General features: G+C 43.6%; 4 protein-coding genes and 1 pseudogene across 10 annotated transcripts in view; 3 read left to right on the forward strand and 2 right to left on the reverse strand.

Moving 5' to 3' along the window:
• Nucleotides 1-5,813: 5,813 nt before the first annotated feature.
• On the reverse strand, nt 5,814-49,903 carry LOC110537205 (leucine-rich repeat-containing protein 75B-like). Of its 2 annotated transcripts, XM_021623062.3 has the most exons (5): nt 49,529-49,848; nt 49,180-49,411; nt 40,118-40,246; nt 38,721-38,833; nt 5,814-6,787 (listed from the first exon to the last, which is right to left on the reverse strand). In XM_021623062.3, exons 2-5 carry the CDS (start codon nt 49,327-49,329, stop codon nt 6,172-6,174), a joined length of 1,008 nt encoding a protein of 335 aa, XP_021478737.3. In that variant the 5' UTR covers nt 49,330-49,411; nt 49,529-49,848; the 3' UTR covers nt 5,814-6,171. The 2 variants fall into 2 exon arrangements, with proteins under 2 accessions (XP_021478737.3, XP_021478736.3); XM_021623061.3 differs by having other exon boundaries at nt 49,180-49,903.
• Nucleotides 49,904-59,946: 10,043 nt separating this feature from the next.
• LOC110536818 (glutathione hydrolase 1 proenzyme-like) lies at nt 59,947-65,776 on the forward strand (annotated as a pseudogene).
• Nucleotides 65,777-68,799: 3,023 nt separating this feature from the next.
• Nucleotides 68,800-78,555, reverse strand: LOC110537206 (glutathione hydrolase 5 proenzyme). 4 transcript variants are annotated; one of them, XM_090192013.1, is made up of 12 exons: nt 78,014-78,555; nt 76,164-76,291; nt 75,953-76,052; nt 75,259-75,450; nt 73,838-73,998; nt 73,512-73,658; nt 73,164-73,294; nt 72,894-73,078; nt 72,605-72,696; nt 72,341-72,453; nt 72,102-72,212; nt 68,800-71,792 (listed from the first exon to the last, which is right to left on the reverse strand). In XM_090192013.1, the coding sequence occupies exons 1-12, from the start codon at nt 78,193-78,195 to the stop codon at nt 71,646-71,648; spliced, it is 1,689 nt and encodes a 562-aa protein (XP_090048139.1). In that variant the 5' UTR covers nt 78,196-78,555; the 3' UTR covers nt 68,800-71,645. The 4 variants fall into 4 exon arrangements, with proteins under 4 accessions (XP_090048139.1, XP_090048137.1, XP_090048138.1 ...); XM_090192011.1 differs by having other exon boundaries at nt 73,503-73,658; XM_090192012.1 differs by having other exon boundaries at nt 75,256-75,450.
• Nucleotides 78,556-95,229: 16,674 nt separating this feature from the next.
• LOC110537207 (uncharacterized) lies at nt 95,230-131,669 on the forward strand. Of its 2 annotated transcripts, XM_090192028.1 has the most exons (8): nt 95,230-96,242; nt 121,261-121,425; nt 122,348-122,378; nt 123,149-123,292; nt 123,819-123,928; nt 124,267-124,341; nt 124,474-124,546; nt 130,273-131,664. In XM_090192028.1, exons 1-8 carry the CDS (start codon nt 95,550-95,552, stop codon nt 130,296-130,298), a joined length of 1,317 nt encoding a protein of 438 aa, XP_090048154.1. In that variant the 5' UTR covers nt 95,230-95,549; the 3' UTR covers nt 130,299-131,664. The 2 variants fall into 2 exon arrangements, with proteins under 2 accessions (XP_090048154.1, XP_021478744.3); XM_021623069.3 differs by lacking the exon at nt 121,261-121,425 and having other exon boundaries at nt 130,273-131,669.
• A 7,004-nt stretch (nt 131,670-138,673) lies between these two features.
• LOC110537208 (glycerol-3-phosphate acyltransferase 4) overlaps nt 138,674-144,179 on the forward strand; it is an 11,142-nt gene continuing 5,636 nt past the window's right edge. The window contains exons 1-6 of one of the 2 annotated variants that reach the window (XM_021623075.3): nt 138,674-138,827; nt 139,607-140,162; nt 143,267-143,336; nt 143,451-143,745; nt 143,965-144,039; nt 144,148-144,179. The exon at nt 144,148-144,179 is cut by the window's right edge and continues 58 nt beyond it. In XM_021623075.3, coding sequence (XP_021478750.2) covers nt 139,998-140,162; nt 143,267-143,336; nt 143,451-143,745; nt 143,965-144,039; nt 144,148-144,179 — 637 coding nt within the window. In that variant the 5' untranslated portion in view covers nt 138,674-138,827; nt 139,607-139,997. Of the gene's footprint in view, nt 138,828-139,067; nt 140,163-143,266; nt 143,337-143,450; nt 143,746-143,964; nt 144,040-144,147 lie in introns of those variants that run through there. The other variant, XM_090192026.1, reaches the window with a different exon arrangement.

Here is a 144,179-nt window from a genome sequence, read left to right on the forward strand (position 1 = left end):
ACCTGCGGGCGGAAGGTCAGGAAGTTCAGGTTTAGTTAATTTTTGTGGTAATGCTGCAATCAGTTGGTTGTAAGTTTGGATTGAGCAGACGTTCCCATATTTTTTTTTTTCGATAGCTGCATATGTGACATAACTCTTCCATTTCTATTCATAATGTCATTCCAAAATATAATATATATTTTTTTAAATCCATAAAGAATGTTTTTTTATTAATCAGTATATTTGAGTTTAACCAAAACATTTGTTGTAATATTTGCTCTATCTTTTCTGGAAGATAAAACTGAAATTGCAACCAGTTTTGTATGGCTTGTTTAAGAAAGGGCGATACCTTAAACAAAATGTCATTTTCAATTAGTCTGAAATTTGAAATTGTGATCTGTATAAAGGCAAAAAGGCACATTTTGAAGAAAGGATGAGCCTTTCTTGATAATCTACTGCAGAACCATTTGGGGTTTTAGTATAACTTATGTATGAGGGAAGCTTTTAGTGAGAGGTTTAAAGCTTTAATATTTAATCATTTTAGCACCCCAAACTCATATTCATTATATAAATAGGAATGTTTAATTTTCTAGACTGAAAAGATTGAATTGCCTCAAACAGTTCCTCTTCTGTAACTTGACTTTCACACAGGTCTTTCTGTAAATTTGTTAATTTTACATTATTATTATTATCATTATTACTATTTGGAAACAAATCTTTATAGTTAACATCATTCAGTGGAAATGGAGGAGACTGAAAAGAAAACATATGCTTAAATATTTTGCTTCCTCTTTCAAAATATCATTTGGAGAATCATGGATGACTACATCATTTGTAACAAGTTTCTGTAAATTATTTTTGGTAACATTTCCATGTTGAAGATTCAAGAAAAATGTTGTGCACTTTATTTACCATTTTCCATCGATTCACTTTATTTTTGTAATACATTACACTTGATTGTTCTTGAATAAGTACCTACAATTCTTTTTGTTTTTCCTCTAACTTATTTTGTGCCTCTATTGTACAGTTTCCATGACCATCTATCTACCTGCTCTGTTACTTCCTCTATTTCCTTTATTAGTCTCATCTCTTCTGACCTAAACTGCCTTTGTTTTAGTGATGAGTATTATATTCAATCAAACAGAATTCTGAAGTAAAGCTCTGCTACCTGACCTGAGCCCCACGGACCCTACCTTATACGTCGGGTTGGGCTTGTTTTCATCAATAAATTGGGTACGGGCAGGGCTTGAGTATCACTAAATGAATCACTAACATTTTGAAGCTGAGCCATTTGCTTGTACTCTGCTGCGCAGTACAGTCATATTTGTCTAAGATCATAACATGGTGTCAGAAGTGCTTTAACCTCGTCAAATATAAGACAGGAGAGATTATTTCACAGTAAATGTAAATGTTCCTTGAGATTTGTTGGAGTTTAGAGTGACGAAAAGTATCTAACAGCTACAGTAATTGCTTTCTCGTCTCTTCATTGACCAGAGCCGCCTAAGTGGAGCCGTTGCTATGGATACTCACAGAATTAGAGCCATCATGAGCAGAGCGCATGTAGAGCGAGCTGAGGACAGGGAGTGAGCGACAGACAGTGAGGAGCAGCTAAGTGATTTACTAACGGAGGAAGTTATTTCTGATTTCGGGCAGGGCCGGGCCTTAAATTTGGCAGAAGAAATTGGGCATGGGTAGGGTAGGAATGTCACAGGCATGGGTAGAGCTCGGGCTTGGGCATAAAATGAATGCCCGTGCAGAGCTCTATTTTGAAGCTGTGGATGGAGACCCTGGGGAACAACCCCATCATCTGTCTCTCTTGTTCCTGTCAGCATTGTTAAACTGGAGCCATGGGAAAACTGAGATTGAGTAAAGAGGTGAAACTAACATTACACTCTCACATACACAAATACACATAAATACATACACTTGCAGGCACTCAAATGTATATATTATGCATACATCCCATAAATAAATGTGTTTGTTTCTAACTTAGTTTTACTGGTAATAATTCCCTTTCACAGTGTCATAGCTAATGAAATACTGTGGAACCGTTAGTGTTTGGAAGACTGGAAAAACAGATTGAAATCAACAGACATTTCCTGTATTGTTAATAGTGAACCAGTTCTGTCATTTTGGAGGTCAGGCCTGTGAGGAGTTAAACTGTAGCGATGGTTTCTGGCCTTGGTCCATATGAGCTGCCATGGGACCAATACCACTACCAGGCGGAGTATGGATTCTGGGAAAAATGAGTAATAGCACTTGAACGTTTTGAATACATGAGAATAATAAGAAAAACATATATATTTCCCCAGTCACAATGATGACATTGCAACATGACTGAACATAACACAAACACACAGGAATAATGTGAGACAAAACAATGTTTTATTTATACCACCAGACATGGATAAGGTGCTAAATACATTGAGATTACCCCTTGACATTACAAGCTAGTACCCTTTGCATATCCACAGTTAAAACTGAGTGGAATTGCATCGTATTGAAGGGCTTCTTAGACTGTCGGTCTTGAATTCCATGAACATCCAGTCCCAGTAAGAACATCCAGTCCCAGTAAGAACATCCAGTCCCAGTAAGAACATCCAATCCCAGTAACAGGTAAATGAGGGAGTATGGGTACAATCAGTGTGAGGTTTACCAGTCAGAAGCTGATACACACTGTCCTGCACAGCCTATTCTGTTCATTAACCTCTGACCTCTAATGGCAACATTTTAAAATAAGATTTACCCTGTTTTAGCCAGAAGCTCAGACTTTTCTGTTTCCATCTACATGGGCCTGCACCTCTGTCTCACTGGGCCTTGGCTCTGGCGTCTGCCGGCTTTTCAGCTGGAATTTACATAATTTTTACATTCAATTTTTACCCTTATTTTACCACGTAAGTTGACTGAGAACACATTCTAATTTACAGAAACAACCTTGGAAATAGGTACAGGGGAGAGGAAGGGGGAGTAATGAGCCTATACATAGCCATGGTTAGCTGTGAACTTTAACACCTTCTCACAATGCACCTGTTTTGATAACGCAGATGTTGTTGATTCTGCTCTTCGCAAGTCCTCACTGTCAGCCCTAGCTACGGAAACACTATTTCCCTAGTATAACATAAGGGTCTATACACTAGTGTAACACTGGTGTTACAGTCAAAAAGCAGCATCTGTACACATCCCAGGGCTGAGGAATGGGATTAAAAAACACTGGTCTGTGGAAGCTTGACTAACCACGATCAATGCAAGTGGTGTCCTCTCAGAATCATTATAAAGGCTCACATAGGACATTTTAAAAATGGACATTGGGCTGAATTTTGTGAAAAACGAAAACATCTTAGTGTTTTACGTCAGCAGACCCACATTGGTCATGGGAAAGTGATAATCTACTGTACCCTGCAGCAGAGCTTTTGTCATAAGACCATATAGCATGAACCTGTGAATGAGCTCTTTGCCTTGGAGATGGTTAGAAGGAATGCTAAGCGTGGTTTATGTTACACTAGTCTGCCTGGATCAACGCCAGCTACACATTGGCCCAGGATCCCCTCTTACCTGACAGCTCCAACATGACTTCTACAGGCCTAATAAGAGCATAAGATGGATGGCCTGACACAACGGTACTTCCCCTATGACCAGGAAGTGACTACCAAGCAGAGCAGTCACAGTCAAGTACCATGGTGATATTACTCTCACACTGGCAGCTCCATACAGGGCTGGGCCTCACATCCATTTCACTCACCCAAAACACAAACCCTGGCAGAAAATCCAGCTGATGTATTGGAAAGCTATCAAACTATAGAGGGGGATATTCTTGATGAAAATAATGTGAGTAGCTCCCATGGCCTTGTCTTGGGGGAAATTACATCAGTTAATACGGTTAAAAAACAAACAACAAAAATGACCAAATAATTGTAACATGTATTTATTTTGTTGCAGTTAGCAAGAAGTCATATTAACAGTATTCTATCATTTTCAGAGAAAACCATGGTTGTTACTGTAGAGTAAACTGAGGTGGGAAACAAATAGACACGGTATGCTGGAAGTCATATTTTAATGACTATGGTGGTTTGGATGAAGATTGAATATCCACTAGAATGGATCAATGAGAGATTTGTGACTGGATAACAGTCATTGACTTGTTCTTGCATTTAAAGTGCAAACAATAGGCTTCTAGAGGACACCAGGTATGTCCAGAGCACTTACAAACGCACACAGCCACACACCTGGGCACACAGAAACACATACACAACCACATGAGTGCACAAACAAGTACACACACAAAAACATATTTCATCATCATTTCTTTAAAACGTCCTCTGCAGACTATTGTTGAGCTGCAGTAAACATCATGTCACCTTAAAAATAATGCTCAAGTTGAACACTAAACAAAATATCTAAAAAGACACCTGTGACACGCTCCATTTGACCATCTCATTTACAATTCAGTTTCATATTATGTGCCAACAGCAGTACCGATGATCATTTATTATCTCCTTCTTCATCTCAATATTTTTGCCTTTCATTTGAAAGACAGGGGTACATTTGATTTCTTTATGGTACGATTCACAATTAGAATCTTTCATATAACCCATGGTGAAAGATGCAGTCGAGAGATAATTCTGTTATGCTAGGATATTTTTTTACCCTCTCCCCACCATCTGTCTGCCTTGTCACCTCTTACACAACCTGACAGAGACAGCAGTCAGTTCATCAGCTGCCCACACACACTCCCTCCCAGACAGACAGACAGCCTGGGTGTCCACTCCCCAGCTCACTCCTTCCCAGACAGACAGACAGCCTGGGTGTCCACTCCCCAGCTCACTCCTTCCCAGACAGACAGACAGCCTGGGTGTCCACTCCCCAGCTCACTCCCTCCCAGACAGACAGACAGCCTGGGTGTCCACTCCCCAGCTCACTCCTTCCCAGACAGACAGACAGCCTGGGTGTCCACTCCCCAGCTCACTCCTTCCCAGACAGACAGACAGCCTGAGTGTCCACTCCCCAGCTCACTCCCTCCCAGACAGACAGACAGACAGCCTGGGTGTCCACTCCGCAGCTCCCTCCCTCCCTCCCTCCCTCCCTCACAGACAGACAGACAGACAGACAGACAGACAGACAGACAGACAGACAGACAGACAGACAGACAGACAGACAGACTGGGTGTCCACTCCCCAGCTCACTCACTCCCTCCCAGACAGACAGACAGACAGCCTGGGTGTCCACTCCCCAGCTCCCTCCCTCCCTCCCAGACAGACAGACAGACAGACAGCCTGGGTGTCCACTCCCCAGCTCACTCCCAGACAGACAGACAGACAGACAAGACAGACAGACTGGGTGTCCACTCCCCAGCTCCCTCCCTCCCTCCCTCCTTCCCTCCCAGACAGACAGACAGACAGCCTGGGTGTCCACTCCCCAGCTCACTCCCAGACAGACAGACAGACAGACAGACAGACAGACTGGGTGTCCACTCCCCAGCTCCCTCCCTCCCTCCCTCCCAGACAGACAGACAGACTGGGTGTCCTCTCCCCAGCTCAGGGCAAGGGCAGCCTGACCCAGAACCTGCCAGTTGAGGCTCACTCAGAGGTTCACAGCCTAGTCGGGTCTGCTCTACTTGGAAGATAAAAACTATTTTGGGATAAATGTGAATCTGGTGGATGTATAATTAAAACCATCTGTTTTGAAATCAGCGTTTAGTAAATGTTGTGTGTGCAATAAAACACAGCAGCATATTTATAGAAACAAACCCTCCCACTGTGTCATCCAGTCTGCATGTGCTACATGGAAGTACCTCATTAGAAAAAAGCACTTGACATTAGAAAGCCAAAACAGTCAGGTGAAATCTAATCTGTTTTATTCCTGTAGTGTATGATTGCTTTGCTCATAAAGAATGACATACGCAGGAGGACACAGTAAAAATATCACTGCAGTGCCTAGAAAACCTATGTCTTTACCAACACAAGAACAGTCTGTTTTTTCTCAAATGTACGTTTTCTGACAAAACTGGCTTGAACTCTCTCTGCAATCGGAACATGTAAAGAGACAACACGAAACAGTGAGTGGTTTATGAATTTGGTGACCCCAAGCTTCTCCTGCGATGATGACACATGCTGAAACGGGAGGCAGGGCTCAGGCCAAGGTGAGGGGACAGTAGGGTACAAAGGGTTGTCAAATTACAACGCTGGCTCTGACTCATCACCTCTCACAGTAGTTCAGAGCCACAATCGTGGATACACACTTCTCCCCAAGCTTCTCCCCACCTCCCCATGCCTCTAGCTCCAGTTTATCCTCCTCCTCTTCCCCCTCTTCCTCCTCCTCCTCCTCACCCTCCTCCTCATACTGGCTGGGTTCTTCAATAGAGGTCTCCAGGGTATAACTACTATAGACCTGCACCTCGCTATACTCGTAGATGGTGGGCAGGCTGCTCCGGAGGCCGAAGCGTCTGCGCAGGGCCACTAGGAGGGGCTGTGGCACAGTGAAGATGTCCACGTTGTTGCCCAAGTCCACCCATGCCAGGCTGGCGAACTGCAGGGGGTTCTTCACCACCTCCGTCAGGTCCTTCAGCACGCCCACCGTCAGACGGTTGCCGTTGATGGCCAGGGTGGTGAGCTTGGGCATGGAGCCCAGGTAGGGCAGCAGTAGACGCAGGCTCTCGTCCTGCAGCTCAGTGAAGCTGAGGTCCACGGCCGACACAGAGTTGCCGTTACTCTGGAGGTAGTAGGCCACCCTGTGGATGTCTCGGCCAGACAGAGGGATGCCAGACAGGTTGGCCACGTCGTTGGTCAGTTTCTTCTTCAGTGTGGTTTTAAGACTGTGAATGGAAAGACCAGAGACAGTTAAAAACTACACAGAGAATAGAATTGAAAAGCCCATCTTCTTTGCAAGTTTTGTTTTGGTTCTCTAGACTCTAGAGCACAGAATAGTCATTTAGTGTAGGTGATAACCAAGCTGGGACCAAGCATCCTATATTGGAAGTTAGGTATCCTCTAGCGCCCTCAAACTCAACTCTGGATCACGAAGCCAGCTCCACTGCGTTTTTACATTGTTGCCCTCTAATCAGGGACTGATTTAGACCTGGGACACCAGGTGGGTGCAATTAATTATCAGGTAGAACAGAAAACCAGCAGGCGCCGGACCTCATAGGTTAAGAGTTGAATACCCCTGCAGCTAGTGTGTGAAGACAAATGATCTTAACTTACAGGAATAATCGACTCAAAACCAGAAATTAATTTGATTTACATTGTTAAATAACGCAAATAATAATAAATTAGGAAGCAACGTGAAAATGTATGTGCAAATCTGCAGAGCTCAAGTTGACTACAAAATCCACAACGCAATGCTCTCTCTAGAAAGGCTGGCTGGCTAGGTAGCTAGCTAGAAAACATGGCTACCACAGGAGGTTAGTGGCACCTTAATTGGGGAGGACAGACTCGTTGTAGTGGCTGGAGCGGAATGAGTGGAATGTTTTCTCTCCCTCTCTCAGAACTTGCCAAATGTCACCCTCCACAGAAAAAGTCTGGTATTGGCTCTACTGTCCCTTTTCCCCAGAGCAGAGGCATCTAACTGGCACTCCCGACAATGTGTTTTACTCAACCCTATCTCAGCGTACAAGATAAATCTGTTTTAAAAAAGGATGTAATCTGTGGTAATGGCAAATAAAGTATATGGCATTTAAGGATCACATCAATCGTCAGATGATAAAGTGTATGGAGAGTTCAAACTGAGAAGAGTGGAGCTACTGGTCCTCTGACACTGTCATTGTCTATCGTCACACACCTCACTGGCTCTGAGACTAAGCAGAATAGAGGCACAAAACAAAAACCTGCTCTCTGCCACAGTCTGATTAAATATTCATTAGAAAGCTATGAGGCAGCTGCACCATGCAGAAGTGACACTGGAGCGCAGGACTCTAGCTAGATATGTCATGGAAGTATATGTTATGGTTTTGGGGTGAGGGTTGACCTCCCTCCTCTAGCCTACAGCTGGACATTGCAGTAGGAGGAAGTCTGTAATATAAATGATAATGACATGTGGGCATGGAGAGATTTACATATACAGCATTCATGGGAGGATGTACCAGACTACACACACATTGGCCTGAGCTCCCTCTCCTCTTAATCACAGTCCTGTTTGCCTGGGGGTTTGAACGCCCTCTCCTCGCACCTTCTGCTCCTAGGCTGTGTGAGAGCAGGAGCCTCATAGTATAAATGGTTTTCCTCTGGTCCTCACATCTGTCGGCCTTTCGGCTCCGGAGCAGCCAAGGAAAGGCCTGCAGCAGCGGCTAACTGGAGCTCAGAGTTGTGAGTTTATTGATTCATCGAGGTGGCAATAAATCAACTCCCTCTCTCTATTTCCTACTCTCGATTCCCTTCCTTCCCTCGCTCACCATCCATCCTACTCTCCCTTCATTCAGCCTGTGCTGCTCTCTTGTTATTTTGCTCTGCATGTCGTAAGGTCTGTTTTTATCTTGCTATCCTCTTCTCTCTAATAAAACATAAGGATTAGAATGGCAAGCTGATTTCCCCATAGGAATATAAGGTGTACTCAGCCACTCCTTTATATTGTAATAAACCTCATTGGCATTGACTTGTCGCTCGTTCACCCTCCCCTCTGAACACCAGGGATCTCCATCTGTCTCTCCTTAGCTCTCCTCGGCAGAGTGGCTCTGGGGCTTTTGTTTTGTGCAATATCTGTAAGATGTAGGCTACACCTCCTGAGCCAACAGAGCCATGCATCAACTTTTGTTTTGTGTTGCTCTGTTTCTTGGCAGATAGAGGGCTCAGAGGATGTGAGTATTTCCCAGTTCCTGCTGGAGCTGGCTGCTTTCTCACCTCACTGTGTGGGCGGAGAGAGAGAGAGAGAGAGAGAGAGAGAGTACATAGAAGAGAAAAAGCAAGCGTGAGAGAGCGAAAGAGGGAGAGAGATAAAGAAAGAAAAAGAAAGAAAGAAGGAGCCTGTTCCAGTTAGACAGAGACGGGGCGTGTGGGTGGCGTAGGGGGAGATTCTCTGTAATATTGTTCTAATGAGGCTGAGCAGCAAAAACGGTCTTGGACCGCCCTCCAAATCCACTGCCTCCCAGAAAGAGGGGCAGAATGCCACCCACAGGCCTACGGGTCTGGTTGGTTCAGAGTCACGGATACAACCAACCTTTCTCACACCACAGCCTCTGCCTGTTACCATCAAAAAATAAAACAACAGAAACAACTAAAAGTGTTCTGTCTTGTTCTAATTTAATGTGCCTGCTTTGCTTATTGCCAGCAGTATCATTCTACTTGGACTGGCAGTTTCTACAACACAAACAAAACAAAGAACTGGCAGTTTCTACAACACACAAACAAAAAAAGAACAGGCAGTTTCTACAACACAAATAAAACAAATACTTTCCAAGGCAGCCAGATTCTCTGCATAATAATCAAGATTCATCTCAAGAACACTGAGATTCTCCTGTATTAGGTCTCATTTAACAGTAAACGAGAGGGAAATCCATCTGCGACTCCATCAGAAGGGAATTGATACAGCAGCACAGGAACCAAATGAGAATGGACTCCCTCGAGTAAAGCTAATGGCTGGGTTAATGTAGGGTTAGCTGCTCAGGCTGATTGCTTTTCATAGCTAGAATTTACTCAAATCAAATAATTGTATTGGTCACATACTCATGGTTAGCAGATGTTAATGTGAGTGTAGCGAAATGCTTGTGCTTCTACTTCCAACAGTGCAGTAATATCTAACAAGTAATCGAACAATTCCACAACAACTACCTAATACACATAAATCTAAATGGAGGGAATAAGAATATGTACATATAAATATATGGATGATAGATGACCGAGCGGCATTGGCAAGATGCAATAGATGGTATAAAATACCATATTTACATACAGTGGGGCAAAAAATTATTTAGTCAGCCACCAATTGAATGAATTTATTTGAAAATTATGGTGGAAAATAAGTATTTGGTCAATAACAAAAGTTTATCTCAATACTTTGTTATATACCCTTTGTTGGCAATGACAGAGGTCAAACATTTTCTGTAAGTCTTCACAAGGTTTTCACACACTGTTGCTGGTATTTTGGCCCATTCCTCCATGCAGATCTCCTCTAGAGCAAAGATGTTTTGGGGCTGTTGCTGGGCAACACAGACTTTCAACTCCTTCCAAAGATTTTCTATGGGGTTGAGATCTGGAACTGGCTAGGCCACTCCAGGACCTTGAAATGCTTCTTACGAAGCCACTCCTTCGTTGCCCGGGCGGTGTGTTTGGGATCATTGTCATGCTGAAAGACCCAGCCACGTTTCATCTTCAATGCCCTTGCTGATGGAAGGAGGTTTTCACTCAAAATTTCACGATGCATGGCCCCATTCATTCTTTCCTTTACACGGATCAGTCGTCCTGGTCCCTTTGCAGAAAAACAGCCCCAAAGCATGATGTTTCCACCCCCATGCTTCACAGTAGGTATGGTGTTCTTTGGATGCAACTCAGCATTCTTTGTCCTCCAAACACGACGAGTTGAGTTTCATCCAAAAAGTTATATTTTGGTTTCATCTGACCATATGACATTCTCCCAATCTTCTTCTGGATCATCCAAATGCTCTCTAGCAAACTTCAGACAGGCCTGGACATGTACTGGCTTGAGCAGGGGGACACGTCTGGCACTGCAGGATTTGAGTCCCTGGCGGCATAGTGTGTTACTGATGGTAGGCTTTGTTACTTTGGTCCCAGCTCTCTGCAGGTCATTCACTAGGTCCCTCCGTGTGGTTCTGGGATTTTTGCTCAACGTTCTTGTGATAATTTTGACCCCACGGGGTGAGATCTTGCGTGGAGCCCCAGATCGAGGGAGATTATCAGTGGTCTTGTATGTCTTCCATGTCCTAATAATTGCTCCCACAGTTGATTTCTTCAAACCAAGCTGCTTACCTATTGCAGATTCGGTCTTCCCAGCCTGGTGCAGGTCTACAATTTTGTTTCTGGTGTCCTTTGACAGCTCTTTGGTCTTGGCCATAGTGGAGTTTGGAGTGTGACTGTTTGAGGTTGTGGACAGGTGTCTTTTATACTGATAACAAGTTCAAACAGGTGCCATTAATACAGGTAACGAGTGGAGGACAGAGGAGCCTCTTAAAGAAGAAGTTTTAGGTCTGTGAGAGCCAGAAATCATGCTTGTTGGTAGGTGACCAAATACTTATTTTCCACCATAATTTGCAAATAAATTCATTAAAAATCCTACAATGTGATTTTCAGATTTTTTTTTCTCATTTTGTATGTCATAGTTGAAGTGTACCTATGATGGCTGACTAAATACTTTTTTGCCCCACTGTATGTGATTAGTAATATAAAATATGTAAACATTATTAAAGTGGCATTCCTTAAAGTGATCGATTTATTAAAGTGGCCAATGACTCAAGTCTGTATGTAGGCAGCAGCCTCTCTGTGTTAGTGATGGCTGTTTAACAGTCTGATAGCCTTGAGGTAGAAGCTGTTTTTCAATCTCTCGGTCCCAGCTTTGATGCACCTGTACTGACCTTGCCTTCTGGATGGTAGTGGGGTGAACAGGCAGTGGCTCAGACGGTTGTTGTCCTTGATGATATTTTTGGCCTTCCTGTGACATCGGGTGCTGTAGGTGTCCTGGAGGGCAGGCAGTATGCCCCCGTTGATGTGTGCAGATCGCACCACCCTCTGGAGAGCCTTGCGGTTGAGGGCGGTGCAGTTGCCGTACCAGGTGGTGATACAGCCCGACAGAATGCTCTCAATTGTGCATCTGTAAAAGTTTGTGAGGTTTTTAGGTGACAAGCCAAACTTCTTCACCACACTTTCTGTGTGGGTGGACCAGTACAGTTTGTCCGTGATGTGTACGCCAAGGACCTTAAAACTTTCCACTTTCTCCACTGCTGTCCCGTCGATGTGGATAGGGGGCTGCTCCCTCTGCTGTTTCCTGAAGTCCACAGTCAACTCCTTTGTTTTGTTGATGTTGAGTGAGAGGTTGTTTTCCTGACACCACACTTCCAAGTGCCCTTACCTCCTCCCTGTAGGCTCGTCATTGTGTCATCTGCAACCTTGATGATTGAGTTGGAGGTGTGCATGGCCACGCAGTCATGGGTGAACAGGGAGTACAGGAGGGGGCTGAGCACGTACCCTTGTGGGGCCCCAGTGTTTTCCCATGGGAAATAGTCTGCTTTGTAGCCCTTTCATACAGTCGAATGACCAAAGGGCCCTCTAGTGGTCTCATGGGTACTGTACGTCAGAACTAAAGACAGAACTAAATATTTCAGTTTCTAAAGCTCTGAACAAACAATCCATTAAGTGAAATAGGGAGAGGCTAGCACCTATGATTTAGTATAAGTTTAAAACATTTCTGGTTTGAGATCAGTGGAGGCTGCTGAGGAAAAGACAGCTCATAATAATGGATGGAATGGAGTTAAATGGAGTGAATGGAATGGTATCAAACATATGAAAACCATATGATACCATTCCATTTACTCCATTCCAGCCATTATTATGAGCTGTTCTCCCGACAGCAGCCTCCACTGGTTGAGATCATACAGGCTATGTTATGGTAACATCCATTTCAAAGCCTGACACAAATCCAGAGATTTCCAGGGAGAGGCAGCATCCGTCTCTACAGTCACGACAGCACAGATAAAACATGTCAACTCATGTTTCAGCCAGAGGAGCTCTGTTTATGCAACCTCACAGAGGATTAAGAATATAAGGCGTCCCCTATTCCCTATTTCAGCACACATCAGCATTAATGTGAATTTGTAATCAGGATGTTGGTTAACATGTTCATTTGTGTAAGCGTTTCTTTTAAACTCTATTAAAGGGACATTTCAAAAATGTTCAACTTCATATTCATCATCTCCAGCACCACCCCAACAGGAATATACTGTTGTTCTATGTTTTATAGTCAAAAATATAGAGGAGGATAAGTGTTTCCGATGACATCATCAACCAATAAGTAGGCAATGCCTATTCATTATTGGTTAAAATCACAATGTACACAGATTATGTCATCGTAAACACTTATCTTCCTTTATCTTTTTTTCTTCAAAACAGAAATGTTCCATTTTCACATACAGTGTGTTGCTGTTGGGGTGGTGCTTGAGATTAAGAATATGAAGTAGATTTTTTTTTTCTCCCTTCAAGGTTGAGTCTAGTAATTCTAGGTTAGTCTAGTGAAGACCTTAGCTGTCCCATTGATGTATTTCTTTCCCTTCAATCCTTCTCTTCCTCTCCTTCAATCTCCACCACTCTACTTGTAACGGTCGTCTGATGAAGAAGGATCGGACCAAAGCGCAGCTTGGTAATGTTCATGATTTTTATTAACACTGAACACTAGAACAAAATAACAAAGTGGAAGGTGCCTAGGAGCCTTACTCTGGGCGCACACCGAACAGAAAGAGACAAAGAACCTCACGTCCCTAGCCAAGGTGGGCTACCAGTACTTCCCCTTAAGACCCTGCACTGTCCTCGCCACACCAGGATGACCCGAAGGGGGTAATGTGTGAGCCCACCAAATAAATTGAGCACGAACACCAAGCAGCACGTACTTGCAACCCGTAGGACATTGTGTAGGCGCAGGTTCCACCTGTAACGCCCATTCAATGTCTGTGTCCACCTCCCATACCACCAGTGCCACCAGCCTAGAGGCTGGAAGGATGGGAGTAGGATCGATGGGCCGATCCTCTGTGTCATAGAGACGGGACAGCGATTCGGCCTTCATGTTCAGGGAACCTGGTCTATACGAGATGGTGAACCTAAATCGGGTGAAGAACATGGCCCACCTTGCCTGACGCGGATTCAGTCTCCTAGCTGCCCGGATACACTCCAGATTCCGGTGGTCAGTCCAGATGAGAAAAGGGTGCTTAGCCCCCTCAAGCCAGTGTCTCCACACCTTCAGGGCCTTTACCACAGCTAACAACTCCCGGACCCCACATCATTGTTACGCTTCGTCGGGCCGAGCTTCTTCGAAAAGAAAGCGCAGGGGTGGAGTTTTGGTGGCGTACCCGAGCGCTGTGATAGCATGGCACCCACCCCAGCCCCGGACGCGTCCACCTCCACAATGAACGCTAAAGAGGGGTCCGGGTGCACCAACACGGGCGCATCAGTGAACAGCGCCTTCAACCTATTGAAGGCTCTGTCAGACTCTGCCGACCACCATAAACGCACCGGCTACCTGGCCAAAGGTGTCGTTTTACGCACAGCCTTAACGCAGTCACACTCCATCACCAACCCCGAGGTGGAAATGTGATAACCCAGGAAGGAGAAGGCTCATTTGGAGAACACACACTTCTCAGCCTTGACGTATAGGTCATACTCCAGCAGTCTACCAAGCACCTTGCGCACCAGAGACACATGCGTGTTGCGGAATAGATCAGGATATCATCGATATATACAGCCACGACCGTGCAGTGTCCCTGAGAATCTCGTCTACAAAGGATTGAAAGACGGCTGGAGCATTCTTTAACCCATACGGCATGACGAGGTACTCATAATGGCCCGATGTGGTACTAAACGCGGTTTTCCACTCGTCTCCCTCCCGAATACGCCCCAGATTATACGTGCTCCTGAGGTCCAGTTTCGTGAAAAACCACACTCCGTAAAATGATTCCACCGCTGTAGCGATGAGAGGTAGCAGGTAACTAAACCCCACTGTGATGGAATTGAGACCTCTATAATCAATGCACGGACGCAGACCTCCTGTCACGTTCTGACCTCTATTTCCTTTGTGTTGTATTTATTTAGTATGGTCAGGGCGTGAGTTGGGTGGGCAGTCTATGTTTGTTTTTCTATGTTGTGGGGCAGTTCTATGTTTTCGGCCTAGTATGGTTCTCAATCAGAGGCAGGTGTCATTAGTTGTCTCTGATTGAGAATCATACTTAGGTAGCCTGGGTTTCACTGTGTGTTTGTGGGTGATTGTTCCTGTCTTTGTGTTTGCACCAGATAGGGCTGTTTTGAGTTCTCACGTTTCTTGTTTTCGTTAGTTTGTTCATGTATAGTGTCTTCATTAAAATACAATGAACAACCACCACGCTGCGTTTTGGTCCGCCTCCACTTCACAACAAGAGAACCGTTACAGAATCACCCACCACAACAGGACCAAGCGGTGTGGTAATGGGCAACGGAAAAAGCAGCAGCAGGAGCAGCGCGAGGAGGTATGGACATGGGAGGAGGAATTAGACGGAAGAGGACCCTGGGCTCAGCCAGGAGAATATCGCCGTCCCAAAGAAGAACTGGAGGCGGCGAAAGCGGAGAGGCGCTGGTATGAGGAGGCAGCGCGGCGTCGTGGATGGAAGCCCGGGAGTCAGCCCCAAAAATTTATTGGGGGGGGGCTAACAGGGAGTATGGCTACGCCAGGTAGGAGACCTGAGCCAACTTCCTGTGGTTACCGGGGGGCTGGAGAGACCGGGCAGGCACCGTGTTACGCTGTGGAGCGCACGGTGTCCCCAGTGCGGGTGCACAGCCCGGTGCGGTACATTCCAGCTCCGCGTATCGGCCGGGCTAGAGTGGGCATCGAGCCAAGTGCCATGAAGCCGGCTCTACGCATCTGGTCTCCAGTGCGTCTCCTTGGGCCGGCTTACATGGCACCAGCCTTGCGCACGGTGTCCCCGGTTCGCCTGCATAGCCCAGTGCGGGCTATTCCACCTCGCCGCACTGGCAGGGCGACCGGGACCATTCAACCGGGTAAGGTTGGGCAGGCTCGGTGCTCAAGAGCTCCAGTGCGCCTGCACGGCCCGGTCTATCCGTCACCACCTCCATGCACCAGCCCTCCGGTGGCAGCTCCCCATACCAGGCTGTCTCTCCGGCCCATCCTTGCAGGGGCTCTCTCCTCTCCAGCGCTGCCGGAGTCTCCCGCCTCTCCGGCGCTACCAGAGCCTTCCTCCTCTCCAGCGCTGCCGGAGTCTCCCGCCTGTTCGGCGCTAGGAGAGCTACTCAGCTCAGCGTTGCCGGAGCTTCCCGTCTGCCCAGCGCCGCCAGTGCCGCCCGTCTGCCCAGCGCCGCCAGTGCCGCCCGTCTGCCCAGCGCCGCCAGTGCCGCCCGTCTGCCCAGCGCCGCCAGTGCCGCCCGTCTGCCAGGAGCCGCCAATGCCGCCCGTCAGCCAGGAGCCGCCAGTGCCGCCCGTCAGCCAGGGGCCGCCAGTGCCGCCCGTCAGCCAGGGGCCGCCAGTGCCGCCAGTCAGCCAGGGGCCGCCAGTGCCGCCAGTCAACCAGGGGCCGCCAGTGCCGCCCATCTGCCCAGCGCCGCCAGTGCCGCCCGTCTGCCCAGCGCCGCCAGTGCCGCCCGTCTGCCCAGCGCCGCCAGTGCCGCCTGTCTGCCAGGAGCCGCCAATGCCGCCCGTCAGCCAGGAGCCGCCAGTGCCGCCCGTCAGCCAGGGGCCGCCAGTGCCGCCCGTCAGCCAGGGGCCGCCAGTGCCGCCAGTCAGCCAGGGGCCGCCAGTGCCGCCAGTCAACCAGGGGCCGCCAGTGCCGCCAGTCAGCCCAGCGCCAGCGCCGCCAGTCAACCAGGGGCCGCCAGTGCCGCCAGTCAGCCAGGGGCCGCCAGTCAGCCAGGGGCCGCCAGTGCCGCCAGTCAGCCAGGGGCCGCTAGAGCCCCTCCGCCCGGAGCAGCTGCCCCTCTGTCCGGAGCAGCTGCCCCTCTGTCCCGAGCAGCTGCCCCTCTGTCCCGAGCAGCTGCCCCTATGTCCCGAGCAGCTGTCCCTCTGTCCCGAGCAGCTGTCCCTCTGTCCCGAGCAGCTGTCCCTCTGTCCCGAGCAGCTGTCCCTCTGTCCCGAGCAGCTGTCCCTCTGTCCCGAGAAGCTGCCCCTCTGTCCCGAGAAGCTGCCCCTCTGTCCCAAGCAGCCCCTCTGTCCAGTGGGGTCATTGAGAGGGGTGGGCATGGTGAGTAAGCCACGGAGGCGGACAATAAGGCGGACTAAGACAATGGCGAAGTGGGGTCCGCGTCCCGCGCCAGAGCCGCCACCGCGGACAGACGCCCACCCAGACCCTCCCCTATAGGTCAAGGTTTTGCGGCCGGAGTCCGCACCTTTGGGGGGGGGGGTACTGTCACGTTCTGACCTCTATTTCCTTTGTGTTGTATTTATTTAGTATGGTCAGGGCGTGAGTTGGGTGGGCAGTCTATGTTTGTTTTTCTATGTTGTGGGGCAGTTCTATGTTTTCGGCCTAGTATGGTTCTCAATCAGAGGCAGGTGTCATTAGTTGTCTCTGATTGAGAATCATACTTAGGTAGCCTGGGTTTCACTGTGTGTTTGTGGGTGATTGTTCCTGTCTTTGTGTTTGCACCAGATAGGGCTGTTTTGAGTTCTCACGTTTCTTGTTTTCGTTAGTTTGTTCATGTATAGTGTCTTCATTAAAATACAATGAACAACCACCACGCTGCGTTTTGGTCCGCCTCCACTTCACAACAAGAGAACCGTTACACCTCCCTCCTTTTTCTTCACAAAAAAGAAACTCGAGGAGACGGGTGAAATGGAGGGCCGAATGTACCCCTGTCCCAGAGATTCCGTGACATACAGTGGGGCAAAAAAGTATTTAGTCATCCACCAATTGTGCAAGTTCTCCCACTTAAAAAGATGAGAGAGGCCTGAAATTTTCATCATAGGTACACTTCAACTATGACAGACAAAATGAGAAAAACATTCCAGAAAATCACATTGTAGGATTTTTAATTAATTCATTAGCAAATTATGGTGGAAAATAAGTATTTGGTCACCTACAAACAAGCAAGATTTCTGGCTCTCACAGACCTGTAACTTCTTCTTTAAGAGGCTCCTCTGTCCTCCACTCATTTACCTGTATTAATGGCACCTGTTTGAACTTGTTATCAGTATAAAAGACACCTGTCCACAACCTCAAACAGTCACACTCCAAACTCCACTATGGCCAAGACTAAAGAGCTGTGAAAGGACACTAGAAACAAAATTGTAGACCTGCACCAGGCTGGGAAGACTGAATCTGCAATAGGTAAGCAGCTTGGTTTGAAGAAATCAACTGTGGGAGCAATTATTAGGACATGGAAGACATACAAGACCACTGATAATCTCCCTCGATCTGGGGCTCCACGCAAGATCTTACCCCGTGGGGTCAAAATGATCACAAGAACGGTGAGCAAAAATCCCAGAACCACATGGGGGGACCTAACAAAGCCTACCATCAGTAACACACTACGCCGCCAGGGACTCAAATCCTGCAGTGCCAGACGTGTCCCCCTGCTTAAGCCAGTACATGCCCAGGCCCGTCTGAAGTTTGCTAGAGAGCATTTGGATGATCCAGAAGAAGATTGGGAGAATGTCATATGGTCAGATGAAACCAAAATATAACTTTTTGGATAAAACTCAACTCGTCGTGTTTGGAGGACAAAGAATGCTGAGTTGCATCCAAAGAACACCATACCTACTGTGAAGCATGGGGGTGGAAACATCATGCTTTGGGGCTGTTTTTCTGCAAAGGGACCAGGACGACTGATCCGTGTAAAGGAAAGAATGAATGGGGCCATGTATCGTGAGATTTTGAGTGAAAACCTCCTTCCATCAGCAAGGGCATTGAAGATGAAACGTGGCTGGGTCTTTCAGCATGACAATGATCCCAAACACACCGCCCGGGCAACGAAGGAGTGGCTTCGTAAGAAGCATTTCAAGGTCCTGGAGTGGCCTAGCCAGTTCCAGATCTCAACCCCATAGAAAATCATTGGAGGGAGTTGAAAGTCTGTGTTGCCCAGCAACAGCCCCAAAACATCACTGCTCTAGAGGAGATCTGCATGGAGGAATGGGCCAAAATACCAGCAACAGTGTGTAAAAACCTTGTGAAGACTTACAGAAAATGTTTGACCTCTGTCATTGCCAACAAAGGGTATATAGCAAAGTATTGAGATAAACTTTTGTTATTGACCAAATACTTATTTTCCACCATAATTTGCAAATAAATTCATAACAAATCCTACAATGTGATTTTCTGGATTTTTTATTTTCTCATTTTGTCTTTCATCTTTGAAGTGTACCTTTGATGAAAATTACAGGACTCTCTCATCTTTTTAAGTGGGAGAACTTGCACAATTGGTGGCTGACTAAATACTTTTTTGCCCCACTGTATGTCCACATAGCCAACGTCTCCTCCTGTGACAATGGGTACACGTGACTCCTGGGAAGCGCAGCGTTTACCTGGAGGTTTATCACACAATCCCCCTGTCGATGAGGTGGTAATTTAGTCACCCTCGATAGCCAAATCGGCATACTCTGAGGGAATGCACACAGTGGAAACCTGGTCTGGACTCTCCACCGACATGGCACTGATGGAAACGTCCATACACCTACCTGAACACTCCTCTGACCACCCCTGGAGAACTCCCCTGGAGTCTCCACAAAATCATGGGATTGTGACTGGCCAGCCAGGGAATCCCCAGCACCACTGGAAACGCAGCTGAATCGATAAGAAATAGACTAATCCGCTCCCTATGATCCCCCTGCGTTACCATGTCCAGTGGAACCGTGGCCTCCCTGACCAGCCCTGACCCAAGCCATGAGATCGAAGGAATTGTCTGTAGAGCTCCGAAACAGGATTGTGTCGAGGCACAGATCTGGGGAAGAGTTCCCAAAAAATGTCTGCAGCATTGAAAGCCCCCAAGAACACAGTGGCCACAGAAACAAGATTCTCTGGTCTGATGAAACCAAGATTGAGCTCTTTATCCTAAATGCCAAGTGTCACGTCTGGAGGAAACGTGGCAACATCACTGCGTGTTCGCATTGTGGCAGCATCAGACCCTAGACCCAGTTAAATTTGCTTACCGCCCCAATAGATCCACAGACGATGCAATCACCATCACTCTGCACACTGCCCTATCCCATCTGGGCAAGAGCAATACCTATGTAAGAATGCTGTTTATTGACTAAAGCTCAGCATTCAACACCATAGTACCCTCCAAGCTCAACATTAAGCTTGAGGCCCTGGGTCTGAACCCCATCCTGACGGGTCACCACCAGGTGGTGAAGAAAGGAAACATCCCCTCCACTCTCCTGATATTCAACAAGGGTGCATGCTCAGCTCCCACCTATACTCCCTGTTCACCCATGACTGCGTGGCCAACTCAATTATCACGTTTGCAGACGACACAACAGTAGTAAGCTTGATTACCAACGATGACGAGACAGGGAGGAGCCTACAGGGAGGATGACGAGCCTACAGGGAGGAGGTGAGGGCTCGGAGTGTGGTGCCTGGAAAACTACCTCTCACTCAACGTCAACAAAAAAAAGGAGATGATTGTGGACTTCAGGAAACAGCAGAGGGTGCACACTATCATCTACATCGACAGGACTTCAGTGGAGAAGGTGGAAACTTCAAGTTCCTTGGCGTACACATCACTGACAAACTGAAATGGACCACCCACACAGACAGTGTGGTGAAGAAGGTGCAACAGAGCCTCTTCAACCTCAAGAGGCTAAAGAAATTGTCACCTTAAACCCCCACAAATGCACAATTGAAAGCATCCTGTCGGGCTGTATTTTTCTTTATTTAACTAGGCAAATCAGTTATGAACAAATTCTTATTTTCAATGACGGCCTAGGAACAGTGGGTTAAACTGCCTTGTTCAGGGGCAGAACGACAGATTTTTACCTTGTCAGCTCAGGGATTCAATCTTGCAACCTTTCGGCTACTAGTCCAACGCTCTAACCACTAGGCTGCCTACCACCCCGTATCACTGCATGGTACGGCAACTGCACCCTCCGCAATCGCAAGGCTCTCCAGAGGGTGGTGCGATCTGCCCCAACGCATTACCGAGGGCACACTTCCTGCCCTCCAGGACACCTACAGCACCCGATGTCACAAGAAGGCCAAAAAGATAATCAAGGACATCAACCACCCAAGCTACTGCCTGTTCACCCCACTTCTATCCAGAAGGCGAGGTCAGTTCAGGTGCATCAAAGCTGGGTCTGAGAGACTGAAAAACAGCTTCCATCTCAAGGCCATCAGACTGTTAACCAGCTATCCCTAACACACAGAGGCTGTTGCCAACATACAGACTTGAAATCATTGGCCACTTTAATAAATGGATCACTAGTCACTTTAATAATGCCACTTTATTAATGTTTACATATCTTGCATATGTATATACTATATTTTATATAATCTATTGCATCTTGCCAATTCTGCTCTGTCATTGCTCATTCATATATGTAGGTATTCTTATTCCATTCCTTTACTTAGATTTGAGTGTATTAGGTAGTTGTTGTGGAATTGTTAGATTACTTGTTCCGACAGTGCAGCAATATCTAACGAGTAGCACAAGCATTTCGCTACACTCACAATAACACCTGCTAACCATGTGTATGTGACCAATAACATTTGATTTGAGATTATTACAGACACCTGTGATAATCTAAAGTACTCAAAAGGGCCACTAGATGCATTGTGATAGATGATATAAAATCCTTGAAAGATAACAAAATAATTGTAGTTTACTGGTACACTTTAACATTTTCCAGTAATATACCCTCAATTTGCAACCCTTAGTAAAGTACACAAAAAGCCTATACTACTTGTACTTATTATATATATGAGGAGGCAATTATACTCAATCAAATGGTTAGGGGATAGACAATATGAGGCAATGTTCACATAAGGTACTTACAATTTGAGATTTCCTTAAATCAGCTCCACTCTTTAATGTCATGTTCGTATTCTGAGTAAGCATTTCACTCTGCTCTAAAAGTTCTGTGCCAAAGGGAACTCTTCATTTCGATATCTATCTTCCTCCCACGTGTTTACTCATTTCGGCTCCTTTCCCTCACCTTGAGCATCTCTCTCAGGTTATTAAAGGGTCAGGAGAGATTAGTCAGAGCTGTCGTGACCATTCTGTAAAACGACATCAGGGGATGCCTGCCGAGTCTCTCTGGAAATAGGCCAAACACATTCAAACAGCAGACACTGGGGCAACAGGCATTGGAGTGATGTAAGTAAATGAATGAAGGAGAAGTGCTTCAGTATCATTAACCACTTTGGTGTAGAGTCAAAGTCTTTTGGAGTCACTTAACTATGGTAGTGATACAACAGGTAGTGGTAGTGATATCATGACAGAACACTGTTGTGCTCTTGAGCAGGATAGCTAATTAACCTGAACTGCCGGAGTTAACCAATGCAAAGTTGTATACAATACTGCATGCTTATTGAAAAATAATGTATGTTTTATTGTCACATTCAACAGATGGGTGCAGCAAAATGTGTTGTTCTATAGGGTCAGCCATACTAGTACGGTGCCCCTGGAGAAAATTAGGGTTAAGTGCCTTGCTCAAGGACACATCAACAGATTTTTCACCTTGTAGGTTCGGTTATACCAACCGGCGCCTCTTTGGTTACTGGCCCAACGCTCTAACCGCTAGGCTGCCTACCACCCTCATAACCTTGGAGGTATCTGTTTCACACATTTGGATCAGTGTGAAATTGCCAGTCAGTCAAACAGGGCCTGACACGTGCTGAGTTGACTGAAAGCCTACCTGCTCCACCTGCCTTGGATAAACTTTTTACCATGTCACAACCTGTGTGTGTGTGTGTGTGTGTGTGTATGTGTGTGTGTGTCCATGTCCGTAACTGTGTGTGTACTGAACGTGTGCCAGTGATAAACAACCTGTCAAATGCATGATTAGTACTATACGTAACCTAATCGTCTGACCCTGTAGCCACATAGAATTAGGAATTAGAAATAAGAATTAGAATACTAGAATGGCCATGAACCTTCTTATGATGAGATAAAGGTGAGGGATTTGGTCAACCATGGTTTGGAAACTGCGGTATAACACTGCTAGCCTGCATCTAGTCTGGGTCAGATATCAGTGCCCCAGGTGGACAGCTCCACGTGTAGCAGAAAGATGGGGGTCAGAGTGGGTATTATATTCAATCAAATCCAATTTTATTTGTCATATGCTTGGAACCCTGACCTGTTCACTGGATGTGCTACCTTGTCCTGGACCTGATGTTTTGGACTCTCTCTCTACCACACCTGCTCTCCCTAACTCTGAATGATCGGCTATGAAAAGCCAACTGACATTTACTCCTGAGGTGCTGACCTGTTGCACCCTCTACAACCACTGTGATTATTATTATCTGACGCTGCTGGTTATCTATGATCATTTGAACATCTTGGCCATGTTCTGTTATGATCTCCACTCGGCACAGCCTGAAGAGGACTTGCCACCCCTCAGAGCCTGGTTCCTCTCTAGGTTTCTTCCTAGGTTCTGGCCTGTCTAGGGAGTTTTTCCTTGCCACCGTGCTTCTACATCTGCATTGCTTGCTGTTTGGGGTTTTAGGCTGGGTTTTGTACAGCACTTTGTGACATTGGCCGATGTAAAAAAAAAAAAAAGGGCTTTATAAATAAATTTGATTGATGCTTCGCAAACAGGCATAGACTAACTGCGAAATGCTTACTTACGGGCCCTTCCCAACTATGCACACCCACAGCTGACAGCTAACAGCCCAACAGCCATAAAGCACGCATAGCCAGTATCTTACTCTTTCACCATTCACCTCAAGTTGATAATGCTTTCTATTGGGCTGCTTGGACAACCATTGACCCTCGCCCGCTGAGTGTAGTACCATATAAAGTGATTAAAGGTATATAGTTATAACTTTGTGACCAATTGAGTTGGTCAGTAAAGAGAATTTAACTCCCATCCATTGACATAATTTCTAACTTTCAAACCCTCATCAGATACAGATGTACAGTGGGGCAAAAAAGTATTTAGTCAGCCACCAATTGTGAAAGTTCTCCCACTTAAAAAGATGAGAGGCCTGTCATTTTCATCATAGGTATACTTCAATACTTATTTTCCACCATAATTTGCAAATAAATTCATTAAAAATCGTACAATGTGATTTTCTGGATTTTTTTTCTCATTTTGTCTGTCATAGTTGAAGTGTACCTATGATGAAAATTACAGGCCTCTCTCATCTTTTTAAGTGGGAGAACTTGCACAATTGGTGGCTGACTTAATGGTTGTACAGTCGTCTCAAATAAAACTGTGAAGGACCTCGGCGTTACTCTGGACCCTGATCTCTCTTTTGAAGAACATATCAAGACCATTTCAAGGACAGCTTTTTTCCATCTACGTAACATTGCAAAAATCAGAAACTTTCTGTCCAAAAATGATGCAGAAAAATTAATCCATGCTTTTGTCACTTCCAGGTTAGACTACTGCAATGCTCTACTTTCCGGCTACCCGGATAAAGCACTAAATAAACTTCAGTTAGTGCTAAATACGGCTGCTAGAATCCTGACTAGAACCAAAAAATTTGATCATATTACTCCAGTGCTAGCCTCTCTACACTGGCTTCTTGTCAAAGCAAGGGCTGATTTCAAGGTTTTACTGCTAACCCACAAAGCATTACATGGGCTTGCTCCTACCTTCCTCTCTGATTTGGTCCTGCCGTACATACCTACACGTACGCTACGGTCACAAGACGCAGGCCTCCTAATTGTCCCTAGAATTTTTAAGCAAACAGCTGGAGGCAGGGCTTTCTCCTATAGAGCTCCATTTTTATGGAACGGTCTGCCTACCCATTTCAGAGACGCAAACTCGGTCTCAACCTTTAAGTCTCTACTGAAGACTCATCTCTTCAGTGGGTCATATGATTGAGTGTAGTCTGGCCCAGGAGTGGGAGGGTGAACGGAAAGGCTCTGGAGCAACGAACCGCCCTTGCTGTCTCTGCCTGGCCTGTTCCCCTCTTTCCACTGGGATTCTCTGCCTCTAACCCTATTACAGGGGCTGAGTCACTGGCTTTACTGGGGCTCTCTCTTGCCGTCCCTGGAGGGGGTGCGTCACCTGAGTGGGTTGAGTTACTGATGTGGTCATCCTGTCTGGGTTGGCGCTCCCCCCCCCCCCCCCCCCCCCCCCTTGGGTTGTGCCGTGGCGGAGGTCTTTGTGGGCTATACTCAGCCTTGTTTCAGGATGGTAAGTTGGTGGTTGAAGATATCCCTCTAGTGGTGTGGGGGCTGTGCTTTGGCAAAGTGGGTGGGGTTATATCCTTCCTGTTTGGCCCTGTCCGGGGGTGTCCTCGGAGTGGGCCACAGTGTCTCCTGACCCCTCCTGTCTCAGCCTCCAGTATTTATGCTGCAGTAGTTTATGTGTCGGGGGGCTAGGGTCAGTTTGTTATATCTGGAGTACTTCTCCTGTCCTATTCGGTGTCCTGTGTGAATCTAAGTGTGCGTTCTCTAATTCTCTCCTCCTCTCTTTCTCTCTCTCGGAGGACCTGAGCCCTAGGACCATGCCCCAGGACTACCTGACATGATGACTCCTTGCTGTCCCCAGTCCACCTGGCCGTGCTGCTGCTCCAGTTTCAACTGTTCTGCCTTATTATTATTCGACCATGCTGGTCATTTATGAACATTTGAACATCTTGGCCATGTTCTGTTATAATCTCCACCCGGCACAGCCAAAAGAGGACTGGCCATCCCACATGTGCTCTCTCTAATTCTCTCTTTCTTTCTCTCTCTCGGAGGACCTGAGCCCTAGGACCATGCCCCAGGAATACCTGACATGATGACTCCTTGCTGTCCCCAGTCCACCTGGCTGTGCTGCTGCTCCAGTTTCAACTGTTCTGCCTTATTATTATTCGACCATGCTGGTCATTTATGAACATTTGAACATCTTGGCCATGTTCTGTTATAATCTCCACCCGGCACAGCCAGAAGAGGACTGGCCACCCCACATAGCCTGGTTCCTCTCTAGGTTTCTTCCTAGGTTTTGGCCTTTCTAGGGAGTTTTTCCTAGCCACCGTGCTTCTACACCTGCATTGCTTGCTGTTTGGGGTTTTAGGCTGGGTTTCTGTACAGCACTTTGAGATATCAGCTGATGTACGAAGGGCTATATAAATAAATTTGATTTGATTTGATTTGACTAAATACTTTTTCGCCCCAGTGTAGGATCTTCATTTGAGCCCGTTTGCTACAGTAGGAAAATAATCTTGCAGCAACAGGAAATGTGGATTATAATTAATGGACATTTTTGTAGGGGTTGATACATTTTTCGTTAGGGCAAATCAAGTCTAAAATGTCAGTGTAAAGTACTGTACAAACTTGAAGCCTTTTTAAAACTCATACACTATACGTTTATATTTCCTACAGTGCAGGAAAATGATCAGCGATCAAAATAAGTGCTGTGCAATGCATGAGTGGATTTAATTATACCTGGGGAATGTTGTCTTATGCTATGTGCTGAATATGGCCCTTGATTGGCTACAGTCAGTGCTTCTTCTTGTTTTTGTTGAGCTAGATAACATGCTATTGTAGACACAAATGAAATGAAGATTTTGATCTCTCTCTCCTGGGACATGATTCCGAACAATACAGGACAAAATGGCTCTGCACCTTTCACACTGTTATAGGACTGAGCTGACAAGTAACAAAGCAAGGTCTGGGTTTCATTTATGCATGAGCTCTGAAATTAATACAGTGACTTTCTGTCACTGGAAAGCATGCTATTGTACAAGTAATACTCCTTTTTTTCCTATAAATGAGAGAACATGCCTATAGCTGTAACCTTTACTGTAAGACTAGGCAGGGGGAATTAATGAAACACAGGGCTTCTAATGGGTAGCCCTGCAGTCCCCCCCACACTTTCTCTCACTCTTTCTTTCCCTCCCTACCTCGCTCTCTCCCTCCCCCTTTCTCCTTCTCTCAATTTTAGGGCTTTATTGGCATGGGAAACCTGTTTACATATGTCTCTCTCTCTCGTTTACCCTAGAGCCCCAGCTAAGACCGCTGAACAGCTCTGTGCTCTCTCTGAGGCAACTGTTGAACAAAATCGACACAAAGAAAATCATCTGGGAGAAGCAAGAGAACAAAATCAATGTGAGAAATTATTTTAATGATGGGACCAACTTGAGATATAGGGAGCATGAGAGAAACAGAGAGAACACCAGAGAGGTTAGATGGGGAAGAATACTCTATAGCATAAATACAACAATTGAGGAAAAGCATCACTTTATGTGAAGTATACCCATTATCAAACAACAAATGATCAAATACCCATTATCAGTTAAACCATTATGAATTGTGCCCTAAATGCTACTAGTATTCACAGCACAATCTCTTACGCACTTTTTCAGTAAGCCGTGAAATTTACTTGAATAGGAATGGTGTTGACAGTGTTCCAGTGCAGTATGGCTGAGGCTGCCTGGCTGGGTAGTTAGGGTAAAGGCTGTGAGAAGATGGATGATTTACAGAGAGGAGCATGCTGCCAGAGTAGAGCCTGCAAATGAACACAGTGGGAGAGCCTTGGTAGTTAGTGTTGAGGCTATGAGTAGAGAGGCTGCTATTTAAAACAATGTTTAACCTTTATTTAACTAGGCAAGTCAGTTAAGAACAAATTCTTATTTTACAATGACGGCCTAGCCCAGCCAAACCCTCCCCTAACCCGGACAATGCTGGGCCAATTGTGCACCGCCTTATGGGACTCCCGATCACGTCCGGTTGTGATATAGCCCGGGATCGAACCAGGGTCTGTAGTGATGCCTCTAGCACCTAGATGCAGTGCCTTAAACTGCTGCGCCACTCAGGAGCCTGAATAGTTAGGGTGGAGGCTGTCAGGGGTAGGCAGAGGTCAGTAATCCAGATCAGAGGGGTAAACCGCTGGTAGGCTTGACAGACAAAACGAACTGGCAACAGACAGAGAACACAGGTATAAATACACTGGGGATCATGGGGAAGATGGGCATCTTCTGTTGAATCTGACAATTAATCTTAATGGTTGTACAGTCGTCTCAAATAAAACTGTGAAGGACCTCTGCGGTACTCTGGACCCTGATCTCTCTTTTGAAGAACATATCAAGACCATTTCAAGGACAGCTTTTTTTCCATCTACGTAACATTGCAAAAATCAGAAACTTTCTGTCCAAAAATGATGCAGAAAAATTAATCCATGCTTTTGTCACTTCTAGGTTAGACTACTGCAATGCTCTACTTTCCGGCTACCCGGATAAAGCACTAAATGAACTTCAGTTAGTGCTAAATACGGCTGCTAGAATCCTGACTAGAACCAAAAAATGTGATCATATTACTCCAGTGCTAGCCTCCCTACACTGGCTTCCTGTCAAAGCAAGGGCTGATTTCAAGGTTTTACTGCTAACCTACAAAGCATTACATGGGCTTGCTCCTACCTATCTCTCCGATTTGGTCCTGCCGTACATACCTACACGTACGCTACCGTCACAAGACGCAGGCCTCCTAATTGTCCCTAGAATTTCTAAACAAACAGCTGGAGGCAGGGCTTTCTCCTATAGAGCTCCATTTTTATGGAACGGTCTGCCTTCCCATGTCAGAGACGCAAACTCGGTCTCAACCTTTAAGTCTTTACTGAAGACTCATCTCTTCAGTGGGTCATATGATTGAGTGTAGTCTGGCCCAGGAGTGGGAAGGTGAACGGAAAGGCTCTGGAGCAACGAACCGCCCTTGCTGTCTCTGCCTGGCCGGTTCCCCTCTTTCCACTGGGATTCTCTGCCTCTAACCCTATTACAGGGGCTGAGTCACTGGCTTATACTGGGGCTCTCTCATACCGTCCCTGGGAGGGGTGCGTCACCTGAGTGGGTTGAGTAACTGATGTGATCATCCTGTCTGGGTTGGCGCCCCCCTCTTGGGTTGTGCCGTGGCGGAGATCTTTGTGGGCTATACTCAGCCTTGTCTCAGGATGGTAAGTTGGTGGTTGAAGATATCCCTCTAGTGGTGTGTGGGCTGTGCTTTGGCAAAGTGGGTGGGGTTATATCCTTCCTGTTTGGCCCTGTCCGGGGGTGTCCTCGGATAGGGCCACAGTGTCTCCTGACCCCTCCTGACTCAGCCTCCAGTATTTATGCTGCAGTAGTTTATGTGTCGGGGGGCTAGGGTCAGTTTGTTATATCTGGAGTACTTCTCCTGTCCTATTCGGTGTCCTGTGTGAATTTAAGTGTGCTCTCTCTAATTCTCTCTTTCTCTCTTTCTTTCTCTCTCTCGGAGGACCTGAGCCCTAGGACCATGCCTCAGGACTACCTGACATGATGACTCCTTGCTGTCCCCAGTCCACCTGGCCGTGCTGCTGCTCCAGTTTCAACTGTTCTGCCTTATTATTATTGGACCATGCTGGTCATTTATGAACATTTGAACATCTTGGCCATGTTCTGTTATAATCTCCACCCGGCACAGCCAGAAGAGGACTGGCCACCCCACATAGCCTGGTTCCTCTCTAGGTTTCTTCCTAGGTTTTGGCCTTTCTAGGGAGTTTTTCCTAGCCACCGTGCATTTCCTAGCCACCTGCATTGCTTGCTGTTTGGGGTTTTAGGCTGGGTTTCTGTACAGCACTTTGAGATATCAGCTGATGTACGAAGGGCTATATAAATAAATTTGATTTGAAGACATCAAAACTATGAAATTACAAATATGGAATCATGCAGTAAGCAAAAAAGTGTTATATATTTTAGATTCTTCAAAATAGCCACACTTTGCCTTTGACAGCTTTGCACACTCTTGGCATTCTCTCAACCAGCTTCATGAGGTAGTCACCTGGAATGCATTTCAATTAACAGGTGTGCCTTAAGTTAATTTGTGGAATATCTTTCCTTAATGCGTTTGAGCCAATCAACTGTGTGGTGACAAGGTCAATCCAAGATGGCATAGCAGTCAGACATCTTTGTCCTCGTCTAGTCGTGTCCCATGTATAAATCGTTTTATATATTTTTCTTCGCATATCTTTTTTTTAAAACATTTTTCTAAACCTCAACTTCAAAATAGTCTCCTGCAACACGCCTCACCCAATGTGGTGTAGATCAGATTTTTTTCTAAAGTTTTTTCTTTACTTCTGAACTGAAATCCCCCAACAGAAGCTAGCCCGCTAACTAGCTACTAGCAAGTAGTCAGCTAACCACTGCTAGCGGTCATCAGCTAACCTATAGCTCAGAAAACTCTTGCCAGTTTGCACAACGCGATTCAAACCAGAGCATAGCAGACCTATTTTCTCTCCATATCCCCGGATTCCTATCGCAAGCTCTGAACCTTTTCACCTGGATCATCGCAGCTAGCTAGCTGCAAGCCAGGAGTAGCCACTCGGATAACGTCTCTGTCCCAAAGCAAGCACCAGTTAGCCTGGAGCTAGCCCATGCTAGGCCCATCTCCCGGCTAGCTGAAGAGGTCCATCAGCCACTTCGGGGCTACAATACCTATTTTGCCAATTGGCCCGGACCCCTTTTACTGCCGGTACGGAGCTCCTTCACAACTGGACTACCGACGTAATCTGCCCAAGGGGGTTATTCAACTGGCTCCTACGTCATGACGTACACTGAATGCCCATCTGCTAGCCTGCTAGCCGCGGCCCGCTAGCTGTCTAGAGCATATCACTGTTAGCTGAATAGGTCCATCGGACAATTTTTTGCGCCACTATACCTATTTTGCCAATTGGCTTGGACCCCCTTTACTACACGAAGCCCTGCTTATCCATCACAACTGGACTACCGACGTAATCTGCCCGAGGGTTGTTTTTTTCCAACAGGCCCCTCCGTCGCGATGTCCCCTGAATGCCCATTTGCTAGTCTGCTAGCCGGGACCCGCTAGCTGTCTAGAGCATATTGGACTGTTTAGCTGAAGAGATCCATCGGCCAATTTCTCGGGCCACTATACCTATTTTGCCAATTAGACGGGACCCCTTTGATATACGGAACCTTACTAATCCACATGAGGAGGCTATCACAGACTTCTTCCGTCGCGACGTCCCTCTAAGGCCCTTCTGCTAGCTTGCTAGCCCCGGCCTGCTAGCTGTCTGAATCGCCGTGTCTCCAGCCAGCCTAACTACTCACTGGACCCCTATGATCACTCGGCTACGCATGCCTCTCCCTAATGTCAATATGCCTTGTCCACTGCTGTTCTGGTTAGTGATTATTGTCTTATTTCACTGTAGAGCCTCTAGCCCTGCGCAATATGCCTTAGCCAACCCTTTAGTTCCACCTCCACACGTGATGACATCAGCTGGTTTAAAGGTTTCTAGAGACAATCTCTCATCAATCAATGCCTAGGTTTACATCCAATGTATTCACATCCCACCATACCTTTGTCAGTACATTATGCCTTGAATCTATTCTATCACGTCCAGAAACCTGCTCCTTTTACTAACGTACTAGACGGCCAGTTCTTATAGCCTTTAGCCGTACCCTTATCCTACTCCTCCTCTGTTCCTCTGGTGATGTAGAGGTTATTCCAGGCCATGCAGTGCCTAGCTCCACTCCTATTCCCCAGGTGCTCTCATTTTTCCCGCCCCCACCTTTATTTAACCAGGTAGGCTAGTTGAGAACAAGTTCTCATTTACAACTGCGACCTGGCCAAGATAAAACATAGCATTGTGAACAGACAACACAGAGTTACACATGGAGTAAACAATTAACAAGTCAATAACACAGTAGAAAAAAAAGAGTCTATATACATTGTGTGCGAAAGGCATGAGGAGGTAGGTGAATAATTACAATTTTGCAGATTGACACTGGAGTGATAAATGATCAGATGGTCATGTACAGGTAGAGATACTGGTGTGCAAAAGAGCAGAAAAGTAAATAAATATAAACAGTATGGGGATGAGGTAGATAAAATTGGGTGGGCTATTTACAGATAGACTATGTACAGCTGCAGCGATCGGTTAGCTGCTCAGATAGCAGATGTTTGAAGTTGGTGAGGGAGATAAAAGTCTCCAACTTCAGCGATTTTTGCAATTCGTTCCAGTCACAGGCAGCAGAGAACTGGAACGAAAGGCAGCCAAATGAGGTGTTGGCTTTAGGGATGATCAGTGAGATACACCTTCTGGAGCGCGTGCTACGGGTGGGTGTTGCCATCGTGACCAGTGAACTGAGATAAGGCGGAGCTTTACCTAGCATGGACTTGTACATGACCTGGAGCCAGTGGGTCTGGCAACGAATATGTAGCGAGGGCCAGCCGACTAGATCATTCAGGTCGCAGTGGTGGGTGGTATAACAAAACGGATGGCACTGTGATAAACTGCATCCAGTTTGCTGAGTAGAGTATTGGAAGCTATTTTGTAGATGACATCGCCGAAGTCGAGGATCGGTAGGATAGTCAGTTTTACTAGGGTAAGTTTGGCGGTGTGAGTGAAAGAGGCTTTGTTGCGGAATAGAAAGCCGACTCTAGATTTGATTTTAGATTGGAGATGTTTGATATGAGTCTGGAAGGAGAGTTTGCAGTCTAGCCAGACACCTAGGTACTTATAGATGTCCACATATTCTAGGTCGGAACCATCCAGGGTGGTGATGCTAGTCGGGCGTGCGGGTGCAGGCAGCGAACGGTTGAAAAGCATGCATTTGGTTTTACTAGCGTTTAAGAGCAGTTGGAGGCCACGGAAGGAGTGTTGTATGGCATTGAAGCTTGTTTGGAGGTTAGATAGCACAGTGTCCAAGGAAGGGCCGGAAGTATACAGAATGGTGTCGTCTGCGTAGAGGTGGATCAGGGAATCGCCCGCAGCAAGAGCAACATCATTGATATATCCAGAGAAAAGAGTCGGCCCGAGAATTTAACCCTGTGGCACCCCCATAGAGACTGCCAGATGACCGGACAACATGCCCTCCGATTTGACACACTGAACTCTGTCTGCAAAGTAGTTGGTGAACCAGGCAAGGCAGTCATTAGAAAAACCGAAAAATGTCAGAGATCACAACAGCCAGCTGGTCTGAACATGCTCTGAGGGCATGGCTAGGGATGCCGTCTGGGCCGGCAGCCTGCGAGGGTTAACACGTTTGCATGACTTACAGTTGAAGTTGGAAGTTTACATACACTTAGGTTGGAGTCATTAAAACTCGTTTTTCAATCACTCCACAAAAAAAAGTTGACTGTGCTTTTAAACAGCTTGGAAAATTCTAGAAAATGATGTCATGCTTTAGAAGCTTCTGATAGGCTCATTGACATCATTTGAGTCAATTGGAGGTGTACATGTGGATGTATTTCAAGGCCTACCTTCAAATTCAGTGCCTCTTTGCTTGATATCATGGGAAAATCAAAAGAAATCAGCCAAGACCTCAGGAAAAAAAATGGTAGACTTTGTAGACTGGTTCATACTTGGGAGCATTTTCCAACCGCCTGAAGGTACCACCTTCATCTGTACAAACAATAGTATGCAAGTATAAACACCATGGGACCACATAACAGTCATACCGCTCAGGAAGGAGACACGTTCTGTCTCCTAGAGATGAACGTACTTTGATGCGAAAAGTGCAAATCAATCCCAGAACAACAGCAAAGGCCCTTGTGAAGATGCTGGAGGAAACAGGTACAAAAGTAACTATATCCACAGTAAAACAAGTCCTATATTGACATAACCTGAAATGTAACTCAGCAAGGAAGAAGCCACAACTCCAAAACCTCCATAAAAAAGCCAGACTACAGTTTGCAACTGGACACGGGGACAAAGATTGTACTTTTTGGAGAAATGTCCTCTTGTCTGATGAAACAAATAGAATTGTTTGGCCATAATGACCATCGTTATGTTTGGAGGAAAAAAGGGGAGGTTTGCAAGCCGAAGAACACTGTAACGGCCATTGGTGGAAGAAGGTGAGGACCAAGGTGCAGCGTGGTAAGTGTTCATCATTTTAATGGTAAAACTGAACACTATCAAACAAGCACACAAATGAACAACCAAAACAGCTCCGTCAGGTGCAAAATACACTAAACAGAAAATAACTACCCACAACCCATAGTGGGAAAACAGGCTGCCTAAGTATGGTTCTCAATCAGAGACAACAATTGACAGCTGCCTCTGATTGGGAACCATATCAGGCCAAACACAGAAATACAAAACCTAAAATACACAGCATAGAATGCCCACCCCAACTCACGCCCTGACCAAACTAAAACAGAGACATAAAAAAGGAACTAAGGTCAGGACGTGACAAACACCATCCCAACTGTGAAGCACGGGAGTGGCAGCATCATGTTGTGGGGGTGTTTTGCTGCAGGAGGGACTGGTGCACTTCACAAAATAGATGGCATCATGAGGAAGAGAAAAGCATATGGATATATTGAAGCAACATCTCAAGACATCAGTCAGGAAGTTCAAGTTTGGTCGCAAATGGGTCTTCCAAATGGACAATGACCCAAAGCATACTTACAAAGTTGTGGCAAAATGGCTTAAAGGACAACAATGTCAAGGTATTGGAGAGGCCATCACAAAGCTCTGACCTCAATCCTATAGAAAATTTGTGGGCAGAACTGAAAAAGCTTGTGCGAGCAATGAGGGAACCAAACCTGACTCAGTTACACCAGCTCTGTCAGGAGGAATGGGACACAATTATTATTGTGGGAAGCTTGTGGAAGGCTACCCAAAACGTTTGACCCAATTTAAACAATTTAAAGGCAAGGCTACCAAATACTAATTGAGTGTTGTAAATTTCTGACCCACTGGAAATGTGATGAAAGAAATAAAAGCTGAAATAAATCACTCTACTATTATTCTGACATTTCAAATTCTTAAAATAAAGTGGCAATCCTAACTGACCTAAGACAGGACATTTTACAAGGATTAAATGTCATTGTGAAACTGAGTTTAAATGTATTTAGCTAAGGTGTATGTAAACGTCCGACTTCAACTGTACATACGTCCTCAATGGAGACTGTGATTGTGTAGCCCACGTTGTCATCTGGGGCTCTCCTGGCAGCCTAGGGTCATTGTGCTCGAATCTTGAGAAAAGGGTGTTTAGCTCACCCGGTAAGGTGGTGTTGGTGATCATGATGTGGCTGGCTTTCCTTTTTGTAATCTGTAAATGTTAAGAGCCCCTGCCACATATGCCTTGTGTTCGACCCGCTGAATTGCTCCTCCACTTGTCCCTATACTTGTGATTCACCATCTTGATCCATCTGTATAAGTCATATTTGTACTGTTTAAAAGCAGCTTCTCTCTTTCAATTTCCCTACAAGGCTGCTATCAATCCACGTTTTGAAGTGGGTTTGTTTTGAAAGATACTATTGGTATCACGTCATCTATGCATTTTTTTATGAATCCGGTGATTGCGTTGGCATATTCATTGACGTTATCTCCAGAGGCGTCCACGTGATCAAAATAGTCTTGGAGCATGAATTCAGATTGGTCGGACCAATGCTGTTCAGACCTGACCCACAGAATTTCCCTCTTGAGTCTTTGTTTGTAGGAGGGGGGAAGTAATGGAGTCATGGTCGGATTTTCTAAAAGTAGGATGGGAGGGGGCCTTATGCCTGTGTCGAAAAGGCATGTATTAGTGGTCAAGAGTAGAATTTCCGCGAGTTAGACAGTCGATGTGTTAGTAATAATTTGTGAGCACGGTACTCAAATTAGTTTTGTTAAAGTCCCCGAAACAATGAATGCTGCCTCCGAGAATGCAATCTCTAGTTTGATCAGGGTCCAATGAAGATCTACGAGAGCCTTTTTTGTGTCAGCTCGGGGTGGGATGTACACAGCCATGGCGATAATCCCTGAGAAATCTCTCGAAGGTATTTGATGACTAAGTATTCCAAGTCGGGGGAGCAGAAGCGTGCATGTTCCTGTACGTTTCCCCCGTCGCATCATTTGTTGGTCCTAAATCAGAGGCCACCACCAATGGTCTTGACAGAGAGAGGCTGCTTCCTATCCGCTAAAAAAACTAAAACCTGCTGGTTGTATATAATCCCTATGTTGCAGGATCTGATGTCCCTCTGGAAGGAGATCCTTGCTACTTTTGTTTGTTCATTATTGATTGAACATTGGCGAGTAGTATGCTCGGTAATGGAGGACGTCTTAATCTCACTAAGACCCCACCACGTCTGCGTCTCCGTTGGTATTTTCGCTTCCTACACTCCGGTAGGACTCCAAAGCAGCTTGGTGCCTCGCCAAAGAAGCTAGTCCATTGTTTTTCCATCTCAGGGAGGTCGGGTAGATTGTGAGTACCCAGCGATTTGTATTCCAATAGTTCTACCCAGGTGTATGCCGTAATGCACAAAACAAACTGATTAAGAAAAAACGAAACCTGCAATGCTTTTTTATCAGAGCTCGAGGCGAGGCGCCCTCTGTTGGCGCCATCTTAGTACCCGAGCTGGATCTGTCTGATATTTTTCTAATTGAAACCGACCTCTTTCTGTTATTTATTAGGATTGATCTGTTCATTTATTCCTCGGTTAGATAGGTCCACAGTACCATGACAGTTGTTAAGCTGTGCAGTGGGGCGTGGAACAATTACACTACAGTATACTCCCTTACAAACTTATTCTGCACCAAGTAAACATGATATGATATACTGCCCAACACAATAGGATACTACACAGGCCTATATTATATGACCTCAAGACTAGGGTTGCAAAGGCGGGTATATTACTGGTAACTTTATATATCTCTGGCCCTCTGTGTGGCCTTATAACATTTAAAATATGAAATAATAAAATATGATTTTAAAATAAAAAATAGAAAGGAAAAGCTGTAAAACATTATCCTAAATATAACCCATAAATTTAGTGAATACTGTGGATGTTAAATAGGAGGGTTTCGGAATGACTGATTCGTTATAAATATTTTTTTAAACACTTAGTAAAATAAATATGTCAGTACAGTGCCTTGCAAAACTATTCTCCCTTGGCATTTCAACTATTTTGTTGGATTACAACCTGTCATTTAAATGGATTTTTATTTCGATTTCATGAAATGGACATACAAAAAATAGTCCAAATTTGTGAAGTAAAATGAAAAAACGAACATGTTTAAAAATATTTAACGGAAAAGTGGTGTGTGCATATGTATTAACTCCCTTTGCTTCAGAAGTCACATAATTAGTTAAATAAAGTCCACCTGTGTGCAATCTAAGTGTCACATTATCTCAGTATATACACACCTGTTCTGAAAGGCCACAGAGTCTGCAACACCACTAAGCAAGGGGCACCACCAAGCAAGCTGCACCATGAAGACCAAGGAGCTCTCCAAACAGATCTTTGTTGTGGAGAACTACAGATCAGGGTTGGGTTATAAAAAAATATCCGAAACTTTGAACATCCCACGGAGCACAAATAAATACATTATTAAAAAATGTAAAGAATATGGCACCATAACAAACCTGCCAAGAGAGGGCAGCACACCAAAACTCATGGACCAAGCAAGGAGGGCATTAATCAGAGGCAACATAGAGACCGAAGATGACCCTGAAGGAGCTGCAAAGCTCCATAGCAGAGATTGGAGTATCTGTCCATAGGACCACTTTAAGCCATACACTCCACTGAGCTGTGCTTTACAGAATGGCCAGAAAAGCCATTGCTGAAAGAAAAAAAATAAGCAAACACGTTTGGTGTTCGGCAAAAGGCATGTGGGAAACTACCAAAACATATGGAAGAAGGTACTCTGGTCAGATTAGACTAAAATGTAGCTTTTTGGCCATCAAGGAAAATGCTATGTCTGGCGCAAACCCAACACCTCTCATCACCCCGAGAACACCATCCCGACAGTGAAGCATGGTGGTGGCAGCATCATGCTGTGGGGATGTTTTTCATTGGCAGGGATTGGGAAATTTGGCAGAATTGAAGGAATGATGGATGGCGTGAAATACAGGGTAATTCTTGAGGGTAACCTGTTTCAGTCTTTGAGACTGGGATGGAGGTTCACCTTCCAGCAGGACAATTTCCCTAAACATACTGCTAAATCAACACTTGAGTGGTTTAAGGGGAAACAGTTAAATGTCTTGGAATGGCCAAGTCCAAGCCCAGACCTCAATCCAATTGAGAATCTGTGGTATGACTTAAAGATTGCTGTACACCAGCGGAACCCATCCAACTTGATGAAGCTGGAGCAGTTTTGCCTTGAATGGGCAAAAATCCCAGTGGCTAGATGTGCCAAGTTTATAGAGACATACCCCAAGTGACTTGCAGCTGTAATTGCTGAAAAAGGTGGCTCTACAAACTATTGACTTTGGGGGGGGTGAATAGTTATGCAAACTCAAGTTCTGTTTTTTTGTCTTATTTGTTTGATTCACAAGAAAAAATCATTAGCATCATCAAAGTGGTAGGCATGCTGTGTAAATCAAATGATACAACCTCCCCCACAAAAATAAAATTTTAATTCCTGGTTGTAAGGCAACAAAAAAGGAAAAATGCCAAGGGGGGTGAATACCTTCGCAAGCCACTAAGTATTTGTTGTAAAAGTTTGGCGCCAAACTAGTGGCAGTTGTGAACACATTCAATAGTTGCAGTTAATTGAAAATAATGCCATTGTTGATTAGATGCTTTTTTCATTAATTAGACTATTTTCTCTTAACAATGTGGTCTATCGACTAGAAACTCATGGACAATATGGACACAGGTATAATAAATGAATACTATATAAAAAATATATATTTTTAAAGTTATTCAAGAATAAATGACCAGAATGACGATACATTGCCATAGATTTTCTGTTAATTACTGAAGATTGCAGTAACTTCGGTAAATTGCCGGTAGCTTTGCAACCCTATCCAAGAAACTAACAAAATAGACTTGGTGGAAGCTGGTGCTACTGTGTAATTATCTAACACATGAAATCCTTGCTGTTATTGTACAGTAAAGCACCCAATATCAGGAGTGACTAATCTCTAACAAACACTCACTGAACACGAGACTGTTCTGTTTCAGAGATGTTAGTGGGCTTAAGTAGGTTTTTGGGGCCGTGCATACTGTATCACTCCTCTGATGTCCGTTTGCTGTTCGCTGTTCATTTGTTTGCAGTGGAGTAATGGCAGTAGCTGTCCCAGTTAGTGGATGTGCCAGCGATAGATGGACAGATCGGCAGACGGACAGACTCACCAGGCCTGCGACTTCCTCCTGGGAAGGCTTTGTCTCATCCACTTGGAGTGAGGGGTCAGGTGGAATATCAGCTGTCTGCAGATCTTGTTGGATGACTTCAGTGTATCTCTTTCCTGTAATATATACACACACACTACATTACATTACTTACATACATACATACATAGGGTGAAAGTGTCAAAGTGACTGCTCTTGTTGACTCTGAACTGAATACATTTAATGAAAATAGGCCTATTTTCCTTTCCGACATCATGAACAATGGAATTAGACCCCTGCATTTTCCTTCATATGATGTCAAATGCATCATACGGGGATGATTTCTGTAAAACATTTTGCGACTATGTCAACAATGCACTAATGAAACAAATACCCAAATATTGTTTTTGAGTGGAATTTTCCTTTAAAACCACATTTAGGACAACAGGTAACATTGTGACGCCTAATAATTAATTGATACATTTTAGAAGCCCAAGGCAGAACATCTTGGATACACATATTTCAATGGACCACTGTTTCACTTATGTCCTTGCAACCCCTATTATGCCACATTGAGGTGTGTAGTGATGGGGCTGTTTCCTTTGTTCTTCGAATGTTGGATTAAAATGTGAAGGTTATTTATATTGTCTGATCCCCTTCACTTATCCCACTACAAACAATCCAACCATTTGGCTGCTATCACCACATTATCTCAAGGCCCTTCTCCCTTGTCCATCCAACATTGTTATACATCAAAATATACTTTAGCATCTCTGTCAGTCCCCCTCTCCTTGGTCTTGCTCTTGTTCCATTGCTCTTTCTCCCTCATAATAACATGTTTTTCTCTTTGATGTGAATTGGGGCATTGTCAACATGGAATCAAATTCAAAATTGATTCAGAATATGCACAGGCAGTAGCCACCACATGGCTTTTGAGATATAGATACACAGTACTATGGTTGAATGCACAATAAAGGTAATGTTTTGAAGCAGTGAAACTGGTTCTTCACGTTTTGATGAGTTGTTGTTGACATTGGATTGTACTTTTGACAGTTGTAGAAATGACACCACACTGTGACTGACCTACTTCTTGTCATTAGTTATAAATAGGTGCCCCATGTCTCCAGCACCTCGAGTGAATACCTGCACACACACACAAATGCGTCATTCAGAGCCTAATCATAACTGTATGATTTATGGCAGCAGTTGGAAGGCTGGAACCAAACCAAATGGCCTAGCAGTCATATTTCTAAGACCATCATCTATTTGCTATTGAATTGACCCTTGCAGCCGTGGATTCCTAAACGTTCAATTTTCTGTGCCTGATCTCATTTGATGTTCCCTGACAACAGCACAGCTGAGGTGGTTGAGACAAACAGACAAACAGACAGCTCAACAGTCAGACATTACAATGGGCTTACCCTCTTTGGACACTGCATGTCTTTGGCCAGGCTGAGCAAGAGCTCATGGGAGATTGGATCCACCAGGTTGAGAAAGGCTGAGTTCTTATAGAGGATATCATTGAGGGATGTTCCCTGGAGTCCCAAGTCCTGTGGGAACACAGAGCAAGAGAGAATAATCTACCATTGGTGTTTCTTTTCAATCATTCCAAGATCCAACAAGGGGGGAATTACAATATTTTTAAGTGCAAGTCATGCATCATTAAGTATTCAAGTGACATGATGTGGACTGCTTAATGGTAACAGATTATCAATGTATTTACATAATCCTTTCATCAGCCACTTTCATTGTTATGTTCATTTATCAAGCTGAGAGGATTTTACACTAAGAGTGCCAAACGGGACAAGGCACAGGATAGGCAGGGGTGTGGGATGGGGGTTTAAAAGCAGGACAATTTCTCCCCAAATGACATTTCAAACACACAACAACTAAAGTGATGTGCTGTGCCCTCAATCACCCCTAACAGTAAAATGATGTTCTATTGCATAACATGCACTCTAGGGACAGTGACTTTACTGCTGTGATCTGCATGGGGTCTGCAATGTGCCGTAGGACACTTCCATCCCTAAAAGCCTTGGGTTTTTACACACAACACTGAACATACTCCAGAGCTATCCAAAAAATACCTCTAAAAACACCACGCAGGCACTTAGAGAAATGGTTCAAGTCTACAGCACTCCCGCTCCCCACCATCTTCTATGGAATTCAAATGGCATGCGTGTGTGATGTGCAGACGGGTTTAATAAAAACGAGGAATGAGAACCTCCCCAGAGGTTGTTCTTATTAGTATCATCTGCAGGGCTGCTGCTATTTGCAGTGAGTGTAAATAGAGTGAGGCAAAGGAAGCTGCAACGTCAGGTAATGCTCTGAGGGCTGCTCTGAGGGCTGCTCTGAGGGCTGCTGCTGGTGAGGGGGATTGATGTCATCGTGAGCCCGGGTTTGAGACGTAACGCTTTGACACACATCAAAAGGCCTTCGATGCAACCCTCAGCAACCTCCCATATCGAGGAGGATGAGATCAACCAAACACACACCTCCCTGAAACAAATGAGCTGAAACTGCAGGCAAGCCGTGACAGAAAGCCTCGAAAACAAAACCTCCACCACAATGAAAGGTTAAGGCGGAGTAGAGCAGAGGAGGACAAAACTAAATTCAGGAAAACATATATCCCCTCATAATTCATTTGTTTCAGGACTTGGTTTACTAACGGGTTCTAAGTCAAATGGGGGCTATATGATATCAAGGTAAATCATACAAAATAGGATTTTCTCCATTTCTGTTCTACAGTACGTGCAAAGATGCTGTTGGTCTGTTTACTTGCTGGACTCCATGCAATGTGAAGATGGTAGTGTAATGAACACAAGGGGAGACAGAGAGCTGGTTTCAAGCACAGGGTGCAGCAGGTGTTTATTGCAAAGGACCACCTCAGGAGGCAGGTAGCTGGGTCCAGGAGCAGGCAGAAGGTCATAAACGGGGTCCAAAAGGGCAACAGTACAGTCAGGGAAAAGGCTAGTAATGTAGTCTGGGAGATCAGGCAATAGGTAGATAACAGGAAATCCGCTAGGCTAAAGTACAGGCAGGGAATAGGCAGAAGGCGTTGTTAGTGAGGCAGGCAAAACTATCATACACGGGAGGAGGAAATTGAGGGAAACACAGTGCTCCGTAAGCCATGTGTCACAAAACAAACAGCACCTCACAGTGATGGGGTGCAGAACTGAACTAAATAGTGTGTGATAATGACATACAGGTGTGTGAACAGGTGATTAGAATTCAGGTGATTGGGATCTGGAGAGTGAGCTGCGTTCAGGGGATCTAGGTGTTTGAGTATGAGAGCTGCATTCAAGGGATCTACGTGTTTGAGTTGGAAGCAGATGTTACAGGCTCTTGACGGCCTCGGAAGCTGAGCAGGGGGCCTCCCCCAGGAACGTGGAGCTGGGCGGTCAGGACGGTTACAGTGGAAAGCGGCTGGGTCGAAGATGTTCTGGACTGGGACCCAGGAACCCAGGACCATTCTTCTGGTTCGTACCCCTCCCAATCCATCAGGTAGTGGATGCGACCACCCAGGCGCTTGGAATCAAGGAGGGCTTGAAAGGAATAAGCCGGTGCACCGCCGACGTCAAATAGATGGGGTGCGTCGAGGTGCGCCACAGGAGGATGGAGAGGGCTGTACCTCACAGGCTTGAGAAGGGACACATGGAAAGATGTGGAGACGGTAGGTGACAGGATTGATGCAGTGTGTTATTTTGAAGGGACCAATGAACTGTGGACTGAACTTTTTGCATGGGTCACGAAGCCGGATGTCCAGTGTAGAGAGCCACACACGTTGCCCAAACTGGCTCACTCTGTCGAAACCACTCATCGACGGCAGGCACAGTTCCCGGGTTCTGTCTCCCATGGGAACACGGGGGGTTGGTATCCGAGGACACACTGAAAAGGAGTGAGATGGAGTGAGGAATGCACCAGGGAGTTCTGTGCATTTTCGGCCCAGGCTAGATAGCGACTCTTGTGTGGTTGGTGGGTGCAGTGTTGGCGAAGGTATTTCCCTATTTCCTGATTCAGGTGTTCCATCTGCATGTTGGTTTGGGGATGGTATCTGGAGGATAGGCTGATGGAGACCCCCAGTCGGTCGCAGAAGGCTCGCCACACCCTGGAGACGAACTGGGGTCTCCGAAACGATGTCTTCAGGGATCCCATACAGACGAAACACCTGTTGGAACATGCACTCAGCCATTTCCATGGCATTAGGTAGATGCGGAAGGGGGATGAGTCGGCACAGCTTGGAGAACCTGCGTTCAGGGGATCTAGGTGAGCTGCTTTCAGGGGATCTAGGTGTTTGAGAGTGTGAGCTAAGTTCAGGGGATGTACGTGTTTGAGGGTGTGTTGGAAGCAGACATTACAAGTAGCACATCTTGGAGAACCTGCGTTCAGGGGATCTAGGTGAGCTGCGTTCAGGGGATCTAGGTGTTTGAGAGTGTGAGCTAAGTTCAGGGGATGTACGTGTTTGAGGGTGTGAGTTGGAAGCAGACATTACAAGTAGCAGACGAGGGCATAGATGTACATGTACAGTGCCTTTGGAAAGTATTCAGACCACTTTACTTTTTCCACATTTTGTTAGGTTACAGCCTTATTCAAAAATGTATTAAATTGTTTTTCCCCTCATCAGTCTACACACAATACTCCATTATGACAAAGCAAAAACTGTTTTTTAGACACTTTCAGTTTTAGAATAAGGCTGTAACGCAACAAAATGTGGAAATGTCAAGAGGTTTGAATACCTGTCAAGGGATTTTCCAGTCCGGAGCCTCCGGAGACGATCCACGGTCCGGAGCCTCCGGCGACAATCCACGGTCTGGATCCTCTGGCGACTATCCACGGCCCCGATTCCTCCGGCGACGATCCACGGTCCGGAGTCCCCGGCGACGATACACGGTCCGGAGCTTCTGGCGACGATCCACGGTCCGGTTCCTCCGGCGACGATACACGGTCCGGAGCTTCTGGCGACGATCCACGGTCCAGAGTCCCCGGCGATGATCCACGGTCCGGTTCCTCCAGCGACGATCCCTGCACCAGAGTCGCCACCGAAACGGGCGGATCCGCGAGCGGAGCGGGGTCTACGTCCCGCACCGGAGACGCCACCGAGGCTAGATGCTCACCCGAACCCTCCCCTATAGATTCAGGTTTTGTGGCCAGACCTTTGGGGGGAGGTACTGTCACACCCTGACCTTAGAGATCCTTTATTCTCTATTTTGGTTAGGTCGGGGTGTGACTAGGGTGGGCATTCTAGGTTCTTTATTTCTAGGTTGGCTTGGTATGGTTCCCAATCAGAGGCAGCTGTCTATCGTTGTCTCTGATTGGGGATCATGTTTAGGCAGCCTTTTCCCACCTGTTTGTTGTGGGACCTTGTTAATGTATTGTTGCTTGTGAGCACTGCATAGCTTCACGTTTGTTTCTTTCTTCTGTATCGTTACATAAATTAAACATGTGGAACTCTATGCACGCTGTGCCTTGGTCCGTTTATTACAACAACGATCGTGACACCTTTGCCTTTCAAGGCCCCCCATGGCTTCAACCCTGCCCAGTCATTTGAAATCCATCAATTGACTGATTTCCTTATATGAACTGTAACTCAGTAAAAAGGTTACATTTGTTGCATGTTGAGTTTTATATTTTTGTTCAGTATAGTATATCTGAAGAAAACGTAGGATAGTACATGTACAGCAATAATTGAATAGGATGGCCTTGACTAGAACATAGTATATACATATGAAATGGGTAAAAGTAGTATGTAAACATTATTAAAGTGACCAGTGTTCCATAATTAAAGTGACCAGTGTTACATGTCTATGTACATAGGGCAGCAGCCCCTAAGGTGCAGGGTTGAGTAACCAGGTGGTAGCCAGCTAGTGACAGTGACTAAGTTCAGGGCAGGGTACTGGGTAGAGGCCGGCTAGTGACGGCTATTTAACAGTCTGATAGCTTTGAGACAGAAGCAGTTTTTCAGTCTCTCGGTCCCAGCATTGATGCACCTGTACTGAGCTCGCCTTCTGGATGATAGCGAGCAGGCCGTGGCTGAGGGGGCCGAGACAAATTTCTTCAGCCTCCTGAGCTGTTGCGCCTTCTTCAACACACTGTCTGTGTGGGTGGATCAGTTCAGGATGAGAACTCTCTTGGTAGATAAAATGGTCTACAGAATACCATGAGCTAATCTATATCAGGTGAACAAAAGCTTGAGATTTCCTTCACACTTGAAGCAGCACACCAGTTGTTATTTATGAAAAAACATACTCCACCCGCTTTTGACTTCTCCGAAGTCGCTGTGTGATCCTGCCACTGCATGGAGAATCCACTGAGTACTACGTGCATAGCGTCATCATCTAGCCAACTTTCAGTAAAACACAATATTGCAACTTCTCAAGTCTCTCTGATAGGAAACGCTCGAACAAAGCTCATCCATCTTATTCTCGAATGATGGGACATTTGCCAATAGAACGGAAGGGAGCGCCGTTCGGTTTTCTCTTCGCCTCAATTTCACCAGGACATCACCTCATCTCCCATGTCTATGCCTGCAGCATTTTGGTCGACCAATGGAACAAAGGAATAGGGTACAGCATGAACAGTGGAACAGCTGTTGAAGACGTATTTGAAGTTGAAATCGAGGTTAGTAACTGTCAATCTGATGTCTAGAAGTGCTTGGTGGTCATATGTGATAATAGGATTAACTTTCTGTACAAAAAAGGTAAGGATAAACACAATAAAAGTCACTATAAAGCAAAGTTTGGTTGGAACTCGTAAGATGTTCGGCGCTATCTTGTCACAGATCTTGTCATGAGGCTGAGAGAAAATGTTTTAAAGCAAGTTTTCTGCAATTCTACACGTTTCCATGGCTTATGACGTGTTCATATGCTATCTGGGGGGGGGGGGGGGGGGGCAGCCAACTTGTTCATATGCTATCTGGGGGGCCCCGACCTCCAGGGGGCCCAAAACCGACATGTTTATATGCTATTTGTATTTTTTGAGGGGTTGGGGGTCAGTGCCCTGCGTACCCGGTCGGTAATCCAGCCATGGACAAGAGAAGGTGGAGCTGAGCAAGTTTTCATTAATGTAACTTCAGGGCTACAGGGAAGCAGAGCAGCGCAAGGTCACGCCTTTTGCCGCTGTTTCAATTTGATGATTGGAACGTGGCTCAGATAATTCATACATTTGTGTGCAATTCACAAGCACCATCCAGCATGGCAGGATAAATATGTGGACACATTTAATGTACACTATGTAGAACTGTGTAATGTAGGAAAACATTGCATTTCTGTGTCCCTGAGAATAATATCTAAGGAATAGAAAATTGGCCTTTCGTTTTACATATTCAGTGGTTGCCCTCTATATACTCCATTTGTAACGATCGTCGTAGGAAGGAGACCAAAGCGCAGCTTGGTGTGAATACATACTTTTAATGTAAGACGAATGAACACAAAGTACTCTAAACAAACAAACAAACGTGACCGCTATCAACACTGAGTGCAAACGTGCAACATCACATAGACAATCACCCATGAATTACCCAAGGCATATGGCTGCCTAAATATGGTTCCCAATCAGAGACCGATAAACAGCTGCCTTTAATTGAGAACCAATCTAGGCAACCATAGACATACAAAACACCTAGACTAGTAAACAACCCCATAAACATACCAAAACCCTAAACAATACAAAAACACAACAAACCACCCCTTGTCACACCCTGACCTAACCAAAATAATAAAGAAAACAAAGAACTAAGGTCAGGGCGTGACAGTACCCCCCTTCCCCAAAGGTGCGGACTCCCGGGCCGCCAACCTAAACGGGAGGGTCTGGGTGGGCATTACTCCGCGGTGGCAGTTCTGGTGAGGGACGTGGGCCCCGCTGCACTTCTGACTCGGCCCACTTACGTAATGTCTCTGGAGCGGGAACACTCACCACCTACCCCAGAATAGAGGACGCCACTGGAGTGAGTGGCGCCTCTGGACTGGCAGGAGACTCTGGAAGCGCCGGACAGGGGGGAGCACCTGTAGGGAGGAGACGGAGAGACAGCCTGGTGCGGGGGGCTGCCACCAGAGGCCTAGTGCGTGGAGGAGGCACCGGATAGACCGGACCATGGAGGCGCACTGGAGGTCTCGAGCACCGAGCCTGCACAACCCTACCTGGCTGCATATTCCCCGTAGCCAGGCCAGTGCTGCGAGGTGGAATAGACCGCACTGGGCTGTGCTGGCGAACCGGGGACACCATGCGTAGGGCTGGTGCCATGTACCCTGGCCAGAGGAGAGGCACTGGAGACCAGATGCGCTGAGCCGGCTTCATGGCACTTGGCTCGATGCCCACTCTAGCCCGGCCGATGAGGCGCTGCTATGTAACGCACCGGGCTATGCCTGCGCCCCGGGGACACCGTCCGCCTCACGGCATAACACGGAGCCTGCCCGGTCCACCTCTCTCCACGGTAAGCACAGGGAGTTGGCGAAGGTCTCCTATCTGACTTAGCCACACTTGTGCCCCCCCCATACATTTTTGGGGCTGCCTCTCGTCCTCTCGTGCTGCCTCCTCATACCACCGCCGCTCAGCTTTCGCTGCATCCAGCTCTGCTTTGGGTCGGCGATATTCCATAGCCTGTGCCCAGGGTCCCTTGCCGTCCAGAATCTCCTCCCATGTCCAGGAGTCTTGAGATTTCTGCCGCTGCCCGTTACCACGCTGCTTGGTCCTTGGTTGGTGGGTGATTCTGTCACGATCGTCGTAGTGAAGAGACCAAAGCGCAGCTTGATGTGAATACATACTTTTAATGTAAGACGAATGAACACGAAGTACACCAAACAAACAAACAAAACAAAACAAAACAAAACAACCATGACCGCTATCAACACTGAGTGCAAACATGCAACATCAAATCGACAATCACCCACGAATTACCCAAGGAATATGGCTGCCTAAATATGGTTCCCAATCAGAGACAACGATAAACAGATGCCTCTAATTGAGAACCAATCTAGGCAACCATAGACATACAAAACACCTAGACTAGTAAAACAACCCCATAAACATACCAAAACCCTAGACAGGACAAAAACACAACAAAACACCCCTTGTCACATCCTGACCTAAACAAAATAATAAAGAAAAGAATGATAACTAAGGTCAGGGTGTGACACTATTTCAGTCTCCGTTTGTCACCTGTCTGAAATGTGATATTCCACGAAGAGCCTGAAGACCTACACCTCAACAGCAGTGAAGGTGTTACCATACATACCTGAGCCAGACAAGGCAGACAATCTGACACAGTAGTTACAATTTGGATCTGTGATTATGTAAGGGGCAAGCCACTGAATAATTGTACCCTAAACTACCCTAAACTAAATTACACTATATATACAAAAGTATGTGGACACCCCTTCAAATGAGTTGTTGCTTAAAGGTGTATAACATCGAGCACACAACCATGCAATCTCCATAGACAAACATTGACAGTAGAATGGCCTTAATGAAGAGCTCAGTGACATTCAATGTGTCACGTCATAGGATGCCACCTTTCAAACTAGTCAGTTCATCACATTTCTGCCCTGCAAGAGCTGCCCGGTCAACTGTAAGTGCTGTTATTGTGAAGTGGAAACGTCTAGGAGCAACAACGGGTCAGCCGTGAAGTGGTAGGTCACACAAGGCGAACAGAGCGGTAGAGAGCGCAGTGTGATAAAATTGTCTGTCCTCTGTTGCAACTCTCACCAGCGAGTTCCAAACTGCCTTTGGAAGCAATGCCAAGTGTCTGCTGGAGTGGTGTAAACCTCGCTGCCGTTCTCTGCAGGGATGAAATACGCTTCACCATCTGGCAGTCCGACGGACAAATCTGGATTTGGGGAATGCCAGGAGAACGCTACCTGCCCCCAATGCATAGTGCCTACTGTAACGTTTGGTGGAGGAATAATGGTCTGGGGCTTAATGTCACTAGATGATTCTGTGCTTCCAACTTTGTGGCAACAGTTTGGGGAAGGCCCTTTCCTGTTTCAGCATGACAATGCCCCCTTGCACAAAGCAAGGTCCATACAGAAATGGTTTGTCGAGAATGGTGTGGAAGAACTTGACTGGCCTGCACATAGCCCTGACCTCAACTCCATCGAACACGTTTGGCATGAATTGGAACACTGACTGCGAGCAACAACAAAAAAGCCTAATCACCCAACATCAGTGCCCAACCTCACTAATGCTCTTGTGGCTGAATGGGGAAACCCCAAAATAAAGGGGAAACCCCAAAATATGAAGTAACACGCCTAATTTACAAACAAACCTACAGTCACTTACACAGGCATAATAATCTAACATGAATAATAAATGCAGAATTTTACCAGTACATTTCATATTTTTGATCAGGCTGACTTGAGTGACAACTTGTGGATACTGCTGATCTAACAGCATCAAATTCTGCAGGTGCACCAAATAATCTACGGACGGACACATCTTATGAAGTTTAGGAGAAGTAAACTATTATTCAATGTTAAACATTCTCTCTTACCTTTCTTAGCAATTTGAGCACCTCGACTGCATGTTCGTGTTTCTGTTCTCGAAGAAGCTTCTGTATTTCCCGGATCCATGCCACCCGTCTCACATAGGGGCTGTGCTTGGTTTTCCGCAGCATCCCTGGGAGTTTATCTGACTTCAGCATCAGGGATGTAAACAATAATTCCCCGCCTCCCCTGCCACCACTCCGCTCAGTTTCTCCGGAGCTGTCATGCTGCTGGCGTCTCCTGTTGGAAAATGTGGTTTCTATTTGGTCCAGACTTCTTTGCCTGGTCAATTTAGAACCCATTACTTCACAGAATGTTTTAGTTGAACAACAGTTCCTAGACGCTATATACATGTACCTGACAGAATGTAGCCATAACAGTTACACAGTAGCCTAAACTTGGATATTGAGTAACGCACACACGTTTTTTTTTTATCTGAACAGAATGAAAACAAAGGGAGAAAATATAGGTTGATAAATTACTATATTCTCTATTAGATTACATTTAGAGCATTAAACCAGCAGTATTGATTAGCTTTCTATTCATATTCAAATAATTTCCACCGTCTTGCCGTTATAACCATGCACTGCCACGACAGAGCTCGAGCAGTCAGTGTAGCCTACTACAACATCACGTGGCGATCGTGTTCTTCGCTTCCAATAAGAATCCGCGCTGCCTCGATCAGTCATGGGATTACTCTCTCAGTAAACTCGACTGTCCAAGACCAGTTATGTTGTTTAGCAGCTCATGATGGTTTAGCTTTCTATTTGAGAGGGATGATTTAATGCTAATACATTTTGTACACAGTTTGTCAATTATCATAGTAATTATCATATCACATACTATCAGTCTGAATAATGACCCAGGAGGAGATGGCTGCGGTTTTAAGATATACTAACTAATTGTGATATTGTGTGTTTTTTTCTCGTTATTTGTAACTTATTTTGTACATAATGTTTCTGCCACCATGTCTTATGACCAAAAAGAGCTTCTAGATATCAGGACAGCGATTACTCACCCCATACTGGATGAATACTTTTTCTTTAACAAGTCGGAAGGGAAGGATTTACTTCAGATGCCCGACAAGACCCTCACCGCTGTCATTCGCAGGAGAAAGAGACAGAGATATCAGACAAAGGTCTGGGTAATCTCCCTTTACCATCGGTCCTATTAGCCAACGTACAATCAATGGATAATAAAATAGACAAACTATGATCACGTATATCCTACCAACGGGACATTTAAAAACTGTAATATCTTATGTTTCACCAAGTCCTGGCTGAACATGACCTGAATAACATACAGCTGGCGGGTTTTACGCTTTTTCGGCAGGATAGAACAGCGGCCTCTGGTAAGACAAGGGGTGGCCTCTATGTTTATTTGTAAACAACAGCTGGTGCACAAAATCTAAGGAAGTCTTAAGGTTTTGCTCGCCTGATAAGCTGTAGACCACACTATTTACCAAGAATTTTCATCTATATTCTTCGCAAATGTCTATTTACCATCACAAACCGATGCTGGCACTAAGTTCGCACTAAATTAGCTTTATGCGCCATAAGAAAACAGGAAACCGCTCACCCAGAGGTGGAGCTCCTAGTGTCCGGGGACTTTAATGCAGGGAAACTTAAATCCGTTTTACCTAATTTCTACCAGCCTGTTAAATGTGCAACCAGAGGGGGAAAAAACTCTAGACCACCTTTACTCCACACACAGAGATGCTTACAAAGCTCTCCTTCGCCCTCCATTTAGCAAGTCTTACCATCATTCTATCCTATTGATTGCTGCTAACATCGATGTGTCTGCTTGGGGGGAATATATCACAATTCTATCAGCATATCGATTGCGCAACCAGGGCTGGTAAAACCCTGGATCCTTGTTATTCTTCCGCGATGCATATAAGGCCCTCCCCCGCCCTCCTTTCGGAAAAGCTGACCAGGACTCCACTTTGTTGCTTCCAGCCTACAGACAGAGACTAAAACAAGAAGCTCCCACGCTCAGGTCTGCTCAACGCTGGTCCGACCAATCTGATTCCACGCTCCATGCTTTGATCACGTGGATTGGGATTTGTTCCGCACTACTTCCAAAAACAACATTGACGAATAAGCTGATTCAGTGAGCGAGTTCATTAGAAAGTGCATTGACGATGTTATACCCACAGCAACGATTAAAACATTCCCAAACCAGAAACCGTGGATTGAAAACTGCGAACCACTGCTTTTAACCAGGGCAAGGTGACCGGAAACATGACCGAATACAAACAGTGTAGCTATTCCCTCCGCAAGGCAATCAAACAAGCTAAGCGTCAGTATAGAGACAAAGTAGTCGCAATTCAAAGGCTAAGACACAATATGTATGTGGCAGGGTCTACAGTCAATCACGGATTACAAAAAGAAAAACCAGCCCCGTCACGGACCAGGATGTCTTGCTCCCAAACAGACTAAATAACTTTTTTGCCCGCTTTGAGGACAATACAGTGCCACTGACATGGCCAGCTACCAAAACCTGCATACTCTCCTTCACTGCAGCCAATGTGAGTAAAACATTTAAACTTGTTAACCCTCGCAAGGCTGCGGGCCCAGACGGCATACCCAGCCGCGTCCTCAGAGCATGCGCAGACCAGCTGGCTGGTGTGTTTACAGACATATTCAATCAATCCTTATCCCAGTCTGCTGTTCCCACATGCTTCAAGAGGGCCACCTTTGTTCCTGTTCCCAAGAAAGCTAAGGTAACTGAGCTAAACGACTACCGTAGCACTCACTTCCATCATCATGAAGTGCTTTGAGAGACTAGTCAAGGACCATATAACCTCCACCCTACCTGACATCCTAGACCCACTCCAATTTGCGTACCGCCCCAATAGGTCCACAGACGATGCAATCGCACCCACACTGCACACTGCCCTAACCCATCTGGACAAGAGGAATACCTATGTGAGAATGCTGTTCATCGACTACAGCTCAGCATTTAACACCATAGTACCCTCCAAACTCGTCATCAAGCTCGAGACCCTGGGTCTCGACCCCGCCCTGTGCAACTGGGTACTGGACTTCCTGACGGGCCACCCCCAGGTGGTGAGGGTAGGTAACAACATCTCCACCCCGCTGATCCTCAACACTGGGGCCCCACAAGGGTGCGTTCTGAGCCCTCTCCTGTACTCCCTGTTCACCCTAGACTGCGTGGCAATGCACGCCTCCAACTCAATCATCAAGTTTGCGGACGACACTACAGTGGTAGGCTTGATTACCAACAACGACGAGATGGCCTACAGGGAGGAGGTGAGGGCCCTCGGAGTGTGTCAGGAAAATAACCTCACACTCAACGTCAACAAAACAAAGGAGATGATTGTGGACTTCAGGAAACAGCAGCGGGAGCACCCCCCTATCCACATCGACGGGACAGTAGTGGAGAGGGTAGTACGTTTTAAATTCCTCGGCGTACACATCACGGGAAAACTGAATTGGTCCACCCACACAGACCGCGTTGTGAAGAAGGCACAGCAGCCTCAGGAGGCTGAAGAAATTCGGCTTGTCACCAAAAGCACTCACAAACTTCTACAGATGCACGATCGAGAGCATCCTGTCGGGCTGTATCACCGCCTGGTACGGCAACTGCTCCGCCCACAACTGTAAGGCTCTCCAGAGGGTAGTGAGGTCTGCACAACGCGTCACCGGGGACAAACTACCTGCCCTCCAGGACACCTACACCACCCGATGTCACAGGAAGGCCATAAAGATCATCAAGGACAACAACCACCCGAGCCACTGCCTGTTCACCCCGCTATCATCCAGAAGGCGAGGTCAGTACAGGTGCATCAAAGCAGGGACCGAGAGACTGAAAAACAGCTTCTATCTCAAGGCCATCAGACTGTTAAACAGCCACCACTAACATTGAGTGGCTGCTGCCAACATACTGACTCAACTCCAGCCACTTTAATACTGGAAATTGATGGGAATTGATGTAAAAATGTATCACTAGCCACTTTAAACAATGCCAGTTAATATAATGTTTACATACCCTACATTACTCATCTCATATGAATATACTGTACTCAATATCATGTTAGCTAACGTTGTGACATGATGTGTGTGATCTTACATGTTGTTTACCTAGCTAGGTTAATTGTTTACCTAGCTAGCTAGGTACATGTCTTAAGCTAAAGTGTACTGTTAGCTGGCTGGATCCCTAGAGAACGTTGTGTGTATGACATCATTATTATTATTATTGTCATTATTATTCATGCAGGGGTAGTAATGACATGATTTGGCTCTGTTCATTGTTGTTTAACTAGCTAACTTTAGGTGACGTGATGTGTGTGATCGTACATGTTGTTTACCTAGCTAGGTTAATTGTTTACCTAGGTAGCTAGCTAGCTACATGTCTTAGGCGAAAGTGTCCAACACCCATTGAATATGGTCGGTGTCAATAAACATCAGCAAAAAAGCATAATGAAATTGTTGCCATCAGAGCTGGTTAGGCTGTTTTCATGTTATCCAGAGGTAAACAAGTCATCGGCCAGAGCGTCAAGCGTGCGCTCTGAATGCAACAAGATGGGTGGGGCTAAAGCTTAAGAGGGTGTGAACAATGCTGAATGGGTGTAGACAAAGAAGATCTCTCTCACTGAAACACTAAAATGCCATTTACTCAAAAGTGAGTTTACAAGTGAATCAACTTTCAAAGCAGAATTACTTTCCCATTGTTCCTCAAAAATGCAGTGTATGATATACCATTTTGTAGCTCTGAGTCTCTGTTTTACCAATGTAAAAAACCCAATTTAAAATGTTGCTACATAAGACCAAATCCAGGTGGAGTCACATATTACCTCAATTACCTTGACTAAACCTTGACATTGACTCTATACCTGTACCCCCTGTATATTGCCTTGCTATTGTTATTTTACTGCTGCTATTAAATTATTTGTAACTTTTAGTTTCAATGTTTTACTTATCTATTTTTTACTTAACACTTATTTTTTAAACTGCATTGTTGGTTAAGGGTATGTAAGTAAGTATTTCACTGTAAGGTCTACTACACCTGTTGTATTCAGCGCATTGATTTGATCATATCACAATTGATGTAGAAAATATGGATTCATTAATGTTTTCATTTGATACATTTATTTTTTGGACTCTCTTTCTCTCTCACATTTAGCCATCAGAGTATTACAGAGTATTCTATACTAAAATAATATACACTACCGGTCAAAAGGTTTAGAACACCTACTCATTCAAGGGTTCTTCTTTATTTTTACTATTTTCTACATTGTAGAATAATAGTAAAGACATCAAAACTATGAAATAACACATATGGAATCATGTTGTAACCAAAAAAGTGTTAAACAAATCAAAATATGTTTTATATTTGAGATTCTTCAAATAGCCACCCTTTGCCTTGATGACAGCTTTGCACACTCCTGGCATTCTCTCAACCAGTTTCACCTGGAATACTTTTCCAACAGTCTTGAAGGAGTTCCCACATACGCTGAGCACTTGTTGGCTGCTTTTCCTTCACTCTGCTGTCCAATTCATCCCAAACCATCTCAATTTGGAGGCCAGGTCATCTGATGCAGCACTCAATCACTCTCCTTCTTAGTCAAATAGCCCTTACACAGCATGGAGGTGTGTTGGGTCATTGTCCTGTTGAAAAACAAATGATAGTCCCACTAAGCCCAAACCAGATGAGATGGTGTATCGCTGCAGAATGCTGTGGTATACATGCTGGTTAAGTGTGCCTTGAATTCAAAATAAATCACAGACAGTGTCACCAGCAAAGCAACCCCACACCATAACACCTCCTCCTCCATGCTTTACGGTGGGAACCACACATGCTGAGATCATCCGTTCACCCACACCGCATCTCACAGAGACACGATGGTTGGAACCAAAAATCTCAAATTTGGACTCCTGACCAAAGGACAGATTTCCACCGGTCTTGCTCATGTTTTTTAGCCCAAGCAAGTCTCTTCTTCTTATCGGTGTCCTTTAGTGGTGGTTTCTGTGCAGCAATTCGACCATGAAGTCCTGATTTACACAGTCTCTTCTAAACAGTTGATGTTGGGATGTGTATGTTACTTGAACTAGGTGAAGCATATATTTGGGCTGCAATTTCTGAGGCTGGTAACTAATGATCTTATCCTCTGCAGCAGACACAACTCTGGGTCTTCCTTTCCTGTGGCGGTCCTCAAGAGATGCAGTTTCATCACAGCACTTGATGGTTTTTGCAACTGCACTTGAAGAAACTTTAAAAGTTCTTGAAATTTTCCGTATTGACTGACCTTCATGTCTTAAAGTAATGATGGACTGTCGTTTCTCTTTGCTTATTTGAGCTGTTCTTGCCATAATATTAACTTGGTCTTTTACCAAACTATTTTCTGTATACCACCCCCACCTTGTCACAACACAACTGATTGGCTCAAACGCATTAAGAAGGAAGAAATTCCACAAATTAACTTTTGAAGAATGCACACCTGTTAATTGAAATGTATTTCAGGTGATTACCTCATGAAGCTGGTTGAGAGAATGCCAAGAGTGTGCAAAGCTGTCATCAAGGCAAAGGGTGGCTATTTGAAGAATCTCAAATATAAAACATATTTTGATTTGTTTAGCACTTTTGGTTACTATATGATTCCATATGTGTTATTTCATAGGTTTGATGTCTTCACTATTATTATACAATGTAATAGGAAAGATAAACCAAAGGATAAAATACGTTATAGAGTTGCTGTATTGTCAAGAAATAGCCTACTGAAAGTCTGGTGTGAAACGAGGTGATGTTTTGTCATTCTAGAATAAAAAATATGTATATTTATAAACCTCAGCAATATAGGTGTGGTAAAAATGTATACCATTTCAACCATTGTTGCACACTTTGAAGTTAAACATTACATTTGAAAAAAGTCAAACCAATCCATATGTGATGTTCCTAGCAGAGAATATAGATCTACTACAAATCATGGCTGGGGCCAATTCAAATTGAAGGCAGTCAGTTCAGGAAGTGATTTTATAAAAAATCAATTTAAAAAAAGCTTCTACACCTCAGTTTATTGAGAAGTCATTGGAAATATATGCATTATTTTGTTTCTATTATTGTTATTTAAGTCTACTTCCTGAATTGACTGCCTTCACTTCGAATTGACCCCTTTTACAAATAATGTGCCACTACCTTTTCGGGTGTTAGAATGCTGCATTGATTATGTGCATCAAGATGTTGAAGGGGTGGCAGGTAGCCTGGTGGTTAGAGCATTGGGCTTGCTGGATCGAATCCCCGACCTGACAAGGTCAAAATATGTCGTACTGCCCCTGAGCAAGGCAGTTGACCAACTATTCCCCGGGTGCCGTGGATGTCGATTAAGACAGCCCTTGCACCCTTCTGATTCAGAGGGGGTTGGGTTAAATGTGGAAGACACATTTCAGTTGAAGGCATTCAGCTGTACAACTGACCCATTTCCCTCATCTAGCATGGTTTTACAGGTGTACAACTTTCACTGAGGACATTCTGAAATTGCATTTTTGTCCCCCCCAGTTTTATAATTGCAATGTGATACAAAACGAGGCAACGGTGTGCTTTAGGACCATGTAGACTTCTCTGAGAGGTCGGGTAGGCTGTTTGGAGTGTTTATCTGATTGGAAAAATACAAAAATTGATGTCTCCCCAACTTCTAAAAGCAAAGTTACGCCCCTGTGGTTTTCTACCCTGGAGTCATGTCTGTTCACCTCTTTGAAATCATCTCCAACAACCATGTTGTTTGATGTGGTTAATACTACAATAGCAGTCTATTTGTTAATAAAGAGATAATTTATTCCATTGTTTAGACATCCAGTCTCTGGTGCAACAAAATAACATCATAGAAGGTTTTATATTGGTGTTAGGTTGTCAATTATTTCCCTCATAAGAGAGGTGGGTTTTATGTTAATGTTTTCTGAATGTGCTCCTCTGTTCCTACATTTTTGTAGACACTCTTATCCAGAGATACTTACAGGAGCAGTTAGGGTTAATTAAGTGCCTTGCTGAAGGGCATAGAGACAGATGGTTCACCTAGTCGACTCAGGGATTCAAACCAGCGACTTTTCAGTTTCTGGGCCAACGCTCTTAACCGCTAGGCTACCTACTTCTGTTCCTGTCTGCTTTTTCCAGAGTAACACCAATCAGGTGCTTTTATGGAGGTGTAGGTTAAAGTTGAACATCATTGTAATAGTTACACATTGAGAGCTATTGCCTAGATGGTGCTATGTACTGCTCAACTTACTGAGAGGACCGTGACAAACCCACTGCCAACCAGTCTGTTCCAGAGGCCTGAGAGACACCAAGGTAAGAGGAAGATCTGATATTTTACTAGTTAGGTGATCGATAGCTAAAAAAAAAAAATCCTATTAAGTGTGAGGACAGGGAATAATTCAGTCTGAATGGTTTGTGTATTTTCATCAAATGTACCTGTGCTGCATAAGCTAAATGAAGTGTCCAGAGATGTTACATGCATGGAACACTGTTTTGACAGGCTAAGGAATTTGCATGGCAGTAAATACATAGCACTGAAGGGAGGAGGTATTATCTGATTCCATTCTATTGTGTTGTTGGTTTAATTTTGTTGGCATCAGGCAGGATGAGCTTCACAGAGGAAGGTTATCGTCTTTTGTCATGTGCTGGGATTTAGTGATGAATGTGACACACAATCTCAATTCAAAAGTGCTGCGGACCAATGTTCTTTAAACACATAGAGAAACCAAATTAAATTCCTTTGGGAATGGGCACAGGACAAAACCATTATTTATTTTTATCAACACTGAACAGAAATATAAACGCAACATGTAAAATGTTGGTCCTATGTTTCATGAGCTGAAATAAAAGATCCCTGAAAATTTCCATACGCACAAAAAGCTTGTTTCTCTCTAATTTTGTGCTCAAATTTGTTTACATCCCTGTTAGTGAGCATTTCTCCTTTGCCAAGATAATCTATCCATTTGACAGGTGTGCCATATCAAGAAGCTGATTAAACAGCATTATCTTTATACAGGTGCACCTTGTGCTTGGGACAATAAAGTCCACTCTAAAATGTGCAGTTCTGTCACACAACACAAATGTAATCGCCATTGTATTATTCATAGGCCTATGCATGTCTCTACGCATAGCTTTAATATTTAGACTTATGGAATAAGTCCGAACAGTGCTACTGATGTTGTAGATTCCTCAACATTACTGGGTGTGGTTAGGCCTTCTCCAAACTTTTTCATTTGGAGGTGTCTTCGTTTTGTCGGCGTCATTTTTTAAATAAAGTTAAAATGTACGCTTACAATGCTGCACCTTGGTCCAGTCCTTCAGCCAGCCGTGACATAACTTCCCACCACCAATGGACCAAGCAGCATGGTAAGGTGGACTCCTGGACATGGGAGGACGTTCTGGACGGCAAGGGAGTCTACACATGGGAGGAGATCCTGGCGGGAAGGGATCGCCTTCCATGGGAACAGGTGGAGGCAGCTAGGAGAGCAGAAGCAGCCGGAGAGAGGAACCAGCGGTACGTGGGCACACGGCTGGCAAGGAAGCCCGAGAGGCAGCCCCAAAACAATTTTTTGGGGGGGCACACGGGGAGTTGGCAGAGTCAGGAAGCAGACCTGAGCCAACTCCCCGTGCTTACCGTGGCGAGCATGGGACTGGTCAGGCCCCGTGCTATGGGGTGATGCGCACGGTACCGAGGCGGAGTATTCACAGGCCGGTATGCTCGGTGCCAACGTCTTGCATTTGCCAGGGGGAAGCTGGCATCCATCCAGAACGGGTGGGGCCAGCTCTGCGCTCGAGACCGCCAGTGCGCCTCCATGGCCCTGTGTATCCGGTGCCTCCACTACGCACCAGGCCTCCGGTGGCAGCCCCACTCACCAGAGCCGCCCGCCTGTCTGGAGCTTAGTATTTCTATGTTTATGTTTAGTATTTCTATGTCTTGCCCTGGTATGGTTCTCAATCAGGGACAGCTGTCTATCATTGTCTCTGATTGAGAACCACACTTAGGTACCCTATTCCCCCACCTGTTTTGTGGGAAGTTAACTTTTTTATTTTTATTTTTTTATTTCACCTTTATTTAACCAGGTAGGCTAGTTGAGAACAAGTTCTCATTTGCAACTGCGACCTGGCCAAGATAAAGCATAGCAGTATGAGCAGACAACACAGAGTTACACATGGAGTAAACTTTGTAGTTGTTCAGGGCACATAGCCCAAAGCTTCATGGTTGTTTTTTTGTTCTTCGTTTTGTCATCGTCATTTTTTAAATAAAGTTCAAATGTACGCTTACCATGCTGCACCTTGGTCCAGTCCTTCAGCCAGCTGTGACAGTACGTTTACAATGGCAGACAAAAGCTTTCACCAGTAATTGGTCTTCTGACCCAGATCAGATCTTTTGCCAATAAATGGGCACAGAAATCAGAGTTGGGCTGCTTGTGTAAACACAGTCTCAGATTTCAACAAAATAAACTAGTTAGGAGGTAACTGTATCTTATTGGGTTGAAATACCAAAAGGATTACTATCGAGTTTACTCTCTAGATAAGGTTAGGAGGACACACTGTTGAATGAGGTGAGCTGTAATGGCCTGGTTTTATATCTGAAAAGAATGTTAGAACTTAGCCACAACTCACATTTTATAATTGTGATACACATGTTTGAAAAAATCGTCTTTGCTGTTTTTCTATTTTGAAGGTACATTTGTGTGGGGGTGTTTCTGTGTGTTTATACTTGTCTAACTCTCTTCAATTGAGATTGACTCTACTATGATGTCCTGTGTTTCCCTGATAGAAAGATGGTCCATAAGTCCATAGTGGTGGGTCTGGTGGTGCTGCTGGTGGCAGCCGTGAGCACTTTTGTGGGAGTTTTCTTTGGTTTGGGGTGCAGGACGTCTTCGAATGGCCATTCCTACTCAAGGGCTGCCGTGGTGGCCGATGCTCAGAAACCGGCAGGTTAAAATTCTCTTTCAAACACAAACATACTATACATGTACATACAGTACTAGTCTCAAACGTTTGCACACCGTTGAAATTACTAATTGAAATGTTGTTGTAGACATTCAGATACAATACAAAGATCCCTGTTTCAAAACACGCTGTCTCAAGCAGGCCTTTAAATAGCAGATACCAGGCTCAAATGTTTCTTTGTCTGAACATAAAAATATGCTCCTTCTTCTGAGTGTATGTATATTCATCCATCATCACAAATCCTTATGATTTTGTCATCATAATTCATTCTGTCTGTGTAAACTGCCTGCTGTTTCTTCACAAACTAGCGCTTGTGTATGCAAATCAGGGCCACTGAATATAAACTTTTGTCTGTGTGTTTGTGTGTCCAATATAAATCTCAGAGACACGTTGCAGAAAGGGGGCTCTGCAGTGGATGCATCTATTGCTGCCTTGCTGCGTGTTGTGCTGGTGAATGCCCACAGCATGGGCATTGGAGGAGGTCTCTTCTTCACCATCTACAGTATAATGCCACAACTGGTAGAGTCTGAGCCCTAATCCTTGACTTAAACCTATACCAACTGTATCTTTAATGATGTCAACAAATCAAACATTGACTGGCACAACTGAACTAAAAACAGGAAATGTAATAGCTCACTCCATTGTAACTTGGTGTGATGTAATGATTCTGTCTTCCTTCACAGGAAAGGTAGAGACCATTGATTCCAGAGAGACGGCTCCCGCCAACGCAACAGAGGACATGTTTGGGAATAGCACCCAGTTAGCCAAGAAGGGTAATATTTTATCAGTTACCTAACAAAAATATGAAAGTTGCACATTTACAATGAAAGATGGCCTTGCAATAGAGTCAAAAGACACTCAGTTTTATTGTCACATCCAATAAAAACGCAACATGCAACAATTTCAAAGACTTTACTGAGGTCCAGTTCATATATGAAAATCAGTCAATTGAAATCAATTAATTAGGCCCTAATATATGGATTTCACATGACTGGTCAGGGTTGCAGCCATGGGTGGGCCTGGGAGGGCATAGGCTCAGCCAATCAGAATAAGATTTTTTCCCACCAAAGGGCTTTATCCTCAGCCCGCCCCCATCCCCCCTCAGACGCTCCCACAGGTGAAGAAGCCAGATGTGGAGGTCCTGGGCTGGCGTGGTTACACATGGTCTACAGTTGTGAGGCCGCTTGGATCTACTGCCAAATTCTCTAAAACGACATTGGATGCAGCTTATGGTAGAGAAATAAACATTAAATTCTCTGGCAACAGCTCTGGTGGACATTCCTGCAATCCACAAGCAAATTGCATGCTCCCTCAAAACTTGAGACATCTGTGGCATTGTGTTGTGTCACAACTGCACATTTTATAGGGCCCTTTTATTGTCCCCAGCACAAGGTGTACATGTGTAATGACCACACTGTTTAATCAGCGTCTTGATATGCCACACCTGTCAGGTGGATGGATTATCTTGGCAAAGGAGAAATGCTCACTAGCACTGATTGTGTTGGATTCGTGGTTGGCTACGCAGTCGTGGGTGAACAGGGAGTACAGGAGGGGTCTAAGCACACACCCCTGTGGGGCTCTCGTGTTGAGGGTCAGCATGGCGGAGGTTTTGTTTCCTACCCTCAGGAAGTCCAGGATCCAGTTGCAGTGGGAGGTGTTCAGTCCCAGGGTCCCGAGCTTGGTGATGAGCTTGGAGGGGACTATGGTGCTGAACACGGAGCTGTAGTCAATGAACAGCATTCTCACATAGGTATTCCTTTTATCTACTGTAGGTGGGTGAGGGCAGTGTGGAGTGCAATTGAGATTGCATTGTCTATGGATCTGTTGGGGTGGTATGCAAATTGGAGTGGGTCTAGGGTGTCTGGGATGATGGAGTTGCTGTGTGCCATAACCAGCCTTTCAAAGCACTTCATGATTACAGATGTGCTACAAGGCGATAGTCATTGTGGCAGGTACCCTTAGAGTTCTTGGGAACAGGAATGAAGAGTAGTACATTAGAGAAGATCAAAATCTGCACTCCAACCTATCATCTTCCAATATATCCTTTCACAATCTGTTACATTACATTACATTAATAATGTTTGGCAGGAGGGTTGTCCATCGCCATACCAGGGGAGATCCGTGGGTATGAGATGGCACACGATCGCCATGGAAAATTGCCATGGAATCGCCATGGAGAGAGCTTTTCCAGCCTGCAATCCAGTTGGCACGGAAAGACTTTCCTTTGGGCAGGGCATTGGCCACCGCTATTTCCAAGAACAGGGAAACCATCATCTGTGACACAGCTTTATGGTGAGAATGCCTACAAGGGAGGGGTAATATGGAGTGACGATCTGAGTTACTGTTCAGAGGGTCATATGTTTGTCTGTTGTCTTTGACATGACATCTCTGTTTTTGGTCTCTCTTTCAGTGAGGTATTTTGTGACAAAAACGGTGGCATCCTTAAGGAAAATGACATCATCACCTTTACTAAACTCGCTGACACCTAAGAAATAATAGCAAATGAGGGACCTAATGCTTTTTACGAATGGCCGCTGGCAGAGAACCTTGTGAAGGACATTCAGGCTTCAAGTTGGTTTCGCCCTTATATCTACCAAATATGAACAAACTGCAATTTTGATATAATTTCATTCAGGGTCTGCTGGCTGTACGTGCTACAGAATGTGTTTATGTGTATGTGTTTCAGATGGTATCATCACACTGGATGACCTAAAGAAATTACAAGCCTTTTTTGGATGAGAATCCTCTCAATGCTACTGTGGGGGGGGTACACCATGTTTGTACCCAACGCCCCCGCCAGTGGCCCTGTCCTGTCCATCATACTCAACATCCTGGATGGTAAGCCTTCCCACTGATGCCACAGAGTTGTATTCAATATCAAACTGTGGGTCACATTTGGACAGCCTATGCTACATTATAAGTGTATCAGGACCGAAGATAATTGTTTTCCGAGCCATCACACCTGAGGCGCTCTGCTTTGCAGGCCTGATGCTGCTTTAGCACTGTTCACATAAGAAAAGTATGCTGTTAATTTACATTATAGCAGCGCTGGTTTACAGTGGCTTACGAAAGTATTCACCCCCTTGGCATTTTTCCTATTTTGTTGCCTTACAACCTGGAATTAAAATGGATTTTTGGGGGGTTGTATCATTTGATTTACACAACATGGCTACCACTTTGAAGATGCTAAATATTTTTTTATTGTGAAACAAACAACAAATAAGACAAAAAAACAGAACTTGAGCTTGCATAACTATTCACCCCCCCAAAGTCAATACTTTGTAGAGCCACATTTTGCAGCAATTACAGCTGCAAGTCTCTTGGGGTATGTCTCTATAAGCTTGGCACATCTAGCCACTAGAATTGTTGTCTCTTCTTCAAGGCAAAACTGCTCCAGCTCCTTCAAGTTGGATGAGTTCCGCTGGTGTACAGCAATCTTTAAGTCATACCACAGATTCATTATGTAATTTATTATGTCTTTGGTTTAGTATGGTCAGGGCGTGAGTTGGGTGGGTTGTTTATGTTAGTTTTTCTATGATTTGCTATTTCTGTGTTTGGCCTGGTATGGTTCTCAATCAGAGGCAGCTGTCTATCGTTGTCCCTGATTGAGAACCATATTTAGGTAGCCTGTTTTCTATTGCGTTTCATGGGTGATTATTTTCTGTTGTCTGTTGTGTGTCTGCACCAGTCAGAACGGTTTTCGGTCGTTTCTCTTTGTTATTTTGGTTATTTCCGTGTTAATTCTAATAAATATGGACACATACCACGCTGCACCTTGGTCCTCACCTTCTTCCACCAACAACGGCCGGTACAGAATCCCCCACCACAACCGGACCAAGCAGCGTGGTATCAGGCAGCAGAGAGATCTGGACTATGTCACAACTTGGGACAAAATAGAAAGGTGGTCGGTCGACCCAGGGAGAGTGCCGGAGCCCGCCTGGGATTCACTGGAACAGTGCGAGGAGGGATACAGGCGTATGGAGTTGGCGCCGCGTACACAGCAGCGCAACAGGCACGAGAGGCAGCCCCTCAAGCGCCATCCATCATTCCTTAAATTCTGACCAGTTTCCCAGTCCCTGCCGAGGAAAAACATCCCCATAACATGATGCTGCCACCACCATGCTTCACGGTGGGGATGGTATTCTCGAGGTGATGAGAGGTGTTGGGTTTGCGCCAGACATGGCATTTTCCTTGATGGCCAAAAAGCTACATTTTAGACTCATCTGACAGCGTACCTTCTTCCATATGTTTGGGGATTCTCCCACATTCCTTTTGGTGTTTACTTATTTTTTTCTTTAATTAAGCAATGGCTTTTTTTCTGGACACTCTTCAGTAAAGTCCAGCTCAGTGGAGTGTATGGCTTAAAGTGGTCCTATGGACAGATACTCCAATCTCTGCTGTGGAGCTTTGCAGCTCCTTTGGCCTCTTTGTTGCCTCTCTGATTAATGCCCTCCTTGCCTGGTCTGTGAGTTTTGGTGGGCGGCCCTCTCTTGGAAGGTTTGTTGTGGACAGATATTCTTTCCATTTTTTAATAATGGATTTAATGGTGCTCCGTGGGATGTTCCAAGTATCTGATATTTTTTTATAACCCAACCCTGATCTGTAGTTCTCCACAACATTGTCCCTGACATGTTTGGAGAGCTCCTTGGTCTTCATGGTGCAGCTTGCTTGGTGGAACCCCTTGCTTAGTGGTGTTGCAAACTCTGGGGACTTTCAGAACAGGTGTGTGTGTATATATATACTGAGATCATGTGAAACTTAGAATCCCCCCTATGTGGACTTTTATTTAACAGATTGTGTGACTTCTGGAGATAATTGGTTGCACCAGATCTTATTTAGGGGCTTCAGAACAAAGGTGTTGAATACATGTGCACGCACCACTTTTCCGTTTTTAATTTTTTTTAGAATTTTTTGAAACATGTTCTTTTTTTCATTTCACTTCACCAATTTGGACTATTTTGTGTATGTCCTTTACATGAAATCCCAATAAAAAATCAATTTAAATTACAGGTTGTAATGCAACAAAATAGGAAAAACGCCAAGGGGGATGAATACTTTTGAAAGGCACTGTATCTCATCCTATTACTGTGTGCACCATACATGTATAGCTCTCTTGACCATGCAAATTAAGATAGCAGCAGGCAGCAGCAGCACAAACAAAAGGTGGTTATCTGAGGGACCAGTTATTGGGGTGTAGAAATAAATCTCCTCTTCCAAGCTCTGTTTCAGCTCCACATTCATGCAGGGTCTATTGGATATATTGTCCATAGATGTCCTCCTCCAGACTTCCTCTCTCTGCTGGTACCCAGTACAATGGCTATATAATGTGACAGAGTTTGTCTCAGAGGATTAGATGAAAAACTTATTCCAGAGTAATTAAACTGCCTGAACTTAGTCTTCCTGTGGTTCCTCTGCCTGGCCACCCACTCACCGTGGCTGGTTATCATGCTAGTGATGCAGGGTGTCTGTTTGAATAGAAGTTTCACAGTGTTCTATATGCTTTCCTTACAGAGGGTGATGACTGGTCTGGCCTTGAAGAACCATGAGACAGAGTTCCTGACGGCCACATGTGCTGTGGTTCAGGCGGTGGTGCGCCAGGGTGACCGGCTTCATGCTGAATCTGACCCCAGGAAGTGGGGCTATGCCGCTGGGTACTGAGACCAACCACACAAGCCACTACTAGGACTGGGAATTGCCAGGGACCTCACAATACGATATCACGATACTTAGGTGCCGATATATGTATGCGATTCCCACAATTATATATTTGTGATTCGATACTGTGATTTTATTGCGATTTGATGTTCCAAACAAGAGACAAGACACCATGAGAAAATTTGTTTTAATCAGTCATGGAAATAAAAAGTGCTGAAAACATGTCAGCTCACTATTTAAAAAGATGGAGAACAGGCTGTAAGATTAACAGGTACAGCCAACCAGCTCTAGCTAAAGCTACCTCATTTTTTACAAATCAATACTTGGAATCAAAGTATCAATATAAAATCGTCCTAAAAAAATAGCGATATGTAACTGTACAGATTTTTTTCCACCATCATTACCTGCTCCCTCAAACAGACCCATACAGACACCCCAGTTTACACAAACTGAGACCCATACACACACCCCTGCTTCCACAGACAGGCTGGCTGATTAGGCATCCAATTCAGATGAAAACCACCTCCAGACTATATTACAAACCAACAGAAACATACACACATTCCTCTCCTCATCTCGGTAATGCCCTTTAACCTTCGTCCACTCTGGTAAACCAGGTCCACCTTTCTACGCTCATTGGTGTCATAAAGTGGAGAGAAACTACCCTCCAACATCTCCTCTCTTATCCTGTCTTTGATGACCAAGTATACCTCAGTCTGATATAAAGAAAGAGCAATTAATTATCCACAGTTGTCCTCCACATCGTTTTAATTGGATTATTAATCGCTACGGTCTGTACCATCTCAATATTTCATATTCCAATTAACAGTGCCATCTCTATATTCATGTTTGTCTTTCATCGGTCAGAATATGAAAGGTAATGAATGACTGGTGCTTTTATTTTGAGGTTATTATTAATCATCACAGTTTGCCTAATATATATATATATCAATTGTGTTGCTTTTGGTTCAAGATCAATCATTTACAATATATATCCATAGAACAGTTTAAGGATGTAACGTTCACAAGACTACAACAATTTGATCAGCATTGACCAACAATGAAAACACAGGTAATCTGTTTCAAAGAGTAAAAGAGGGCTTAGTTCAGGGTTTAATTGTTCTCACGAGTGAACATGTAAACATATTTATTGATGCTCATCTCGTAAGGTGTTCCATAACATTTTGTTCCACAAAAATCTATTCACTTGATCCATTTTTTTGGACAGTAAACATGAAACCTTGATTTATATTCCACAAAATATGTTAGAAAATTATGTCATAACATGAAAGCATATGTAAAGCAACTATTCTCAGTGCCACTCAGGGGTATAGTGAATGCGTAACAGACCATACACTTTAAACAAATATAGCAAAAAGGGACAAAGTCTGTTAGAAAATATTTAACCTGTCTATTGGCATCACATTTTGGACATAGTACATGTACTATGGTCAATGGTCAAAGTGTGTATGTGGGGATGAATTAACCTACTGTAAAAGGCTAAATGTTACAGTAGGAAACATGTGGTAGCGAGCAATACTATATGACTAACAATTTCCCATCAACAGATTTCAACAGCTCATGACATGACCTCATAATACTGTAACTTCTGACAGGGTCATACCACATATCTTACTGTATAGTTAGAAAGGAACAAAGTACTTAAAGTTTGGAAAGCAGGATAAAAAACTGAGGCAAAAACTCAGAGGCAAAGCTTTTAACAACTATTTTACCGCAACAATTTTACAGCTTTGAAATGCCCTGGACAGAGAACATTCTGTATTGGAAAGTTGATTAACTAAGGCTTTATTCAAGCATTTTTCTTAATATCATTTAGCTAAACCTGATGAAACACTCGGGCACATATAGGATGTAGGATCTTAATTTGTTCACCCTGTTGCAGGAAATGTAAAACAAGTGTATTTCAGACTTTTTTTCTTATGGAAAATGTATCAAACCCTACAAAAATGTCCATTAATTATAATTCACATTTCCTGTTGCTGCAGGATTATTTTCCTTTTGTAGCAAACTGGCTCAAATTAAGATCCTACATCTATACCAAACACTGAGCTCCTTTACTCCAAATGATCCCACATGAACACCAGACACCAACACCGGGTAGTATATTTGCATGTTTTCATAATTCACATCTAGTGCCTGGGAGGATCCAATTTAGAGATCATTACTCATTCACAAGCTCTACTATTGAAACATTGCATTACTATTACTGCATTTGTTTAAAAAAAAAGCTATTCTCACTTCCTTTAGGGCAAACAGAATAAGTCAAAGTAATTAGTATTCATCGCAGACATGACGGAGCTAAATGCTGAAAGTTAACACGGGTTGAATTTTTAATAGACCTGGAGGGGGATCAATATAAACCTGTACATGTGACAACAGGCCCTGGTGATGTCAATGCAATACATCAAAAGCTAATACAGTACTCTCACTGTGTGTACATTATTTTTCACATTCTGTTCACACGTGTTATTATAGCTTCTGTAAGATTGCGCAATGGCATTCTTACCAATTTACTTGTTATTTCGGACATTGATTTTATTATATGTACCGTTTTTTCTTTGGATCCCCATTTAACGTTGGCAGAAGCTACTCTTCCTGGGGTCCACAAAAAAACAAATCTGAGTAACTGGAGATCCAAGGGAGTTCCATGTGATCATGGCTCTGTATAATACAGTGCATTGCCGTGAATACGTTTTGAACTTGGGGACTGTGAAGAGACCTTTGGTGGCATGTATGGGTGTCTGAGCTGAATGTTATTTGCAGACAATCTGCAATTTTCTTCACAGTAATATTTCTCATAACTAGAAGAGAATCAGTTAATCTCTCATCAACCTTCAACCAGAAAAGACTGGCATGCATGTTGATGATGTTAGCTCTATATGTGCAGTTAAGGGCAAGGCGTGTGCTCTATTTTGAGCCAGCTGCAGCTTTGCTAGGTCATTGTTTGCTGCACTTGACCATATTACCGGACAGTAATCAAGATGGGACAAGACCAAAGCCTGAACAACTAGTACAAATCAAACTTTATTTATACAGCACATTGCACATTTCAGACATGGAATGCAACGCCATGTGCTTCACAGGAAAAACATACCTTAAATATTTACTACACAATAAGAGGATAAAAAATAAAAGAATAACAAAAACTAAATGACTAAAAATCACTAAGGAAAAGCAAAGCTAAAAAGGTGTGTTTTAAGATCTCTTAAATATGTCCATAGTTTCAGCCCACTGAGGATCTCTGGCAGGCTGTTCCAGAGGCTGGGGGCATAGTAACTAAAGGCTGCCTTTCCATGCCTCTTGGTCCTAGGCTTTGGAATAGTTAAAAGGCCAGTACCAGAGGACCTGAGGGACTTACTGGGTACATAACTTAAAAAGTATGTCTGACATGTATTGGGGTACACAATTATGGATTGATTTAAAAAGCAATATAAGAATCTTAAAATGTATTTCTAAAACTCACAGGCAGCCAGTGCGGAGACCTTAAAACCAGTGTAATGTGTGCTATCCGTCTGGTCTTGGGCAGTACCAGTGCTGCAGCATTCTGTATGTTTTGCAGTTGACCAATAGCTTTCTTGGGTAGACCAAACAGGAGAGCACTAAAGTAGTCAAGCCTGCTTATAATAAAAGCATGGACGAGTCTCTCTGTATCAGCCTGAGAGAGAAATGGCCGCGCCTTGGCAATGTTCCTCAGGTGGTAGTATTTTCTCTGAGTTATGGGTCACAAAAAAGCTCAACCTGTCAAATAGGTCCTGAACCAATTTAGAATTGGACCTGAGAGGCCAACCCACCTCTCCAGTCTGTCCAGAGGACATCATGGTCAACAGTGTTGAATGCAGCACCTAAATCCAAGAGTACAAGGACGGAGAGCTGTTTGGCATCTGTGTTAGCGCTAAGATCATTTACCACCTTAACTAAGGCTGTCTCTGTGCTGTAGTGGGCACGAAAACCAGATTGGAATTTCTAAAATACAGTTGGCACTTGATACACAACTTTACATTTGTGTCACCAGAGGATTTTAGCTACACGGATAAATTATTAGACTGTATTAGTGATTTAAATACTTGGATTTCTTACAACTTCCTCCAGCTAAATCAAGACAAGGCGCCAAACCACAGAGAGAATCTGGCCGCATATTTTAATTAAAGTGGAATAAAGATAAAACACCAGATGAAAAGCTAGGTATTATTTTAGCTTTTAGCTGTGGAGGAAAGTTCGCAGGTTTGCTTGCAGGGGTAGGATTAAATCAGGCCATCAATGGTTGAGAAGATCACTCTAAATATTCAGATTATTTCTTTATTTTACCTTGGCAAGTAGGATAAGAACAAATTCTTATTTTCAATGACGGCATAGGAACAGTGGGTTAAATGCCTGTTCAGGGGCAGAAGGACAGATTTGTACCTTGTCAGCTCAGGGATTTGAACTTGTAACCTTTCGTTTACTAGTCCACCGCTCTAACCACTAGCCTACCCTGCCACCCTGATCTTAGTGATCAAGTTAGAAAACGAGCTTGTCTGGAATTTCTAATTGCCTTGTTATACATGCCAAGTTTATTTGTCTCAAACACATAACCTCTTTTTATAAAATACATACCCCTCCCCATCTTCACAACAACTTTGCCAATATGACTTGCCCATGATAATTGACCATCCAGTGTTATACGTACTGTGCGTAGGAATTTAGCTTCCTCAACTTGCTCAAAGGTCACACCCTTTATGTACAACTCCAGTTGAGGTTTAGGGCTTAGAGAATGCTTTGAACCAAATACAATGCTTTTAGTTTGAGATGTATTTAAGACCAGTTTATTATTATTCACCCATTCTAAAACTGACAATCTTTTATTTATTTATTTTGTGAGCTCAGCGACTTTGGGTGCTGACATGTAGAGTGTGGAATTGTCCTGAGGGACACCGCACATATCTGATATTAATGAAGCTTCCATTGAATAACACTCTCTGGGTTATAATGGATAACTAACTGTCCAACCATGTGATGGCAAGTGATGTAAAGCCAATGTGAGTTTCTTCAATAACAATTTATGATCAATACCATCAAAGGCTGCACTGAAATCTAACAATACAGCTTCAACTATCATCTTATTATACATTTATTTTAACCAATCATCCATCATCGGAGTCAGTGCAGTACAAGTTGAGTGCTTTTCTGTATATGCATGCTGAAAATCAGTAGTTAATTTGTTCTCTGAAAAGTAGCATTGTATTTGGTCAAACACAATTCTCTCCACTCTCCAATAAGATTAGGCAGCAAACTGATTGGGTAGCTGTTAGTCAGCAAAGGGTGCTTTAGTATTATTAGGCAGTGGAACTCCTTTCTGACACTGAAGGGGGCTGCAAAAAGCCTGTTTTATCTCAAAGTGTGAGTCTCAGAGTATTGGTGCAACACTCCAGAGAGGGACTAATAAATGAACTTGGAGGATTGAGTTGTAACATGTTGTATCATGTCCTGTCCTGAATCTGACAAGTCCTTGTGGTCACAGTATGAGTCCCATGTTAGTACAGGCTGAAAGGCTGTACTGAACTTCTCTTCCCATTTGAGTTCCTTCGGGACCTCCCTTGTGCTATAATCTATGTGTACTGTACAGTTAGTCATTAAGAACAAGCATGTAATTGTATGTACTTGGTAAAATTAGAAACTCCATCCATTTCAGTGCCTAAGTATTTTGTCAAGAGGGCCATTTGATTCTGCTTAAGGCTCTGGACTGTTGGTTTAGATAAAAATGTTCATATATGAAGATAATAGAATTACAAAAAATAAATCTCACTAAAAGTACTGTCCTCTGGGACCTACTGTACAGTGTTCTAAAGCCAACTAATTGGCTGTAAACCTTTGGTCAGTAGCCAGCAGATTTGCCCTGCTTCCTGGCATCTGACACGGCTGTGATGCATCCGTCCTCCTTGGCCACAGCATTGACCACATTGAAGAAGTATTCGTAGTCTGTCACTCTGTGTCCAATGACCTTAAGGGCCTCTATCACAGACTGAGAGCAGACAGACAGACAGTTAGTCAGGCTAAAAAAATGCACCACTCACTGTCTCTTACTCATCCCGTTTTAAAATCATGATTTGACTGTATTTCTCTCAAAATGGTCACTGCTCTCAGGCAGCCATTACAATCAAACCAATATTAGCTATAAAAAAAATACAGTATATATTTATATATATATATATATATATATATATATATATATATATATACACACACACATCACTTTGTTATCACTCAACAGCCAATTGCAGTGACCTTGGCTGTCATTGATTTACTGAAAGGATAAGAACAGAGGAATTACCTTATCAAAGCCATGCTCAAACTTCACATTGTTTTTGCCATCGACGAACACTATAGGTGCAGCAATGGCATCTTTCAAACTCATCCCCAACCAAAGGTGGTTCATTATGGACTGAAAGGGGAGAGATTTGATGAGGCTCTATGTATCCTTTTCTTTAAAAAAAACATTTTTTGCTGTGTTGAGAAGGAACGGTGAGACATGTGGTAGAAATTGGTTAAGACACCTGAATCAAGACTCACCAGGGCCATGGCGGTCGTGATCATGCTACCCCCTGATCCCCCAATTACAAGGGTATTTTTCCCAGAGCTGGAGCTCAGTATAGCTGGAGCCATTGAAGAGGGAGGCTGTTCACCTGTGAGGAATTAGACAATGTAATATACACAGATATCACCCATAGACTTATATAAGATATCACCCCATGAAGACCGGTTAAAGGTTAGACAAGTAGTCCTAAGTGATACATTAATTTAAAACGGTTACTAAATTGAAAGGTTTATATGTACCTGCACTCAATCTCTCTGCTCTAAAACAGAAGTCAGCCAGCTCGTTGTTGAGGATGATGCCTGTTCTACTGGAGTAAATCCCTGCACCAAAACTGGAGAGAGAGAAAAAAAGACTGTTAGCCTAGAGAAAAGAGTACACAACTCCAAAACCTGCAGTTTTAGCTGGTTTGTTTGCTGTCGAGACATCGATCATATTACTATTTAGAAGGAGACTGTGTGTTAATACATTAGACAGTGTTCTATTTAGAGGGATGTGCTGTTCCGCATCACAGTGAGGGTAGAGGCTCACATTTGGTTGATGGTACTTGTGACAGAAACTGCAGATCCATCTTCAGCCAGGACTGACACGTGTGTGGTCCCAAAGCGGTCAGGGGAAGGTGTTATGTTGTAGTAGGAGTCATTATAGGTACGGTTTTTACTGATCAATACCCTGATCCGATCAGCAAAGTCAGAGTCCACCATATGCGATGCATCCTACATTTAAAAAAAGTATGATTTCACATATTAGTGTGTAAAAGTACAGAATACACTTAGAGAGGCAGTTCTCTTAGATCCTTACTTTTTTAGTGTTGAAAACAGGATCGTGAACGCTCTTCCTCTGTCCGTTAGCAAATTTAGCTGCCTCTATGTAGCAGTGATAGGTCAGGACCTTCTGGTCCTCCTCCATGGACCTGGGGGTGAAATGGAACCCTGGGAAAGGTCAAAAACAGCCAGTCAAACCTCCACAACCTGGAGAAGGTACCTTTTGGAACTGTCCAATGATTGTGCACTACCATGATGACACACCATCAACACACTTTAAACATAATGGTTACAAAACAATAGCTCTAAATTGTGGATATAGCTGTAGCCTGACTTGACTTGAAACACTTGGAGAAAGTATTAACACCTAAGGTACCTAATGTACCTTTAACAAGGTTGAGGATGAAGGCGAGCATGACTCCCCCTGCAGGAGGTGGAGGAATGTGCATCTGGTAATCGCCAAGAGGAACAGTCCAGGCATCCTCCACTCTGACTCTGAATGACTTCAGATCCTCCATGGTAAGGGTCCCACCTAAATGGGGAGAAAAGTATGTCCATCCATGTTGGCAATCCTTACACGGACAAGAAAATATAACAATCTGGAGTTTATTAAAATGTGTTTTTTTTTAAATACTGGTTTTCCCTCTACATTTCTCCCAATCTTTCTCTCCCTGACCCTCTCTCATTTACACAAATAAATCTCGCTCCCACCTGCTGCTTTTACGTCTTGGATCAAGTCAAGTCCAATTTGGCCAGTGTAAAAGGCATCTACACCTTGTTCTGCAATGGTTTCCATGGTTTCTGCCAGTTTAGGGAACTTCAATGTGTCTCCTATGCCCAGCACCGTCTTGTTCTTGTGGCAGAACACCTCACTGAAAGAGCGGCATGTCTTTAATATAACATATCAACCACAAACAGAAAAAAGACCAGAGAACAAACAGAAAAATGCATTGTCATACAGTGCTTTCCGGATGTTATATGACTTATTTTATTTTTTACTTTATTCAGTAAATATTTTCTTAACTATATTTCTTGAACTGCATTGTTGGTTAAGGGCTTTTAAGTAAGCATGTCACGGTAAGCCTGTAGTATTCGGCGCGTGTGAGAAATAAAATGTGATTTGATTTTTTATTGGATTACAGCGATAGAACAGAACATTTGCAACTGTCAAACATTAGATCTCTGTAATTTCATTGCTATCTCCATTCTCAAATTATCCCTGAGTATATGTGAATCCCCCTCTCCATCTGCTGGGGTGCCAAGGGCACATTCCCCACACATCTCCTGTGCTACTGCTCACACTTCTGTTCTGTAAGAGGAGGAAGAGAGAGGGGAGGAGAGGAGCCGAGACGAGGAAACGCCTCTGCAGTCTGTGTCTGCAGTCTGTATTCAGGAAAGCCTCTGCAGTCTGTGTCTGCCGCACAGGATGTCAGTGGCACCTTAATTGAGGAGGATGGGCTTGTGGTAATGGCTAGAGCGGAATAAGTAGAATGGTATCAAATACATGATTTCCAGCCATTATTATGAGCCGTCCTCCCCTCAGCAGCCTCCACTGGTCTACAGTCTGTACTCAGGAAAGCCTCTGCAGTCTGTCTGTGTATAGTACTGCACAACCATACAGATGAGAACTTGATCTGAGCCCACAGACTACAGTGGAGGTGTCAATCTCTAAACAAGTTGATTAGCTTCATGCTAGGATAATAGGACTGGATATCTGGACTTTCTGACTGAAAAGTCCTCAGATACATGTACTTCATGCACTGTTAACAACTTTGCTGACCTGACATTTGGACAAATGCAGTTTTAGCATCTTTCTTTATATATATTATTCTTACTTGTATTTATTCAGCGGATCCCAAATGAGACCAAAGTCTCATTCATAATGGTGTCCCGAGTGCAAACATTTTCACAATCAAAACAATTTACATAAAAAAAAATAAAGAAAAAAACTACAAGGTACAATTACAAATAAACCACTACAATCAATCGGAACAAGTGCAATCCTCAATGACTTCATTTAACACCCGAGTCTGTTGAAAACTAATGTATGAAAACGAATGTACACATTGAGTATGAAAACTAATGTACACATTGAGTTCCTGTCTGTAAGTGTGAGTGAGATCTCTTACTACCAGAGTGATGTTGCTTTCACCAGGTTTCCTATGAGTGTGATGTTAAGGAGGGATCCCAGGAAGGGTGGCATAGGAAATCCTTCTCTGGCCAGTCTAATGGTGGGCTCAAACAGCCTGGCCCAGGGCAGCTTCCCATACATTCTGTGAACCACCTCATACCCACGCAACTCTCCAGGAACGCCAATCCACTGACTACCTGCCAGGGTCCACACAAGCAAAAAGAGATGTTAAAGCTTGCACACAACGTACTGAATGTGGATTTAGCGTGTCTGCGCCGGTCATTCAGCGTGCTGTGTTTTAGGGACCACCTGCTGTAAACGTCCGACTGCCAACATTTTCACGCAATGATACATGTAAAATCATGCACACTCGGTAAACAAATTACAGCTGGCACTCTGAACAGAGGTGCTAAGTAGGTCCGCAAACACTACTGGACTGTATGGGCCCTAACACACAAACAAAAAGAGAGGTGTTACATCATGCCACATTCCAGGACAGAAAGGAAGAGTAGACATGAAAGGGGTAGTGTTTGGTGTTGTAGTTTGCTCACATTTGATGTTAGAACGGCTAAAAGGCATTACTCTTTTAGCTGTCAGAGTTATTTGAATTAAAAAAATCTGTTAATTGTTGTCATACAATGTACACACATTGATACTGTATATGGATCCATCCATCAATTTTTTGGCAGGTCTACCTACCTGTGATAAATATGACAGATGTTGGACAGCCCTTCAGCAGATCAGCTTTGAATGACTGTGGAACAGTCTCTCTCGAACTGAAGGTTTTCACCGTGCCTGAGGATAGATAAAGAGATGCATAGGTTATACAATTCCACCACAAACCTTATTGGCTAAACCCCACAGTAAAGTACCACAAAAGCAAAGACTATAAAAGAACAGACTCACCAGTTTTGTCCCTAACAGTGAATATGGAGCCTCCTCCCAGGCCCATGCTCTGAGGGTTGACCAGTGAGGTGCACAACAGAGCTGCAATGGCGCCATCTACTGCCGATCCTCCTTGTTGCAGTATATCTCTGGAAACAGCCCACATTACAGCAGAGGTTCCCAAACTTTTTTGTTGGCAATTGACCCCATTTGGAATTTAAAAATGTTTTGCGACCCCACCTTTTAAAAAAAACTTGATGTAATCAACAGCCAATGTTTACATTTTTATTTTGGTCCTTGACAGTCTATTACAAATCAGTCTGACAGTACTTTCAACGTTTTTAAATCTGAAGAAAGTATAGTTTGAAGTGACTAAAATGCACCAGAAAGGTATTGGGAAGTTCAGAAGATCATCAGGCAATAACTGTGTATGATCATCTGTGTATAAAAGCAAAAGCTCAAATACAATTAAAGAAATGTGTACCTGAATGAAAGTGAGCAGAGACTTTTTCCTATTTCTCCAGTTTAGCCTTTTGCCTCTAGCACCTTCACCAATCAGCCCTCGATGTGCGGTAGACTCTGCCTACTATACACAATACTAAAATAATAACTTCCATTCAAGTGCTAATAAAGGGCTTTCAAAGGATAGGGTCAAAAAATATATATTTTTAAATATTATGACACAGATATTAAAAGCATTGTGTCCTTTTTCCGTGTTAAACAACAGAGACAGTAGGGGGATCTAAGAGGCCATGGTGTTAACACAAAGCTTGCATAAAAGTAGGTCCAACTTTAATTGTGCTTACATCCGCTCTCCTCCAGTGTAGGCATGTTGGGTCATCTGGACCTCTACACTATTAGAAAAAAATATGATATCTATAACCTAAAAGGGTTCTTCAGCTGTCACCATAGGATAATTATTTTTGGTTCCAGGTAGAAGAACCCTTTTGGGTTCCATGTGGAACCCTTTCCACAGAGGGTCCTACCTGGAACCATAAAAGGTTCGACCTGGAACCATAAAAGGTTATCGAATGGGGACAGCTGAAGAAGTGAAGAGTGTCTTCATGCCTCATTTATTGCTTAAAATAAGAGATGTTCACATAACTTCACACGACTGAACAAGTAAGTGCATTGCTGATGAGTGACAACTCTTGGCAGGCGGTAGGGGAAATAGATTACCTATAACACAGAGACGCAAGCTGATCTGTGTGCGCTACCGGTTCCGCTAACAAAGCTGAAGATTTTGTGTTGAGGTACATGTTTTTGCTGGGGGAGCTGACTATTGGCCATGCTTGCTAGGGGTTATATCAAAGGAATGGAAAGCTCAAACCAACTGAGTATATGCAAAAGTGTCAGTGTGCTTAAAATACATGGGAAAAGTCCCTGATAAAAATAACACATACTTACTGTAAGCATCATTTTTTTTTGTAATAAAAGGAAAGCTATAGATCTGATCAGTCACAACTGAATCAAGTAACTTGGGTTCAATACAATTAATAGTTCTGTATAATCTCTGTTGGCCGATCAAATCTCCTAAACTGCATACTATTTGGTAGTCTATGCTACCTACGGTTTATATCTATCTGCACGTTGGCTACCAGTTGAAAATCAATAGCCTACAGTCTAAATCACTGCAGCAAAGAGTGTTCTTTCCTTGCTAAAATGATAAGGCACGCAGCTTGAACCTAGAGACATGTTGAATTTGGCCATTTTGGTAAAATAACACCAAACAACGCCTGTTCAATCAGACTACCAAATCCATTTATCATAGGTAGCCCATTAGAGCGGTGAAACTTTAGATAACATGTTTTAAATCAATTATAATTTATTATAACTAGCTGTACGATCGAGGCGACCGTATTCTACTTTACCTGCCAATGTCCGAGCAAAGTTTAGAGTCCGCAGAAACCGCCGCGTGCTGGTACGTGTCCTCGGAGCATCCTCGGTGGATAAATACGCCGAAGACTAGTATGCAGAGACAGATGAATATTATGGCACCAAATAAACCGATACAGAGACAGCAACCAATCTGCCATGGCTTATATTTGGACATGCTTTCAAGAGAAACACTTTTCCAAAAATACTATTCTCCGCTGGGCAGAAAGTGTTGTCCCGTTCCAAGAGCTCACCGCTTAGTAGTCAATGAGCCTTCATACTCCTCCTCCTCCTCCACCCCACTCGATCAAATTGTTGCACTTCTGAAGTGAAAGTGAACGTTGTTTCCCTTTGAGCCATGCCAGATTTATACTGAAACTGAACAAAAATATAAACGCAATATGTAAAGTGTTGGTCCCATGTTTCATGAGCTGAAATAAAGGATCCCAGAAATGTTCCATATGCACAAAAAGCTTATTTCTCTCAAATGCTGTGCACAAATTCTTTGCATTCCTGTTAGTGAGCATTTTTCATTTGCACAGATAATCCATCCTCCTGAAAGGTGTGGCATATGAAGAAGCTGATTAAACAGCCTGATCATTACACAGGTACACCTTGTGCTGGGGACAGTGAAAGGCCACTCTAAAATGTGCAGTTTTGTCACACAGCACAATGCCAAAGATGTCAGGTTATGAGGGAGCTTGCAGGTGGCATGTTGATTGCAGGAATATCCACCAGAGCTGTTACCAGATAATGTAATGTTAATTTCTCTACCATAAGCTGCCTCCAATGTCGTTTTAGAGAATTTGGCAGTACGTCCAACCGGCCTCACAACCACAGACGATGTTGGGGACACTATGTCACCGCAAAATCTACAGGAAAAGCTCAAAAAATTCAACCCATTTGGGTGCTGCCATAGAGTTACATTAGCAGTGCCCATCCAACAAGGTCATTGACCACAGATAAAATGTCAAATCACGTTATATGTACCATAGCTTTGATTGGACTGATCATGTCAACATCATACTTTCAAAATCTTAGCTAGCAAACTAGACAAGCAGTCATCATCATGAATCAAGTCGACAATCTACTGGCAAATCCTTTTCAAACCTGGTCATATGAAGAGAAATGATGAACAGAAATGATAGATAAAACATATTGGCCACTGGACATAAACATTTCACAACAAGTTGGAAATCGCAAATTCAACAATGAGTGGCTAACTGCAAACGCTGCAAAGCAATCACTAGCCTGCTATTCAGTGGAGCGGGTGTGTGGTCCACGTCTGGGTTTAAGTTTTTTTTTTTCAAGCTTAAAAGGATAAACATTCAACACCATGGGCCAGAAAATGTTGAATACATTGGCCATGCTGTCAATCCAGCATGACTTCATGATTTAACCTTGTTTTTTTCCAGAGTTCCCAGTTGTCTTGAAAGCACCATAAATCCAGAGAATGCCAGACTTTGATGACAAAGTTTGATGACAACATTTTCCCACATGAGGGACCTCTGCGCTACCTTCCTGTTCAAGTGAGCACAGCACAACAAGGTGAGTCCAAAAATGTATTGTATTCTACTGTAGCTAAGAAAGTAATATTAAGTGTATGTTGTGTAGTAAGCGGTTAGTAGCTCATGTGCCTCACCCTAATAATTTGGTCCCTTTCCCCTTCATAACTTATCCTACTGTTCTGACAGAATGCCCAATGAGGTTAAGAAGAATCCTAGAGTGTCAGCTAAAGACTTGCAGAAATCTCTGGGAGATGCTAACAACTCTGTTGACAAGTCTACAATATGTAAAACACGAAACAAGAATGGTGTTCATGGGAGGACACCACGGAAGAAGCAACTGCTGTCCAAAAAAACCCATTGCTGCACGTCTGAAGTTTGCAAAAGTGCACCTGGATGTTCCACAGCACTACTGGCAAAATATTCTCTGGAGAGATGAAACTACAGTTTAGTTGTTTGGAAGGAATACTCAACACTATGTGTGGAGAAAAAAAGGCACAGCATACCAACATCAAAACCTCATGGTGGAGGGAGCATCGTTGTTTGGGGCTGCTTTGCTGCCTCGAGGACTGGACAGCTTGCTATCATCAACGAAAAAACGAATTCCCAAGTTTACCAAACTTTTGGGGTCAAAATGGTAGTGTAGCTAACATTGCCCATGAAAGGAAGTTGGGCTAGCGAACAAGCATTTTAGCCAGGTAGCCTAGGATAACAAAATATAAAACCTGTACTGTATGACAGAGTTAAAGACTGTTTTGTCAACATGAAAGAGAGGAAGATGGTATTGGCGTTTCCCTACATGTAGGGTGAGTCAACATGCTTTATCTATTTGCAAGAACGCACACACACACACACACACACACAGAAATCAGAACCATGGACAACCACATCATATTTAAATTACGTTGATTGGACTGAATTGTTTAGTTCTCACTGTATTAGACTAAGAAAGCATATGTGATTTGATGATGTTGAAATGTTGAAGTCGAAATAGTGCTGGAATGGTGGCTCCTGTTTTCTTTGCGACTTGCGGTAACTCTCCATGGTTCTAAATCAATAGTTGTTTTGTAGCCTGATAATGTCAGAAACATTAACTTGCTTGACCATGCTGTAGGTCATGTAACTGTTTGTTACATGCAATAATATGCTTTGTGGACTTCAGCCGACAGAGGTTGCTCTCCGGTTTTGTGATGAAACAAAGGTGTGGTTGAATTTATTCTGCCACTGTGTCTTCTTATTGTCTCGGCCTCATGTGAAATACATAGATTAGGGTGTAATGAATTTATTTCAATTGACTGATTTCCTTATATTAACTGTAAAATCATTGAAATTGTTGCATGTTGCGTTTATATTTTTGTTCTGTGTATATTAGATGACATTGGCAGGGAATGTGGCATATTATCTTCATACAAACAGTCTATGCATATTATACATGTAATAGGCTTATCATCAACCATTTTTTAAAGATGTTGAACTGGGCCTACTTGAAATCGTTTTAGAATTAAAAAAATAAAATAAAGAACAAATCTTTTTCAACTTATTCATTGTGCTCTCCATTTGCTGGCTACATGTGTATTATGCTTAGGTCCACTATTTCTAATCAGCGAATACACTTTTTTTTTGTTTTCAACTACAGGAAATAGTGAATATTGTGTCCGTGTGTGTAATGTGTACACACATAGTACCACTCCTGTCACTTTAATCTGTCACTTTAATCACTTTCATGTTACTCTTGTGCTGACCCTTGATACCCTTATCCTGTCATTTGTTACAGTAATGTCAAATGCACAGTATGCATAAACAACAGTTACTATTATCCTCGACAGAGTACAGTTTTAGTATGTAAACTGGATGTCAATGACACAGAGGAGTCTTTATGTTGAGGATATCCAGATGCTTCTCAGAACATTGCCCCTCTGTTGGCTATTTTGTTCTATCAGCAGTATACTATGTATAAAAAGCAGCACTCTGTTCTGTCCCCAGCTTTCTGTCAATGTTAAGTGCAGCAACGTGGCAAAAGTTCCTTCCTGTCCCATACGTAACCCAAAGATCAGGGTAATTGAGACGGTTATTTTGAGACAACCACATCTGTGTTGACAGTCCTGATCAGCACACTTTAACTACTCCTGTTTCATTGCATCCTCAACATGTACTGTAGCATGACCTATGTATCCATTTACATTTTAGTAATTTAGCAGACACTGTTATCCAGAGCGACTTACAGGAGCAATTAGGGATAAGTGTCTTGTTCAAGGGGCACATCATCATATTTTTTTACCTAGTTTGCTCAGGGATTCGAAACCAGCAACCTCTTACTGCTGAGGACTATTTTGTCCAGTGCCAGAGCAAAAAAATTAAATATTCTGATTTATCAGGGGGTGCTACAGCACGCTCAGCACCCCTACAGCGTATTACTATGCAGACCCCCAAACATTCTGATTTATCAGGGGGTGCTACAGCACGCTCAGCACCCCTACATCCTGTGACTATGCAGACCCCCAAATATTATGACAAAATGGTTTTCATCATGACTCATTGTCATGCTCCACTTGATCAGTTTTGAAATTGACAAGCGTTAGGAAGGTGTAATCAGCTCAGTTCATATTGGAACTAGACATGATTTAAAAATAATAATAATAATAATTTAGCACACTGGGGGGTGGTCTGGAGGGGGACTAGGCCCCCCACATGTGGAAGTTGGAGATTTCTGAAAAAAACTAAAACTGAATTTGCCTTTTCTAGAGCCATAATCATTATGCTTAATTCTATGTAAAAAAAAATGTATTTTAATATTTCGGCATATCTGTATGTAACGAAACAAAATATGCTTATCTGCATCTCTGCTAAAATCTGGGTAAAAGATTTAAAATAATGTGAGTCTTATTCAGTACATTTAGTAATTGCTTGCTTTTCTAAAGTCTACCAACCTTTCCAGCAGGCATGCCAGCTAAGATATTAGACAAGCTAGCTACTCTAACTTGATTGATAGCCTGAAATGGCTTCTTGGTAGCTAGTTATGAGATTGGGAGATTGAGAACCTATCTGGGCTAGCTAAAGACAACTTCATAAAATTGCTAAGTGGCTAGTAGTATTAATATATATATAATATATGTTTATTATTATGATTTTTTAAAATCAGACAAATCTGAGGGGGCACGTGTCCCTGTGCCCCTTATGGGCATGACGCCTCTGATATGACTGCTGTCCAAACTGGCTGCCAGGGGCTAATGGACAAAATCTGCTATGGCACGATAGCCAGAAATACTTGTTTAGGCATGTCTTAGTTGTGCGTGAAATTTGGTGCCTCTCACAAAAGCCACAATAACAATATGTGTAAATTGGGGAGCCATACTTGAACCATTCTGCCTCTTTCTCCCTCTTTTCTTTTGAGAACTTGTCACACCCTGATCTGTTTCACCTGTCCTTGTGCTTGTCTCCATCCCCCTCCAGGTGTCGCCTATCCTCCCCACTTATTCTCTGGGTATTTATACCTGTGTTTTCTGTCCGTGCCAATTTGTCTTGTTTGCCAAGTCAACCAGCGTTTTTTTCTCTCAACTCCTGTTTTTCCCAATCTCTATTTTCTCGTTCTCCTTGCTTTGACCCTTGCCTGCCCCTGACCTCGAGCCCTGTACCGTTTGGACTCTGCCCTGGCTATGAATGCTTGCCTGTCCCCGACCTGCCTTTTGTCTATCCCTTGGATTGTAATAATACCAGAGCTCTAACCATCTGCCTCCTGTGTCTGCATCTGTGTCTCGCCTTGTGTCGTGATAGTACGAACTGGCAGGTGCAGCAGACTTGGACCAGCTCCGTCACACAGTCTCCCAGCAGCGAGTTACCATTAAGAGACAGAAGGAGCTACTTTAGAACCTGATGGAGGGGTTCTGATATCTGACGGAACGCCACGACCTGGGGTTCATGGCGTTGATGGAGCAATTCCGTGAATTAGCTCGCAAGCAGCTGCCACATCCGGCTCCCCGAGAACCCCGCTTACCTCCTCCGGAGCGATATGCTGGCGATTCGGGAACCTGCCGGGCGTTTCTTTCCCAGTGTACCCTCATTTTTGAGCGACAGCCTTCCACGTTCCCTTCGGATCGATCAAAGATAGCGTATCTAAATCCGCTGTTTGCCATAACCTGGAAGATTTCATGGCGGAGTTGAGGAAGGTTCGATTCTCTTGTGCCCGGGAGAGAGGCGTCCAGAAAACTACTGAAGGGACATCAGAACTCCCGTACTGTGGCAGAATACGCAGTAGAGTTTCGCACCTTGGCTGCCGAGAGTGCCTGGAATCCGGAGGCTCTATTCGATTCCTTCCTTCACGGGCTGTCGGAGGAAATAAAAGACTAGCTCACCGAGTGGGAGTTATCATTGGACCTCGATTCCCTCATCGCCCTCATGGTTAGGATTGATGGGCGTCTACGAGAACACCGGAGTGAGAGGAGGTCGGGTCTCACGAACATTTGTCCATCCGCTGCTGCCTGCTCACCTCCGAAGGAATCCGGAAGTCCCCAAATTTAACAGCGCAGACCCCTGTTAGCATGCTTTAAATAGCTAACCTAAATCAGCGTCCATTAGCTTCGTTCTAGATTTCTGTAAAATTGTGTACATTTTTCATTTGGGTGAACTTGAACTACACCTCACAATTTAAGGCTGAACATTTTACAGAGTGATTGTGAGATTCAATTAAACAAACATCCCTCAATTGAACTAAATATGTAACGGTTGTCGTCTTTCTCTTCTGAGGAGGAGTAGGAAATATCGGACCAATATGCAGTGTGGTAAGTGTTCTTCATATTTATTACACTGCACACAGAGAACAAACAAACAAGCAAATAAAGAAAAACCGAAACAGTCCCGTATGGTGAAAAACACTGAAACGGAAAATAACCACCCACAAACAAGAGTGAGAAAACAGGCTACCTAAGTATGGTTCTCAATCAGAGACAACAATTGACAACTGCCTCTGATTGGGAACCATACCAGGCCAAACACCTAGAAATATAAACACAAGAACAAAACATAGAATGCCCACCCCAACTCACGCCCTGATCAACCTAAAATAGAGACATACAAAAGGAACTAAGGTCAGGACGTGACAGTACCCTCCCCCAAAGGTGCGGACTCCGGATGCAAAACCTAACCCCATAGGGGAGGGTCTGGGTGGGCATCTGTCCGCGGTGGCGGCTCTGGCGCGGGACGTGGACCCCACTCCACCATAGTCTTGGCCCAATTAAGTGGTGCCTTTGGAGCGGCGACCCTCGCCGCCGGCCCCTTGCAGCAGGCCCCGAATAGACGGGAGACTCCGGCAGCGCCGGAGTGAAGGGAGACTCTGGCAGCGCCGGAGTGAAGGGCGGCTCTAGCAGCGCCGGGGTGAAGGGCGGCTCTGGCAGCGCCGGAATGAATGGCGGCTCTGGCAGCGCCGGAGTGAAGGGCGGCTCTGGCTAAGCGCCGGAGTGAAGGGCGGCTCTGGCAGCTGCTGACTGACGGGCGGCTCTGGCAGCTCCTGACTGACGGGCGGCTCTGGCAGCTCCTGACTGACGGGCGGCTCTGGCAGCTCCTGACTTAAGGGCGGCTCTGGCAGCTCCTGACTGACGGGCGGCTCTGGCAGCTCCTGAGTGGTGGGCGGCTCTGGCAGCTCCTGAATGGCGGGCGGCTCTGGCAGCTGTGGCGGCTCTGGCAGCTGCGGGCGAATCTGGCAGCTCCTGGCGGGCGGCTCTGGCAGCGCCGGACAGGAGGGAGACTCTGGAAGCGCTGGACAGGAGGGAGATTCTGGAAGCCCTGGACAGGAGGAAGACTCTGGAAGTACTGGACAGGAGGAAGACACTGGAAGAGCTGGATAGGAGGAAGACTCTGGAAGCGCTGGATAGGCGGGAGACTCTGGAAGCGCTGGACGGGAGGGAGCACCTGGAGGGAGGAGACGGAGAGACAGCCTGGTGCGTGGGGCTGCCACAGGAGGCCTGGTGCGTGGAGGAGGCACCGGATGGACCGGACCGTGGAGGCGCACTGGAGGTCTCGAGCACCGAGCCTGCACAACCTGTCCTGGCTGGATACTCCCCGTAGCCCGGCAAGTGCAGCGGGGTGGAACAGACCGCACTGGGCGGTGCTGGCAAACTGGGGACACCGTGCGTAGGGCTGGTGCCATATACCCCGGGCCGAGGAGACGCACTGGAGACCAGATGCCGATACGAGGAGCTGCGATGTAGCGCACCGGGCTATGCCTGCGCACTGGAGACGCCGTGCGCCTCACGGCATAACACGGTACCTGCCCGGTCCACCTCTCACCACGGTAAGCACGAGGAGTTGGCTCAGGTCTCCTACCTGACTTAGCCACACTCCCCGTGTGCCCCCACCCCTCCAATACATTTTTGGGGCTGCCTCTCGTCCCTGTTGCGCTGCCGTGCTAACTCCTCATAATGCCGCTGCTCGGCTTTGGCTGCCTCCAGCTCTTCCCGGGGACGGCGATATTCCACAGCCTGTGCCCAGGGTCCCTTACCGTCCAAAATCTCCTCCCATGTCCAGGAGTCCAGAACCCTCTGCTCCTGGTTACCACGCTGCTTGGTCCGGTTGTGGTGGTGATGGGTAGTTCTGTAACGGTTGTCCTCCTCTTCTGATGAAGAGTAGGAAGGATCGGACCAATATGCAGCGTGGTTAGTGTTCGTCATTTTATTCAACTGAACTGAAAACTACAATATAAAGTAAACAAAAAGAACAACCGAAACAGTTCCGTCTGGTAACTAATACAAAGACAGAAAACATAGAATGCCCACCCCAACTCACACCCTGACCAAACTAAAATAGAGACATCAAAAAGGAACTAAGGTCAGGACGTGACAAAATAGTTGAATTAATCCCCATTTAATAGTATACAGTGCATTTGGAAAGTATTCAGACCACTTGACATTTTCCACATTTTGTTACATTACAGCCTTATTCTAAAATGGATTAAATCTACAAACAATAACCAATAATGACAAAGCAAAAATAGGTTTTTATAAATATTTGCACATTTATAAAAAATCAAAACAGAAATATAACATTTACATAACTATTCAGACCTTTTACTCAGTAGTTAGTTGAAGCAACTTTGGCAGCGATTACAGCCTTGTGTCTTCATGGGTATGACGCTACAAGCTTGGCACACCTGTATTTGGGGAGTTTCTCCCATTCTTCTCTGAAGATCCTCTCAAGCTTTGTCAGGTTGGATGGGGAGTGTCGCTGCACAGCTATTTTCAGGTCTCTCCAGAGAGGTTTGATTGGGTTCAAGTTCGGGCTCTGGCTGGGCCACTCAAGGACATTCAGAGTCCCGAAGCCACTATTGCGTCGTTGTTGTGTTAGAAGGTGAACCTTCACCACAGTCTGAGGTCCTGAGTGCTCTGGAGCAGGTTTTCATCAAGGATCTCTCTGTACTTTGCTCCGTTCATCTTTCCCTTGATCCTGACTAGCCTGCCAGTCCTCGCCGCTGAAAAACATCCCCACAGCATGATGCTGCCACCAACATCGTTCAGCGTAGGGTGCCAGGTGTCCTCCAGACGTGATGCTTGGCCTACAGGCCAAAGAGTTCAATCTTAGTTTCCTCAGACCAGAGAATCTTGATTCTTCTCCCTCAATTGCTCAGTTTGGCCAGGCAGCCAGCTGAAGGAAGCTCCTTGGTGGTTCCAAACTGCTTCCATTTAAGAATGATGGAGGCCACTGTGTTCTTTGGGACCTTCAATGCTGCAGAAATGTTTTGGTACCCTTCCCCAGATCTGTGCCTCGACACAATCCTGTCTCTGAGCTCTATGGACAATACCTTCGACCTCTTGCTCTGAGATGCACTGTCAACTGTAGGACCTTATATATAAAGGTACTGTGTGTGTCTTTCCAAAACATGTCCAATCAATTGAATTTACCACAGGTGGACTCCAATCAAGTTGTAGAAACATCTCAAGGATGATCAATGGAAACAGAATGCACCTGAGCTCAATTTCGAGTCTCATAGCAAAGGTTATGAACACTTGTGTAAATAAGGCATTTCTGTTTTCACTTTGTCGTTATGGGGTATTGTGTGTAGATTGATGAGGATTTTATTTATTTAATACATTTTAGAGTAAGGCTGTAACATAACAAAATGTGGAAAAAGTCATGGGCTCTGAATACTTTCCTGAATGCATTGAAATTACAAAGTGCACCATCCTTTCATTGCCCCAGTGTTAACCCAGTATCACTAGCACCAGCTACATCTGCAAGCCCCATTCCACACCATCACAGACTATGTATACACAGCATCTCATCAACAAAATATGATAGGATAGAAGTATTTGTATGTCCAGTCTGTAGAAGATCCCGTTCTCATGTTAATTAGCTGTTTAGAGCCATTCAGGAAGTCCTGGTACCCTTTTCATATGGCGTCTTGCTTCAGGTAAAACACTGGGTTAGAAATATGCACAAACATACTTATCAAGTAATTAATGTAGGGTCATGTGCTATATTTCACACCCTGCAGTCATATGACCTGAATTGTTGGCATACTGTAAAGGTTTCTATTCTAATAATGAATTATGTTTGAAAGCAAGGATCAATTCATCCAAATACAATAGGTGCCTGAAAGAAAGCACCTCATTTGAATGGGATTTTATATATCCTATTGTGCAGTTTAGTATAGTCGTCTTATCATTATCATAACCTGAATCACTAACTATGGTATAATTGTATGTTGATGATATAATGACTGTTGTTATACAAATTGTGTCATTGAAAAGGAGAACACCCAGAGACGGGGTAGGCGTATGTGTTGAAGCAGAGAGACAAAGGTCTTTATAATTCTATAAATAGAATTAGCTAGTTATCATTCTGCAATCTTTTGCGCCATACCAACCCCCCACCAAATCCCCTCTTCCACACCCACCTCCCCTGCATCCTATCCTTTAGTTTTTGGGGCTATAAAGCTACTCATCAAGTCATTTTTGCAATTTCTGTTTCCTTTCTTTTCTTCCAGAAATCATTAAACCCAAATAATATACTACTTTATCCTCTCTTCAACACTTAAAAATGTTCTTTACCCTTTTGTTTTTCGGTGCATTTTGGTTATTTTTGTAACGAGATGGCAACAACCATTACTGTATAGTATACTTGGAAGCTGATAGACAGCCAGACAGATGAATGAGCAAAAATCTGCCTTTATTCCATTGAGGCGGAAATATAGTTCCAGAATAATATTCGTCCAACTGAGTCACTCCTGGAAAGAAAGAGAGCGAGGGGGCAAGATTAGAACATGGGGTAGTGGAGAAACACAGTACACAAAACAGTGTGAGCACAACACCAAACTATTGGAGAACAAAAAAAGTAAAAGTGAATGGTTCATTAAGATATAAATCATGATATTCTACAATAGCAACTAAAAACCTGTATGCCACAAGCTGCTGTGTGGTTAATTATTAAAGCAATCAATACATTTTTCAGGGTTACCAAACTGTGCCAGGGGACCGGGTTAATGGGGGTGCAAGATGTGGTCAGAGATAAGAGACCAACAGCAGGGAGAGGGCTGCATGGACAACAACACACCATTCAAGAACACACATATCTCGCTATAGGGTGACATGTCCAGGAACACACATATCTCCCTATAGGGTGACATGTCCAGGAACACACATATCTCCCTATAGGGGGACATGTCCAGGAACACACATATCTCCCTATAGGGGGACATGTCCAGGAACACACATATCTCCCTATAGGGGGACATGTCCAGGAACACACATATCTCCCTATAGGGGGACATGTCCAGGAACACACATATCTCCCTATAGGGGGACATGTCCAGGAACACACATATCTCCCTATAGGGGGACATGTCCAGGAACACACATATCTCCCTATAGGGGGACATGTCCAGGAACACACATATCTCCCTATAGGGGGACATGTCCAGGAACACACATATCTCCCTATAGGGGGACATGTCCAGGAACACACATATCTCCCTATAGGGGGACATGTCCAGGAACACACATATCTCCCTATAGGGGGACATGTCCAGGAACACACATATCTCCCTTTTTATGTTTTATTTTGCATGTAAACTCTGAGAAAGAAATGTCCACTAAGTATGAAATAGGAGACTGTGCACAAAGAGAGAGAGCGAGACCCTTGAGACTTAATTGAACCATGCCATTGGTGTAAACTGATCGTGAGGGTGAGAGAAAGGTGACTTCAAGTGTTACAGTAACTGTTACATGGCTTACTAGAGGTACTTTGTCTCAAATTTCACACGTCATGTTGAGTTGGTGTATTTAGACCAACAGTTGTATATTACCAGAAGATATTGTTGTCAAATTACTAATATTACTTAATTAACACACACATTGATGTAGATGTGCTTTTTTGGTTGTTTACTGAGCTGGAAATGGTTTCACATTGTTTAGTTTCCGTGTGTGTGGACTGTAAATAGGCCATATTGAAGCCTGAGGCTCATGTCCCCTGCTGCTGGAGCCCAACGTTTTCTAAAGAGATAGAAAGAGAGAAGGGGGGGGGCTAAGAGAGAGGGAGAGAGAGGTGGGGGCTCCTCATAGGAGAAAGGGGAGGACCATCCTACTCAGTGAATTTCATAAAAAATAAAAATAGTGAAACATTTTAAAAAGTTATCCTTTGTAGATAAAACTATACTAAATATATTCACGTTACCAAATAACTGATTAAAACACACAGTGCAATGAAGGTCTCTAGTAGCCTCAACAGCATTCTGTAGGGTAGCACCGTGGTGTAGTCAGAGGACAGCTATTTTCTGTCCTCCTCTGGCTACATTGACTTCAATACAAAACCTAGGTGGCTCTTGGATCTCACCCCCTTCCAAAGACTTACACAGTAATTCTGATGACTTCAGGAGGACGTCCTCCAACCTATCAGAGCTCTTGCAGCATCAACTGACATTTTGTCAATCCAGTCAAAGAATCAGAGAATGAAACTAGTACTGAAAGCATAAGATTCAGCTAGCTAGCACTGCAGTGCATAAAATGTGGTGAGTAGTTGACTCAACGAGAGAAAAATAAAATAGTTGAACAGTTTTGAACAAATTCATTTCTTCAAAAATTAAGGAGAAGCAGCAAAGAGAGAGCGAGAGAGAGAGAGATTTCTGCCCGCTCTTCTGTCGAATATTTTGCTTTGCTCATACAGGAGTAATAAAGGCCTAGTGCACTATTTTAGTGAATTTTGGTGCTGCAGCCCCCTTAACACCTCTACTTCACGCGGCTATGCTGTCACCTTGATTACTCCAATTTGTCCCTTGACCTGTGCACTTACTTTATAAATGTTCATTTTAAGGCTAGGTTCCATCAACCTAATGATGGGTATAGGGCAAATTTGAGTATCATGTCGTACTGTAGCCTAAACCTATCAATGTTACATTAAGCTAGGTGAATGGAATATGAATGACAGTCATCCAATAGGCTGAAATAGAAATAAAATCATGCTCATTAATAAAAATTGTTCTTCCTAATCTTAACCGTCACTGGTATAAATATGTTATTATGTTAAGTTTTAATATCTATAACTCCTCATCCCCATAAATATCAGGCCTACATACATAAGAGTGACATGTCAACATTTGGTGACATTTCTCACCAAAAAAGCAGGACAGAGAAGAAACAGGAAAGACAGGGAAGGGGAGAGGATGACAAAATTAGAAATAGCTGGAACAAGAGCAGGAGAAGAAGGCGATGAAATCAGGGAATGGATGGGAAAGAAATGAAAAGAGAAGCAAGATATTCTGCCGACTATCCCTGGAGCAGGGGATACAGAGACACAGATGTCAGAAAACACAAACTCCCAAGAGACAGGGGAGAGGAGGCTCACTTCTCAGCTTTGCACACTGAAGCACAGTTAGGAGGGGTTGTGTGTCTAATTTTGTCTATATATTAACAGAATTTGACATGTGCCTGGATCCCTGGACATCTGTTGTGTGAGTAAAGACCATGGGCATACAGATACTGTCACATTTTACTTCAGCTATCTGATTACACTTTCAGCACTCACTTAGTTCTTCTTTCATTAATGATGCAATTGTAAATGACTTCACGCTCTTGCTTAGCAAGTACCACTTACACCTGATTTGACTCACACCGAGGCTCAAACCCAGCACTGCTTTGCTAGCACACGTGACCGCCCTGCCAACGCGTTACCAGTCACGCCACGTGGAAAGCTAGCTATTTCATGGTGCAAGTGGGGACACTTCAGGCTGAGGAGTAAGTTTCACACATCCCCATGTGCTACATAATCATAACAGAAATTGGTTATTATGTTATCATCTACTGTCCCCCACCTGTTAGATCTTCTGGTCTATCATTTAATGGGTCGTTCCATGAAATGAGTTCCTTTTGCATCCCTTTGATATTTTAAGTAGAATTTGTGGACCAATATTTAATTTTGAAAGCCTGTTATATTAAATGAAGAGCCCTTTAATATAGATAATATAGATTATTCATATTGAAAAGGAGATTTATTGAATTAAGACTTGCTAAAGTGCCAAAATTCTGCATTTTGACATGTCCATCTATGTACCGTCTCAGACCTCTAGGAAGATTTTAACCAACTTAACCCCAACATTTCTCCAAGTTTTCACCATCATTGTAAAGCCCTAGTTATTTTGTTTCTTTGCTAAAATCATTTCTGAAGATTATTATTTATTTATGTAATGTTATTAGTGATTAATTTACATCTTTCCATTTACATCTGTTTAAAGTGAAGCCTGTTAGGTGAACTGAACTCTCGTTTTAATATGGTGAAACTATTCATTTTTAAATATATTTTTTTCAATAGACACATTGGAAAACTGAGCGGGTGTAAGGGGTGCGTAACTGGTGGCAGGGAAGTCAGACGCAGCAGAGCAGAACTAGGTAATAGCCGGAGCAGTTTAATTCCAAAACCAACGGCATCAAGAAAATAACAACTTGGGTACAAAACCCGACGCGCACTAGTCAACATGTGCACAAGCACTTACAACAAACAACACCACACAAAGACATGGGGGGAACAGAGGGTTAAATACACAACACGTAATGAGGGAATGAAAACCAGGTGTGTGGGAAAACAAGACAAAACAAATGGAAAAAAAAAAAAGATCAGCAATGGCTAGAAGACCGGTGACGTCGACCGCCGAACACCGCCCGAACAAGGAGAGGAACCGACTTCGGCAGAAGTCGTGACAGCGGGTCGAGAATAACACGTCTCCTGTTACCCATAGATAGGCTAGAAATGTATTGATAATGACATTTTAAAAATTAAGCTTGTCCTTCTGTCGCACACAAAAAGCTTCCATTCCCCCTGTCACAAGATGAAATCGTCAACCCCGTCACGCCAACCCTACTTTGTTTGGTACTTACTTAATAATATCGTTTTTTTTTACCTCTTGAGATGGGAAAATATGTTTTTTGTTAATTAAGTTGAACGTGTACTTTTTACACTGTAAAACCGGATACGTTCTGGCTACTCAAACATTTTGAGGAAACTGATTACCTTCATATGAGTAATACAAATGCAGGTTTTTTTGAGTAAGGTATACTTAAATGTAACGCCCCCACTAAGCCACACTTCCAATAACTTGCGAGTGTACCTTGCCTTTTCAACGGAATTGTAGAGTAAACCACCCCATGACTGTATTTGTTAGTGACAGAGACATGGTTGTTGAATTCATTCATTTTCAGTCCTGTGGCCTTCACCAAGTGAGTTCCTATGTGAATATTATCATTATAATTGAACCATTACATATATCATAAGGCCTTATACAGCGGCCTGAAACACATAATTTACAGGCCACATCAGGCCTGCAAGTAGGGTTGCAAAATTCTACAAACTTCCCAAAAAATGTTCACAGTAATCTTCCAACCAGTATTTATGGGCAACATGGAAAATGTACCTGAAATGTACTGATAATCGCATTATACTGTCTTGCAAAGTGATATGTAATTCCTATTGGAATCCAGCCAGCGTTAGGTTATCCAATAGTTGCAATTTGTATTCATCCACAACCTGCATTCATAATGGCTGCCAGGGATAAAAATGGTAGGAGGAAATGACCTAACCCAGCAAAACTGGAACAACCATTTCAGTAATGGGTGCACAAATTCAATAATTGGATTAGTTAGAATTGTTTTATTTATCTTTATGTATCATAGCATTTAATAAATCAATCACTCAATGTACATGCAAAAACAGATATTAAAAACATTTTTTTTTTTAAATCAACCTGCAGTAGAGCATGCTGGGAAAAAAGTTACCACGTAAACATTTGATGTAATAATGACTTTTCATTGACTTTGAGTACAAATTACTAGAAGTATTTGAGTTAAACATGCCTTGGGGTTTACAGTGTATGACAGAATGTAAAAATGAAGTGAAATCAAACGTTTTCTTTGACCAAATTGGTGGAACAACCCAAATATGTATGGTCAAGAATGTATAGTGAATTTCATTATTTATTATTCTTTAAAAAACGTTTATTTTTTTTATATTTTTTTTTTACAATTTCCATTGAGACAAATACATTTGACACACTCATATGAGTAAATGGTGCTGTTCGAAATACCCTTCACATTTAAGTGCCCTTTAAAAAGGCTTTGCAAAAGTTGTAAAAACAGTTTGTTTCTAGAGCATTTTTGTTATTGGTATTAAACAGTAATAACTAATTGATTGAATTATAACAGACATATAACTCAATTATTTAGCAAGCACAAACAATCACACAATTACAACCAATGATACATCCCTTACAAAACCTTTATAAAAGGTGAAGTGCTAAGTAATTGTACATGTGATTTGACCATTACAAATGTATGGAGATGTGGTTGGAAGGTGAAGGTACAATGTTACATAAGCTCCACTTTCAGCTTGAGAGCATCTGTTTACCCTAGAGAGAGAGAGAGAGTTAGGGTTAGGGAGGATGGAGGGAGGGAGAACACTGGGGGAGAGAGAGAGGCCAGAGAAAGACAGAGGCCACTTGAGAAAGAGCCAACTGCCAACAGGAGTGGTAATAGCCTATTTAGACATTGTGGAGGAAAATAAATATATATAGATTTTTTTGTTTTGATGGCATTGAGCAATAGGGTTTCACCGGATAGATATTTTGAAAATGTTTAGAGTAGACTATAGGATGGATGGAAAGTTGGAAGATGGTTAGATAGGTCTGGGGATGGGGAGTTTGGTCGGAATTCCGGTCAGAATTCCATGCAGGCTGTTGCTTTTTACTCTGGTAGAATGGCAATTCCTAATGGTCCTCATAGAGTTACTAGACAGAAGATGAGAGGAAAAGAGGAAACCCGTTAATTCCCTGCAATATGATTAATTGATGAAATTGAGAATATCATGCTGATACTAATGTACTTAACTTTGACATGAATATAGGAATATTTGTCCAAGAGATGCAGTTCTAGTTAGGTATTTTAATCAATAACTGAACAAAAAACCTTTGATTGACAATTGTTCTGGCAAGGCAGTGAAGTAAAAACAATGTCGTACCCCTCTCACCTATTATCTTGTTTCGCATCATGTGATGCTCAACCTCATGGCCCCCCGGGGTCGGGATGAATGAGTAAAGCAGTGACTAATTATAATGATATTCGGCTCTTTTACGATTCATTATAATCTGTGGTGACGAGGGACCTAACGAATTTTGCGCGAGGACAGTGTACCGCACGCCGCATAGCAGGCAACTATAAAATCCATTTCCAAAGCCACCCAAATTCACTGATGCGTTCTGCGCGTGTATAGAAGCGACTGATTCGTCACTTCGTATGACACGTAGCCTCGCATCTATACAATAGAGCGAGCAGGTGGCATTCAGAACTTTATCATTTCGCAGTGGGTGGGTGTTCCTAGTTTGCACTGTAGCCTAGGCTGTAGAGACGCGCGAATAGGTTACTGAGAGGGGATCCAATAGACTGCCCTGACTACACAGTATACCGGCTAAATGCCCAGTACCTGCAACTGTCTTCACACGACCTTCAGTCTTGTGCTGGTATCTGCACAAAGTAATACATTAAGGTAAAAAGAACGGCACACGGCAATGAGCTCCTCTCTCCCCAAGAGCGAATCTACGACCTCTCTGTTGAGATCCTCAGCGGTACCGGTGAGTCGCAGATCCGCACATCATTCCGAGCATCATGGGTCGCGCAGCCACCGCAGTCACCATCATCAACCCGAAGGGGGTAGCGGTGTACCTGACGAGCCGTGTTGGAGCGATGAGTGCGAGGCAAGCGCGCGCAGACCGCTTTGTCAACCGAGGCATGCCGGTGGCAGGACAGACAGGAATGGAGGTGATAAACGGGGACATTCCCACCACTTCCAACAACACAGCAACCACTACGATGACGGCTACAGACAGGAAGAAATGAGAGAGCGGATGGATCGCAGTGGGAAAGACCGCAGTAAGTCGTCCAGACACCTCCACCCACACCACCACCATCACAACACCTCCAAATGTGACCTGCCGCCTGCGCATCACCACGGGAACGCACGTCCGGACCGGAGGTCCTCGCCAACTCCATCCTATACAAAACAATCCGACGACACTGCGTACTTTTTTGAATCAAAGGACAGAATAATTGCTGGGTCGTCCACGAGTTTAAACTCTGACCAACCGGTATCGTCCACGCCAGTGCCCGGTCCCCTTACCAGCCGGACCGCCAAAAGACTCAGCACAGCTCCACCTGAACATGACTCCAATCTGCATCCGATAGTGAAATCAGTCTTCGGGCAGGTAGGTAAATCCGTGTCTAGACAGCACTACAACACATTGATTAGCCTGCCTACTCTCGAACAAACATTCAAAATCAACTCAAGGATTCAACAAGTAGACGGGGGATTATTAGTCACAATAGGCAATTCATTTATGTGCATTTGCCAAAAAACGCCGCGCGACCTAAACTCACTTTTATCTCAAGGGTTAATTTGAATTATAATTTCTAAATGCAAAAATATTCAACTTAATTCACACAATTAACCATTTCATGCATTTCGCCATTAAGGCTCTATTATGCACGGATAAACACGTAGGTGTTTTGTTGTGTAACACCATTAAACAGTAATTCATAACACAGAAATGAAGGATGAACCTTTCGTTCAGAGCAGGTAGTTGCAATAGCTATAGGATGCGTGACAACAGAAGGCTGGGATTATGGATTTTTCCAACTGCACAGTGCACTATAACATTTCCCAAAGATTTTTCCTAAAATATTCCAATGTATTTGAAACAAGACCGTTGGATAGATATGAGTAGTAGCCTATAGGTCAGATTAAATAGTTTAGACAGCTCAAGCATGAAAAAATTATAATGCTTCACAGTGTCAGGTTGGTAGGATAGGGTCAAACGTGAGGGACAGGTAGAGCAGGAACCCAAGCCAAATGTGACCTGACACCCATTCACCCCAGCTGACCATATCAAAAATGTAGATATGTTTTGAGTCCAAATTTCACTTATCTGTGTATCTGGTAATTAGTTGGATGGAGGGGGTGGCATACTGTCATGTGAAGGATACTCTCATCATGTCTGTCACCTGAGCAAAGGCAGGTGGATCAACTTTCCAATCCTGTGGAAATTGTATTGTGCTGAACACACACACACACACACACACACACAGCTATTTGTGGTAAGTCACACTCACATCAAGGTTTAAAAAAATGTGAGATTGAATAGTTATCACACTGTAATCATTTAGGTATGGAAAAGGTATAATCTTTGCCAGACTTTGGGGCCATACACCGGAAGATAGACAGGTGATTGTGGATGGCAAAAGAAGTGTGCCTCTCCATCTTCATTCCTGCATCCCATCTCCTCTACCCTCTACTAATACAAAGGTCCTCCTCAAAGTCCTCATCAAATAACCCCGTTCCTATAGTGCCTCTGTTGCTCTCCATAGGCTATCCATTGTTTTCTTTCCGTGGCGCTGAGATATTAGTTTCAGTGCTAAGGGAGATAGAAAGCTCAGATGGAGACAACACGTTTCCCATGTGTTAATGTGTGCCAGAAATAACTTCACTCAAACCAGGCCAGAGCTTCAATCAGTCACAGGAGTTCTAGGCAGCAAACCCCAATCTATGCAGCACTGCTGTGCTCTATAGTGCCTACAACATCTCAATCTGCTCCACAGTGAGACACGATGCAGTAGCCCTCTATCACTCTATCCAGTCATTGTGCTTTGAAATGGGAATATTGAAGGACCTTTAATGACAATATCTGTCTATTTCTCACTCACTTGGCTGTGAAATTGCTCAGCTGGAGGAGTTTTTGAGCAGAAAAAGTATGCAAGGGGACTGTGTCACTTGATGCTAGTTACTGTAAGTCCGAGACTTGTCAGAAAGCTCTGACTATTTCAGTAGGATCAGATCTATAACTGGATATGCAGCGTTTGTGTCCAATTACATAATAGCAAAGTTTCAAGTCAACTGAGAGTTGTGTGGTGGTGTATTGCAAGATGTTCTGTTTGTCTGATACAAAGATGTGTGTGTGTACACTTGTCTGTGTGTGCACATGCGTGTGTTTGGATCTTTGGTTGTGATAATCTATTAGGTGACATTTACATGTCATATCATATCTAGCTTATCATATCCATCTCATCATATATTTTTGTTGGCACAAGTATACTTTGAATAAATCTTTTGATATGGCGTGAGAATGTACCCACTGACATTCTATATTTCATATTTTTCTTATGTAACATCAAGGTCTCCCTACAGAACTCATTCTCTGCCAGTGGAAGCTAAATATAACACTCCCAAGACCTGATTATGAGAGAGTGGAGGAGAACAGCCATTCGTGTGATAGTAAAAATATTCAAATCCTTTGGCTAACGCGCTACCTGACAAAGCCAGTTTGCAAATTGGTGACTAAAGCAGGGATTCCTGCATAAGAAAACATATTATCTCAAGCATCCATATAAATAGCATGCTTTTGTAGCAGGGTAATATTTGATATGTGTATACAGTGCCTTGCGAAAGTATTCGGCCCCCTTGAACTTTGCGACCTTTTGCCACATTTCAGGCTTCAAACATAAAGATATAAAACTGTATTTTTTTGTGAAGAATCAACAACTAGTGGGACACAATTATGAAGTGGAACGACATTTATTGGATATTTAAAACTTTTTTAACAAATCTAAAACTGAAAAATTGGGCGTGCAAAATTATTCAGCCCCCTTAAGTTAATACTTTGTAGCGCCACCTTTTGCTGCGATTACAGCTGTAAGTCGCTTGGGGTATGTCTCTATCAGTTTTGCACATCGAGAGACTGACATTTTTTCCCATTCCTCCTTGCAAAACAGCTCGAGCTCAGTGAGGTTGGATGGAGAGCATTTGTGAACAGCAGTTTTCAGTTCTTTCCACAGATTCTCGATTGGATTCAGGTCTGGACTTTGACTTGGCCATTCTAACACCTGGATATGTTTATTTTTGAACCATTCCATTGTAGATTTTGCTTTGTGTTTTGGATCATTGTCTTGTTGGAAGACAAATCTCCGTCCCAGTCTCAGGTCTTTTGCAGACTCCATCAGGTTTTCTTCCAGAATGGTCCTGTATTTGGCTCCATCCATCTTCCCATCAATTTTAACCATCTTCCCTGTCCCTGCTGAAGAAAAGCAGGCCCAAACCATGATGCTGCCACCACCATGTTTGACAGTGGGGATGGTGTGTTCAGCTGTGTTGCTTTTACGCCAAACATAACGTTTTGCATTGTTGCCAAAAAGTTCAATTTTGGTTTCATCTGACCAGAGCACCTTCTTCCACATGTTTGGTGTGTCTCCCAGGTGGCTTGTGGCAAACTTTAAACAACACTTTTTATGGATATCTTTAAGAAATGGCTTTCTTTTTGCCACTCTTCCATAAAGGCCAGATTTGTGCAATACACGACTGATTGTTGTCCTATGGACAGAGTCTCCCACCTCAGCTGTAGATCTCTGCAGTTCATCCAGAGTGATCATGGGCCTCTTGGCTGCATCTCTGATCAGTCTTCTCCTTGTATGAGCTGAAAGTTTAGAGGGACGGCCAGGTCTTGGTAGATTTGCAGTGGTCTGATACTCCTTCCATTTCAATATTATCGCTTGCACAGTGCTCCTTGGGATGTTTAAAGCTTGGGAAATCTTTTTGTATCCAAATCCGGCTTTAAACGTCTTCACAACAGTATCTCGGACCTGCCTGGTGTGTTCCTTGTTCTTCATGATGCTCTCTGCGCTTTTAACGGACCTCTGAGACTATCACAGTGCAGGTGCATTTATACGGAGACTTGATTACACACAGGTGGATTGTATTTATCATTATTAGTCATTTAGGTCAACATTGGATCATTCAGAGATCCTCACTGAACTTCTAGAGAGAGTTTGCTGCACTGAAAGTAAAGGGGCTGAATAATTTTGCACGCCCAATTTTTCAGTTTTTGATTTGTTAAAAAGTTTGAAATATCCAATAAATGTCGTTCCACTTCATGATTGTGTCCCACTTGTTGTTGATTCTTCACAAAAAAATACAGTTTTATATCTTTATGTTTGAAGCCTGAAATGTGGCAAAAGGTCGCAAAGTTCAAGGGGGCCGAATACTTTCGCAAGGCACTGTATGTACCTAACATGCAACCTGTAATAAGACTATTCAATTAATGGACAAAGTCTATTAAAACTATATCTGACTCCATAAAGATATTTAAAATTGTAATGATGTGCTCTGAAAGTCGGGAAGCAAGTTCAGGGAGTGACTACATTTAATAAATAAAAGAACAAAACAAGAAACACGAACAGTGCACCAACATGGAACAGGAACAGGAACAAGAAGAAACTAAAGGGAGTGACATATATAGAGCAGGTAATCGAGGAGGTGATGGAGTCTAGGTGAGTGTCATTATGCGCCTAACGCTGGTGACAGGTGTGCGCCCTAACGAGCAGCCTGGTGACCTACAGGCTGTAGAGGGAGCACACGTGAGGAAAATATGCAAGCAAGCATTAGGCGTTTAGCTGAGTAAGATCAAGGAATGGTCATGAGAAGTGATGGCAAAATGCAAGTATTATTTAATAACTTTCTAAATTGAATGGATTCACATACAAGGCATAAAGCTTAAGTTACAAGGCAATAATGACATTATTAACAAAACATAATTCTAGGCATATAGGTCCTAAGGTTAAGTTACAAGATAAAGCATGAACAAAGAGATGCCTACTAGGCCAGAGGCATAGAAGCCTAGGAAATTAGAAAATATCAAGATGAGAGAACAACAGACATTCATTCCATTTATACCAGATATGACTTGTTTGTATTCAAAATAAACTGTTGTCCAATCCAGAGACCAAACGAAAAGGTAGTAAAACTAAGATATCCAATCAGATCAGACCTGTCAAGGAAGCCTCTAGGAAGGGGGTCACATCTATATCTGATGACCTGTGGGGGTGGGCAGAGTAGGACAATTGCATACAGTGTCGTCAGAGTTTACTCTGAACAACTAAAAGGAACCACAGAGATCATATATCCATACATATACTGTAGCTAGCTTCAGAGTTCTATTGATATATACTAAACATAGACACTATAGTATTATTCTATCACACATTTAATAGTCAGTCCTCTGGATACTGTAGAGAAAGATGTTGGCCCCTTGATGGAGGAAGGGCTGACTGGTCCTTGGGCATCGTCTTGGGCCATTTGTCATGCTATGATGATAGAGAGCACATCAATTAGGGCAGAGCCTACACTTTCACTTTCATTTTCATCAGAAGGAATTGCTGAAATAGAAGGGCTATGAGTAAAGGGATGAGGGGGAGGACGTTATGAGGAGGGGGCATTATGAGGAAAGGGATGATGGGGGCATTATGAGGAAAGTGATGAGGGGGGGGGGGTCATGAGAAAATGATGAGGAGGAGGGCGTTGTGAGTAAAGGGATGAGGAGGGAGGCGTTCCAGTCTGTATCAAAACCGGCCATGATTGGGAGTCAAATAGGAAGGTGCACAATTGGCCCAGCATAATCCGGGTTTGGCCGGGGTAGGCCGCCATTTAAATAACAATTTGTACTTAACTGACTTGCCTAGTTAAATCAAAAAATTACAAATTAAATAAAAAAAAGAGGAGGATGAGGAGAGGGGTATTATGAGGAAAGTGATGAGGAGGGGGGCATTATGAGGAAAGGGATGAGGGGGGGGGGAATTATGAGGAAAGTGATGAGGAGGGGGGCATTATGAGGAAAGGGATGAGGGGGGGGGGGAATTATGAGGAAAGTGATGAGGGGGGGCGTTATGAAGAAAGGGATGAGTAGGGGGGCATTATGAAGAAAGTGATGAGGGAGCGTTTTGAGGAAAGGGATGAGAGGGGCATTATGAGGAAAGGGATCAGGAGGGGGGAAAATATACAGTGCCTTGCGAAAGTATTCGGCCCCCTTGAACTTTGCGACCTTTTGCCACATTTCAGGCTTCAAACATAAAGATATAAAACTGTATTTTTTTGTGAAGAATCAACAACAAGTGGGACACAATCATGAAGTGGAACGACATTTATTGGATATTTCAAGCTTTTTTAACAATCAAAAACTGAAAAATTGGGCGTGCAAAATTATTCAGCCCCCTTAAGTTAATACTTTGTAGCGCCACCTTTTGCTGCGATTACAGCTGTAAGTCGCTTGGGGTATGTCTCTATCAGTTTTGCACATCGAGAGACTGAATTTTTTTCCCATTCCTCCTTGCAAAACAGCTCGAGCTCAGTGAGGTTGGATGGAGAGCATTTGTGAACAGCAGTTTTCAGTTCTTTCCACAGATTCTCGATTGGATTCAGGTCTGGACCTTGACTTGGCCATTCTAACACCTGGATATGTTTATTTTTGAATCATTCCATTGTAGATTTTGCTTTATGTTTTGGATCATTGTCTTGTTGGAAGACAAATCTCCGTCCCAGTCTCAGGTCTTTTGCAGACTCCATCAGCTTTTCTTCCAGAATGGTCCTGTATTTGGCTCCATCCATCTTCCCATCAATTTTAACCATCTTCCCTGTCCCTGCTGAAGAAAATCAGGCCCAAACCACCACATGTTTGACAGTGGGGATGGTGTGTTCAGGGTCTTGCTTTTACGCCAAACATAACGTTTTGCATTGTTGCCAAAAAGTTCCATTTTGGTTTCATCTGACCAGAGCACCTTCTTCCACATGTTTGGTGTGTCTCCCAGGTGGCTTGTGGCAAACTTTAAATGACACTTTTTATGGATATCTTTAAGAAATGGCTTTCTTCTTGCCACTCTTCCATAAAGGCCAGATTTGTGCAATATACGACTGATTGTTGTCCTATGGACAGAGTCTCCCACCTCAGCTGTAGATCTCTGCAGTTCATCCAGAGTGATCATGGGCTTCTTGGCTGCATCTCTGATCAGTCTTCTCCTTGTATGAGCTGAAAGTTTAGAGGGACGGCCAGGTCTTGGTAGATTTGCAGTGGTCTGATACTCCTTCCATTTCAATATTATCGCTTGCACAGTGCTCCTTGGGATGTTTAAAGCTTGGGAAATATTTTTGTATCCAAATCTGGCTTTAAACTTCTTCACAACAGTATCTCGGACCTGCCTGGTGTGTTCCTTGTTCTTCATGATGCTCTCTGCGCTTTTAACGGACCTCTGAGACTATCACAGTGCAGGTGCATTTATACGGAGACTTGATTACACACAGGTGGATTGTATTTATCATCATTAGTCATTTAGGTCAACATTGGATCATTCAGAGATCCTCACTGAACTTCTGGAGAGAGTTTGCTGCACTAAAAGTAAAGGGGCTGAATAATTTTGCACGCCCAATTTTTGATTTGTTAAAAAAGTTTAAAATATCCAATAAATGTCGTTCCACTTCATGATTGTGTCCCACTTGTTGTTGATTCTTCACAAAAAAATACATTTATATCTTTATGTTTGAAGCCTGAAATGTGGCAAAAGGTCGCAAAGTTCAAGGGAGCCGAATACTTTCGCAAGGCACTGTAAGTAGAGGAGGGAGGCGTTCCAGGCTGTTTCACAACCGGCCATGATTGGGAGTCAAATAGGAAGGTGCACAATTGGCCCAGCATAATCCGGGTTTGGCCGGGGTAGGCCGTCATTTAAATAACAATTTGTTCTTAACTGACTTTCCTAGTTAAATAAAACATATAATAAAAATAAAAAAAGCGTAAAAGGACGTTATGAGTAAAGGGATGAGGAGGGGGGCATTATGAGGAAAGGGATGAGGGGGGCATTATGAGGAAAGGGATGAGGAGGGGGGCATTATGAAGAAAGTGATGAGGGGGGAATTATGAAGTACGGGAACACCCCCCTGAAATCCTGAAATGGACAAAAATGAATGGGATCTTATTGGCACCGTACGAAACATATACACAATGTACAATACCATTCAAATGGACGTTGTTTCATTCAAAACTGATTGCAAATGCCATATGGCAAATGCCAAGTGTCACACAGCAAAAATCCAATAGATGGCGAGCACGCTCCACTGTAAATTTTCTTATTGCAAATGTAACACAAATCAAGACCCAAGAGTAAAATTTGGAACATTTGAAACTGCTTTCTGGACTGTTTTTTGAAATTCTTTTGATTTTTTTGTCAATTACACATGTATAAGAACTGTATGAACATATGTTTGTCATATTTTGTCATAATTTTTTTTATTGTCCATAAGGCATACATTTTGTCCATTTGCAATATGATTTCATAGGTCAAAAGTCAGAGTCAAAAGTAAGTGAACCATTGCCAAATGCAGTAAGAAATGCCCAAATGCAATGTGAAAGTATTGAAAGTGCCAAATCAGGATGATATGTCCATTTGCCATGTACGATCATAGGGAATCGGTTTACAGACCCAAAAGTCAGTGAACCATGTCCAAATGGCATTTATACTGCCCAGATGATATATAGCACTATGTTAAGCCATGAATCAACCTAGATGGTCTATTTTTTAACGATTTTTTGAAAAAAGTCAAAAATGACTAGGGGCGCCCCCTATTGGATGGGCACGGGTGGGGGGTGCAAGGGGTCTACGGTTTGGTAGGGAGCACCCTTGCCCATCCAATAGGGGGCGCCCCTGGTCATTTTGGACGGTTTTTTAAAAAATTGTTTAAAAAAGATAGACCATCTAGTTTGATTCATGGCTTAACATAGTGCTAAATTTCTTTGACATCTGTTGCCTAATCACACATATGACGTTTTGAAAAGATCTGACCTTTTTAACCCTTCGAAACAGCCCCTATTACACCATTTTAAGGCACTTCCAGTTGACACAGGAAGCTGAAAGTGAACACATATCCTTCTTGGGGTAGGCTCTTATAGAATAATGAGTTTTAAGTCTTTACGTTAAGAACTGACTTATTTACACAGGGTTGAATGAGTGTGTTATTTCAGAAAATCACAGAAATCTCGCAGAGCGCCGAAACCCACCTTAACGGATTTGTCTGAACATGCTGCAACTGGATCTGTAACTTTTTTGAAGAAAAAATAAATAAATTTTGAGCATCACCAACTGTACATTGTACGATTTCTCTTAAATTACGATAGATAAATGTCTGGTTCTTTTTTTCCTGACACCGTAGGTTCATGTACTTTGACGTGAAGGGTTCAAATTAGCGCTCTATTTTCGTTTTTGACCTTTAATCCCAGAAAAATGGCCATAGCTCAAAAAGAGTTGAGGCCTTCAATGCCATCTTGTTCAGGGCTAACTGCCCATTATGCCAAACCTATGCTCACCAAGTTTCGTCTTCAAAGTTTTTTCCGTTTAGGAGAAATGGCCACGTCGCGATTGGTGATGTTTTGTACATTTGCAATAAGATTCCATTTGCCATCTGCTGGAATTTACCTGGACCGCGGAAAAATGACAAATTTGAAAGTTTTATAAAACGGAAACCGAATGTCCGAGAGACTTCGTTCGATGACTTCCCGGAAGATCTGGCCCCGGTGCACGGCCCACCACCGTCGGCGAATTTTAGAAAAATTTGCAGACTTCTAGTAAGGTACATTTGCAATATGGAGTTTCTCATCAACCATACAGCAAATGCCAAAATGTGCCCTTCATGCATGAAAGTGATGAGGAGGGGGCGTTTTGAGGAAAGGAATGAGGAGGGGGGCATTATGAGGAATAGGATGAGGGGGCATTATGAGTAAAGGGTTGAGGAGTGGACATAATGAGTAAAGTGATGAGGAGGGGGGCATTATGAAGAAAGTGATGAGGAGGGGGCCATTATGAGTAAAGGGATGAGGAGGGGGCATTATGAGTAAAGGGACGAGGAGGGGGGCGTTATGAGGAAAGTGATGAGGGGGGCATTATGAAGAAAGTGATGAGGAGGAGGGCGTTGTGAGGAAAGGGATGAGGGGCACGTTCCAGGCTGTATCACAACCGGCCATGATTGGGAGTCCCATAGGGAGGCACACAATTGGCCCAGCATCGTTCGGGTTTGGCTGGGGTAGGCTGTCATTTAAATAAGAATTTGTTCTTAACTGATGAAAGTGATGAGGAGGGGGGCGTTATGAGGAAAGGGGATGAGGAGGGGGGAATTGTGAGTAAAGGGGATGAGGAGGGGGGCATTGTGAGTAAAGGGGATGAGGAGGGGGGCATTGTGAGTAAAGGGGATGAGGAGGGGGGCATTGTGAGTAAAGGGGATGAGGAGGTGGGCATTGTGAGTAAAGGGGATGAGGAGGTGGGCATTGTGAGTAAAGGGATGAGGAGGGGGGCATTGTGAGGAAAGGGATGAGGAGGAGGCATTATGAGGAAAGGGATGGAGGGGGGCGTTATGAGTAAAGGGGATGAGGAGGGGGGCGTTATGAGTAAAGGGGATGAGGAGGGGGGCATTATGAGTAAAGGGGATGAGGAGGGGGGCATTATGAGGAAAAGTATGAGGAGGGGGCATTATGAGTAAAGGGGTGAGGAGGGGGGCGTTGTGAGGAAAGGGATGAGGAGGGGGGCATTATGAGTAAAGGGATGAGGAGGGGGACATTATGAGGAATGTGATGAGGAGGGGTCGGGCGTTATGAGGAAAGTGATGAGGAGGGGGCATTGTGAGAATTGGACATGAAAATAATGAGTGTTTAATGATGAATGATTCCTATCAATAAAGGAAAATCCTGATATAAATACAATATCCCTGTCTAGACGTATGAATTCATGCATAGCTACAAATTCATCAGTTATGAATGATAACATCATTACACTATACTCTCCATACTCGTCATTACACTACCCACTGGGCACACACTGGTTGAATCAACGTTGTTTCCACGTCATTTCAATGAACCAACGTGGAATAGACATTGAATTGACGTCTGTGCCCAGTGGGTCATACACTCAATTCACATGGATCATAATTATCACAAACATAACTGCTTTCATATTTTCTATTAATCTGTGTCATACATAGCAGTCTGCGCATTGTCATTGTAGTCATACTTTAATTATTGTATGTAGGCTACAATTTCCAACTCTTTCCATTTATAGACCAATCCAGGTTACAGCAGTCTATTCACAGCTTTCACTGTTGTATTGGGTACTTTATTCAGGGGCGCGACCTTCACTGGGGACGTGGGGGACATGTCCCCTCCAAATTCTGAAATTGCATTTTTGTCCCCCCCAGTTTTATCATTGGAATGTGATACAAAACAAAGCAACGGTGTGCTTTAGGACCAGGTGGACATCTCCAAGCGGTCAGGTACGCTGTTTGGAGTGTTTAAAAAATATGTACATATATATTATGGCCTCCCCATTTCGAAAACCAAAGTTGCGACCCTGACTTTTTTTTTTTACCTTAAGCTACCACTTCTGAGGAAAGAAAAATATTATTTGGAAGTCTGGGCAGGAAGTCTGGGCAGAGAAGTAAATGGATGATTGTTTTTCACCAATGCCTAATCACCAGATGACGCCACCAGATGATGGTGGCTGCTCACAATATGTACTGTAAGTCAGAGAGTGTGTGTCTGTTTGTAAGATTCAATGTGTGTTAAGCATTTGTATTACTATAAACTATAACTAGAAACCCTAAAACACACAGCTTATTCAATGTATTAAAAGTGGTCTTTTTAAAGAGTTTCATTCCAAAACGCTATACATCCATTTTCAGAAATTTGGGTACAAAATTCAAAAGGCATTGGCACATCTGAGCTATCTTTGTTGCAGGTGCATGGTAAAATTAAATAAAAGAGAAATGTTGGTAAAAAACACACACTGTCTAATCATGGCATGGCGTTCTTCAATGACAGACATGTCCACTATATATACAAACGTATATGGACACCCGTTCAAATGAGTGGATTCGGCTATTTTAGTCACATCCGTTGGAAGCAACGTCCAGCACAAGAACTGTTCGTCGGGAGCTTCATGAAATGGGTTTCCATGGCCGAGCAGCCACACACAAGCCTCACCATGTGCAATGCCAAGCGTCGGCTGGAGTAGTGTAAAGCTCGCCGCCATTGGACTCTGGCACAGTGGAAACGTGTTCTTTGTAGTGATGCTTCATGCTTCTCCATCTGGCAGTCTGACAGACGAATATGGGTTTGGCGGATGCCAGGAGAACGCTACCTGCCCGTATGCATACTGCCAACTGTAAAGTTTGGTGAAGGAGGAATAATGGTCTGAGGCTGTTTTTCATCGTTCGGGCTAGGCCTCTTAGTTCCAGTGAATCTTAACGCTAAAGCATACAATGACATTCTAGACAATTTTGTGCTTCCAACTTTGTGGCAACATATTGGGGAAGGCCCTTTCCTGTTTCAGCATGACAATGCCCCCATGCACAAAGCTAGGTTGATACAGAAATTGTTTGTTGAGATTGGTGTGGAAGAACTTGACTGGCCTGCACAGAGCCCTGGCCATAACCCCATTAAACACCTTTGGGATGAATTGGAACACCAAATGCAAGCTAGACCTAAACGTCAAACAACAGTGCCCGACTTCACTAATGCTCTTGTGGCTGAATGGAAGCAAGTCCTCGCAGCAATGTTCCAACATCTAGTTGAAAGCCTTCCCAGAAGAGTGGAGGCTGTTATAGCAGCAAAGGGGGGTGACAATTAATGCCCATGCTTTTGGAATGAGATGTCCAGGTGTCCACATACTTTTGGTCATGCAGTGCATTTGTTTAAAATCTATCACTTGATGCTATTTATCTGCCTCTGTTACGGTTTTCTTGATGAGAAGGAGAGTCGGTCCAAAATGCGGCGTGTCTATTGCAATCCATGTTTAATGAAGTATCACACTAAACAAACACTATCAAAACAATAAACTTAGCGAAAACCGAAACAGCCTATACTTGTGTAACCTAACACAGAACAATGACATCAAGACACTAAGGACAGTCACCCACGACAAACTCAAAGAATATGGCTGCCTAAATATGGTTCCCAATCAGAGACAACGATAAACACCTGCCTCTGATTGAGAACCACTTCAGACAGCCATAGACTTAGCTAGAACACCCCACTAGCTACAATCCCCATACATACACACCACATACACAAACCCATGCCACACCCTGGCCTGACCAAATAAATAAAGATAAACACAAAATACTTTGACCAGGGTGTGACAGAACCCCCCCCCCTAAGGTGCGGACTCCCGAACGCACCTCAAAACAATAGGGAGGGTCCGGGTGGGCGTCTGTCCATGGTGGCGGCTCCGGCGCGGGACGTGGACCCCACTCAATCAATGTCTTAGTCCCTTCTCCTCGCGTCCCTGGATAGTCCACCCTCGCCGCCGACCATGGCCTAGTAGTCCTCACCCAGAACCCCACTGGACTGAGGAGCAGATCGGGACTGAGGGGCAGCTCGGGACTGAGGCAGCTCGGGACTGAGGGGAAGCTCAGGAGTGAGAGGAAGCTCAGAAGTGAGAGGAAGCTCAGAAGTGAGAGGAAGCTCAGAAGTGAGAGGAAGCTCAGAAGTGAGAGGAAGCTCAGGAGTGAGAGGAAGCTCAGGCAGGTTGATGAATCTACCAGATCTGGAAGAGTCTGGTCGACTGGCAGATCTGGAAGAGTCTGGTCGACTGGCAGATCTGGAAGAGTCTGGTCGACTGGCAGATCTGGAAGAGTCTGGTAGACTGGCAGATCTGGAAGAGTCTGGTCGACTGGCAGCTCTGGCTGCTCCATGCTGACTGGCTGCTCCATGATGACTGGCAGCTCTGGCTGCTCCATGCTGACTGGCTGCTCCATGCTGACTGGCAGCTCTGGCTGCTCCATGCTGACTGGCTGCTCCATGCTGACTGGCAGCTCTGGCTGCTCCATGCTGACTGGCTGCTCCATGCTGACTGGCTGCTCCATGCTGACTGGCAGCTCTGGCTGCTCCATGCTGACTGGCTGCTCTGGCTGCTCCATGCTGACTGGCTGCTCCATGCTGACTGGCTGCTCCATGCTGACTGGCGGCCCTGGCTGCTCCATGCTGACTGGCGGCCCTGGCTGCTCCATGCTGACTGGCGGCCCTGGCTGCTCCATGCTGACTGGCAGCTCTGGCGGCTCCTTGCAGACTGGCAGCTCTGGCGGCTCCTTGCAGACTGGCAGCTCTGGCGGCTCCTTGCAGACTGGCAGCTTTGGCGGCATCCTGCAGACAGGCAGCTTTGGCGGCTCCTTGCAGACTGGCAGCTCTATGCAGACTGGCAGCTCTATGCAGACTGGCAGCTCCATGCAGACTGGCAGCTCTATGCTAACTGGCAGCTCTATGCTAACTGGCAGCTCTATGCTAACTGGCAGTTCTGAACAGGCGGGAGACTCCGGCAGCGCTGTAGAGAAGGAAGGCTCTAACAGCGCTAAACAGGCGGGAGACTCCGACAGCGCTGGAGAGGAGGAGGGCTCCGACAGCGCTGGACAGGCGATGCGCACTGTAGGCCTGATGCGTGGTGCTGGCACTGGTGGTACTGGGCCGAGGACACGCACAGGAAGCCTGGTGCGGGGAGCTGCTACCGGAGGGCTGGGGTGTGGAGGTGGCACAGGATGGGTTAGACCGTGAAGGCGTACTGGAGATCTTGAGAGCGGTGCTGGCACAGGACGTGCAAGGCTAGGGAGGTGCACAGGAGGCCTGGTACGTGAGACTGGCACCATCTTCACCAGCCGACTAACACGCACCTCAGGACGAGTATGGAGCGCTGACCCAGGTGCCATCAAATCCCCGACACGCTCCGTCGGGCGAATTCCATGTTTAAAACACCAACACAGCAACTCCCTCATTTCTCTCTCCTCCAATTTCCCCATTAACTCCTTCACAGTCTCTGTTTCGCTCACCTCCAACACCGGCTCTGGTTCTGGTCTCCTCCTTGGCTCCTCACGATAAACAGGGAGAGTTGGCTCAGGTCTGGCTCCTGACTCTGCCACACTCTCCCTGAGCCCCCCCCCAAGAAATTTTTGGGGCTGACTATGGGGCCTCCGTCCACGCCACCTTGCTTGCTTCGCAAACTCCATTCTCCTATATCCTTCCGCGCACTGCTCCATCGAATCCCAGGCGGGCTCCGGCACTCTCCCTGGGTCGACCGCCCACCTGTCTATCTCCTCCCAAGAAGTATAGTCCATACTGTACTCCACTTTGGGCTGTTCCTGCCTGTTGACACGCTGCTTGGTCCCTTTGTGGTGGGTGATTCTGTTACAGTTTTCTTGGTGAGAAGGAGAGTCGGTCCAAAATGCGGCGTGTCTATTGCAATCCATGTTTAATGAAGTATCACACTAAACACAAACACTATCAAAACAATAAACTTAGCGAAAACCGAAACAGCCTATACTTGTGTAACCTAACACAGAACAATGACACTAAGGACAGTCACCCACGACAAACTCAAAGAATATGGCTGCCTAAATATGGTTCCCAATCAGAGACAACGATAAACACCTGCCTCTGATTGAGAACCACTTCAGACAGCCATAGACTTAGCTAGAACACCCCACTAGCTACAATCCCCATACATACACACCACATACACAAACCCATGCCACACCCTGGCCTGACCAAATAAATAAAGATAAACACAAAATACTTTGACCAGGGTGTGACAGCCTCACTCTCAGAGAAATAAGTAGTACTCCTAGGTTTTACACAGTCAATTGTAACAAATAACTACACTTTCAATAAAGAACTATACAAACTTATCATTTGTGAAATCAATATTTCAAATATGTTTAAAAATAATAATTAAATACAGGAATATGAGATCTGTATGTAAAACAGTTACATTTGATATTTGTGTCATTTAGCAGATGCTCTTATCCAGGGCAACTTACAGTCAGTGCATTCATCTTAAGATAGCTAGGTGAGACAACCACATATTACAGTCAAATATACAGGATTCGAACATTCCATTCCAGCGAAACAAATGTAAATACAGTATAGGGTTTTGCAAAAAAATAAATGTTCATAAACATCTCAAATCTATGAATAAAAACTCTTAAGAACAGTAATATTTTTACACACACATGAAGGTACCCATAAGCAATCATTTCTGATGAAAAAACAAGTGAAAAGTAGGTGGCTATATTATTTTGGATATAAACTCTTAATTTATGTGTACAACAGTATTTGATAACAGGCTGTGTCGGTTCTTATCCAGTTTACCCAGCTTGAGATAAGTTACACTCATTAATAAACTGTGTGTGATTGTGTGATAATGATGTGTGTGTGTGTATTAGGGTAATGATCCTGCCAATCCCACATTAGCAAATTCACAGTTCGCAAACCCAACCTCTGTGTGTCATACGAGCAGCCACAGGGGTGACAGGAATTTAAAGAGTGAAGGAATTGGATAAATAGGAGGAAGATTCTGAGCTATGTGGGAAGGCAGTCATGCTAACAGACCTAGGTTATGTAAGGAAAATACAGAACTTTATTTTTCCCCTTCAGCTCCTTGGTCACGGAGCATTTGACAGCTCTGGAGATAATGCATGTGTCACGCCCTGACCATAGAGAGCTGTTTATTCTCTGTTGGTTGGGGCATGATAGTGACTAGGGTGGGTCATCTAGGTGATTAATGGTTTATGTTGGCCTGGTATGGTTCCCAATCAGAGATAGCTGTTTATTGTGGTCTCTGATTGGGGATCATATTTAGGTAGCCATTTTCCCCATTGCGATTTGTGGGATCTTGTCTATGTATAGTTGCCTAGTAGCACGGTTAGCGTCACGTTTCGTTTGTGCTTTATTGTTTATTTTGGTGAGTTTCGATTGATTAAAATATGTGGAACTCTACGCACACTGCGCCTTGGTCCAATCATTTCAACGAGCGTGACAGCAAGGAAACCTCTCCGGTAAAAGCACAGCTAAAGCCTAATTTTCCTGCTGGTGGTATGCTCCCTCCTCCCTACCTTCCCTTGTCACTATTCCACTGAATAATTTCCTATTTCACTCTATGGACCCCCCCCCCCCCCCCCCCACACTCTCTCTCTCTCTCTCTCAAAAAAAAAGAACAGTAAACATTACACTCCCAAAGTTCTAAAGGAATAGACATTTCAAATGTCATCTCTCTCTCTCGCTTTCCCTCTCTCTCCTTTGTAAGTCTCATTCCTTTCCCTTTTTTATTAGTTCTCTGACCCTCGCTCCATCATTCCCTGTCTTCCTCTCCATCTCTCCCTCCCTCTCTCCTGCCAGGTCATACTGACCTTGATGAGGTCTGAAAGGGAAAGAGGGGGCAGAGAAAATGGAGAGAGAGCATGGATGACGGGAAAGAGAGAGAGCATGGATGACGGGAAAGAGAGAGAGCATGGATGACGGGAAAGAGAGAGAGCATGGATGACGGGAAAGAGAGAGAGCATGGATGACGGGAAAGAGAGAGAGCATGGATGACGGGAAAGAGAGAGAAAAATGAAAGGACTGGGTGGTAAAGGCAAGGGAAAAGGAGGTGTGGACAAGCTGCCATGATACATGTATAAGTATTGTCGTATCAACTGTAATTTCTGTCTTCAATATGTTTATAGCCCATAGACTATTTATAGCCACAGATGGCTATTTATACAGTCCATTAATGGATGGTTGTGAAGGAGGTAGACATTTTCACTATTCAGTTAAATCCCCATTGAAATGTGAAGGATTAGACTGTGAAATTCAAGAGACTGTGTAAAGACGTGTGTGTCTGTGCGCATGTGTGTGTTTATGTGTGTGAGTGCTAATGATGAATATTCATGGGAACCTGAGGCTGTCCGTAGCCACTGGAAGAGGAAATCAGGGAGACAGGGAAACAGGGAAAGGAGAGAGTGAAAGGGGACACAGAGGCAAGAGGCAGAAGAAGATAATAGTAATATTGGCTAAGGTTGTATCATGCATGATACCATGTGCTATGCTATTTGAAATGTTGACGGCAAACTACTCCCCATCCATTCTCCTTTAGAAAAAGGAGAAATCTTTTCATGAGCTTCTCACTTAACTATTCCTAGCATGGAATAAATGAGTTTCAAATGAAAGATGATACTTTCATTGCCATAAAAATAACAACCTATTTAACCTAATACATTTTTCAGACTTTTAATTAAAAAGGCTGTTATTTCAACTCAGGGGTTGATATGGTGTGTCGTCACCATAATCTCTCCCTACTTGGGCTGTTTACAGGTCACTGACTGAATCCTCCTCGGGTGATTTTCACATACAGATGCTATAAGGTCATCATCCCAAATCAACTTGTTTCTCAGGCTCTTCTCTCCTCCATAAGGAGCCAGACATATGGGTTATCCATTCTTCAATATCTACCCCAGATGAAACTAACATATATAAGGTATAAAGTACATTATTAATGTAATATCTCTGAAGAACATCTGTATCTGACTTGTGAATATTGATGTGAATATTAAGGTAGCATTATAATATGGTAATAATTATAGGCAATTGGATGAGGAACTAAAAATGGACTGTAAAGGCAGATATATTCATCATATGGAGGTTACAGAATGAACCCACACTCACATACAGTACTGTAGTATAGTACATACATGGAATGAGAAAAAAGACATGCCATGGCAGAATCATGAGAGATGATGCTACCAGCCCTACCAGTCCAGTCTCCTCTCCCTCCTCTCCCAAGCCATTTAGCTCACTAGATGGCACTGGATCAAATGGGATTAACTTTGACCTCAAATCTTCATTAAACTGCAAAAGCAATTATTAACATCAAATTTCCTCTTAGAATTAGTGGCATGTCTCTCCGGTGGCAAACTGTATGTGTCTGCATGTGTGTGAATGTGGGTATGGAAATACTAATGCATGCTTTCCTTTGTGTGCTGACTGTGCCTTGTTATGAAAGGAACATATAGAGAGGGATGTTGTATGGATGAGTGTATATCAGGAGGTGAACACAGTGAGCGTTATTGTTTATGTGAATTGGCACATAAACAGGTGTGTGTGTGTGTGTGTGTTATGCCTGTGCACACACTGGGCTGACATTATGAGAGCCAACGGCTCCTGTGTCTGATTTCTGATGTGTTCTGATGTTCACAATGAGCCTCCGGTGAGAGGCTGGATGAATCATCAGGAGTAGAACAGAGAGGCAGACAAAGAATAAATGAATAAAAGAGGTAGAGGATAGACGAGAGAAAGGACCTTGGTGTGTGTAACTATGGGAAACGATTGACCAGTGGCAGCCACTGCAGGTGATTGCAGAGATTGCTATCAGCATACATGTGGTGCTTATTGCCTAAATGCTCAGAACCCTGTAGATATATAACAAGTGTGCAGTGATTTGTGGTGTGTGTTGTACATGTATGCATGTGTGTGTGTGTGGTCCATCATCCACATGCCTTTTATGTTAAATTATTGTGTATTTTGTAGAGCATTGATCTCAATACTGTCCCTTCTAGCTTAAAATTACTTTGTGAGGAACGTACTCTTCTGTGTATGTGCATACGTGTGTAAGAGAAAGCGGGAGAGAGAGGAGGGGAGAGGAGCGGAGAGAGAGGGAGGAGGGGAGGGAGAGAGAAGGGGGAGAGGGGAAATAGGGGAAAGAGGGAGGGAAAAAGAGAGGGGGAAGAGAGAGAGAGGGTGCGTTATATTTTTAGCTCCACAGCCCCACATCCGTGAGTGTGTTTAATCGAGTGTATGCGCGCGTGTGTGTTTGGATTACTGTCTCCAGTATCATGCTCGGGGGAAGGTAATATTCTTGTCCGAACAAGCTTCTTTGTCACTCTCTTGCTTTGTAGAGATCGTTTGAAACTGTGCAACAGAGTGAGGAAGAGACGAGAGGGGGAGGGAGAAAAAGAGAGAGGCTGAGGGAGAGAGAGAGGATGGTGAGCTAATGAATAAGCAATCTTGCATTTTCTACTTTGAGCTCTTGCATCTCGCTAAGACACGCATGCCTGCCTCCTCTCCCTCTCATGTCTTTGTCTCTCTGATCTTTCATTCTTTGTTGCATTTCTTTGCTTTCCTCCATTTCAGTTTACCTCCCCTCTTCCCTCTCTACCTCTCTCACCATGACTCCCAGTGTCCTTCCCTCTAGGTCTTCTGTGGATCTTGTGCAACCTCACTTTCCCGCTCTTTCTTTCTCTCTGTGTGTCTCTCTCTCCCCCTAAATTCCCTTTTGTCTTAGTTTGTGACCCACTGAACCTCCTTTCTCTTTATCCCATGCATGCATAGAAACACATGCACATGCAAACACAAACGCATACACACACACCACACAGACATACTAACACAGACACGGTTAGACACACAACGAGAGGGACTTTACCATGGGGAACTCAGTCAAATCTCACTTCTCCAAGAAGGTAAGGTTTTGTGTACTGTGTTCTGGCTGTGGACCACCTGAACCCCTGACTGTCTGTGGTGCATGTCTGTCTCACTCTGTCCTTAACTTGACTGGAGGCTATTGGACCACACTGGACATGTTTTTTTTTTGTATTGACTGTGGGGCATCTCTTCCAGTCTTCTGGTCTGAGGAGCTGTGCTCTCGCTGTTACAGACTAGTTGTGAATATTAGAGGAGACAGGACAACCTAGTGTCTCATGCTATGTTCTCATCAACCCCACTGAACCTCAAAGACCAAAATAGTCAGCTGACCAGCGTAGAATACTGACTGTGAAGCTTGAAATATTTTGTGGACAGGAAGACGACAGTATAGTTGTACATGGACTATATGAACTCTACCACGCATTAGGACTACATTGTGACTGTTTTTACATATTTATTTGTCATAGATGTGAATATAACAGTTGTGCTGGAGTGACTGTGTGGGAGTCCTTAGTGTAGTAGACAGTGTCTTGTGTTGTTCTTGAATCCGATAGCTGGGATGAGTGGTGTCACTGAGCAGGCTCCTGTCATGATCAACCACATGTTTCAAGCATCAACACTTCACATCGTCAGAGGGGATTATGTGGCGCAGACATACCAACAGGTGGCGCTATAGTCTTGAACCATGCCTGCAGGAGCATGATGGATTTTAGCCTGATCTTAACAGACACCCTGCACAACGCAGGTTGGGTTTCCAACCAGTTAATGTTCATTGTACTATAAATGGACTATAGAATGGATATATTGGACTTATCATGAAGGGATTTTTACATTATCTGCCAGTAGTATATGATTAGTCCATGTACAACAATAATTCAGTGATTTAACAGAAGGATCAACAATGACAGCCATAGCTCTTTAGCCATCTAGTAACTGCACAGTAAAGACAGGATTTCATGTTCAGTGGGAGCATTGCTTCACCACACATCAGTGAGATTCATCCCCTTCAGCAGCTGTACATCCTTGAGCGTGTACAGTGCAATATGACAAGCAACTGTTGAAGCCATCTTGTAGCGAGGGAAGTTACTGCTTCTCACATTAGAATATTGTTTTAGCTGTCTAATTCAATGTAATATTTAAAAAAAAAACATTAGTAGAGATTGGTGACACAATGGACCATCAGACAATCAGCACTGCTTCGTGTATCACTTGCTGATGTGCCCTGTGTAGCAGGGCAGGAGCTGGCGCTGGAAATGCCACTGTAACAGATGGAGTGTGAAGGTCATGTACATTGGAGGGCAAATGCAGTGGTGGGGTCTGGAAAATGGGCAGGGATAGAGAGGGAGAGTCTCATATTCATACTCCTTGTGTCCTCTCCTTATTCTCAAAACCCATTGGATGAGAAAGCCAGAGGTTTCTCCCCTCTTACTTTCTCTTCTAATGGGTTTTGAGAAGGAGGCGAGGTGAGAGGACACGAGGAGTATGCAATTAGGATTCTCCCATAAAGAGCTCTCTAGGGGGGGGGGGAACAATGGAAGGAGAGGTGACTCACCACCTGGATTCGGTCTTTTGAAGCAAAATTTGAATTTCTGTTTTTTTTTTTACATTGGATAAAAGTAGAGACTCAGAGATACAAAATGGTATATCATACACTGCATTTGAGGAACAATGGGAAAATAATTCTGCTTTGAAAGTTGATAAACTTGTAAACTCACATTTGAGAAAATGGCATTTTAGTGTTTCGGTGAGAGAGCTCGTCTTCGTCTACACCTATTCAGCATCGTTCACACCCTCTTAAGCTTTAGCCCCACCCATCTTGTTGCATTCAGAGCGCACGCTTGAGGCTCTGGCCGATGATTTGTTTACCTCTGGATAACATGAAAACAGCCTAACCAGCTCTGCTTACAACAATTTCATTGTTTTTTTGCCGATGTTTACTGACACTGGCCATAGTCAACGGGTATTGTACACTTTAGCTTAAGACATGTAGCTAGGTACCTAAGTAAACAAGGAACCTGGTTAGGTAAACAACGTGTAAGATCACACACACAATCACGTTAGCTTATGAGCCAGCCACCTAACGTTAGCTAGGGAGCCAGGCCGCTAACGCTAGCTAACAGTACACTTTAGCTTGAAATGAAACCACTTTGTCAAAATTAGAAACGTGTAATATCTGAAAATGTAGCTAGCTAATCTTACCCGTATACATCATCATGCATGATGGACGCGTCTCCCTGTCACCGATCCATGCCACAAATGTCCTTACTTTGAAGACGTAATCTGGAAACATGTGTTTTCCCATCTCTTTAGCTATCGTACTCTCTTTCCACTGATTTCAAAACTCGAATCCTCCAGAAAGTGGAGAGCAACACTTATGCAGCTACATAAAATGTTTTAAAAAAGCCGCGTACAACAGGATTACCAACACAGACTGACCAGCTGAAATAGACAAAAGCGTTAATTGAACCAATTTTTAACTAGGCAAGTCGGTTAGAACAAATTCATATGCCTAGGTTCCTGAATCAGTTCATATTAGAGGCATGTCATATAGATAGATATACAGTAATTTACCAGTCAAAAGTTTGAACACACCTACTCATTCAAGGGTTTTTCTTTATTTGTTCTATGTTCTACATTGTAAAATAATTGTCAGACATCAAAACTATGAAATAATACATATGGAATCATGTAGTAACCAAAAAATGGTTAAACACATTATTATTCAAAGTAACCACCCATTGCCTTGATGACAGTTTTGCACACTCTTGGCATGCATCTCTTTTCACATTTGTCCTCAAAGATCAACTGACAGCATTTTAGCAACATTACATCTTATTAAAATCTGTTCATATACACCCCCAGGAAGGGGGTCATCATTCACTTTTAACTGGACAGTGTGTTTACAGGAAGTTGCAACAGCATGACTTTAGACCATTAGAACACATTCGCCAAATGCCACAAGATACACCTGAATGGATTTCTGCATATATCTAAATAGTCGTCTTAAATTTGGGAACTTCACAGTTCTTTTGATCAAACAACATGAAAAGGTAGGCTCTCTCTCCCTCAGTTATGCACCAACAAGATTAACAACTAATGCTAGCCAGAGCAAGATGAGAGAAAATCTAACTAAGGAACATTTTATAAACCCTATCAAACCTTTTCAGCTAGTTGGCCTTCAAAATTGCACTGATAAACGATGGGGAATTGTAGCCTTCTGCAGCTTTTCTGCCAATGCATGCTTGTCCCAACCAAGCACCCAAGCTTACTGGCTAAAGATGGTTATCTTGCTAGCTAGCTACTTACAGACACAAATGAGAGAACACCTCACCTCACTGACCATTTTACTCACCCTAGCAGAGTTGGTTGGGCTCGTTATATGTTATCTATAGCATTTACTATTACTTTTTTTGCCTACGTTTACTGACACCGATCATATTCAGATGTTGCGCGTACGTAAATTCATCAGTTATTCTGGGCTCTGGCACTCAGATGGGAGTGCTCTGATATTGGAGTAGATAGCCAGAGGGAATTTGCGAACGCAAGAGATATGCTAACTGGATAACATTTGTTCAAATTCTTGCTAGCTAACCAAATTACATTCCCAGCCTTCGTTACATTTGTTAGTTTTTACCAAAATATTGAGACATTGAAACTGAAACAGTGCATCCCGAATGGAGGCAGCAAACAATTGACCAACCTGATAGCAATATTGTTCAGACTACCAAGAAATGTATTGGTGAATTATATGAAACATACATTAAACTGAATCCATCTATTCTGCCAACAATGCTGTCAGTTCCACTTTAAGTTAACTGCTTAGTGTTCCATGTATAGTGACACTTTCTGTCATAAGCCAGTCAGCATTCTAGTCTCTTACCACAGCTCCTCTCTGTCCACTGATGCCACTTTTCTCTTTGTCTGCCATTACACTGCCGAAAGGTTGGCCCTTATTTTTTTACTTTTAAAGGTTTCTTATGGTGGCCGATGTTCCCTTTGTTACGTCCGTCGTTGGAATGAGACCAAAGCGCAGAGTGGAAAGTGTACATCTTTCTTTAATTTTATGAACCCCCCCCCCCCCCCCCCAAAAAAAGCTAACCCGAACCTAAAGTTCTGCAGGCTACACAGCACCCATACAAAATCAAGATCCCACAAACTCAGGTGGAAAACAGGCTGCCTAAGTATGATTTGCAACCAGAGACAACGATAGACAGCTGCCTCTGATTGGGAACCATACCCGGCCAACAAAGAAAGAGAAAACTAGAATGCCCACCCAAATTACACCCTGACCTAACCAAATAGAGAAATAAACAGGCTCTCTAAGATCAGGGCGTGACACCCTTCCTATTTAATTAACCTGTGGCTCTGTCTGTAATTAGGTCTGTGCATTGTATGGCCTGTCACTGCCCCCTGGTCCACAGACAAATTAGTCATTATAATGTAATGGCTGGATGTATTTCATTCTTTCCATGATTGGGACAATGGTTAATTGGAATGAGCACAAAGCCATCCGTCTCTTTTATATGCGTGTGGCTTTCCTGTCATGAATAAAACCCTGTATTTAAATGGTATTTAGACAAAATTATGTATTGAGAACCCTATATTTTTAACCAATAATGAGTGTGATCATTGTCTGGGTACCTTACACGGGGATCATTGTGCCACTATTACACTGTGCATATGTCAAAAGCAGAATGGCTTGCAGATATATGTTTGGGTCTCCCTGCGTGCCCTCTCTTGGATTGTGCTGATTGTCTTAGTTAGCTGTTGTGTCTCTTTGATTATCTAACCCTAGCAGTGTGCTGAGTCAAATCAGTGTCCTCAGCAGTACGGAGACATCTTTGGGATGGATGGGTGGCATTAATTGCCCCGTTCACTGAACCCAATCCCTGACTGGGTTCCTTCCACATGACTGACTGACTAGCCCCATTACTATCCTGACCTCTGACCTCACTCACAGGGACTAACAGACATGTTCTCAGCCTCTCCACCACCACCTCCACTTCCATCCACCAACCCTCATACCAGCTAGCCCCTTGTTGTTGACTGACTCCATGTTGTCCATCCACAAGCTGAGTCACAGTCTGTATCCCTGTCTCTGCCCCTGCGCCTCTATCTCCTGGCCCCACACCCTGGATATCTGTGACCCCAGGACCAGAAGAAGAACTACAGAGCAGTGCAGTCCTGTGAGGAGGGGACTGGGGGGGGCTATCTTGAGCCACTAGTTGCTATGGCTCAGAATGGAGGCAACATGCACAACGTACTGGGGCCTGCCTGCATCTTTCTACGCAAGGGCTTCGCTGAGAGCCGGCAGGCTGTACGTAAGTCCAGACACAAACAGACACATGCCCATAATGCATGCAGAGACACATTTACAGTTTGTAGCTACATGTAAGAAAATAAATATTTTCATACAAACTTACACACAATCATACAGACATTTTGTCTTTGTCTGCTTCTTTTTCACCCACGTTGACCAATACACTCCTTATGGACTCAAAGAAGAAGGTAATGGACTCAAAATATCCACAGTAACCTACATATAGAATGCTTGTCAGTTGGTGTGAAAATGAGCGCGTGCGTCTGTGTGTGAGTGATGGCACTCACTGCCATTTGTGCCACTCTGATAGAATGTAAGTCGTTGTGTTCCATGTAGTATTGCCTTGACGGAATGTTAGACTGATTACTAAAGTCTGTGGAGCAGCAACAGGGTCATCTGTCTTCGTCTGTATCAGTCTCACTGTGATCAGTAGACTCAGTAGCAAGGCATTGTCATTAAGGGAAGATGTGCACTGACCTCTCCTTGGTAGACTGGCACCGTTCATAGCCTGTCATGATGATGTGTTCTGTTCTGTGATGCTATTAGGGGATGCAGGGGTGGGGTCGAGCTAATTCAAAGGCTAGACGTTAATCTTAAGAGAGAACAAATGGAACTCCTTCATCCTATGTTCCCCCAGGACTCACCACCAACCCTCAAAGTTGGCATGCACCTCTCAGCTAAGTAGATGGGCTACTCAAGCATCAAACAAATGCTCTAAACTAAGTTGCATTTGGGTTCATCATTACATGATTTAACACAAAAAAAACTGTGATTGCACATGTAACAAAAGTACTCTACGATGTATAACGAACGATTGTTAAGTTGATGATATCTCACACAAGAGTTTTGTACTGTCATGAGCCATCAATTGTGGAATGCCACTTGCTGGATCCTAACCCTGACTTGTGATTCTTTACAGGATAGAGAGCTGAGGCCGGAGGAGATGGATGGTAAGTTTCATTATACAGGAGCAAACAGTATGAATTACAATGATCTTTCATATTGCATATTGGTCTGTAGCATTCCCAGGGGAGAACAACTGCCCCCTCTCATTGAAGCCACCAAAGTCCAAGGCTGACCACGGTACTGTAGGCAAGGTTAGATCCCTCATTATAGTGAATGGAAAAATGGCAATCTTCGTGGTCAAGCTTTGTGTAATACACCAGATGTAGGTCCTTGAATCAAATATTTTAAAATCGCACACAGAAGTGATAAGGATAATTTAGTTGCTAATGGCAGCCTGCAGTAACCCAGTCGGCCTTCAACTGCGTTACTCAATGAGAGGGAGCAGCACTGAGAACCTGCAACGTCACTTCCTAGTGTAGCTCAAACTTCTCATTTTGTGTCTCCATGAGACGCTATCTTAACCGACTTCATTTGGCTTCAATGCGCTATTGAGTCTTCACATAGGAATGAATGGTGTCATGTGATCAATGGCTTTGTACATTCATATATACAGTCATTGAGCAGTCCTTACTGGTTTAGATCCATACAAACAAAGGATCTGCCTGACCTTGGTAAAATCTCATTCTCGTGTTGAGTACATTTGGAATATTTTCAGCCTGCGGACTGTTTCAAGCTTACCTCTCACTCTCCCTGTCATGTGTATTATAACACCACACTCATTGTAGTGTAGTAAAACAATAAGCCAACTGATGGTTTTTATAATGTGATTAAAAAGCACAATTGATATTTCTCCATCTATGCTTTCCTTTCTCAGAGTTGCGCGAGGCTTTTAAAGAGTTTGACAAAGACAAAGATGGCTTCATTGGCTGTAAAGACCTAGGCAACTGCATGAGAACCATGGGCTACATGCCTACTGAGATGGAGCTGATAGAACTGAGCCAGCAGATCAACATGAACTGTGAGTAACTGTGTGTCTATAAAAGAGAGCAATATGGGAGGTCCTGCGTTCCTTTTTTCTATGCTCTTGCATTTTCCTCTATCCTTTTCTCTTTTGTTACACTATCATGTTATGTCCTTTCTTCCTTCTTTCTCTCTATCTCTAATTCATGCTCTATGTACCCCTGTCCCCCCCGTCCCCTTCCACTAACACACACTAAAAGACACTTGCACACACCATTACACACAGAGGCTCTGAACATTCAAGGTCCAATACCTCTGATGTTGATCCCTTTAACAATTAACCTTGAAAAGAAGATAACATTTGCTTCTATAAATACTATCTGGGCTTGGAGAAAATTGATGACTGAATATGATGTAGACATGATAGTAGCTTAAATTTTGCCAGTCTTTTCTCTTTCTCTCTCCTCTTTCAAAGCTGCATATTTCTGACATTGTACAAAAGTCCCTGTAGATGTATTCTTGTGACATGTTTTGTGAATTTATATCTGACATCCTTCAATCTACGTTTACTCTTCATCACACAGTGGGAGGACATGTGGACTTTGAGGACTTTGTGGAGTTGATGGGGCCCAAACTCCTGGCAGAAACAGCCGATATGATCGGGGTCAAGGAGCTAAGGGATGCTTTCAAAGAGGTGAGGATAAGAGATTGAGAGAGAGAAGGGTGGTATGGAATGGAAAAATAGAGAGATAGGAATAGAGTGAGATTTTTTTTTATTTTATTTTTTTTTTTTTTTATATAATATAAAAAATTATATAATAGAGAATGAAAGAACAAAATCCAAAGGGGATGAAAGAAAGCTAGAAAGATTTAAGCTAATATAAATTTGATTAAGTGAGGAGAAGCATTCATGTGTATGGGGAACTCATTAGTAATATAGGAAAGACGACTGTATTGGGGAAAGAGCAGAATACAATACTGCATGATTAACTAGTTAATTATTCATTATTCTATTCTCTCCTTCTCTCTCAGTTTGACACAAATGGTGATGGCCAGATCAGCACATCTGAACTCAGAGAAGCAATGAAGAAACTTTTAGGTCAACAGGTAAGAAAAGTGGTCCTTCTGTTTGAGTTTTTCCGTCTTTCACTCAACCTGTCCACGCATCTGTCTGATCATGTCTCACTGTAGCCTACATTTGAGTAGTGCTTTTTCTCGGTTCTTTCCCTATTCTACTAGGTTGGTCATAGAGACCTTGAGGACATCCTACGGGACATTGACCTGAATGGAGACGGCCATGTCGACTTTGAAGGTGAGCTACAGTATCTCAGTGGGTTCTAAGACACCTCTCTGTAGGATGTTATTTGACAGGTATTACAGTGCATTCGGAAAGTATTCAGACCCCTTGACTTTTTCCAAATATTTTTTACGTTACAGCCTTTGTTACATTACAGCCTAAAATGGATTAAATAGTTTTTTCCCCCTCATCAATCTACAAACAATACCCCATAATGACAAAGCAAAAACAGGTTTTTATACATTTTTGCAAATGTATAAAAAATACAAAGCTGTCGTGTCTTTGGCTATGCTGGATTAAGTGATATGACATGCTATTCTTTAAAATCATTTGTCTGTAATTACCTGATTAAGTGGCGGCAGGGTAGCCTAGTGGTTAGAGCGTTGGACTAGTAACCGCAAGGTTGCAAGTTCAAACCCCCGAGCTGACAAGGTACAAATCTGTCGTTCTGCTCCTGAACACCCACTGTTCCTAGGCCGTCATTAAAAATAAGAATTTGTTCTTAACTGACTTGCCTAGTTAAATAAAGCTAAAATAAATAATCAGGTGAATGTAATTAACTAGAAATAATGTTTATAGAGCTGTTATCTTCTGAATAAAGACCTAGTAATCTTTTGCGTCAATATTTAATCGTCACTTTATTCAGTCTCATCTGAAAGTTGTAAATTATTGGTTATCTTCACGAACCGTGAACCAAGTTGAATCAGCAATACAAAATTTGGTTTAATTATTTATTTACTAAATACCTAAATAATCACATATAATGGATCATACAATGATTACAAATGATGTCATAAAGAAAACGTCCCTGTTGGACGGAACAGATACGACAGCTGGTTACACAAAGAGAGGGGGTTGGGTTTGAGTGAAAGAGCGGGAAGACTGAATAACAAAGGCAGAAGGTATGCTAGTGGTGAGCTGGAGCGTGGTAGAATGGATACTCTGTCCATCCTCTCCTAGCCCACTTTTAGCGACTGCTGCTAATTCAACGGCTAGGAGGTATCACTTCTGGAGTGAATAAGAGTTCAAAGTTCATACCAAGGTGCCATACTTTTAAGCTCATGCTATATTCTGGCTGGTATAGTCGAAATTCATCCTTCCGGGGTGTAGGTAGGTCATCACCTTCACAATGAAATTCGATGCTAATTTTGTTAGGTTCTCTAAGATTGGCTTAGTTCTGTAGGTGGTCTTTGTCCTTTCAACATGGGGAACTCAAGTCCACACATCTTTGGAACAGCTTATTATCTGAGCCCTTTTAACGTAGGACTGTCGCCCTAACGTTCTCGGAACAGAAAGTTACATTTTCGTCAAGGGCTTTATATAGGAGGGGAGAGAAGGGCGTGTTTCATAGTTTATAACCAATGTCTGTTCACATGGGCAGGGCCACTGAGTTGAGCATTTACCCTATGACAAACCGTTCTCTCATTAAGAAGCTAAATTACATTTAATCTTTTCACAAATAGTTTCATATTTAAACATTTAAATTGCACAACAATTCCATGTGAATCTGATAACAAAAATTTGTAGACTTTCAAAGATACAGTTTATGTCGTCCTATCATCAGTAATAATGTCTCAGACGCCAACTGATCTGGCATCATATTCATTTAGTACCAACACATATTTATAGCTGGTTGGATTACCAAAATATGGTTCCTTTCCCCCCACCTTTTGATGTTCCCAGACTCTATTTGTAACAAAGGCTTTTCAAGGGTCCTTTGTTTAGTCAAGAGAGAGGAAAGGGAGAAAGGTATTTATGATGGTGTCATAAACCTCATCCACAGGCCATCGTCATGACAGCTCTGTCAGGTGTCGTTGCACAGCTATTTTCAGGTTTCCAGAGATGTTCAATCGGGTTCAAGTCCGGGCTCTGACTGGGCCACTCAAGGACTTTCAGAGACTTGTCTTGAAGCCACTCCTTCGTTGTCTTGGCTGTGTGCTTCGTGTTGTTGTCCTGTTGGAAGGTGAACCTTCACACCACTCTGAGGTCCTGAGCACTCTGGAGCAGGTTTTCCTCAAGGATCTCTCTGTACTTTGCTCCGTTCATCTTTCCCTCAATCTTGTCTAGTCTTACAGTCCCTGCTGCTGAATAATATCACCACAGCATGATGCTGCCACCACCAGGCCTCAGCGTAGGGATGGTGCCAGGTTTCAGCGTAGGGATGGTGCCAGGGTTCCTCCAGACGTGATGCTTGGCATTCAGGCCAAAGAGTTCAATCTTGGTTTCATCAGACCAGATAATCTTGTTTCTCATGGTCTGACATTCTTTAGGTACCTTTTGGCAAACTCCAAGCGGGCTGTCATGTGCCTTTTACTGCAGAGTGGCTTCCGTCTGGCCACTCTACCATAAAATCCTGATTGGTGGAGTGCTGCAGAGATGGTTGTCCCATCTCCACAGAGGAAATCATCTGGAGCTCTGTCAGAGTGACCATCGGGTTCTTGGTCACCTCCCTAACCAAGACCCTTTTCCCCCAATTGCTCAGTTTGTCCGGGTGACCAGCTCTAAGAAGAGTCTTGGTGGTTCCAAACTTCTTCCATTTAAGAATGATGGAGGCCACTGTGTTCTTGGGGACCTTCAATGTTTTGGTACCCTTCCCCAGATCTGTGCTTCGACACAATCCTTTCTCGGAGCTCTACAGACAATTCCTTCGACCTCATGGCTTAGTTTTTTCTATTTTTTCTCTGACATGCACTGTCAACTGTGGGACCTTATATAGACAGGTGTGTGCCTTTCCAAATCATGTCCAATTAATGGAATTTACCACAGGCGGACTCCAATCAAGTTGTAGAAACATCTCAAGGATGATCAATGGAAACAGTATGCAGCTGAGCTCTATTTCGAGTCTCATAGTAAAGGGTTTGAATAATTTTGCAAATAAGGTATTTATGTTTTTCTTTTTTATATACTTTTAAAAGCATTTCTAAAAATCTATGTTTTGCATTGTCATTATGCGGTATTATGTGTAGATTGATGAGGGAAAAATGTAATTTAACAAATTTTGGAATAAGGCTGTAATGTAACAAAATGTGGAAAAAGTCAAGGGGTCTGAATACTTTCCGAATTCACTTTATGTTCATTATTATTTCGTTGTATGATATTGCAGCGCTTGACAAATCCCTGTCATGGTCCACTGTTCATATCAGGGGAGAACGACAGCCCCCTCTCATTGAAGCCATAGAAGTTCAATGGCCACTGCGGTATTGCAGTTAGCAGAAAACAGGATGCCACACTATACTGTAGTATGTGGAAAAAATGGCAATCTTCTTGGTCAAACTTTGTGTAAATAACAAAAAAAATTGAAGACGATCATGATACCAATAATTGCTTCTAATACACCAGATGTAGGTCCTTGAACCAATTATTTGAAAATTGCACACAGAAGGAGTTATAAGAATAATTGAGTTGCTAATGGCAGCCTGCAGTACCCGGTCAGCCTTCAAATTGAGTTCCTCAATGAGAATCAGCAGCACTGATCAAGCCTACAACGTCACTACCTAGAATAGCTCAAACTGCACATGTTATGTCTTCATGATATGCCATCTAAACCTTCATTTGGCTTCAATGCGCTATTGAGTGTTCAAATAGGAATTAATGGTGTCACATGATTGATGGTTTTGTCCATTCATATATCCAGTCCAGAGGAGGCTGTTGGAGGAACGATAGGACAGGCTCATTGTAATGGCTAGAATGGATAAAAGGGAATGGTAGGAAACACATCAAACAAATATTTTTGCCAGTGCTGGCGTTGCAGACGGATATATCGGGCTGCTAATATATATATATATATATATTTATTTTTTTTCTCAAATTTTTCAGGGGGTGCTGCAGCACCGTCTTATGGCTATGCCAATAATTCCATCACAATAATCCCGTCACACACACACATACCCAAGCACATGCATATACACACCCTCTCAGTGCCAATCCCCACAGATACAGTTTGAGGCAGGCTGATACTCTAGCATCATGCTAAGAGCGAGGTGGGAGGATGAAGGGAGTCAGGCTGTCTGTCAGATTATCTTCACACCAAAGGATTATGTCACCTCACAGATTACCAGGAGAACAAGGGAAGCATACTGCCAGTGGGACAAAAATAGCAATGTGCTGGTATTCTTACTAGAGTCATCCATGCTCTGCGTTCTCCAAACGTTAGTTTCGCCCACACGTTTTACGCTCTAAATACATTCATATTTATAATCCACAGTGCTCATTTAGAAATAGAATCGTTGCTATGAAAATGTATTTATTTTTATTGGCTGATAGCAGCACATACAGTGCTTAAAAGCACTGTGACCTTCAGTACCATACATTCCCTACACGTTAGGACATAATTACAAATCATTTGTAGACTGCAAATTGACCGCAAGAAGCCCAAACAGATACAGTGCCTTGCGAAAGTATTCGGCCCCCTTGAACTTTGCGACCTTTTGCCACATTTCAGGCTTCAAACATAAAGATATAAAACTGTATTGTTTTGTGAAGAATCAACAACAAGTGGGACACAATCATGAAGTGGAACGACATTTATTGGATATTTCAAACTTTTTTAACAAATCAAAAACTGAAAAATTGGGCGTGCAAAATTATTCAGCCCCTTTACTTTCAGTGCAGAAAACTCTCTCCAGAAGTTCAGTGAGGATCTCTGAATGATCCAATGTTGACCTAAATGACTAATGATGATAAATACAATCCACCTGTGTGTAATCAAGTCTCCGTATAAATGCACCTGCACTGTGATAGTCTCAGAGGTCCGTTAAAAGCGCAGATGAAGAACAAGGAACACACCAGTTAGGTCCGAGATACTGTTGTGAAGACGTTTAAAGCCAGATTTGGATACAAAAAGATTTCCCAAGCTTTAAACATCCCAAAGAGCACTGTGCAAGTGATAATATTGAAATGGAAGGAGTATCAGACCACTGCAAATCTACCAAGACCTGGCCGTCCCTCTTAACTTTCAGCTCATACAAGGAGAAGACTGATCAGAGATGCAGCCAAGAGGCCCATGATCACTCTGGATGAACTGCAGAGATCTACAGCTGAGGTGGGAGACTCTGTCCATAGGACAACAATCAGTCGTATATTGCACAAATCTGGCCTTTATGGAATAGTGGCAAGAAGAAAGCCATTTCTTAAAGATATCCATAAAAAGTGTTGTTTAAAGTTTGCCACAAGCCACCTGGGAGACACACCAAACATGTGGAAGAAGGTGCTCTGGTCAGATGAAACCAAAATTGAACTTTTTGGCAACAATGCAAAACGTTATGTTTGGCGTAAAAGCAACACAGCTGAACACACCATCCCCACTGTCAAACATGGTGGTGGCAGCATCATGGTTTGGGCCTGCTTTTCTTCAGCAGGGACAGGGAAGATGGTTAAAATTGATGGGAAGATGGATGGAGCCAAATACAGTACCATTCTGGATGAAAACCTGATGGAGACTGCAAAAGACCTGAGACTGGGGCGGAGATTTGTCTTCCAACAAGACAATGATCCAAAACATAAAGCAAAATCTACAATGGAATGGTTCAAAAATAAACATATCCAGGTGTTAGAATGGCCAAGTCAAAGTCCAGACCTGAATCCAATCGAGAATCTGGGGGGGCAAATAAAATCACCTGTGGGCCAAATTCACCAGTTGGGGATCAGCCCCTAAACTTTATGTGAATCATGTTCACACTCTTTCCCTGTTGTTGTATTAATGTCTCTCAGTTGTATTAATCTCTTTTACGAATCTCCCTCAGAGTTTGTGCGCATGATGTCTCGCTGAGTGTAGGTCATGATACCGACTGGTTCCTTTCCTGGTAAGAGAGGATGAGAAGGAGAAGAAGAAGTGAAGGAGAGGCAGAGATGGCAGCGCCCTTACCGACAGACCTCTTACCTCAGACTTCTGAACTACAGAAGGAGAAAACGACATATCAACCCCGCTCTGCTACTGCCACATCTGAAGACATGCACAGAAGCTGAAGGAACAACATCAGTGATCATGATGATGCTGTTACTGCTGTCTCTAAGAGCAAAACAGAACAACAGCCAGCCTCCCACAGTTTTACATTGTACATTTCAGATATTAGAGAAAACATATCTAGGTGTTTACAGGGTCTAAAGAGCAATGTGATGTTTGAGCTACTTACACTCATAGCAATGGTTGGTTAATGCTGTAGCAAAGTAAAGGAGACACATTTACATTTTCAACACTTTCTTACTTATGCCAACGTCTCCTATAACTAGTCTAAAGCAGCATATTCCCCTCTGGGGCTTTGGACTCCTAAAATAAACTTTTTAGTGGCAATATTATTATATCAGTGTACCAACTCTCAAAATATGTATTGTTTGTGTTGTGTGTGCGTTCATGTGTGTTTGTGCACCTCAATTATCCTTTACTGTAAGATTTCATATGTCTTAAGCTACTGTACAGTTAGTGTCAAACCCATGGCATATGCTGGCTCTATCTTGAATTACATGCCATGTATTACCACGGATGCACTTTTTTAGATTTTATCATTATCAACACATATCGAGTTACATTATACGATTTTTGAACATAGATGGGTACCTGCTTTGATAAATGGAAGATCTGTTTCTTGAGAACCGAATACTCTGGGAAATGCGGTAGCAATCATAATTAATTGGTTTCTTCGGGCCAACCCAATACACAGTTTTGCACATTGTTTTGCATGAATACTAAGAATGCATGCTCCACTTATGATTTAACCAGACACACTGTCACTCCCCATGCAAATAAACAATGTGCACCACAAGCAAACATACACACAGTATATTATTGTGGTGATCAACATAACACTGAAACCTGTGTGTGTGTGTGTGTGTGTGTGTGTGTGTGTGTGTGTGTGTGTGTGTGTGTGTGTGTGTGTGTGTGTGTGTGTGTGTGTGTGTGTGTGTGTGTGTGTGTGTGTGTGTGTGTGTGTGTGTGTGTGTGTGTGTGTGTGTGTGTGTGTGCGTATTTATGTACTGATGAGAGTGTGTATGTATGAGTGCTTGTGTATTTTTTTGTGCGAGTCTCCCTTAGGCAGTCTTATTTGTGACTTTGCATGTGTCTTACTTGTGTGATTCTATGCATGCCAAATAGTAAAACAATTTGTAGCATAGTAGATGAGAATAAAGATTTTTGTTGCAAAAACACTGTGTGTGTGTATGTCTTTGTGTGTGTGCGTGTGTGTGTGTGTGTGAGACCTCTATCTGCATTCAGAGCAGAAAACAGTCAGACAGAACCTGAACTAGCTGGATATACACCCATTAGCCTATAGGTTGCAAAAACCTGTGAGATCAGAAATAATATCCTTGATTATAAAATATTTTGAGAATATGAATATGCATAGACCGACTCGAATTTCAACAGGGACAACTCCAATAAAGTGTTTTTTCTCAACGTTGCTGGGATGTCACGTGCATCACACTTATGCACTCGTAATAACCTAAGCATTACTAAACTTATATTAGATCAAATAAGCCTCACATATCAAAATAGCAATTCCTTTTATCTTAACTAACTAACTCATTGCCCCCCCCCCCATAAAAAACTCCCTCACTTGCTTAATAATTTATGATCTGCTTAACTTGGGCAGATTTAGGGCGAAAAAAACTCTCTCACGTCACCTCTTCTTTGCTACTAGCTAGAAAGGTAAATTTATTTTTTTGTTGGTGGAGAAAACAGTTTGCAGATTTTAAGCAAATTTCAGCCATTCTACACAGTTTGGCATGGAGCTGAGAGACAATTTTACAGTTTTAATTCTTGCAATTCTATTCATTTTTCCATAGCTAATGCTATGTTCCTCTGGTCAAACATTAGAACAAAACCAATGGGCATGTGCCCTGAATGCCCGGTTTTTGATTCTCCCAGACTGTCTAACTTTTATTTGATTGTTAGTTGTCAAATATGGTATTATTAAAAAATATGTATAGTTCCATTTCTTTTCTGCATGCTTTCTATCTGGTTTTGGTTGTTTAAATTGACACTGAAACTGCTTTTTCATCCTGAAAACGAACACTAAGAGACCTGCCTAATCATTTTCAATACAGAAAAAAACTGTAATTTGCCCCATATTAAAGGAATAGTTCGAGATTTTATCAATAAAAGCATATATCTACTTCCCCAGAGTCGGGGAAGTAAAGTTCCTGTAGACTTCCAGTCATAGATATCATCCTAACCAACTTGCCCTCTAAATACACCTCTGCTGTTTTCAACCAAGATCTCAGCGATCACTGCCTCATTGCCTGCATCCGTAATGGGTTAGCGGTCAAACAACCTCCACACATCACTGTCAAACGCTCCCTGAAACACTTCAGCGAGCAGGCCTTTCTAATCGACCTGGCCGGGGTATCCTGGAAGGATATTGATCTCATCCCGTCAGTAGAGGATGCCTGTTTTTATTTATTTAAATGCCTTCCTCACCATCTTAAATAAGCATGTGTAACGATATTCGTCTTCCTCTGTCAAGGAGTATGAAGGATCGGACCAATATGCAGCGTGGTACGTGTCCATGTTGATAATTTATTAACATTGAACACCAAAAACAAAATAACAAGGAGCACGAACGAAAACGAAACAGTTCTGTCTGGTAAAGACACAGAGACAGAAACAATCACCCACAACTAAAAGAACTAAGGTCAGAACGTGACAGCATGCCCCATTCAAGAAATGTAGAACCAGGAACAGATATAGCCCTTGGTTCTCTCCAGACCTGACTGCCCTTAACCAACACAAAAACATCCTATGGAGTTCTGCATTAGCATCGAACAGCCTCCGTGATATGCAACTTTTCAGGCAAGCTAGAAACCAAAACACACAGGCAGTTAGAAAAGCCAAGGCTAGCTTCTTCAAGCAGCAATTTGCTTCCTGCAACAAACACTCAAAACAGTTCTGGGACCCTGTAAAGTCCATGGAGAATAAGAACACCTCCTCCCAGATGCCCACTGCACTGAAGATAGGAAACACTGTCACCACCGATAAATCCAGTATAATTGAGAATTTCAATAAGCATTTTTCTACAGCTGGCCATGCTTTCCACCTGGCTACCCCTACTCCGGTCAACAGCACTGCACCCCCCACAGCAACTCGCCCAAGCCTTCGCCATTTCTCCTTCTCCCAAATCCAGTCAGCTGATGTTCTGAAAGAGCTGCAAAATCTGGACCCTTTCTTTCTAAAATGATCTGCCGAAATTGTTGCCACCCCTATTACTAGCCTGTTCAACCTCTCTTTCGTGTCGTCTGAGATTCCCAAAGATTGGAAAGCAGCTGCGGTCACACTCTTGACCCAAACTGCCACAGACCTATATCTATCCTACACTGCCTTTCTAAGGTCTTCGAAAGCCAAGTCAACAAACAGATTACCGACCATTTCGAATCCCACCATACCTTCTCCGCTATGCAATCTGGTTTCAGAGCTGGTCATGGGTGCACCTCAGCCACACTCAAGGTCCTAAATGATATCTTAACCGCCATCGATAAGAAACAATATTGTGCAGCCGTATTCATTGACCTGGCCAAGGCTTTAGACTCTGTCAATCACCACATCTTCATCGGAAGACTCGACAGCCTTGGTTTCTCAAATGGTTGCCTCGCCTGGTTCACCAACTAATTCTCTGATAGAGTTCAGTGTGTCAAATCAGAGGGTCTGTTGTCCGGGCCTCTGGCAGTCTCTATGGGGGTGCCACAGGGTTCAATTCTTGAACCGACTCTCTTCTCTATATACATCAATGATGTTGCTCTTGCTGCTGGTGAGTCTCTGATCCACCTCTAAGCAGACGACACCATTCTGTATACTTCTGGCCCTTCTTTGGACACTGAGTTAACAACCCTCCAGACGAGCTTCAATCCCATACAACTCTCCTTCCATGGCCTCCAATTGCTCTTAAATACAAGTAAAACTAAATGCATGCTCTTCAACCAATCGCTGCCTGCACCTGCCCGCCTGTCCAACATCACTACTCTGGACGGCTCTGACTTAGAATATGTGGACAACTACAAATACCTGGGTGTCTGGTTAGACTGTAAACTCTCCTTCCAGACTGACATCAAACATCTCCAATCCAAAGTTAAATCTAGAATTGGCTTCCTATTTCGCAACAAAGCATCCTTCACTCATGCTGCCAAACATACCCTTGTAAAACTGACCATCCTACCAATCCTCGACTTTGGCGATGTCATTTACAAAATAGCCTCCAATACCCTACTCAATAAATTGGATGCAGCCTATCACAGTGCCATACGTTTTGTCACCAAAGCCCCATATACTACCCACCACTGCAACCTCTCGTTGGCTGGCCCTCGCTTCATACTCGTCGCCAAACCCACTGGCTCCAGGTCATTTACAAGACCCTGCTAGGTAAAATCCCCCCTTATCTCAGCTCGCTGGTCACCATAGCAGCACCCACCTGTAGCACACACTCCAGCAGGTATATCTCTCTGGTCACCCCCAAAACCAATTCTTCCTTTGGCCGCCTCTCCTTCCAGTTCTCTGCTGCCAATGACTGGAACGAACTACAAAATCTCTGAAACTGGAAACACGTATCTCCCTCACTAGCTTTAAGCACCAACTGTCAGAGCAGCTCACAGATTACTGCACCTGTACATAGTCCATCTATAATTTAGCCCAAACAACTACCTCTTTCCCTACTCAAATCAAATCAAATGTATTTATATAGCCCTTCGTACATCAGCTGATATCTCAAAGTGCTGTACAGAAACCCAGCCTAAAACCCCAAACAGCATGCAATGCAGGTGTTGAAGCACGTTGGCTAGGAAAAACTCCCTAGAAAGGCCAAAACCTAGGAAGACACCTAGAGAGGAACCAGGCTATAAGGGCCAGTCCTCTTCTGGCTGTGCCGGGTGGAGATTATAACAGAACATGGCCAAGATGTTCAAATGTTCATAAATGACCAGCATGGTAAAATAATTGTTCTGGGACAGGTAGCACGTCCGGTGAACAGGTCAGGATTTCATAGCCGCAGGCAGAACAGTTGAAACTGGAGCAGCAGCACGGTCAGGTGGACTGGGGACAGCAAGGAGTCATCATGCCAGGTAGTCTTGAGGCATGGTCCTAGGGCTCAGGTCCTCCGAGAGAGAGAAAGAAAGAGAGAAAGAGAGAATTAGAGAGAGCATACTTAAATTCACACAGGACACCAGATAAGACAGGAGAAGTACTCCAGATATAACAAACTGACCCTAGCCCCCCGACACATAAACTACTGCAGCATAAATACTGGAGGCTGAGACAGGAGGTGTCAGGAGACACTGTGGCCCCATCCGATGATACCCCCGGACAGGGCCAAACAGGAAGGATATAACCCCACCCACTTTGCCAAAGCACAGACCCCACACCACTAGAGGGATATCTTCAACCACCAACTTACCATCCTGAGACAAGGCCGAGTATAGCCCACAAAGATCTCTGCCACTGCACAACCCAAGGGGGGCGCCAACCCAGACAGGAAGATCACATCAGTGACTCAACCCACTCAAGTGACGCACCCCTCCTAGGGACGGCATGAAAGAGCACCAGTAAGCCAGTGACTCAGCTCCTGTAATAGGGTTAGAGGCAGAGAATCCCAGTGGAAAGAGGGGAACCGGCCAGGCAGAGACAGCAAGGGCGGTTCATTGCTCCAGAGCCTTTCCGTTCACCTTCACACTCCTGGACCAGACTACACTCAATCATATGACCCACTGAAGAGATGAGTCTTCAGTAAAGACTTAAAGGTTGAGACCTAGTTTGCGTCTCTCACATGGGTAGGCAGACCATTCCATAAAAATGGAGCTCTATAGGAGAAAGCCCTGCCTCCAGCTGTTTGCTTAGAAATTCTAGGGACAATTAGGAGGCCTGCGTCTTGTGACCATAGAGTACGTGTAGGTATGTACGGCAGGACCAAATCAGAGAGATAGGTAGGAGCAAGCCCATGTAATGCTTTGTAGGTTAGCAGTAAAACATTGAAATCAGCCCTTGCCTTGACAGGATGCCAGTGTAGGGAAGCTAGCACTGGAGTAATATGATCGAATTTGTTGGTTCTAGTCAGGATTCTAGCAGCCGTATTTAGCACTAACTGAAGTTTATTTAGTGCTTTATCCGGGTAGCCGGAAAGTAGAGTATTGCAGTAGTCTAACCTAGAAGTAACAAAAGCATGGATTAATTTTTCTGCATCATTTCTGGACAGAAGGTTTCGGATTTTTGCAATGTTACGTAGATGGAAAAAAGCTGTCCTTGAAACAGTCTTGATATGTTCGTCAAAAGAGAGACCAGGGTCCAGAGTAACGCGAGGTCCTTCACAGTTTTATTTGAGACGACTGTACAACCATTAAGATTCATTGTCAGATTCAACAGAAGATCTCTTTGTTTCTTGGGACCTAGAACAAGCATCTCTGTTTTGTCTGAGTTTAAAAGTATAAAGTTTGCAGCCATCCACTTCCTTATGTCTGAAATACAGGTTTCTAGCGAGGGCAATTTTGGGGCTTCACCATGTTTCATCGAAATGTACAGTTGTGTGTCATCCGCATAGCAGTGAAAGTTAACATTATGTTTTCAAATGACATATATATATAATGAAAACATAAAGTGGTCCTAAAACGGAACTTTGAGGAACACCAAAATTTACAGTTGATTTGTCAGAGGACAAACCGTTCACAGAGACAAACTGATATCTTTCCGACAGATAAGATCTAAACCAGGCCAGAACTTGTCCTTGTAGACCAATTTGGGTTTCCAATCTCTCCAAAAGAATGTGGTGATCGATGGTATCAAAGCAGCTCTAAGGTCTAGGAGCACGAGGACAGATGCAGAGCCTCGGTCTGATGCCATTAAAAGGTAATTTACCACCTCCACATGTGCAGTGTCAGAGCTATGATGGGATCTAAAACCAGACTGAAGCATTTCGTATACATTGTTTGTCTTCAGGAAGGCAGTGAGTTGCTGCGCAACAGCCTTTTGTAAAAGTTTTGAGAGGAATGGAAGATTCGATATAGGCCAATCGTTTTTAAAATATTTTCTAGGTCAAGGTTTGGCTTTTTCAAGAGAGGCTTTATTACTGCCACTTTTAGTGAGTTTGGTACACATCTGGTGGATAGAGAGCCATTTAGTATGTTCAACATAGGAGGGCCAAGCACAGGAAGCAGCTCTTTCAGTAGTTTAGTTGGAATAGGGTCCAGTATGCAGCTTGAAGGTTTAGAGGCCATGATTATTTTCATCATTGTGTCAAGAGATATAGTACTAAATCACTTGAGTGTCTCTCTTGATCCTAGGTCCTGGCAGAGTTGTGCAGACTCAGGACAACTGAGCTTTTAAGGAATACGCAGATTTAAAGAGGAGTCCATAATTTGCTTTCTAATAATCAGGATCTTTTCCTCAAAGAAGTTCATGAATTTATTACTGCTGAAGTGAAAGCCATCCTCACTTGGGGAATGCTGCTTTTTAGTTAGCTTTGCGACAGTATCGAAAATAAATTTCCCTACTGTATTTATTTAGCTCCTTTGCACCATTATTTCTATCTCTACTTTGCACATTCTTCCACTGCAAATCAACCATTCCAGTGTTTTACTTGTATTTAATTCGCCACCATGGCCTTTTTTTTTTTTTTACCTTTACCTCCCTTATCTCACCTCACTTGCTCACATTGTATATAGACTTATTATTGTACTGTATTATTGACTGTATGTTTGTTCTACTCCATGTGTAACTCTGTGCTGTTGTATGTGTCGAACTGCTTTGCTTTATCATGGCCAGGTTGCAATTGTAAATGAGAACTTGTTCTCAACTTGCCTACCTGGTTAAATAAAGGTGAAATAAAAATAAATAAATAAATTGGCTAACACTAGTTAGGATTGGCTCGCAAACCTACCTAGAACTTCCCTTATACTGGAAGCACAGACATAAAATGGTATCCACAATGTTATTCTGTTGTACATAGCGGTACTAATAAAAAAATATAATTTATCACATATACAAATCACCAACAATATTTTTCCACAAATTAACCACAAAAAAATTGTGGACCCCTTGCAAATCTCTGGCCTATGCTACTAGTGACAGAGGGTACAATGTAACAAAAATATATGGAACCAGAGAGGATGGAATGAAGAGCAGGGCCACTCCTGGAACTTCTGCATTGAGCATAAACCAGATTGAGCCCCCCCCCCTCCCCTCTCGGGGCACTGCAGACCAGACTCAGGTTTAAACAGAGAGGATTAGCTCGCAGTATGAGGTCGATGATTGCAGACAGGGAGTCATGCTAATGATTGATGATGAGTTTCTCATATACGTTTTCCTTGTTGGAGCCCGCCAAGTTAAAAAGAAGTGAGTAAACACACTCTGAAGAAGTAATTTGTATATTTTGTGAGTATAATCGCAATAGGGGTTGGACATCATTACTGTTTGCTAAACGACACATTTTGCAATGATTTATTATTATTATTATAGCACGCTCGTCTGAGGTTGCGTTCATAAATTGCCTCCTGTGTGCCAGTGTGTTCTCAGTCGTAAATGTAGAGCGTTGTCAGATTGTTTGTAAATTCAGTGCGCTTCCCGAGCACACACACTAGACGCTCTGACAGAGGAGAATGGCTGAAAACCCTAACGTTAGCTACATACGGAGAAGGGTTTTCGAGAGCTAGTAAGCAGCTTAGTTAGCTAACTTGCTCGCTAGCTAGCTTCAATATTGTTATGTTAGCTAGCTAGATAGCTAAATATATCTAAAAATAGCTATCTAAATGTTAACAAGTAAATCTGCTTTGTAACAATAGATTTTCTGAGTTCGAACTAGTTCTGTGTGTTCTGCATCTGTTGTCCAAATGGGAAAGATCAGTGATGGTTGCTAGGTAACACTACTTAGCTAGCAATTTAGTAAGCTGCTAACCAGCTGTTGCTGTGTTGTTTATAACAGCACCATATGGGACCTCTACTAGTTATGTACTGTATCTACTGACGTTTAATAACTCTGTGTAAGAGCATTATAACACTGAGCTAGCTAACTGTTCAGTTAACATGGCAATTGAACATCAGTTGTGTCCCACATCTAACTATTTAACCAGCCTTCACTATACAGGATAGCTACACCAATATCTGTATTTTTCCAGGGCAGTCTCATCCCTTTTGCAAAGGAACCATAAAAAACAACCTATACAAACAGACTGGAGGTTTACCCTTTTTCTTTTGAAGAATGGATCAAGTTGAGGACTGAAGGTTTGGATGCTCTGACATTACTGGATCCTTTATTATAGTCTTCATGATGAGATCAGTCTGCTCTCCTAGACATTGACTTGAGCTTCCCCAGGCCCGATGTGCCCATGAAGCCCTTGTTTCAGTGCAGGCTTCAGAAGCTGAGGCTATAAAGGGACAAGAGGACTAATCTGCAGCCTTAGTCTTGGTCCTGGACTTCTCTTTAGTCCTTTATCAGTCCTCCCTGTTCCCTGCCATATCCCCTCACCACTCCACTGCACCACAGCCCCGGCTTCACCTGTGGCCAACATGGGCTGGTTCCTCCTCCCATTTGATAACCTGCTGTGTATAGTCCTTGGTATATCCTTCACTGTGGGATTCAGCTCGCTGCTAGTCATAGTCGTGCCGGCCGTCCTTGGAGTGTCCATTGGGATCCGCAGACTGTACATGAAGAGTCTTCTCAAGGTCTTTGAGGTGAGTTTGCTTCACACTGTCACAATGGGTCCGATTCCGACTCTACTTAAGCGTGCGTAAATGGAACGTTTTTATGCACTTTTCTCTATATGCGTATTCTGACCTTGAACTTACACACCTTTTCTCATGCTTAAGATCTAGTGAAACTACCATGTCCAAGTGGAAAAAGCATCTTTATTTTTTCTGTTAGAAATACCACCATTATCCATGCACTGTAATTTACAACTTGATAAGAGCTAGTTAAATGAGTAATCAGTTTGGATATGGGAATTATAAATAAAAATAACACTTGTTTTAGGTCTATTTGACCTTATAATCGCTGGAGACATGTGAAACCAGTCATATGGAAGCAAACTGAAGCATAGCAACAGATCAACTTCCCCACAGTAAAGTTGATGAAATGCTGTGACATTATGCACAATTTAAATTGTACAGCCTTTTAACTTGCAGGGATGGTCACTCAAATGTCTTAGTTACAGGCTACCCCCGACTTTCTCTTTTTCCTATTTCTATCACGTTAAATATTAGCCACTATCAGTATCGACCTTCAGTAGGCCTAATAACCACACATATTCAACTGCCAATTTACTGTTAGTTCCCTTCAGTTGATATAGGTTACATTATCATTATATTTAATTACATTGTTTCGTTTACCTTCGTTTGTTTCCTCTGTGAACTCCGGTAAGGTCATGTTGTTATTGCAGGCTAATTAAATCGTAATGGAGTGGTGCGCAGACCAAGCCGTAACAGTCTGAACCCGACGCATTGCGCAACACTTGTAACCGCGTGATGACACAGCCATGTTTAGTGCAGGCAGTAGACAAGGGTAACAGGGTATATATACTGTTGTAGACTGTTCTATTATAATTATATCTACACTAATCTTCCAACATTACCATAGGTTGAAGAAATGAATGTGGAATTTTTCTGAATGAATCAAACCACCGTTTTCCTTCTTTTGTTTGTAAAGGCTCTCCAAACCTGTTTTTTAAATGATTCATAAATACTTTCCTAAACCTAAATAATCTACAAAATCTTTGTATTTTTAAATCTACCAATTGGTGCTGAAACGTAGACGAATATGCATATATTTAGATGGATTTCTTTAATTGATCCCTAATATTCAGAACCCGTTCTGTCGATATATTCTTGTGTGTATGTAGACAAAATTCTACTAAAAGGATGGCTTAAGGTAAAAGTCCTAAAACCCCTATTGAATAAAAACTACACGAGAAAATCTGTTGGCCAGCAAATGGGAGGGTTTTCAATAGTTTAATGAAATTTATTCAGAGCGCGCAAGAGAGTGTTACGCGACTGAATAAGATAAGTCTGAATACCAACACCTGAGAAGTGCATAGAGAAGGCGTCAATTCCTAACTCAGAATTGGGCCCTTAGTGAATGCCTGCTTCGAGATATTTTTGAAAAACTTTGATAGGCGACTTTCATACAATCCTATACAAAGTAATTGTATTCCAGTTTTAATGTATGAACTTGAACTATGCATATATTTTGAATTCGCTTAGCAGTAAGGGGCGTTCATCTAAGGCCAGGCTCAATTTAGAATAGCTGCCCTTATTACACCCCAGGTTGTGTCTGATCGGCTTTGTGGAGAGACTAGTCACCTCAGCTTGGCTCTTTTTCCCCCTAATGTGGTCAGTCAACTTCACTGACAATAAATGGCATTATAGACATCGTTCTGTGGAGCAATTCATATAATTTTATTTTTCATTCACTAAAGTGAGCACGAGAGACCACTACCCTCAGTGGATTTGTGAAATTTGTCCTCTGGTGGCAGTGTGTGTGTGGTCTTTGGTTCTCCCCTAACACATGACATTTGACATCAACCTGTTGCCTCTGTCAGGAGCATGTCACAGTGCCTTTGGCTGTAAGTGCTGAATTAGCCTAGCAGCATTGCACTTTCAAATTACTAGGGATTTCATATCAATATGATTATAATCTCCTACACATTCAAACACAGGATTGAGGTTCTTTTCAAGGAAATCATGAGTGAATTAGGCCTAGGTGTGGGGCAGCCACAGGAAATGTGGAGGAAATGGTTTAGGAAGGGATATACAGTAGTCTTCACTGGTCTACCCGAACCTGAATACCTGGCCCGGGACCTGAGCAGGTCCAAATTCTATGTAACCACAGCTGATAGACCCGAATAGACCTGACCACTTCTGGTTCGGGTCTGATTGTCCTCGGGTCCGTTCGGATCCTCCTTTTTTATGGGGTGGCAGGTAGCCTAGTGGTTAGAGTGTTGGGCCGAAAAGTTGCTAGATCACATCCCAGAGCTGACAAGATAAAAATCTGTCATTCTGTCCCTGAACAAGGCAGTTAACCCACTGTTTCTAGGCTGTCATTGTAAATAAGAATTTGTTCTTAACTGACTTGCCTAGTTAAATGTAAAATATTTTTAAAAATGATTGGGATGGTTCGAGTCCTTCCGGGTCCATACCTCCTAATATACAATAACATGGAGAGATACACTGCTCTGTAATATGTGTTCTGTGGTTATGTGTATAACATGCAGTGACGTGGTCTTTGCAGGTGGCACTGTTTACATTATGGGAGCCACAAATAGTTGAGTTGGCCAATTTGAAGCATAGCTACTGTAATTATATTGATTGCTAATTGCTGACCCATAAAAGACACAGTGAACATATTTTGCGGTCATACAGTGATGTGGGCTGTTTTCAGTCTGTCCCTCAATGGAAACCTCATGCCCCCCAAATACTCCAGACTGCCTGTTTCATGCTTATGGGCCTGTTTAAGATAGCTGTTGTGTTCTTATTCTCTGTGGATCTGCCTACTCAGCTCTTGACTCCTTGTCAGTTGTACCATGTGATGTAGTCTTGCTAGGCCAGGCTAACATAATCATTTAGGAGATACAGTCTGGTCCCCAAGACTATCTGTGATGCACCTTCAGGCTTATGAATGACGATATCTTGGTACAGAGAAATGATTGCTTCTCATAAAATGATAAGAATTATGAATATAAATGTCATAAACTATAGAATATGGCTTGTAAATACCTTTGGGATAGAATTCATGGTTTAAAGTTAATGTACAACTAATGTATGATACCCCCCTCTTTTTTTAGTGGGCTACTGTGCGGATGGAGAGAGGCGCAAAGGAGAAGAATCAACATCTTTATAAACCCTATAGTAATGGTACGACCTTTTAATGTACATCTCTCACTTATGGGAATGGCAATGTCTCTGTTGTTGCGTTAACTCTGTCTCTCTTTCCATCCCTCTCCCTCCCTCACTCCCTCTCTGTCTCAGGTATCATAGCTAAAGAACTGTCCTCTCTGGAGCAGGAGATCCAGGAGCTCCGTGCCAGCGGCACCACTCTGAGCTCTGAGCCTGAGTTTGAGATGGCCGACATCATGTATTTCTGCCGGCGGGGGGTGGAGAGCATCGTGGATGACGAGGTGACCAAGCGCTTTTCTGCTCAGGAGCTGGAGTCCTGGAACCTGCTGACCCGCAGCAACTTCAACGCCCGCCACATCAGCCTGCGACTCAGCGTGCTCTGGGGACTGGGTCTCTTCATCCGCTATGGCTTCCTGCTGCCACTCAGGTCAGAGGTCAAGAGTCAGGGTCAGCATCTAAGGCAGGAAACGTCTTTGCTAGTTATTGGCCAACAAGGAGCTGTTGTGGACATCAAGATGTCTACAAATGAGATTTATGAGAATTGTGTTTATTTAGCATGAAATACAATTTTTTTGTGGGTTTTGCACATCACAACCTTTTGTTGTAAACAAAATTGATATGTGGTGGACTGTTTTGTGTTCTACAGGGTTACTCTGGCAGCCTCTGGTATTGGTCTGCTTGTGGTCTTGACTACCATAGTGGGCTTCATACCAAGCGGCTGGTACGTTTCCACCAACACCCTCAGAATTACCACAAACTTACAGTACCTTATCTACAAGAAGATTCTGTGTTGGTGAAAGCCTTATTGTCAGTGTGTTGATCTCCTCAGGTTAAGGACGTACCTCAGTGAGAAGATTCATC

This window comes from Oncorhynchus mykiss, chromosome 12 (genome assembly GCF_057628025.1).
Source record: "Oncorhynchus mykiss isolate SJ-2025 chromosome 12, ASM5762802v1, whole genome shotgun sequence".
Taxonomy (NCBI): Eukaryota; Metazoa; Chordata; class Actinopteri; order Salmoniformes; family Salmonidae; genus Oncorhynchus; species Oncorhynchus mykiss.

Bases quoted from the DNA above. Each gene is read 5' to 3' on its own strand.
- LOC110537207 (XM_090192028.1), top strand. From the start codon at position 95,550: ATGAGCTCCTCTCTCCCCAAGAGCGAATCTACGACCTCTCTGTTGAGA. The intron at 121,426-122,347 runs GTACGTAAGTCC...GATTCTTTACAG, and splicing joins TCGCTGAGAGCCGGCAGGCT to GATAGAGAGCTGAGGCCGGA. The intron at 122,379-123,148 runs GTAAGTTTCATT...TTCCTTTCTCAG, and splicing joins GAGGCCGGAGGAGATGGATG to AGTTGCGCGAGGCTTTTAAA.
- LOC110537206 (XM_090192010.1), bottom strand. From the start codon at position 78,195: ATGTCCAAATATAAGCCATGGCAGATTGGTTGCTGTCTCTGTATCGGT. The intron at 76,292-78,013 runs GTAAAGTAGAAT...GGCTGTTTCCAG, and splicing joins CTTTGCTCGGACATTGGCAG to AGATATACTGCAACAAGGAG. The intron at 73,295-73,502 runs GTACCTTAGGTG...GACCTTTCCCAG, and splicing joins CCTTGTTAAAGGTACATTAG to GGTTCCATTTCACCCCCAGG.
- LOC110537205 (XM_021623061.3), bottom strand. From the start codon at position 49,524: ATGTATATAGCGTCTAGGAACTGTTGTTCAACTAAAACATTCTGTGAA. The intron at 40,247-49,179 runs GTAAGAGAGAAT...GTGTTCCCACAG, and splicing joins TGCTCAAATTGCTAAGAAAG to GACTTGGGACTCCAGGGAAC. The intron at 6,788-38,720 runs GTGAGTCTGTCC...TTCCATTCACAG, and splicing joins AGGAGGAAGTCGCAGGCCTG to TCTTAAAACCACACTGAAGA.